Genomic DNA, 144,179 nt, shown 5'->3' with positions numbered 1-144,179 from the left:
GCCCGGGGAAATACAAGAAGGCTCGTCTCAACCTTCTGGACCTCCGGTCATAGAAGTGGTCCGATCTCCTCCTCGCCGAGAAGAGCCGCCTCCACCTCCTCCAGTCGTTTCGAGTGCGGAAGGGGGTCCTTCCCAACCTCCTGTAAGGTCCCTTTCTCGCAGTGCCCAAGTCCTGATCCACTCGCTGGAGAAGAACCGCACGGTTTGAGAAAACCCGGGTTTCGCTAAGGTCCTGGGGTCCTCCATCTGCCTTCGGGAATATCAAGATAGGCTGTCTTCAGATAGTCTTGATGACATCTTGACCAGATCTATGAGCCTGAACGTGGAGTGCTTGGTGAACCAGCACATGGTCCGGGAGAAGGCTCATCGCCTGGGTAAGGAGGTTGAGAAGATGGGTCATGAGGTGTCTTCTCTCCGATCCCAACTTTCGTCCGCTCAGGACTACATATCTCAAATTGAGGGGCGAATGAAGTTCTATGAGGACAAGCTGGCCGAGCAAGCTCATGTTCTAGCCGAGCGAGATCGTGTTCTCGAGGAAGTTCAGGCGCTCCGGGCTGGAGAAGTTGCTCACCTCACTGAAGAGCTCAAAGTAAAAGAGGAAGAGGCGGTAACAAGGGAGGCCGGTGCTTATGTGACCGCTCATAGGGATCTCTTAGCCAAGCTCAGGAAGCGATATCCCGAGGAGGACTTCACTTGGATGGTAGACCTGGCTCCCCAAGACGAAGAAGAAAGCGAGGAGGAGGCTGAGGGTCAGAGAGGAAGTGAGCAAAATGTAGATCAGGCTGGGGGTGATCCTCCAGCCGAATGACTTGTACAAATTTAATATGAAATGAAATTCCCCTTTTGTTCAATGAATGGATGTGATCGGAAAATCTCTAAATTACTTAAGTACTTGATTGTCTGAGCATATTAAAACAATTAAAGGTGATTATTAGCCTAAGTGTAAGAGATCAGAAAACACAATAAGCATGAGATCGGTAGGGAACCAACGCTAAATGGGACTTGATTAAAATTGGAAATTTGGCATGAACAATTAAGATCGGGATCATCGTTAAACCGGATTGGAACCTTTGATTATTCCTAAACTTTTGAAAAAGAGATCGGCAATAAAACTGGTGACAACGATCTAGTGTTGGTTCAATTTCATTTGTCAAGAGAGATCGGGAATGTATTTGACTAGTCAGGGGATTTGGCAATTGGCTTGAGAGATCGGTGAGGCTTTAAATGACAGGGGGACTTAGTATGGATTCGATCCCTTTTAAGAAGAGATCGAAAATGTGGTTGTCTGGCAAAGGAGAGACTTAGTGTTGGGGATCGGCTTCGAAATTTATTTAATTCTGGGGATCGGCCAAAATATGGTGTCGACAGCTGCCCCTCTTTACATAATTTCTATTAAAGGGAAGACTTTTCCCGTGTAGTAATTATGTAAAGATTCAGACCCATATTTTGGACGATTAGGTGTTCGAAGTTAGGGAACTAAAGCATACCTAAGTTAGTGACCTAGAGATCGGTAACAGGAGTTAAAATGCTAGAAAATTAAAATCAACTTGGATCAAAGAACCAGAGGTTGATAATAGGAAATTTAAATGCTAAAAATTAAAATCAACTTAGATCAAGGAACTAGAGGTTGATAACAGGTAATTTAAATGCAGGAAATTAAAATCAACTTAGATCAAGGAACCAGAGGTTGATAACAGGAAATTTAAAATGCAGGAATTAAAATCAACTTAGATCAAGGAACCAGAGGTTGATAACAGGAAATTTAAAATGCAGGAAATTAAAATCAACTTAGATCAAGGAACTAGAGGTTGATAACAGGAAATTTAAATGCCGGAAATTAAAATCAACTTAGATCAAAGATCCAGAGGTTGATAACAGGAAATTTGAAATGCAGGAAATTAAAATCAACTTAGATCGAGGAACCAGAGGTTGATAACAGGAAATTTAAATGCAGGAAATTAAAATCAACTTAGATCAAGGATCCAGAGGTTGATAACAGGAAATTTAAAATGCAGGAATTAAAATCAACTTAGATCAAGGAACCAGAGGTTGATAACAGGAAATTTAAATGCTGAAAATTAAAATCAACTTAGATCAAGGAACCAGAGGTTGATAACAGGAAATTTAAATGCAGGAAATTAAAATCAACTTAGATCAAGGAACCAGAGGTTGATAACAGGAAATTTAAATGCAGGAAATTAAAATCAACTTAGATCAAGGAACCAGAGATTGATAACAGGAAATTTAAAATGCAGGAATTAAAATCAACTTAGATCAAGGAACCAGAGGTTGATAACAGGAGATTTAAATGCAGGAAATTAAAATCAACTTAGATCAAGAAACCAGGGGTTGATAACAGGAAATTTAAAATGCAGGAAATTAAAATCAACTTAGATCAAGGAACCAGAGGTTGATAACAGGAAATTTAAAATGCAGGAATTAAAATCAACTTAGATCAAGGAACCAGAGGTTGATAACAGGAAATTTAAATGCAGGAATTAAAATCAACTTAGATCAAGGAACCAGAGGTTGATAACAGGAGATTTAAAATGCAGGAATTAAAATCAACTTAGATCAAGGAACCAGAGGTTGATAACAGGAAATTTAAAATGCAGGAAATTAAAATCAACTTAGATCAAGGAACCAGAGGTTGATAACAGGAAATTTAAAATGCAGGAATTAAAATCAACTAAGATCAAGGAACCAGAGGTTGATAACAGGAATTTTAAAATGCAGGAAATTAAAATCAACTTAGATCAAGGAACCAGAGGTTGATAACAGGAAATTTTAAATGCAGGAATTAAAATCAACTTAGATCAAGGAACCAGAGGTTGATAACAGGAATTTTAAATGCAGGAAATTAAAATCAACTTAGATCAAGGAACCAGAGGTTGATAACAGGAAATTTAAATGCTGAAAATTAAAATCAACTTAGATCAAGGAACCAGAGGTTGATAACAGGAAATTTAAATGCAGGAAATTAAAATCAACTTAGATCAAGGAACCAGAGGTTGATAACAGGAATTTTAAATGCAGGAAATTAAAATCAACTTAGATCAAGGAACCAGAGGTTGATAACAGAAAATTTAAAATGCAGGAATTAAAATCAACTTAGATCAAGGGACCAGAGATTGATAACAGGAGATTTAAAATGCAGGAATTAAAATCAACTTAGATCAAGGGACCAGAGATTGATAACAGGAAATTTAAAATGCAGGAAATTAAAATCAACTTAGATCAAGGAACCAGAGGTTGATAACAGGAAATTTAAAATGCAGGAAATTAAAATCAACTTAGATCAAGGAACCAGAGGTTGATAATAGGAAATTTAAAATGCAGGAATTAAAATCAACTTAGATCAAGAAACCAGAGGTTGATAATAGGAAATTTAAAATGTAGGAAATTAAAATCAACTTAGATCAAGGAACCAGAGGTTGATAACAGGAAATTTAAAATGCAGGAATTAAAATCAACTTAGATCAAGGAACCAGAGGTTGATAACAGGAGATTTAAAATGTAGGAATTAAAATCAACTTAGATCAAGGAACCAAAGGTTGATAACAGGAAATTTAAAATGCAGAAAATTAAAATCAACTTACATCAAGTCTGATCTTGGCACGAGAAGTTCTTCCCTGATGAAGTGTACTTAACAGGATCCCGAAAGCCGATGATTAATGGAGGACGAGTTGCAAGACTTGACCTATGACCCCATTCTTCGGATGCCCCTTTTCAGTTCTTGACTTTCTTCTTACTTTGCGAAAAGCGCCCTTGCGGGTTTTCACTTTCCTTTTGTCCATATGACTAGAAGCGCCCTTCCAGGTTTTCACCTCTAGTTTTTTTTTTTTTTTTTTAGGCCGTTCCCTGCAAATCTCATAGCAAAGTACGTGAGGTTATCAATTGTCAAATCCTAATCTTATAGCAAAAATTTTAACTGATTAATAGCGCATTAAATAAAGAGATTGCAGAAGGATAAAGTTAAAGAATGAGTATAAGGGGAAGATAAAAGCATAGGGGATGAAGTATGACTTTATTACGGTTTTAATAAAAACAAAGATAGAGTTTCAAAGAAAAAGGGTACAAGGATAGATCTCACATATTCCTTGTGGTTAGCTTTGAAGTCCCTTAACTGCCATTATTTCTAGTACTCTGAAGTCTCATGCCATGACGGTTTATTTCTCTTCTCGGTTTCATTCTCCTTTCCTTATTTCCCCATTTTGGTTCTTGGGATGCCCTTTCGAGTTTTCATCCCTAGATTTTTACTCTTTTATTTTTATTTTTTTTTTTTTTTTACTCGCTTTTTCAGGACGCCCTTTCGGGTTTTCATCCCTCACTCATTTTACAGAAAGCGCCCTTCCAGGGTTTTCGCCTTCTTTCACATATTTTGCTAGGAGCACCCTTTCGGGTTTTCACCCCTACTCTTTTTTGTTTTGTTTTTTTTTTTTTCAGGCATAGTATCTCTTGACGGTGTCAGCATTCACAGGTCTTGAAAATTCTTCATCGTCCATGTGGGTCAAGATCAAGGCCCCACTAGAAAATGCCTTTTTAATCACATAGGGTCCCTCGTAGGTTGGTGACCATTTGCCCCGGGGATCGTTTTGAGTTGGCAGCACTTTCTTCAGAACTAGGTCCCCAGGTTAAAATTCGCGTAGGCGAACGTTTTTGTCAAATGCCCTGGCCATCCTTCTCTGGTATAACTGCCCATGACATGCTGCTGCTAGTCTCTTCTCATCCAGCAAGTTTAATTGATCCAACCTCGACTGGATCCATTCTGACTCATCAATCCCCGATTCCTTCAAAATCCTTAGGGAAGGAATTTTAACTTCAATAGGTAATACCGCCTCCATCCCATAAACCAGCGAATAAGGAGTTGCACCAGTTGAGGTCCTTACAGAAGTCCGGTATGCATGAAGAGCGTAGGGAAGCATATCATGCCAATCCCTATATGTGACCGTCATTTTCCGGATTATCCTCTTGAGATTTTTATTTGTGGCTTCCACCGCTCCATTCATCTGGGGACGGTATGGGGAGGAATTGAGATGTCGGATCTTGTATTGATCACATAATTTCTGAATCTTCGGACCATTCAAATTCTTGGCATTGTCAGTGACGATTTCATTGGGGAGACCGTGCCGGCAAATGATATTATTTCTGAGGAATTTGAGAAATGTGTTCTGTGTAATGTGAGCATAGGATGTCGCTTCGACCTATTTAGAGAAATAGTCGACAGCTACTAGGATAAATCTGTGCCCATTGGACGCCTTAGGGTTGATGGGACCAATCACATCGATGCCCCACATTGCAAAAGGACATGGTGAGACGAGGTTGAACAATTTGTGACGTGGCACATTTATCGGATCCGCATAGATCTGACACTTATGGCACTTTCGAAAATACTCGATGCAATCCTTTTCCATTGTAGTCCAAAAATATCCCCGTGGCATGATTTGCTTAGCCATCATATGCCCATTGGCATGGGTTGCACAGTTTCCCTCATGAGTCTCGGAGAGGATTCTCTTTGCCTCTTTTGCATCCACACATCTCAACAATTCACCGTTGGAGCTCCTTTTATATAAGGTTTCTCCGCTGGGGAAGTATCCCAGTGCTAACCTCCGAATCATCCTCTTTTCGTTTTTGCTCGCTCCTGAGGGGAATTCTCTGGTTCTGCTGTAAAGCAAGATGTCATGGTACCAAGGTTTACCATCAAGCTCTTCCTCGATCATGAAGCAGTAAGCTGGTTCACTTCTTGCCTTAATCCTTAATACCTGAGTCGTCTGCCCTTCTTCCATTTGAGTCATAACAGCCAGAGTGGCTAAGGCATCTGCAAACTAATTCTTGTCTCGACTAAGGTGAGTGAAAGAGATTTCTTCGAATTTCTTAATCAACTCCAGTAAGTATTTCTGATATGGGATTAGCTTCAGATCCTTGGTTTGCCATTCTCCTTTGACTTGATAAATGATTAGGGCTAAGTCTCTATATACCTCCAACTTTCTGATTTTCATTTCGATAGCAGTTTGTAGACCCATTACACAAGCTTCATATTCCGCGACATTATTGGTGCAATCAAACCTCAACTTGATAACTATCGGGAAGTGTTTCCCATCTGGGGATACCAATACAGCTCCGATTCCATTACCGGACAAATTAACAGCTCCATCGAAATATATTTCCCATACATCATCTGGCTCTTCTTCTCTGCAGTCTACTTCGTTAATATGCTCATCGGGGAACTCAAAATCCAGAGCTTCATAATCCTGGATAGGATTTTCTGCTAGGAGATCAGCGATTACGCTACCTTTCACCGCTTTTCGGGTCATATAGACAATGTCATATTGGGAGAGTATGACCTGCCATTTAGCTATCCTTCCTGGCACGAATGGGCTTTCGAATATATATTTGATAGGATCCATCCTGGAGATGAGCCATGTCTTGTGATTCAGCATGTAGTATTTGAGGCGATTTGCTGTCCAGGCTAATGCGCAGCAAGTTTTTCCCAGGAAAGAGTACCTTGACTCACAATCGTTGAACTTTTTGCTCAGGTAATAGATAGCCCTCTCCTTTCGGCCGGTATCATCATGTTGCCCCAAAACACATCCCATTGAGCTTTGTTGGACCGCTATATACAGAATCAGAGGCTTTCCCGCCACTGGTGGGTTTGACAGGTACTGCTTGATTTTCCCAAAGGCCTCTTGACACACTGAATCCCATTGAGTGGTGTTGTTCTTTCGGGGTAGTCTAAAAATAGGCTCAGCCTTAGTGGTGAGATTGGAAATAAATCTTGAGATGTAGTTCAATTTTCCCAAGAAACTGCGCACCTCCTTTTCTGTTTTTGGGGATGGCATCTCTTGAATGGCTCAAACTTTGTCTGGATCAACTTCTATTCCCTTCTCGCTCACTATGAATCCCAATAATTTCCCAGATCTAGCTCCAAATATGCATTTGGCGGGGTTCAGTTTCAACTGATATTTCCTGAGTCTCTCGAATACTTTCCTCATCACGTGCACATGGCTCTCTTTTCCCTTGGATTTGATGATCATATCATCCACATACACCTCCACTTCTTTATGCATCATATCGTGGAATAATGTGACCATAGCGCGTTGGTAGGTGGCGCCGGCATTCTTCAACCCAAAAGGCATGACCCGATAGCAAAATACCCCCCATTGGGTGATAAAGGCAGTTTTCTCCTTGTCTCCCTTGTCCATTGGGATTTGATTGTATCCCGATGCCCCGTCGATACACGAACACCTGCCCAATCCCGCAGCATTGTCTACTAACACATCAATGTGAGGGAGAGGGAAGTCATCTTTCAGGCTTGCTTTATTGAGATCTCTGTAATCAACGCACACCCTGACTCTCCCGTCCTTTTTCATCACCGGGACAACGTTAGCTATCCATTGCGGATATTGGACCACTTTCAGAAACCCAGAATCATACTGTTTCTTGACCTCATCCTTAACTTTGAGCAGTGTGTCAGGGTTCATTCTTCTTAATTTCTACTTTACCAGGATGGTCCCCGGAATTAGGGGAATTTTGTGCGTTACTATATGAGGGTCCAAACCAATCATATCATCATAACTCCATGAAAATACATCTAGGAATTCCCTGAGCAGACTGATCATATCTTCTAATTCTTCACTCTACACAACCTTAAGTTCCCTTTTCTCTTCTTTTGTGCCTAAGTTTATAGTGCACGTTTTGTCTCCACAAGGCACTAGGGAAGGCTCATCTCTTTCATCCCTTTCTTCCATGAGCTCCACCTCAGGATCACTTGAAGTTATGGCAGTTATGGGGATTTCAAAATTAACCAGAGGAATTTCTGAGTCTATTGAATTATTAGGTGCTAATTGATGAATGGTCCTGAATGAACGAAAATAGAATATATTATAAGGATGGAAAAGAGAATTGGATAAAATGCGCTATTAATTCGTTAACATTTATGACATAAAAAAAAAAGATCCATTTACAATATTACACTTGCCACCATGGATAAAATGATCAAGTGTAGATAACCAAAAGTACTTTACTCGAAATTAAGTACAGGGATGTCCTCTGCCGTCCAGTTGTCCAGTTCTTGCCCCTCAGCCATTGGCGAGACCAGAGCCCCAAACAAGGAATCCAAGTGGATGACACCGATGGATGGTTAATCGGGTGATTCTTCTACCTCTACCGGATTTTCAATGACCGGTTTAGTGAAGACTTCCGTAATTCTCGGGACTACCTTCATTCTCCCAATTTTCTGATCGAATCTCTGATCCCAAAGTCTGTTCCTCATCCAGAATCGCCCATCCATGAGAGCATCTTCCTCATAACCCAAACCGCAGCGGCCTACCTTCTGGATAGCCGGTATAGGTTCAATAATCCCTTGCAATGCGGCACCTAGGCCTTTACCCTCTTCATACCCATTCTTTGACATTATCTTGGCTATCATAGCCATAGCCCCTTCATTTCTTGAGACGGTTTCTGGTAGTTCGAGGGCCTGGAAGGAGCTTTCCAATGACTCCTCAGCCGCTTCCACATAAGGAAGTGATTGTGGCTTGGTAACCAATATGGCTTCTTCCCCCCTCACAGTGATGATTTTGCCGTCCATAATGTACTTTATCTTCTGGTGCAAAGTCGAGGGAACGGCATTCGCAGAATGGATCCAAGGCCTCCCCAGCAACATAGTGTAGGCCGGTTCAATGTTCATCACCTGGAATGTGACGTTGAAGGTGCATGCGCCAATTTGGAGGGGCAAATCAATGTCTCCCAGCACTTCTTTTCTGGTACCGCCAAAGGCTCTTACCACCATAGCGCTCTGACGTATATTTGATTGGTTAACCTTTTCACCTTGAGTCCATTATCAATAAGGACCTTGGCCACTATACAACCTTTACATTTTACTGTCACATGGAGGGCTTTAGTGTGTGCCAAGCCTGCAGGATCTATCTCTTCCTCGGAAAAAGTGACAAAACTGGATGCCCGGATTTGTCCCACTATCTTCTCGAACTGCCCCGGTGTGATGTCGGGGTTTACAAAGGCCTGATCCAGAATTTTCTGCAGGGCTTGACGGTGTACCTCTGAGCTCAAAATTAGAGATAACAGTGAAATTCGGGCAGGTGTCTTTCTTAACTGTTCCACCACATCATACTCACTTTGCTTCATTATTTGAAGCAGCAGCTCCTCTTCCTCTCTTGGTTCGGTAGGTTCTACTTCTTTCGTTTTCTCAATCTCCTCCTCTGTACTCTTCTGTGACTCTCCCATTTTTACTTTCCCTTGCTTCTTTTCTTTCTCTTCGTTCCCGTAACATCTCCCACTTCGAGTTATAAACTCGACTTCTTGCTCAGGTGGGGAGGATCTTGTGGTGATGATGAGGATTAGTTAGTTTGGGAGTATCTGCTAGTCCTAGGCATAAGTCATTTTGAATGTTTGATGCGTTAACACTAACACCTCACCCCTCACCCGCAAGGCAGCACAGCGGCAATCTACAAGCACCCTAACTTATCTTACTTTATTTTTTTTTCTAAATAATTTTGAATTCATTTAATTTAATATCAATTTATTTTTGACGGAGAAACCAGCGAAGTTTCCCCTATTTTATTATCGTTTGGCGTATTTCAATATTCACCTGTTTGAAATTCAACAATATTTCCAAAATAAAATCTTATCCATGCTAATCATAATTATCTCATCAATCATTCTCATAATTTTCTCATATTTCAAATCTCATCCATACATTTCAATTTCATAATCATTTCCATACATTTCCATTCATACTCAATTCATATGTAAACATTCTCAAATTACATAAGCAAAATTTTCAAATTTCTTTAATTTACATAATTTACAAAATAATTACAAAATTTCATAATTTACATGATATATAAATTAATTACATATGACAAAGCTAATTAATTAATTTACATCACATTGCTATTAATTACTTGTTCATAATATACATTACAATACAATTTCTAAGCATTTTATACAAAATATAAAATATGATCTATATGGGCCCTATCTACATGCATTGCTGAGGAGGTGACAACCTTGAATACTTCAGACACTTCTGCAGATCAAAACTCCCAAAATTCGATCAAGCGTCCATTGGGTTCTAGCTTGATTACTGCGAAGGAAACAATTCCATCGCACTAAGCATTGCTGCTTAGTGGTGCAATAATATAACAAGGAAATAATATACAAATAAAGATAGAAATAAAACATAATTCAAATAATTAAGATTTATTTATACTTCACATGCAGTTTCTAAAATTTAATATGTTTTATCCTAATTTAGTCTTCTTTGGAAGTGTTTATTTCGCCAATGTACACTAATAATGTACATAGAAAAATGATCTAAAAATAATTAATTTATGCTTATATTATTATATATGTCACATTTGCAATATTTATTTATGTTATAATTTTCCTTGCTAATCTTTTAGCATTTTCTCTATACTTGCTAGGTTGTCTCAGATTATCTTATAATAAGTAAATTTTAATATCGGTCCAGTTCATTTCGATTCTTTCTAATAAATAACTATTCTAATTTATTTTAGGTCATCTTACTCATTTATTTTATTTAATTTCTAATATTTTTAATTGCTAATATTCTTAACTTATCTCAATAAATTTCATCGCCCAAGTAACTTTGTGACAGTGACTAAATCGATAACGGTCGTTGTACTGGACACCATGATTGCCTCGGGCGTCATACCATGGGACGCAAAGCGTCAACCATGTATGCGATCGATATGGCTAAAAAGCCATGATATCACATAATCGGGCATAAAAGCCATGAATACGGGCATAAAAGCCATGAATACGGGCATAAAGCCATGAATACAGGCATAAAGCCTTTCGCAGTACTGCTAAAACAATACCCTATTGGCATGCCAATCTATCCAATCTGACACACGTGTCTAGGCAATACAAGGGCACATAATATCATTAAATATTAATATATTGTGTTTTATGAATTCATTATTTCATGAGAAATTTCAATTATAATTCATGCATTCATTTGATCATTTATATGATCACAATTCACATCAATTACCCTTTTATACCATTGTACTCAAAATACCTCTCCTTTCTATAATAATGAGAACTAATGTCTCATTCATACATTAATATAGTTCATTTATTCATTCATTATGTTATTCATATTGATCACAATTCTAAACAATGGTTCACCTGTACCATTGTATTCAAAACATTTTCCTTTCTCATTTATACATTTAAGAATCTACTTATGTAGTCACAATTTTATATTTCCAAGTTGAGGTATTAATATTTTATGAATTCCATTTGTGATGGGCATATAAGCCCTAACTATCTATTCACATCAATTAGGTGACTTATTTTTCATGTTTCAAGTAATCCATGAATATTTCATGGATTTCAAATTTATGGTCTTAATTTCCTTTTAACAATTTTGACTAAGATACATAGTCCACATTTGTCATACAATTCTAAGCATTTAAGCTTAGAATTGGTTCTAGGTCTTCATCTTAGTTTGTTACTCATTTTGATTACTATTCACCTTACTAGTCAACCAAAATGTTGACTTTTTCATACTTAAGGAATATGTTAATTCTAATTACACCAAGATCCCACGTTTTGAGTTTTACATTTGCTAGTATTAATTGCCAATTGCAATTTAAAGTCCCCTAGATGCATTTCTAATTTCAAATTTTGAATTTCAAGTTTTGGTGTCACTATTCACATCATTGATCAACAAAAATGTTGACTTTTAGATAGAAAATAGGTGTATTAGTTTTAACACCCCAAACATACCACATTTTGTATTTAAAACTTGTTGGAATTGATTGCCATTACCATTTCTATGCTTAAAACCAAGAGGGCAGAAATTTCAGTTTTGGAAGCCTAAGTTTACTATTCCATTAAGCACTGTTGCAGTGGGAATTTGAAGAAATGGCAAACATGAAAGTTGTTCCTTATTTTGTCTAGTTGAATTTCCTTTTTTGAATCACTCCATTTGGAGTTTTGTAGCTCCAGATATGGTCCAAAAACCACAGCTGGCCAGATTTCCATTCTGCAGAAATTACCATATCTACAGTAACATGAACAGTAACTGGAATCACTTGGTTGGATGGGTTCTGGCCATAATTTGGGGTAGGTTCCTTCATGAAAGTTGTTTTTATATGTCTTAACTTATTGTTGTAAAAATTTCAGGTCAATTGACCATATCTACAGTGAGTTATGGCCAAATGAACAGTTACTGTTCATTTGGTCAATTCTGCAGGTGCTGTTGCAGGGTATCCGGATTGGGGCCAACTTTTGGTCCTCTTGCTTTGGTCTTTTGGGCATGGTTTCTTCAGCAAAAATGTGTCATTATAAGCCTAGTTTCATGTCCAATTGGCCAAACACCAATTGGACCTACACAGCCAAAGTTATGGCTGTCTAAGTGGACTGAAATTTCAGTCACCCTGCTGCTGTCCCTAGGCAGCCTACACATTCACTTTGCATCACTCTAAATCTCTTCAAATTACGGTGAACTTGCCTCAAATGGTCACTAATTGACCATTAAAATGTTCTTTCACAATTTCATAAGCTAAATCCAAGTTTCACTCCCAAACCCTAGCTCATTTTCAAGGATTACACCAATTACCTTAGTTAGCACACCAATTCATCATACATGTATATATATACCTTAAACATCATCTTTAGTCCACTCTAAGTCCATCAAAAACACTTAATCTTGTTCCTCCCTAGGGCTGCCAAAATTCATTGTATACATACACATAAATTCCATTCATTTAATTCACAAATTCTTGCTTATTTTAGGTCTCTAATCATGAAAAGAGAAAGATGTATGCATAATAGGCACTAACCTCACTTGTGACCTAACTTGGACTTGCCCAACTTCAAAATTTCCTCAAATTTCTGCTGCCTTATGCTTCCTCAAGGTTTAGGGATAATTTTTTGTAAAGAAAGTTTAGGGTTTTGGGGTGGAGAGCTTAGGGAAAATCAAGCTTTGAACAAGAGCTTTCATGGAGTTTTTTTCTTCTCTCTCTCTCTCTCAACGTTTCTGCAGCCCAAAGATGAAGATGGCTGTCCACTTTTTCCAATTTTTATCTCCTTTTATTCATGTTTAAGTAATTTATAATGATGTGTCAAAATTTGGTTGGGTGAAAATATTTTAATTGCATCATGCTCATGTCATAAATATGACTTTTATTTCATTTTCTTTTCTTTTCTTTTCTACTCATTTTCAATTTAATTTTTAACAATATTTATTCATATTTTAGATCATAATAATTATTTACTCAACTGGACAAGTCGGCCAAAAATCGTCTCTGAAGGCGAAATGACCAAAATGCCCTCCGTTTGGCTTAACGGGTCAAAATTGTCTGTACCGATTGTAAAATTTTTCTAAATATTTTCTTGGCATTCTAATGCCATAGGAACCTCAATGACTCTTCTCTGGAGTCCCAAAAATTATTTTATGAATTTTTCCTCTGGTCTAGGGCTCCTCGTTGCGAGAACCGCAACTTCCCTCTGGGTTACCCATCGCTTGGGCACCGGCTCATTTGACTTGGTTGTATTTTATTTCTAAAATTTTTACTAAATTTTTCTTATTAATATTTGAGTTAATTATGGTTCCTGACTTTAGTTTAAATATTTTTCCGGACGTTCTAGTCATCGGACCGTCACCGGTCAGACGATGGGAATGTACGGAGTTGCTACAGTGAGGGTGTTACAGGCGAAGCACGGTTTAGGAGGTATCGAGGGTGGAGTATAGGCGAGGTTAGGAGTTGATGTACTGCTGGATGCTTCTTGAGTGAAGACTTGGAAATTGTAGTTCCAAGGCACAGCATGAGTATTTGTAATTGGGAGCTGAGGCAGGGCTCGTATGATTGTCACTGAACGTGAGGATACTGGGGGTGAGAAAGTAATTCTGTGATTAAGGGTGGAGGTGTTTTGGCCGAGTCGAGTTGTATTTACTCCGCCCTCCATCTTTGGTTTTGCCTGGCATCTCAGAACTTTGAGGGACAATAAGTTCTGGACCTCTAGCTTAAATTCTTCACAATTCTGCAACTCATGGCCAGCCGCTCCTCCATGATAAGGGCATCCTGTTTCAACCTCATGTTCTGAGGCTTGAGGGTGGAGGTAACCTTCTCTTACTGCCATCTTAAAAATTTCCTCAAAGTGAGGAATCAGCTTGTCTACTTCTGGTGCTGACCTCTCTCCATCTGACTCTACCATATTTACACCATTGCCCGTATTATGATTGGGCAATGGGTTTGAGGTAACATTAGGGAGGGAACCATTTCCCTCAATCTTCAACCAACCATTCCTGATCAAGGCATGCACTCTCCCTCTGAGCGCCCCACAATTATCAGTAGAGTGCCCTTGTGCCCCTCCATGATACTCACACCGGGCGGTGGCATCATACCACCTGGGGTATGGTGGCTGAATTGGGTCTAGGGGAACCGGTACTATCTGGTTTATACCGACGAGGTATCGGTATATTTCGCTGAGTGGGAGGGGAAGGGGTGGATCAGGATTTCTTGGTGGTCTCGGATTACTTTGAGGTGGTCTGGGTTGGGTAGGAGGAGGAGGTGGTCTGGGTTGGTAATTTGTAGGTGGGGGATACTGGGGGCGCGGGTGTGGATAATTCGGGAAAGGAGGTGGAATGTTTGCAACAGCTTGGCCATGAGCGGGAGAGTATGGCCGGTAGTTATTTTGAGGAAGTGGGGAGTAATTATTCTGCCGGGTGATGGAATGCACATCACCCTCCTTTTTCTTGCCAAAACTGGCAGTTTTCTTTGCAGGATTCTCAGTCAACTCCTGCAGTCGTCCCATCCTTAAGTTGGCCTCAATTCTCTCGCCCGCTTGGATAATATCCGAGAAGCTGTTGGAAGTGTTTCCAATCATCAAATTGAAGTAAGAAGCCTTCAATGTCTCGATGAATAGGGAGCATAATTCATTGTCGGTCACTGGGGGATATACTTCTGCAGCCTTTTCCCTCCATCTTTGGGCATATTTTTTAAAGCTTTCCCTGTCTCTCTGCACCAGGTTTTGGAGGTCTCTCCTCGTGGGGGCTACATCGCAGTTAAATTTGTACTACTTCAAGAAGGCATCAGCTAAATCATTCCAGGAGCGTAGTTTGCTCCTATCCAACTGAATGCACCATCTCAAGGCTGCGCCGGAGAGACTCCCATGAAAGAAATGGACGAGAAGTCTGTCATCTTCTGTCAAAGCAGACATTTTGGCAACGTAGGTTGCCAAGTGAATGCGGGGGTCTGAGTTCCCGGTATACTTATCGAAGTCCTGGATTTTGAACTTGAGCGGCACCACCACGTCTGGCACCAATCTCAGTGACGCCACATCGACTGAACCATACATGTTTAGCCCCTCTATTGCTCTCAATCTTTCCTCCAGAGCAGACAGCTTCTCATTTTCCCTGGTCTTATTTTCTCCTATTGCATGAAGTATTCCCCCAGTTGGGAAATGAGGGGTGGAGTGGACTGGAGGGACTAGGACTGAAGGGTATGGTTCGGGATTAGAAACAGCTGGATAGTAGGAGAAAGGTGGGTCATTATTTATGGTAGCCGGATTGACAGTGATTGTCGGGTCCGGGATAGGTGACTGAAAGGTAAAAGAAGTTGAAGCTTGGTGCGGGTCATTTGTTGTAGGTGGTGGAGGAGGTAGTGGTAAGTTTGGTTCTGAAGCAGGTTTATTCTGGGACATCTCCCTCATTAGTCTCATATGTTCTGAGACCTGACCTTTCAGCTCGGACACTTGCCCTTGTAGGTTCTGTACTTGTTCCTGATCTTCCATTATCTTCTTTATTAGGGATCTTGTTAAGTACACTCGTTTGGGTTGAACTGTGTGCCCAGTCAGACTTGCCTTTTTTGAAGCAATGTTGATTTTCTGTAGGGAAGTAAAAAAACTTTTAATGAATTTTGAATTTTGTAAAAAAAACTAAAGGTCCTGGTTCGGACAAAGGATACAGTGGCATTTGGGAGCCAAAATGAAGTCTGCAGGAAAGATTTGTTGGCAGGATAAATTCAGGTAGTCTTGAATCATACTGTTGGCTGAGTGATACCTACACATTTATCAAAGTAGGAAAGTGTGTAGGTTTTCTTAACAGTATGATTCAAGATCACCCTTAAAAATAAGAACAAAATAAACACAAACGGAATAGGGTAAGAGTAAGTATGTCCCTTTTGTCCTAAAATAAGGAGAGTGCTAGTACCGGCTAGGTGCTACCTAATTGGATAGTTCTATCTTATAAGGTAGCTTGCTACGGCTTTCATCTATCGTGACAGTTTAGCTCAAGGTCTAATTTTCTAAAAGCCACAGGTTCCCAAATTTCCCCTACTGTAAACAGTAGAGCCCCATTTTATCCCCCATGATACTGTCGGGAAAATTCCACGGGTATCACAGTGAATAGAACGAGTTTCAATTTGAGCAGAAGCCTTCACGAATACTAACGGGGTAAAAACCCATGGGTACCGCTACATGACTCCCTCCTATTTTCCTAAAAGGGTAAGAAAGCCCGGGTATAGGGCTAAAGTGTGTGAGGACATTGTGTGAGTGCTCAGTGTGTGAAGGGACACCTTTACCTCTTCCTAATACAGGGGGAAATTTTCTCTCTTTTTTTTTTTAACAGAAGAGCGCCGCAGGAAGTAAAACAAGCAAAACAAGCAAAACAGTTAGCAGGAATAACAGTAATTAACGCATAAAATATTGCCGAGTAAGCCCACCTAACTATGATTTGATCAGAAAATTAAATCTACTTTTGGACCTCCGGACCGGGGCTAAGTACGCGTCCCCAGTGGAGTCGCCAAGCTGTCGCAATGTGTTTTGCGGTCGCCTGGACGAACACTCACCGAAGTGGGAAAGAGTGAGGAGTCGCCACTTTAATTTTGAGGGAAATTAAAGAAAACCATTTGCGAAAATAAATTAAAATGAAACCACTTCAAAACAGAGATTCTAGATTCGGGGTCCGTAAACGGGTGAGGAAGGTGTTAGGCACCCCACCTCGTCCCTCAATGAGGGTAAGCAGATTTAACTTCGCGTTCTTTATAAATTAGAATTGATAGTTAGGAGGGCTTGAATGGAAATGTTAATCCTTTTAACAAAAAGGAATATTTGATTTTTCACTAATTCGGATTACCCAGATACACAAATAAATGAGTCGACCCTTAGTGAGTTACTGTTGCGTATCAGTTTTGTTTAAGGGGTCATTTTACATATTTATTAGAATTTGATTTGAGAATCAGATAAGAACTCTCCTCCGATCTCTTTTAAAATATTTGTTAAAATTTTGGACTGAGAATCAGATAAGAACTCTCCTCCAATCTCTTTTAAATATTCGTTGAAATTTTAGGCGAGAATCGGATAAGAACTCTCCTCCGATGATAAGAACTCTCCTCCGATCTCTTTTAAAATATTTGTTAAAATTTTTGATTGAGAATCGAATAAGAACTCTCCTCCGATCTCTTCTAAATATTTGTTGAAATTTTAGGCGAGAATCGGATAAGAACTCTCCTCCGATCTCTTTTAAGATATTTGTTAAAATTTTGGATTGAGAATCGGATAAAAACTCTCCTCCTATCTCTTTTAAATATTTGTTGAAATTTTAGGCTAGAATCGGATAAGAACTCTCCTCCGATCTCTTTTAAGATATTTGTTAAAATTTTGGATTGAGAATCGGATAAGAACTCTCCTCCGATCTCTTTTAAATATTCGTTGAAATTTTAGGCGAGAATCGGATAAGAACCCTCTTCCGATCTCTTTTGAATATTTGGAGTCGGATAAGGACTTCTCCGACCGATTGAAATTTGATTACAGCTACACATTATAAGAGCCTAAGACTAAGGGTTCTGATATTCACAGGTGCCAGGGATTGGAATAAGACTTCTTTTAACTCCTTGGTACCTCGTGACTAGACAGGGGATACTGAACTGAATTTTACCGACCTCCTGAGTGGTCGCCTAGCCAATACCTTTTTGGTACCCAATCTGTTCTATTCATTTAGCTAAGATTTAGTTTTATTTCGCCTTGTGACGTTTTTCCCAATCGTTTTCTATGTTAGCCTAATACTTTACTATTTTCCTGACTTGTTATCCAGACCTTCTATTATTTCAAAGAAACGCTTAAAACACAGTTACCTACATTTTGTCTAACTACTTCTACGCTACTCGGGACCGAAACTCCTGTATTTAGAAGTAATAAAGATTAACAAAAGGATGAACTGATTAACAAAGAAATAAACTCGAGAATGACCTTCTTCGCGTTTTTTAACACAATATAAACTTGGTGAAAATTACAAACACAGAAATAAAGGAAATAAAACGAGCACTTGGTAGAGCAGTAATATAAACACTCACCTGTAGGGAGCCAAATCTACTAAACTAACTACGGAATCACAAAACGTGATAGGACTGCAGGTTGATAGCCGGAGTACTAAGGTTCGCTTTGAAATGAAGGACACTTTGCCGAAATACATTCAGGTTAAAATAACCGAGTTTGAATGAATTTAAGCTTGAACAACGGGAGTGAAAATAAAGACAGAAAGTAAGAGTGTCACAGAATAATGAACGAATTGAAAATGGAGAGTTTCAGTATTCAAAATCCCTTTGCAAGAAAATACTTTAGAAAACTGGTTTCAAAAGTTTTTCTTATGAAAGCTCAAAATAACAGAGTGACGAGCTGAATTAAGTTTCAGAGTCCTTCCGCTATATTCAGTATTTCCTCCTCCTTTTAAACAGTTCTCATGCAGGTATTTATAGGAACCGGGTGCCCCCCATGAAGGGTCAGGATTTGTTTTGAGGGAGATGGAGGGTCAAGATTTTAAAGGACATGATCTGAGGCTCAGGAATTAAAGAGAATCAGAACGAATGGTTGGGATCCCTTTCAGAATATTTGTCCTTTCCCTCTTCTAATCTGACGGTCCAAAATTTTCTTGTCAAGGGCGATCCGAGGGCTAGGAGTGAAAGGTGCTAGTCTTGTCATCTTCTTCTTTGATCCAAGGGCTTCGGGCTCATCCTTACAAGTCGGATCAACGGCGGAGATTGGGAGGTACAGCGCTGTCATGACATATTCTGGCACCTGTCAGTAATGTGGGCGATTCTGGGGCGTGCGGTTGAGATTTTGTCCGCAACGCTTTAACTACCTCGGCTCTGATTATGAAGACAGCGGTAGGCGTTTTATTCTCTTTGTTTTCCGTTCTCCCCTCCATTCCGGTCTCCTTTTCCGATCTTTCAAGCCAGCCTCCCTTCTTCCGATCTCTATCATTCCGATCTCCCATTTTATCGGGTTCAGTCCAGTCAAAGCATTTATTTCCCTCAGTTCTCGAGGCGTCCACTTCGTTTTCTGCTTAGCAATAAATGCTAGAATTTCCCCTATATATATACCTTCAACCGGGAAGCCCTCCCCCACATTTGATTTTCTTCTCTTCCTTTTCACTATTCCTGTTCTAACTGCTCCGGCAATAATCTCGGACATTATAACCGCTTTTGATCTTTTTCCGGTTGCCTTCTTTGTTCCTTGCCTGAAAATTTATGATCCTGGTGAACGGGAGATTATAATAACCTCATTTGATGACCGTGAGAGAACCGGACTAATTTACCGACTTGGATCGAAGACCTCGATCTCATTGATCTTGAATCGTTCGACCGATGCATATGGTGAACTAATTTCAGGCAAGAAGACTGCTAATATTCCCCTTAACACCGGTGACTGCTCCTAGGCGTTCATCTGGCCCCTCACCACACTGGGTGTTCTGATAGCGGCTCGGTTTCGAGCGGTAACTTTGATGACGACCTCTCTCATTCTCATGAGAGTCATAGTCCCCCCATCTAAGCTGTACATCTATCCGATGTCAACAGCCGGTCTCCTGGTCAAACACATCTTTTGACTCAGCCACGAGACTAGGCTTTGACATAGGCCTTTTAGATAGGATGTTCCACCGATCTCTAGAGATCGCTCTTATGATGTAATCAGACCTTTAATGTAATCCGATCTCTAGGGATCGCCCAAATGATGTAATCAGACCTTTAATGTAATCCGATCTCTAGAGATCGCCCAAATGATGTAATCAGACTTTTAATGTAATCCGATCTCAAGAGATCGCCCAAATGATGTAACCCGACCTTTTGGAAATAAAATTTTATTTTGTCAATTATCATTTTATTATTATTGCATTGGTTATTTTCCGATCTCTGAAGTATTTACCCGATCCGACTCTTAATTTGAATGACCCTTTTTCAATCTGTAATTCAAGATATTTATCTCAATCTACCGATCTCTAACTAGCCGATCTCCCTAAAGAATCTCTGGAACATACGCGAGGCATGTTAGAAAAGGCTGGCAAATCCCGTTAACCGATGCGTCGCTTGGGACACCGTGAGCATTAAATGCTCGGACGGGTATAAATAGGGAATGGGCAAGCCATTTGCTCCCTTATGTCATTTTTGGCTTCTCGCGGACAATTTCAAAATTCTCTCGTTCTCTCAAGTTCTTCCGACACCGATCAAGCTCCAGTAAGGGTTTTGATCCTTCTTTTAGTTTAAATTCTTTATTTCTTTTGAAAATAAATGCAGGAAATTAAAATAAATGCGCCGAGGGTCAGAGAGCGACGAGCCCTCCTTCCATTCAGTTCTCGTGGTCATCTGATGAAGTAGAGGTGGTCGGGCCAAGCGTGCTACCTGAACCTCCTAGGGTCTCCGTTCCAGCTCGGGGGCAAGCAACACCATCAAGGCATGTACCTTCTTCGGGGAGGGAAAATCCTCCCATGGACGAGCTGCCATCAATCTTGCAAGAAACCGACTTGCAGTTATTCAGCCAAGAGTACAACATTGAGCCTGATTCATACGAACTTATCCGGTGTCACAGGAATCACCGAGCCGATCATTTCTTCGAAGAGAACGACATGATTATAGTATACGAAGAACAGTTGAAAGCAGGGTTGCGGTTTCCTCTTGACGACTTTTTCAAAGAAGTTTTAAAATATCACCAAGTGTGCATCGCCCAAATTCATCTGAACTCGTGGCGGATCCTAGTGGCCTTTAGGGGCCTTTGCCGAGCTAAGGGATTCCATCCTACAGCTAAGGTATTCGCCGAACTGCATAGATTAACTCGTCGAAAGGACGACGAGTATTGGTTCTTCCAGGTGAAGCCTCATTGTGGGCTTTTCACTGATCTGCCCTCTTCCCTGAAGAATTGGAAGAATCGCTTCTTCATTCTTCTTCATTCTAAGGAGCAAAATTCTGAACGGCTTTGAGGGTTTCCCTCGTAGCTGGCTACACCAAGGCCCCTTAATTCTGAAGCGTCTTGTCTTGAATAGGGAGGAAGGCCTGATGGTGATGGAGCTGAAAGAACAGGTGAGCAGAGAGAAGTTTTCTTGTTTGGATGCAGTGACTGCCGAACTGCATCACTGGACAATGGAATTGATTACTGGCAAAGATCGGGGGCTTCAGCTTTCTGACCTCGGCATGGGTATTTTCTTTTTCTCAAACCTTTGGACCTTAGCGATCTCACTGACCTCTTCTCTGTGCAGGTATGGCAAGCGGTGAAGCCTCCAAGGAGAGCCGGAAGCGGAAGAGAGAGATCTCCCAGAAGGTACGGGAGATGAAGCATTCCGAGCTGCTTCAAACGCCCGATCATGAGCCCAGGGAAATACAAGAAGGCTCGTCTCAACCTTCTGGACCTCCGGTCATAGAAGTGGTCCGATCTCCTCCTCGCCGAGAAGAGCCGCCTCCACCTCCTCCAGTCGTTTCGAGTGCGGAAGGGGGTCCTTCCCAACCTCCTGTAAGCTCCCTTTCCCGCGGTGCCCAAGTCCTGATCCACTCGCTAGAGAAGAACCGCACGGTTCGAGAAAACCCGGGTTTTGCTAAGGTCCTGGGGTCCTCCATCTGCCTTCGGGAAGATCGGGATAGGCTGTCTCCGGATAGTCTTGATGACATCTTGACCAGATCTATGAGCCTGAACGTGGAGTGCTTGGTGAACCAGCACATGGTCCGGGAGAAGGCTCATCGCCTGGGTAAGGAGGTCGAGAAGATGGGTAATGAGGTGTCTTCTCTCCGATCCCAACTTTCGTCCGCTCAGGACTACATATCTCAAATTGAGGGGCGAATGAAGTTCTATGAGGACAAGCTGTCCGAGCAAGCTCATGTTCTGGCCGAGTGAGATCGTGTTCTCGAGGAAGTTCAGGCGCTCCGGGCTGGAGAAGTTGCTCACCTCACTGAAGAGCTCAAAGCAAAAGAGGAAGAGGCGGTAACAAGGGAGACCGGTGCTTATGTGACCGCTCATAGGGATCTCTTGGCCGAGCTCAGGAAGCGATATCCCGAGGAGGACTTCACTTGGATGGTAGACCTGGCTCCCCAAGACGAAGAAGAAAGCGAGGAGGAGGCTGAGGGTCAGAGAGGAAGTGAGCAAAATGTAGATCAGGCTGGGAGTGATCCTCCAGCCGAATGACTTGTACAAATTTAATATGAAATGAAATTCCCCTTTTGTTCAATGAATGGATGTGATCGGAAAATCTCTAAATTACTTAAGTACTTGATTGTCTGAGCATATTAAAACAACTAAAAGTGATTATTAGCCTAAGTGTAAGAGATCGGAAAACACAATAAGCATGAGATCGGTAGGGAACCAACGCTAAATGGGACTTGATTAAAATTGGAAATTTGGCATGAACACTTAAGATCGGGATCATCGTTAAACCAGATTGGAACCTTTGATTATTCCTAAACTTTTGAAAAAGAGATCGGCAATAAAACTGGTGACAACGATCTAGTGTTAGTTCAATTTCGTTTGTCAAGAGAGATCGGGAATGTATTTGACTAGTCAGGGGATTTGGCAATTGGCTTGAGAGGTCGGTGAGGCTTTAAATGACAGGGGGACTTAGTATGGATTCGATTCCTTTTAAGGAGAGATCGGAAATGTGGTTGTCCGGCAAAGGAGAGACTTAGTGTTGGGGATCGGCTTCGAAATTTATTTGATTCTAGGGATCGACCAAAATATGATGTCGACAAGAATCATTAATACATAACATTGAAAGACAAATATAAAAGAATATAATTTTTTTTAATTGGTTAAAACCACACGTATATATACGAAATGTAGAAAGTAGACACTCTTTGATAAAATCATGATAATTTTATCAAAGTATGTTAATACTAAGTCATATTTCATGCATACTCTATTTACAATTGATATAAGATTCCAAATGACCAATAAAATTACTCAGAAGCAGATAGACCCCATCAAATAGATTAAATTTCTTTTTTTGTTTAATGATTATGTATCTAATTAGTTACATTTACGTATGTAGTTACTTGATGATGGCCAACTTAAAAACAATTCGATCAAAATGGATATATATATTTATAATGAAATTAATCAAACCATAATCACAATCCCTTTTGCCTTTTTTCCTCAATCCAAAATCATAAACAATCCATTCACAGCCAAATATATATGAGCAAAAGAAAAAAAATACTCCTTTTATTACCAAATAAATTGACAATTCATATCATACCACAAAAATTAAATTATTACAAATAGATAATAAAGAACAATTAAAAAAAAAAGAAAACAAAAATTTGAAAAGCAGCATATGATAATTTTACATGGAGGCTTGATGAAGCAAGTAGAGAAAGCCCGCCAAAGTGACAGGGAAGAGAAGCAGCAAAAGAGTGGGTGCTGGCTGCAAATGGCCCATGACCCATGAAGGGAATACAATAAGAATGACAAAAGTTTTGAAGTCTGATATAACCCACCACTATGAATCCTCATAACTCGCTTTATACAATAATATATTATTGTTTTTATTAAAAAATAATTTATTATTATTTATTTAGATATTATAATTTTGGCAAAGAGGTATAAAAAAATAAATTTATATTATACAATAATAAATTAAAATAAAAAAATCAAAAAGTCTTCATGGGAAAACTCGCCCTACCCACTCCTCGACGAGAAAGTTCCTATCCCGACTCCAAATTCCTTTTAAGTTTAAGATGAAGGAGCGATCTCTGCTTATGATCCGCCCGTTGTCATTTCTAAAATGCAAGCTATCGAGCAGAACCACCATCGAATCAATCCCATACATAGTATTCTTCTTTCTCTCCTATGGTTTCTCTATGTATAAGTTTTTTTAAACATGCGTAGCTCTCTGAATATGTAGGGTTGTATGCTGGTGGCTCTTGGGGAAAAATTACAACGGTTGGCTAAATATTTGAATGCGACTTATGGAATTTATAAATTATTTATTTCCTTTTTCTTTTAGTTTTTTCCTTTATTGACAATAAATCTAACATGTTTTTTAATTTTTACAACACAAAGTTTAGTTTCTTTTTCCAACTTTTTTTTTTTGGCATTTTAAAAAGAAGGGAAAAAAATAGCAATTAAGTTTACCTAATATGGCTAGTATTGAATTCTTCTTCATGCAAACAAACGTATACATCTTCATATGCATAAACATCAGTAGCCAATTACCAAATATAATTTTTTTTCCTGGCTTAATTTTTTCTCCAAATAAAAATTTTCTAATTAAATAGATTTTTCTCTTCGATTTTTTTTTCAGTAATTTATATTCTTTATTCTTCACAAAACATCAAACACAAGAATTGTACTGAACTGTGGATCTTTATTGAAGTAATTAGAATTTCATTGGTTTTACATATATATGTTCCCATTAAATTAAGTTTAAACCTAAAATATAAAATTTGGTGAAGTGAAGTAATTTTGAGCATTGAAATTTGTTTACTTTCATCGAGAAGGGCATCGACTCTAGAAAGAGAAATTATTTTATAAATAAAAATAATTCACATAAAGCATATAATCCACCTAAACGTAGAGAACTTATTAAATATATCTAAAGCAATACTAAAATCCACTTATATATATATATATATATATATATATATATATAATCTATTTCCATAATTTGTATAGTAATTCACATATATGTGAATATAAAAAAAATTTATATAATAATAATAATAATAATAATTAATACTCTCTAAAAGTGGAGTAGACCATACCTCATTAGAGATAGTAACAAGTGTTTGCTGGTACCTAATTCGGCCGAATCTTAATAGAATGGGTTTGGATAGTATATAATCGGATTTGAAACGAATTCAAATTTGAAATTTAATACCTGTGACAAGTTCAGATTTTACATATTAGATATCTATTACCCAAACCTGTTAATATAAATATTTAATTAAACATAAAAAAGATACATTTTTATAATAATATGTATAATTTTTTGTATTTTTTTATTTTATATAAAATAAAATTAAAATATTTTATGAAATTATTAAAATTTTAAAATGTAAATTATTAATAAAAATATTTTTTTATATAAATTATTAATTAAAATATATGAAATTAAATGAGTTCGGGTGTTTTTTTGTTGGGTTTGGAATGAGTTTGAGTAGTTGAAAATAAATTTTAATCGGATTTCGAATTTAAGTAGTTGAACTGACCGGCATGAGGATTTCATATGAAAGTTTACATTTGTCTATGGAAACTCGTGTGACCGTCGTGTAAATGATTCTTTGACTTGAGACACTAAATTATCTTATATAAGAATTACGATGTTTTGATATTACTCACATGTCATTCTATATAAAAATAACAAATATAGTAGTTATTGGACATAGTGTGAACCGTATAGAGATATTTAATTGTCAAGATAGAATTCATTACTCTAGGTAATTAGGAAAAATATTTCAAATGTTATTGGCCAGTGTGGATTGTTAAATTCTTGTGCAAGGTAAAATAAAATTGAGAATTTTATTTAATTAATTAATCACACTGGAAGAACATAAATGATTTATACATAGCATACACATTTTATATATCAGTGTATAAATTGAAATATTATGATGAATAAATATTTAGTTATATTGATAGACTGATCACAAAAAGGTTAGTCAAACCACTTTATAAATTATAATGTTTGAGTAGTTATTGCACATTGTTGGATGTCAATAATAATCTAAAAATATAATTAATCAATTATGAATTGATAATAAAATTAAAGTATTAATTTCATTTAATTCTTGAGAATGATTATAATTATATTTATTGCCAACATATTATAAACCTAATGGATCACACACAGATAGATTATAAGTAAAGAATTAAAATGGATTATCAAGTTAGACTTGATTAAGATAATATAAAATAATTATAGAGGATTATGAATCAAAGGATAAATTTTATTCAGACTACGTTATATCATAATACTTAAGTATGGCCTTATTTTAAAGTTTCAAGAATTATACGAATTAATTAAGTGATTTTTAATTCTTACAGGAGTCAATTTATAATTAATTAAATTTTATAGGTTAAATTATTAATTATAAATTTTGGCTCATATGAAAGGAGCCTTGTCTTCTTTTTCCCATAGGGAGCTTCATTTTCACTTTAAGCTAGCACTCAAAGCTTTGAATTCCTCTAAGAGAATCTTGGAGAATTTCCTCGTAATGAGTCTATGTGGATGTCATCAGAGGCCGGGCATTTGGATGGTTAGTAGTTTATTACAACCGGTTTAGTGGATAGCAAATTCCCAAAGTAATTGAGGTAATTTGCTTGATAATTAAATTAAATACCACCATTCCATGAGTTAGATTAAAAATTTCGAATTAAAATTTCTACTCAAATTTGTGCAATCAATGTAAACTAACATAAAGCACATCATCAGGAGTAATGGTCTTGTGCTAGCATTGGCAATGTTCATTAGCTTTGCTAATGATGAAGATGATGTACTAAAAAACACAGTCTTGAATCATTTCCTTGGCATCATAAGAGATTTTGGCATGTGGGGGAAGTATCTTATGCATGATATCTTGATAACATTTGGGATTGACATAAATTGTCCTGCTTCCTCATTGTCATCACTTGTCACACCTTACCTCTCTGTAAGGCATAACATAATCCCGTAGTATACCTAAAGAATTACTGAACTTCGCCTACCAATAGCCCATTAAATATACTGCAAGGGTGTAACAACCCAATTTTTCTAATAAATATATTTTTACTATTTTCTTTTATTGAGCTAATAATTTATTTATATTTTATTTATGAATTTAAATTAATATTTTACAATGGTAATTTTTGTTAAATGGGTACTTATTTTATAAGTACTATTATTTTTTATCATTATCATTATTATTATATTTATTTTTATTATTATTATTTATTTATATGACTAGTTTTAAACATCCATATTAAATGTTTAATGAAATATTATTATCAATTTAAATGTATTAAAGAAAGATTAAGGACCTACGTGAACAAATAAGAAAAGTTCAAGGATTTCAATAAAATTAAAAGTTAAAAAAAAAAAAATAGAAACCCAAAACGCAGTGCACAAGCCCCCCCTCCCCCCACCTTTTTTTCTCTCTCCCCGATGCCTTCGTTCTCCCTCCCTTCTCCTTTGCTTCTAGCCACCACCCCCGCCACCCATCGCCGGCCAGCGTTTCCAACCACCTCCGGCAACGCCCCGATGGCGAGCTCCGGCCATAAAAATGCGAGGAAGGATGAGAGAGAGAAGTCGCACGCCATCGAAGCTTTGGGCCTCGATTCCCAGCGTTTTCGACATCGGATGGCTGTAGTCCCACCAGTGTTCACCTCCTCATGACTTGGTGCACTTTTCCCAACCAGTGGTGCTTCAAACCGTCGCCGGCAGCCGTAGTTCCAAGGAGAGAGAAAGAAGAGAGAGAAAGTTTTAGGCAGTGGGCTTTCTGGCAAGTTTGCGATCGATCCGATCGTTGAATAGGAAATCCAAGGCTAACGATTGACTCAGGACGGCAAAATCTTCGAGATAGGATCGATCCCGCTCCGATCGGACACCATTTGAAAAATGTGATAATCGGACGGTCCAGATCGCTTGGTGAGATTTTCAAACTTGTTCAATTCCCAAAAATCAAAAATAATTTTATGATAATTATTAACAATTTTTAGGCATAATTTAGGTGCGATTGGATTGAAGATAGCTCACTAGTGCCAGGACCGCATTCTTAGCCAGATCCAGCTGCCCGGCAGCCCGTCTCAGAACGTGATTGATATTATAGTCAATCCTAGCATTTTCAAACATTCTAAACATGTTCCAAGTGTCAAATTTGGTATAGGTAAACCTGAACTCTACATTACTCAATTTTTATCTTGTACTGAGTTAGAATAAAATTCATAAAATATTCGTGGATGATTAGAAAATTTTGATTCCTTTTGCAATAGCCTTATAATATTGCTAAGGACCACGAAGTAAAATTTTAGAATTTTTAGAATTTGTTTGAGTGGATTTTTACAAAATGTCAATTATAGGGACTAAAATATAATTTTAAGATTGTGAGTATTGCCTGGTTTGGAGAGTCCAGGAGGGGCCATATAATGATGATGAGATATGGGTTGAGTTTAGAAGTGTTATTTGAACCATTTTTGCAGGTTGGATAGGTCCTAGGTATAGAGAAAATTCTATCGGATTTTCGGCATGAATTAGGCTGTCTGTTTTCTCTTTAAAGTTTTATTTTGACTTAATACTAATAAATTTATAATATAATTATTAGGTGATCGATGTTAGCTATTTTTCTCCATCCAACAGCCACAATAGTCCTCGGTGTACTGTGAGTAAAATATTAATTTTAATTATAATTTCAATATTATTATATGTTCAAGCATGCCCATGCATTACTTATAAATATGTATCTATATAGTTAGACCCTAGGCAAATTTTATATTGCATTCTTAATTGACGAAGTGCCATGGATGTTGTTTATGGTAATTTGGAGCAGAGTGCGTGTGTTGGCATGCGTGTGGTGTGTGGTATTGGATATGGATAGGACGGGTAGACATAGCTTGAGAGACACTCGCTAGGACCCGGTCCTCTTATGGATAAGTCAGGGTAGGCACAGCTCAAGAGACACTCGCTGGCCTCCGCATTTGGTTCATTAAGTGAAAGTCCAGCTTGAGAGACACTCGCTAGCAGAGGTTGGATTAAGAGAACTGTATAGGGGATCAGCTCCCATATATATACAGTTTGAATATTAGTGGGTGTGTGTGTGCTCTAAATTACCTTTTTTACTGTTATGATGTGATTTGTATGAAAATTTTGATGATGTTGCTTTCCACTCCTTAGGATGCATTAGCTTTAGATAGTTATAAAAATTATAGTTAAAACTGATATTTTACTCTCTGAGTCGAACGCTCACTCCTATTCACCCTATTTTTCCAGGTTACAGGAGGAGACATTTTTCAGAATAATCTACTTCTTTTCTCGCAGGTTATCAATAATTACTTAATTTTATTACTATTCTCTAAATTTATAATTTAGAACTCCGTATGTGTTAGCAGTAGTATAGGCCCTGTTACGAATTGTGTTAATTTAAATTCTTGAGGTTAATAAATAAAGATTTGTATGATACTTAAACAATTTGTAAATGATGTAACTGGATTGAGCTGGGCTCCGCTAATTTGAGTTTCTGATAATTATTGGGTTAAGTTGGCCCGAAATAAAATTATAATATTTTAATTTAAATTATTTTTATATGCATGTTGGGCCTAAATTATGGTCCTAGTCATGGGTTTGGGAGTAGTAAGATTTACTACGGGCCTTGAGGGCTTTATGTTGGTCCAGGTCCTATTGCCGGTCTGGCCCATAGGTTGGGTCGTGACAAAGGGATTTTAAAACAATTCCATTTCTTATTTAAATGAGAATAAGAATAAAAGAGTTATTAAAATGTTCTTGGGTTGGATATATACCATAAAATTTATTTAGAAATGATTTAGCATTTTTAAAATTTTATGGAAAATCCGTGTGGTGACGGCTAAAAATGTAATAAAACAGTTTTTGAAACCTGTTAAAAATCAATTCATAAAGGTGTATCATAATAAATTTGAACTCAATCAAACATTAAATCATCTCATTTCATTCTCAACAAACTCCATTATAAAGAAAATAATTCATCATTTACAGAATTCAGAAAGAAATTTAAATATTTGCATTTATTGAGATAACAAAGTTAATATTACAAAAATTTATATTAAACTGAAATGACCAAAATAACATTACAAGCTTTTTATACAACTGCTCAACGTCTATACATAAATACATATAGTTACATATACATCAAAATGTAATTACAAGGGTATCCCTAGTATATACCCGAAGCTATATCCTATCATGCTCTGTGTTGCTCACTCTGCAGCTCTTTCTTTCTCCTTACCTACGACAACATGAAATAGTTATCGCTGAGCATAACACGCAGTGGTGCACAACTAGAATTTTAAAACTCATTATAAAGCATAATGTATCAAAACATAACAAATCATAATTCCCATAAATAAAAGAAATATTACCATGATTTCAAATCAATAATAATCAATTATTTAGATCACATTTCATTTGAGAAATCACAATTCACAAATCATAATTGGAAAAGTGTTTCCAAGAACACACAGTTTAGACCATAATATAAAATTTCACAATCAATGCCATGTTGCACACCATGACAAAGCAATCTACAACCTCACTAATTATTATTAATGAGGGAGGCGGCTAGCTATATGAGTACTCATCCGAACTCAACCTCAACTAGTAAACCTGGGAGGGATGATCACATAATCGAACTCAACCCCATAAAAGGAGGAGGAACACAATAAGGGACTATTATGCTAACTGTAGTTTAAAAATAATTTTCAAAAGTTTCTAAATCAATAATCACATTTGCAAAATAATAATCATATTCAAATTATCATAAAACCCATAAAGAGTTGGCAACACTCAAATTTCTCAAACACTTCTAAAATCATTCAAAACCGGCCCACCCCCTTGCAACAATGATATAAAAGGGCCAACATCCACCTTTCCACATTCACAAATTCATTTCATAAAATTAAAGTTCACAATGCAAGAGAAAATCATAAGTCATTCATATAAATCTATTCAAATCAATTTCAAAGTTTAAAATATAGAAAAAAGATTAGTTGTGCACAAATTTACTAAATCTCCTCTTTCCTTGAGTCACTTTTCCTTGTCTCTCAAGGCCTCCTTTTCTACTAAAATACACAATTAAGATGTCTCAATACTCATCCCAATTATCTCTGAAAGTTATTCAATAAATGCCTAATGAATTCCCTAAGTTGGCTATGCAAATTTCAAAAATTTTTGGTTTTGGATAATTTGAAACCCTGACTTTGTAACCTCATTTTAACCTAGTTTCAATTATAATTTGGTGAAGTGTTCTTCATGAAAATTGTTCCTCTATGTCTTAGTTTTATTTTCCAATTTGAATCACACAATTTAGAGTTCTGAATCTCAAGTTATGACCAAATTACTAAATACTATTTCAGGTGCCATATCCTGAGCTTCCAGGTTTTCCAGATTTGTATCCTAACTTTATATTCTATATCCGGGCATTTTAAGCTCATAATTTAGCCATGATCCCTAAAACAATGTTTTAGTCATTGTCTTAGGTTTCCAAATCATTTTGAATCACTTCAATTGGAGTTTTGTAGAGGAAGTTATGGCCTGATAACCAGTCAGAGGTCATAGGACCAATTAGCTAAGGAGCAGGAATTCCAGTTTTAGGATTCCTGACTTATCCCAATAATTCCCCTACCTTGCCCTAAGAACTGGGTTCTGGTCAAAACATGAAATTTTTAGTTCTATCTCTTATGAGAATTTTGGCTTTGGAATTACCTAATTTGCATTTTTTTTGCCCAAGTTAAGGCAATTTTGCCAAAACTGATCGGATAGGTAACTATCAAGAATTTCCAGGTTAGTCCAAAATCAGGGTAGATTTACTAGATCAACTTTGTCTAGTAATTTGATCAATTTAGGGTCATAATTTGGCTCTACAGTCTTCATAAGAATTGTTCTTCTATGTGTCAGGTTTGCACTGATTCAAGAATCACCTAATTTGAAGTTTTCTAGAGTGAGTTATGCCTAATTTACTAAGTACTGTTCATTTGGTTATTTTTTGTTAGGTCCAGAATTGCAATCCAGATTCAAGCCAAATTTAGGGTAACCTATGGTCAGTTTCTGGACAAGATGTCTTCATGACATTTCTAGCATTATGTCTTAGGTTTTATCTCCAATTAGCCTCACACCAATTGAAGCTATGTAACTCAACTTATACCCATTTAACCCTGTTGGACTCAAGGGTCCAGAATTCCAGAAACTCAACATACTACAAATCTATCAATTCCTTTCATCAATTCAACATAAATTCTCAACCAAAACATACCAAATGACCATAATTTACTCTTATAAACATCAATTGCATCACATATCACAATAGCCTTAATTTCCCATAAACCTTAATTTCCATATTCCAAAGTCATGCAAATTCATGCAAACTTATTACTTCAATCATGAATTCCACTTCATATAAGCTCAATTTCATGCTCAATTCATTTAAAACACATCAAAACCTTAATCTCCTATGGCTGGCTGAAAATCCAACCCCTTCTAACAACCATGATTTCATCCATTTTCAAGTTATTTCTACTTAATCAACCTTAATTCAATGAATATACATCAATTTAGGTTGGAAGAGTGACTTACCTCTAGTGCTGCTTTTTAAATCTTCAAATTCCTTCACTTTCTTTAATTCCTTTTGCTCCCAAACTTGAAATCTAGGGCTAATTAGAAGTTTTCTAGGGTTTGGTTTGAAAATTTTATGGGAAAAAATCAAGCTCTTGAAGCTTAAATTACCTTAGCAATGGAGGAAAATGGAAAGAGGATGAGAGAGAGGAGGTGCTCGCCAAGAAATAAGGAAGAAGACAATTTGTTTTTTTATTTGATTTTTGGTCTTTTTAAGTTGATAATTATCCCTAAAATTCATAAATTAAAATTATAAGTTTTAATTGTGTCATACTTGTGTCATGCTTATGTCATAATGATAATTAAAATTAAAATTTTCATTTCTTTTTCTTTTCTTTTCCTACACTTATTCATTTTTTATTCCTTTTTCAATATTTTAATCTTACACAATTTAATGGATATTTAGGTCAAAAGTCACCTCCAACAGTGAATTGACCAAAATGCCCTCATCGAGTTATAGTCCATCTTTTAATAATGCCCGATGAGTCCTTAAGTTTTGATTCACTTATTTGTGCTTGTTCCCTTTTTATTTTCATAATTTTCTAGTTTTTAATAGTTTCACAATTATCCCTTAACTAAGAATGTCATAGGGTCTCACACGAATTTAGGATAGCAATTGAGCTCGCAATCACTTCCCGAGTCAGTCACCCATCGCCGGGACCTAGACTCATTTAACCTATTTGTGCTACATTTCTTTTATTTTCATCCAACTTTATTTGATCTTTATTAATTTTATTTGTGACTTCTCTATGTGATTTAAGTATAGTTCTAGACATTCTAGCTGTCCGAACAGACATTAGTCACCGAAATAATAAAATGCACACGACTACTTAGTATGAGGGTGTTACAATGCTCCCCTCCTTAAAAGAAAATTTCATCCCGAAATTTTACCTGGTATCAATCTCTGAATAGTTGTGGGTGCTATCTCCTCATGTCCTCCTCAAGTTTCCATGCCGCCTCATGGCCTGAATGATGGTTCCACAACACTTTAACCAATGGTATCTGCTTGTTCCTTAGCTGCTTCACCTCATGTGCCAAGATCTTTATGGGCTCTTCTTCATAAGTCAGGTCTGGATTCACCTCAATCTCTTCTACTGGCAAGATGTGTGATGGATCTGATCTGTACCTCCTCAACATGGAGATATGAAAAACATTGTGAATCTTTTCCAACTCCAGAGGCAATGCAAGTCTGTATGCAAGAGGACCCACTCTTTCCAGAACCTCATATGGCCCGATGAAGCGAGGACTTAGTTTCCCCTTTTCTGCCAAACCTTATAATTTTCTTCCAAGGAGAAACCGTAGGAATACTTTATCACTCATAGAATACTAAATATCCCTTCTTTTCAGATCTATGTAGGACTTCTAGCGATCCGATGCAGCATTGAGTCTGTCTCTAATAAGCTTAATCTTTTCTTCAGTCTGCTGTATAATCTCTGGGCCAATCAATCTTCTCTCACCCAGTTCATCCCAACACAAGAGAGTTCTACATTTTCTGCCATAGAATGCTTCATATGGAGGCATGCCAATGCTTGATTGATAGCTGTTGTTGTAGGCAAATTCAATCAAAGGCAAGTGTGTTCAAACTAAATCACACAAGCCTGAAGCATATATTCTAAAATCTGGATGATCCTCTCAGACTGGCCATTTGTATGTGGATCAAATGCGGTGCTGAAGTTCAATCTAATTCCTAGGGCTCTTTAGAGACTACCCCAGAATCTAGAAGTGAACCTTGGGTCTCTGTTTGATAAAATGGACATTAGCACTCTATGCAACCTTACCACTTCATCAATATACAGTTTAGCCAATCTTTCTAGACTGTAGTCCATCCTCACTGGCAAAAAATGTGCAGATTTAGTTAATCTATCCACAATGACCCAAAGTGCATCATGATTCTTCTGTGTCCGTAGAAGTCCCATCACAAAATCCATAATGATTCTCTCCCATTTTCACTTGGGAATTGCCAATGGCTGTAGCAACCCTATTGGCACTTGGTGTTCTGCCTTTACTTGCTAACAAGTTAGGCATTTGGAGACATACTCTGTAATATCTTTCTTCATACCCATCCACCAATAGTGTTCTTTAACAATTCTGTACATTTTAGTTCCACCAGGGTGTATAGTAAATGGTGAATCATGTGCTTCCTTCAAAATGATTTGCCTCAATTCAACATCATCAGGAATGCACATTCTACCTTGGTATAGCAACAAGCCCTCCTCATTCACTACAAAGTTTGGTTTTTTGCCATCCCGAGCTTCTTCCATTAATTTCACATACTTATCATCGTTCTGAGCTGTCATTTTAATCTGTTCTATCAGCATTGGCTTCACTTGCCAAGTAACTACCATCTACCTATCATCTATCTCCAAATTTGCATGTAATGCCCTTAAATTGTGCACCATGGACACAGGTGAAACTCTTAAGCTAGCCATGGTCTTATGACTTAAGGCATCTGCTACCACATTTGCTTTCCCAGGCTAATAATCTATCAAGCAATCATAGTCATTTATTAGCTCTAACCATCTCCTCTGCCTCAAATTCAATTCTTTCTGGGTGCCCAAATACTTCAAACTTTTGTGGTATGTGTAGATGTAGCACTTTTCCCCATACAAATAGTGTCTCTATATTTTCAAGGTAAAGACTATTGCTACTAGCTCCAAGTCATGTGTAGGGTAATTCCTCTCATGTGGCTTAAGTTGGAGTGAAGCATAGGCAATGACATTTCTATCTTGCATCAGCACACAGCCTAAACCATTGTGAGAAGCATCACTATAAATGGTATATTCTTTACTCGGAGTTAGTAAAGTCAGGCCTGGAGCTTCAGTCAAACACTGTTTCAACTCATCAAAACTTTTCTAGCACTGATCAGTCTATCGAAATTTCACATCTTTCCAAAGCAACTTGGTCAGTGGAGATGCTAACATGGAGAATCCCTTCATGAATCTGCGATAATAACTAACCAAACCAAGGAAACTCTGAACTTCTGTGACATTTTTGGGTAGCTTCTAATTAAGGATAGCTTCTACCTTACTAGGATCCACCTTGATACCCTCAACTGATACAATGTGCCCAAAAAAGGTAATTTCCTTCAGCCAAAACTTACATTTTGACAGTTTGGCGTATAACTGTTTCTCCCTCAAAGTCTGCAGTATAATTCTCAGGTGCCTATCATATTCCTCTGTATTTTTCGAATACACTAGAATATCATCTATGAATACTACTACAAACTGATTCAGATATGGCTTGAAGATAGTGTTCATCAGGTCCATAAAAGCAGCTGGAGTATTAGTTAACCCAAATGACATTACTAAAAACTCATAGTGGCCATAACGAGTCTTGAAAGCAGTTTTGGGTATACTCTGCTCCTACACTCTCAACTGATAATATCCTGATCTCAAGTCAATTTTGGAGAACACAGCTGCATCTTTTAGCTGACCAAACAAATCATCTATTCGTGGCAGAGGATATCTGTTCGTTATAGTCACCTTATTCAACTGTTTGTAATCGATACACAGACGGAGATTACCATCCTTCTTCTTAACAAACAACATAGGTGCTCCCCAAGGTAACACACTAGGGTGAATGAAACCCTTGTCAAGTAATTCTTATAATTGCACCTTCAACTCTTTCAACTCAGCAGGTGCCATTCTATAAGGAGTAATAGAAATCGACTCTACACCAGTCATAACCTCAATTTCAAACTGCACCTCTTTTTTCGGAGATAATCCTAGTAATTCTTCAGGAAAAATGTCCGAAAAGTCACATACTGTAGGGATATCCTTCAGACTTGGACTCCCCACCTGGGCGTCTATCACATGGGCTAAGTAAGCTTCACTCCCCTTCCGAATCATTCTTCTAGCAAGTGCAGTCGAAATGAGATTAGATGGTAATAACTGCCTCTTCCCGTGTATTACCATATCACCATACTAAGAGAGACCAAAAGTGACTGTCTTCAATCTACAGTCAATCATGGCATGATGTCTGCCTAACCAATCCATGCCTAAGATGATATCATAATCTCTGAAGGGCATTTCAATCAAATTAGACAGGAAAGTATGTCCTTGGATCACCAAAGGACAATTCCTTGGATCACCAAAGGACAATTCTTATACAATCGGTTCACCCTAACTTCTTATCCTAAAGGACTAGTAACTAGCACCTCAAAATCCATTTTCATGCAAGGAATATTAACAAAACATGCAATATTGGCACTAACATATGAGTGAGTAGAACTGGGATCAAATAGCACATACACATCTTTGTTAAATATGGAGAATGTACCAGCTACTATATCAGAAGTCTCGGCCTCTTTCCTTTGGCACATAGAGTACACCCTGGTTGTGCACCACTCTGCTCTGGCTGGTTTACTATGCCCTGGTTGCCTAAGGTACTGCCCCTGCCTTTACCTCTGCCTCTACTGGCTGACTGTGAACCTTTAGTGGCCGAACCTTACATAGATCCTATAGTGGTGGTAGGTGACCCAGATCTGTGAGCACTGGTATAATCTTTAGCAAAGTGTCCCATACCACCACAGTTATAACAAGCACCTATGGCCTTATAGCAAGCCCCTCCATGGGTTTTGCCACACGTCTCATAGAGACGGACTGATAGTACTCCTCTAGATGTCTGCTGGGTAGACCTGGGTGGCCTCTGTCCTGAAGATCTCCCTCTACCAGATTTACGAGAGCTGGATCCTCCAAAATATTTACTCTTTCTCGATCCACTACCAGAAGCTTGACTCGAAGTCTTTCCACTCTTTTCTTTTTCTTCCATCCCCTTTTTAACTGTCCCTTCTAATTCAATCCTTTCTAACTCTAGGGCTTGTTGTGACATTCTCACTTTAGATAGTCCGTATATTCTACTGTTTCGATGACTAATATCTATCCGGACAGTCAGAACGTCTAGAACTATAGGTAAACTAGAGTGAGGAGTCATAAATACACTAAATAATGATAAGAAAAAATTAAGAAAAAATTTAAGAAATGAAATACTAGAAAGTTAAATGAGCCAGATCTACGGCGATGGGTGACCTAACGGGAAGTGACTGTAAAGACAGTTGTCGACCCTAGACCCATGGGGAAACCCTGTGAAATAATTTTTGGGACTTCAGTGAAGAGTTATTAAGGCTTAGATGATAATAGAATGCCAAGAAAATGCTAGGAAAATTTTGTCAATTGGTATATACAATTTTAGCTCGTTAAGCTAAACGAAGGGTATTTTGGTCATTTCACATTTAGATATGATTTTTGACCAACTTATCCATTCAAGTAAGTGAGATTTATGACCTAAAATGTGAATAAATATTGTTAAAAATTTAATTAAAAATAAGTAAAGAAAGAAGAAAGGAAAAGAAAAAAAATGAAATTAAATTAGACTTATGACATCATGCACATGTAAGGATGATGCAATTAAAATCTCTCAACTAATCAAAACTAGACAAGCTCATGTAAAAAGGATAAAAAGAGAAAAATAAATAAAAAACACCATCTTCTTCCTTTAGCTCCACGATGGCCGAACCACTCTTCCCATCCTTTCCTCCATTTTCTTTCCTTCTCAAGCTTTAAATCCTCGATAAATCTCCATAAATTAGCTAGTTCCCAAAACAAAAACTTCATATTTGCTTATGGTAAGAAGATTGAAAGTAAAAGATTGAAGAAAAATTGAAGTTTACAAGAAGAAGGAAGAGCCAAGTCAAGGTAAGTGCAATTTAACTTCAAATTAATTGTTTAATTTGTGAGAACAAGTTGAATTGAGTTAAAATTATGAAGAAAAATTAAAGAAAACATGCCTAAAGGTTAAGAAGGAAATTTGGCCAGCCTTGGTTAAAGGATAAATTGATGTGTTTTGTTGAATTAAAACTTGAATACAAGCTTGGATATTGATATGTATATGATTAGTAACTTTAGTTGACATGTATTGTATGACTCATGAATTGAAAGCTAATGTTTGGAAGGAAAATTTAGGGTTTTTGGATGGAATTGTTTAATTGAAGTGTTTGAGATATTTTTGGATGGAATTGTTTAATTGAAGTTGGTTGTGAAGTTGGAATGTTGGAAATTGGAAGTGCTCTTTTGTGCAGGAATTGTGGATCTTGAGTCCAGTAGGTTTAGGCAGCTATAAGTAGAGTTGTATAGCTTCAATTGGTGTAAGGCCAATTGGAGGTGAAACTAGGGACATAATGCCACAATTTTCATGAGAGACCCTACCCAGAAAACCAACCTAGAGTGATCCAAAAATTGCCTAAATTCGGGTAACCAAAATCTGGATCTGGAAAATGATAAAATGAACAGTGTTTGTTCAAATGGCCATAACTTTGTGTAGAGGTCCAAATGACCTGATTCTTGAACCCATGGAAAGCTTGGACAATGTAGAACAACTTTTGTGAGGAATAGAAACCTAAATTCTAACTATAACCAATTCAAATTGCTAGCCAAATTTAAGACACCAAAACTGCCAGAAGCCAAAACTGCCCAGAATTTTGGACATGACTGATCCACCCAATTATGGTAATTTGACCATAACTTGAGCTAAAAAACTCCAAATGGGGTGATTCAAAAAGGGATTTAAAGTAGACGCATTAATGAACAACTTTGATGAAGAAATTTTAGCCAAACTCCCACTGTAGATAGGTCTAATGGAATAGTAAACTTAGGTGACCAAAATTAAAAATTTGGAAATACATCTAGGGAACTTTAAATTTCAATTGGCAACTAATGCCAATAAATTTAGACCCCAAAATGTGGTATGACTATGTATTTAAAATTTTTATATCTAGTAATTATGAAAAAGTTAATATTTTGAATAAATGGTAATATGAATAGTAACCACCATGACTTATAAGAAGTATAATAAATTAGAAAAGCCATTATAATTAAGTATGAAATGTGATTAATAAAATTTGTGATTTTTGAATATAAGTGACCCTAAAACATAGGAGAATGCTTTGAGTACAATGGTACATGAGAACAATTGATGTGAATTATGATCAATATGGAGGATATAATGAATATATAAACTATGATGAATGCATAAACTCTGTATAATTGTGATTTAGGAATTTATACTTCTACTAGGAACAAAATTTAATGCTATAAATTATAATTGGATCTTATGATGAAATAATGAAATAATAAAACATATTAATACTTAATGGTACTATTGTGCGAATGTATTGCCTAGACAGGTGTGTCAGATTGGATAGATTGTCATGCCAATAGGGGATTGTTTGAGCAGTATTGCATAAGACTTTATGCCTGTATTTATGGCTTTATGCCCGCATTCATTGTTTGTATGCCCGATTATTTGTTACCATGACTTTTTAGCCATATTGATTGCATACATGGTTGACGTTCCATATTTCACGTCCCATGGTATGACTGCCCGATACACCACGGTGTCCAGTACCAAGGACCCGCTTATCCAGTTTAGTCAGCCTGTCATAGGTTACTTGGGCAGTGAAATAAATTAAGAATATTAGAAATTAAAATATTAGAAATTAAATAAATGAGTAAGAAAGACCTGAAATAAATTAGATTAGTTTTAAGAATTTATTTATTTATTAGAAGGACCTGAAATGAATTATATTAGTTATAAAAAGATTAGCAAAAGAATTATAACTTAAATAAATATTACAAATGTGTCTTACATAATAATATAAGCATAAATTTAATATTTTTAGATTATTTTATATTGTACATTATTACGGTAAATTTATGAACTAAGCACCTCCACAGAGGACTAAATTCGGATAAAAGATATTTAATTTTAGAAACCTCATATGAAGTATAATTAAACTTAATTATCCGAATTATGTTTTATTTCTATCTTTATTTGTATATTATTTATTTGTTATATTATTGCACCACTAAGCAGCAATGCTTAGCGTGATAGATTTGTTTCCTTACGTAGGTACTGAAGATAAAGCTCAGTGGATATTAGACTGTGATTTTGGAGTTCTAATCTGCAGAGTATCCAAGGTTGTCACCTCCTCAACAATGCATTTAGATAGGGCTCATATAAGTCATATTATGTATTTTGTATATCACAAATATTTCCTATGTTGTAATGTGACTATGAAAATGTAATTAATATATATGTGATGTAAATTAATAAATTGGCTATTTCATATGTAATTAATTTATATATCATGTAAATTATGAATTTATGTAATTAGTGTGTAAATAATGTATCTTAATGAAATTTGAGAATTTTTATATATGAATTAAGCATGAATGAAATTGCATGGGAATGAGTATGTAATTGAAATACACGAATGATATTGAATTACAAAGATGATTATGATGTGTATGAATGGATTATTACTGGAAATTTTTGTTAAAATTTTTAAATAGGTAAACAGTGAAATACGTCAAATGATAATAAAATAAGAGAAACTTTGTCAGTTTCTCCTTAGACTATAATTTATTTCAAAATATAACGAGCTCAAAATTTTTAAAGGAATAAAGTAAGATAAGAAAGGGTACTCCAACACCGAATGTAGCACACCTTACTCGGCTACACTATAGACCAGGTAGGGGGTGTTACACTTGTGAAATCAACTCTGAGAAATTTTCATGTCTGAACCCAACCACTTACAGTCTCAAACTCGGTCTCAGCCCAACCTCAAACTATTTGCATCTGTCTCTGCTAGTGGTGAGTAAACTCCCAACATAGTGACTCAGGCGAGAGAACTCCCTCTCATACTCTGCCATAGTCTTGTCCCCTTATTTCAGACTCAGAAACTCCTAAAGCTTCATATCAACGTATGTGTCTGGGATGCACTTCTGCCTGAATTCTCTGAGGAAATCATCCCAGGTCAGAATAGGGGGCTCCACCAGACTGTTGGGGATGGTTTTCCACCATTCATACGCATCCCCTTGTAGCAAAGAGACTAAATATTCAAATTTCAATTCATCCGTGCAGTGCAGCTTCTTAAAGACCCCCTCCATCCACTCTAACCACTGTTCGGCTTCTAAGGGGTCTACTATACCTTTAAACTCTATTGCCGCATACTTAATCAGCTTGTCATACTGCCATGCTGGGGGTTAGGGTTGCACTGTTGGTGCTTATATTGGAGCTTAGGCTGGTATATTTCCACCTATTTGCTAGAAGAATGAAGCCATTTGTTGTACGAATTGTGCAAGGAACTGTTGCATGGGTGGGGCTAGTGCAGCTGATCCATCGGCATTCTGAGGAGCTGGGGCTTCCCCCTGTGCCTCAGCTGCACCCGATTTTTCTATGGAACGATCCCCTTCTTCCATTCCAATTCTCAAAGATTTCTACCTTCTGACAACCAATAAAAAGGAGATTTCTCTCCATTAGCCTATATTCAAGATGTAAATATACTATATGTATCAATCAATGACAATTGAGCAGTTGTACTAATAAAAAATATTTCAAAATCACAATTCAAAACCAAAGCTCTGATACCACTAAAACATATCACACCTTATCCCTTTGTAAGACATAACATGATTCTGTAGTATACCTAATGAATTACCGAACTTCGCCTACCGATAACCCATTAAATATACTGCAAGGGATTTTAAAACAATTCCATTTCTCACTTAAATGAGAATGAGAATAAAAGAGTTATTAAAATGTTCTTGGGTTGGATATATGCCATAAAATTCATTTAGAAATAATTTAGCGTTTTTAAAATTTTACAGAAAATCCGTGTGGTGACGGCTAAAAATGTAATAAAATAGTTCTTGAAACCTGTTAAAAATCAATTCATAAAGGTGTATCATAATAAATTTGAACTCAATCAAACATTAAATCATCTCATTTCATTCTCAACAAACTCTATTATAAAGAAAATAATTCATCATTTACAAAATTCAGTAAGAAATTTAAATATTTGCATTCATTGAGGTAACAAAGTTAATATTACAAAAATTTACATTAAACTGAAATGACCAAAATAACATTACAAGCTTTTTATACAACTGCTCAACGTCTATACATAAATACATACAGCTACATGTACATCAAAATGTAATTACAAGAGCATATCTAGTATATACAAAATGTAATTACAAGAGCATATCTAGTATATACCTGAAGCTATATCCTATCCTACTATATGCTGCTCACTCTGTAGCTCTTTCTTTCTCTTTACCTGTGACAGCATGAAATAGTTATTACTGAGTAGAACACGTAGTGGTACACAACTAGAATTTTAAAACTCATTATAAAGCATAATGTATCAAAACATAACAAATCATAATTTCCATAAATAAAAGAAATATTACCATGATTTGAAATCAATAATAATCAATTATTTAGATCACATTTCATTTGAGAAATCACAATTCACAAATCATAATTGCAAAAGTGTTACTAAGAACACACAGTTTGAACCATGACACAAAATTTCATGATCAATGCCGTGTTGTACACCACGACAAAGTAATCTACAACCTCACTAATTATTATTAATGAGGGAGGTGGCTAGCTAGCTATATGAGTATTCATCTGAACTCAACCTCAACTGGTAAACCAGGGAGGGAGGATCACATAATCGAACTCAACCCCATAAAAAGAGGAGGAACACAGTAAGAGACTGTCATACTAACTGTGGTTTAAAAATAATTTTCAAAAGTTTCTAAATCAATAATCACATTTGTAAAATAATAATCACATTCAAATCATCATAAAACCTATAAAGGGTTAATAACACTCAAATTTCTCAAACACTTCTAAAATCATTCAAAATCGGCCCACCCCTTTGCTACAATGATATAAAAGGGCCAACATCCGCCTTTCCACATTCACAAATTCATTTCATAAAATTAAAGTTCACAATGCAAGGGAAAATCATAAGTCATTCATATAAATCTATTCAAATCAATTTCAAAGTTTAAAACATAGAAAAAAGGTTAGTTGTGCACAAACCTTTACTAAGTCTCCTCTTTCCTTGACTCACTTTTCCTTATCTCCCAAGGTCTCCTTTTCTACTAAAATAAATAATTAAGATATCTCAATACTCATCCCAATTATCTCTAAAAGTTATTTAATAAATGCCTAATGAATTCTCTCAGTTGGCTATATAAATTTAAAAAATTTCTGGTTCTAGATAGTTTAGAATATTGACTTTGCAACCCTATTTTAACTTAATTTCAATCATAATTTGATGAAGTGTGCTTCATGAAAATTGTTCCTCTATGTCTTAGTTTTATTTTCCAATTTGAATCACTTAATTTGGAGTTCTAAATCTCAAGTTATGACCAAATTACTAAACACTGTTCCAGGTGCCACATCCTGAGATTCCAGGTTTTCCAGATTTGTATCCTAACTTTGCATTCTATATCCGGGTATCTTAAGCTTATAATTTAATCCTGGTCCCTGAAACAATGTTTTAGGTCTTTGTCTTAGGTTTCCAAATCATTTTGAATCACTTCAATTGGAGTTTTGTAGAGGAAGTTATGGCCTGATAACCATTCAGAAGTCAGAGGGCCGATTAGCTAAAGAGCAGGAATTCCAAATTTAGGATTCCTAACTTATGCCAACAATTTCCCTACCTTGCCCTAAGAACTGGACTATGGTCGAAACATGAAATTCTCAACCAAACATACCAAATGATAATTAAAATATTACAACTCAGCATACTATAAATCCATCAATTTCTTTCATCAATTGAACATAAATTCTCAACTAAAACATACCAAATGACTCTTATAAAATCAATTGCATCACATATCACAATAGCCCTAATTTTCCATAAGCCGTAATTTCCATATTCCAAAGTCATGCAAATTCATGCAAGCTCATTGCTTCAATCATGAATTCCACTTCATATAAGCTCAATTTCATGCTTAATTCATTTAAAACACATCAAAACCCAAACCTCCTATGGCTGGTCGAAAATCCAACCCCTTCTAACAACCATGATTTCATCCATTTTCAAGTTATTTCTACTTAATCAACCTTAATTCAATGAATATACATCAATTTAAGTTGGAAGAGTGACTTACCTCTAGTGGTGCTTTTTAAATCTTCAAATTCCTTCACTTTCTTCAATTCCTTTTGCTCCCAAACTTGAAATCTAGGGCTAATTAAAAGTTTTCTAGGGTTTGGTTCTAAAAATTAATGGGAAAAAATCAAGCTTTTAAAGCTTAAATTACCTTAGCAATGGAGGAAAATGGAAAGAGGATGACAGAGATGAGGTGTCGGCCAAAAAATAAGGAAGAAGACAATTTGTTTTTTTATTTGATTTTTGGTCTTTTTAAGTTGATAATTATCCCTAAAATTCATAAATTAAAATTATAACTTTTAATTGTATCATGCTTGTGTCATGCTTAGGTCATAATGATAATTAAGATTAAAATTTTCATTTCTTTCCCTGCACTTATTCATTTTTTATTCCTTTTTCAATATTTTAATTTTACATAATTTAATGGACATTTAGGTCAAAAGTCACCTCTAGGAGTGAATTAACCAAAATGCCCCTCATCAGGTTATAGTCCATTTTTTAATAATGCCCGATGAGTCCTTAAGTTCTGATTCACTTATTTGTCCTTATTTCCTTTTTATTTTCATAATTTTCTAGTTCACAATAGTTTCGCTATTATCCCTTAACTAAGAATGTCATGGGGTCTCCCACGAATTTAGGGTAGCAACTGAGCTCGCAGTCACTTCCTGGGTCGATTACACATCACCGGGACCTAGGCTCATTTAACCTATTTATGCTTCATTTTTCTTATTTTCATCCAACTTTATTTGATCTTTATCAATTTTATTTATGGCTTCTCTATGTGATTTAAGTATAGTTCTAGACATTCTAGCTGTCCGAATAGACATTGGTCACTGAAACAGTAGAATGCACATGACTACTTAGTATGAGGGTGTTACATCACTGGTAGAATGATTGTTATTGTTGATACTATTGTTGTTGTTGTTGTTACGGTTGCTATGATTAATCTCGTGCAGCTTCATGTTCATGTCTGATAGCTTCAACCCAACAAAAAATTAATTTGAAAGTGTAAAAACTCAATTTATGAAATAGAAACTCATTTGAAAGTAACAATTAATCAGGTTGACTTTGGATTGATTTTAGGCATAGAAAATTTGAAAAGCAAGCCACATCCTATCTTAGAAGGTTTGAAAGAAGATATACTAGCACAACTACTTTATTCATGGTTTTGTGCTTTTTAAGCATGTGCTTAAAGATAATGGAGTGGCATTACAACTCTAGAAGACCAAAACTAATCAATTTGTAACACAATACTAGAATCATCATTTGTATTTAGTATTACTATTTGCTTATGTAAAAAATATCACCTTAACTATGTCATAACACTAAAATTTATTTTCAAGATAGTTTTAAAATATTATACTAACAAAGAGAAAAACAATTCAAATAGCTTTCACTTAAAAAAAAAAAAAAGACTTTCAACGATGGATTGATAAATCCATCACTAATAATGTAGATTAGCAATGAATTTATTACAGATTCATTGTTGAAGCCTTTCAGCGATGAGATTTTCAGTAATCATTATAAGCCATCACTAATCCATAACTATTAAAAACATTGACTTTTAGTGACAGATTTTATTTTGTCGTTGAAACCCACGTCTTTAAAGTATTCGCAACGAATTAGCTACATATTACTAGTTCATTGCTAATCAGTGTCATTAGCAATTGAGTTTTGATTCGTTGCTGAAAATCCTATTTTTCTATAGTGTTTTTATAACAATATTTAAAAAAAGTAATTTTCTAAAAATAGTTTTGAACCTGTATGAGAAATGAATCTTTAAATATCACAACTTTGCATATTCATCATGCAAGGGTGACTGGAAAAAGGTTCTAGATTTATGGGCGATAGGGTCTCGCAAGGGAATCCATTTGTGCGAGAGGGTGGTTATTGGTGTGAGCTAGTGCTGTCACTAGCCTTGCTACAACAAGGCTAATAACAACACTGGACACAAGTACGACACTAAGTTTCATTGACGTTTGTTGATTCTTTTGAAGAACTAGCTCGAGTAGTAAGAAAGGAGCTTTGGTCATAACTTAAGTTCGAAAAAATTTACGAAACCACCACCCCTTTGTTCATGCCCATGTTTTGGCTAAAGTTTGTTTTTTCATTTTTTTTTGTTTTAGATTTACTTTTTGGGAAAATTACTAAAAAAACATGTACTTTTTTTTAATTATAATATACTAATTAAATTACTAATTGAACTCTACGCTTTTCAACTTTTCCTAATTATACCATGTCGTCACCAAGTCCTTTGGTGAACGTAGAGTTTAATTAGTAATTTAATTAGTATAGGGTATAACTGCAAAAAAAATTGAAAGTATATATATATAATCTCCCCTAAAATTATTAAATTTTAAATATAAACTATTATTTATGTAGATTATTAATTAAAATATATAAATTTAAATGGGTTCGAGTATTATTTAGGTAATATAATAGAATTTGGGATAAGTTCGAGTAATTATAATATTAATCGTATTTGGATTGAATGATTTTCACAGTACTTTATCTGTTGCCATTCAGAGTATAATTTAAAGATTAAAAAAAATAAAATTTTCTTAAATATTTACTTTAAAATTTATATATAATTATTTAAAGTAAATACAATGGCAATAACAATTAAGGTATTGTTTGGTTGGGGGTAAGTTAATTCACTAACTTGAAGTTCCCAAGAAGTTAACAAATTCAGTTTATTTGGATGGCGTTTTGTTTCAACTTATTGGGAAGTCTAGGAAGCCACTTCTTTCACTTATTAAGAAGTAACTTACTTATCTATACTAATTAAATCATCAATTAAGTTATTTATTTTTAACCTTTTCTAATTATACCCTATCATCACTAGGTTTGTTAATTAACTTACTCCGTTAGTGTGATGTGGCCGGTCCATTAGGTAATTAATGAACCTAATGACGATAGGGTTTTTCTGGCATGAGTTTAAACATTATTGTAATTTCTTGAGTGTTTTTGTAATTCTTGGAATTGAGTTCTTAGTGTTGTTGTTGCAATTTTTGGGTTTTGTTGTTAATTTTTTCATTATTTCTTTTTTTTTTATTGTGTGAAAAATTATAAATAATTTTTAGTATTTAAAATATAAAATAATATTTTTCTATTAAAAGTTAAAAATAATTATTTTAATTTTCTTATAAAAAATAAATTTATTTAAACTTAAATTAAAAAATCTGAATTAATTCCAGTAAAAATTTAAAAATAAATTTATTTAAACATGAATAAAAAAAATTTAAGGATAAAATTGAGCTTCCTTCCATAATAATTTACAAAGTGAGAAGCTAGGCAAAGTCATAAATAAGATAAAATAGAGAAGTACCGTAGCAAAAATAAAGAAAAATGGAAATCACACTCCTTCTCACATGAGATATAATAAAATAGTAGACAGTGATCTGTAAAGTCAAGCCAGCATTTAGCGTGATTTCACTCGCATTTGGAGTTCATTTCGCGTTGTTGTTCGAATTCGAAATCGAAGCCTAGCTCCAGTACTCCACTTGTTTATATACAAGGAATATCCAAAATCCAAAATCGGAAAAAAAAAAAAAGACCAAGAGAGAGAGAATTGAATACACAAAGCCCAGTTTCCATCTTAAGCTAGCTTCTTCGCTCTAACCCTATCAATATAAGAGAAGGAGAAGTGAAGTAATCTATGAGAGAGCAGCTGCTGGTGGTGGTTGAGTAAGCGCCTGTGGATACGACGACTGTTTGATGGCACTCAAGCTTGAACAGCAGCTCAAGGAGGTGGGATCGAAGCTCGAGTCCCCTCCTATTAACAAAGACGCTCTTATTAAGCTTTTGAAGGTACACATTTCTCTGAATTCTTAACTAATTGTTTGAATTTTGTAAGCTTCTTGTGAATTTATGGAGGAAGAGGAGTTATTGTTGTTGCTTTCTTTTTTTTTTTTTTTTTTTTCTGAGAGAACTGTGGAAAGGAAATGAAAGAAAACACAATTTTGGTTTCTTATTTTTGTATTATCTGTGTTTTTCAATTGTAACTAGAGTTGCTTTATGTAGTTGGATTAGGGTTCGTTTTTAACTTGAGCTCTGAATATTGGAACTTCCATGCTTCAATTGCTTTCTTTTTGGATAGAATGGAGCGTTTGATAAAAATTTGATTGAATTAGGGTTTGTTGCTGCAACCGTTCTTTCATGGGTTTGGAGCTAAAATGGATGATATAGAAAACTGAGACAAGTAATTATGAAGTACAATTGGATGCGCTTATTTGTTTACTGTTTAGATTGAATTATAGAATATGTAAGATTCAACATTTTAATTTGCTTCTTATTTGGTTGGTTGAATCGTATTGAGCATTTCTGCTTGAATTATTATGGCTCTTGGATGTGGCTTCTGTGGTGTTTTCATCTAAGAATTGCGCTCTTGATCAGCCTTATTCGGTAATATTTGGGATGTTTGGGAATATGTAGAGTAAAATTTTTGGCCTGTGGCATTAAGTTGTGCGCTATGCCATATTACAACAGATGGCAATGTTGTGGTTACATGTCATTGGCGCTGAATGCCTGATTGCTATGCAGAACATGGTTGCTAGGTTTGGGTGGTGTTCATGGATTTTCCCTTTGGGCTGATGAACTCAATGGTTTGTTTGTCAGATTGTATTTACCTAAGACATTTGAGGTACATGCTATTGGATGGATTTCAAATTTGAACTTAAAGGCCAAAGCTTTTTTCTTTCTTTTTTTCTGGTTGGGGGAGGACCTACAGGCGTAGTACTGAACTTATGCAATCATTTATAACATAAATTCCTACAACTTGTATAGTTTTTAGTTTGATAAGAGGCAACATAGGAGGTTTTGGTTTTCTGGGGGCTGTTAAATGAGGGGTTTGGTTTGATGGGGCTTGGGATGGGATGGTATTGCATGCTTACATGAGTTTCAAATTAGAGTTTTTGAACCTTTCTTGGACGATGACTTTTTATTTTTGTGGTCACAATATGACAATTATGAAACACAAAAGGGAGCTATGATTGAACAAGCATATATTTTCTCTTTGCAATTATGAGATGTCATATTCTCAAATATTTCATGGATAACTGGGTGTAAAACATGAGATTATCATGATGTTAAATTTCTCCAATGTCTGCTTAACCTAGTATTCAACTTTTGTGTGGTAATCTAATTTCAATTTGTTGTGCAAAAATCTCCAATTTAAGATTTTGTGCCAATGGTCATTGATGTCACATTCCAATTACTTGTTGTTGGAAATTGGCTGTGGCAATATATCAAAATTCTGTCAATGGCCTCAACTGAGCTAGAAGGTACGAGAAAAAGCAACTGTATTTTTGAGGGGTTGGCTTTTGCGTGCCTTTGAGTAGAAGTAGCTTTTAAAGATTGCCATATTAGATTTCTTGCAAGCTTTTGATCAGAATGTGTCTCTAGAGTCTTTATTGAAAGTAAATCTAAAAATATAGTGATTGTTGTTCAAACTAATTAAAATTTATCTACTGTATTGAACTAAAGTGTTGAGTGACATGAATGAAAATTTCCCTAAATGATAATATAAAAGATTCATAATCATTGGTTTGAAGTGGGTTGGGTCCCAAAGCTGTGTAGAACTTACTTGCTTTCACATGCAAGCAGTAGTTTTTTTTAATATAATTTTTGTTTTATATTTTTTTTTGAACTGCATATGAATTGTAGTTAGAGAGCCACCAAATGGTAACATCTAATTTTTGTTCCTTATATTAAATTGCTTTCTATGTGATTTAACTGACATCATCTGTTGAAACTAACTCAGCTATCTAGAGTCCATTCCAAACCTTCTAAAATATAAAAGAACTTATCCATTTAATGCACTATTTTTTTGTGTGTCTTTGTGGACCAAAGTTGCTGGGGCTGAACTGGGGTGCAACTCTTCCAGTCATTGCCACAAATTTACCCTTTCATTCTTTGATGTTTGGTTTTCTTTTTTAAGTCATCTAGTGCCAATTTCCTTTTTCCTGTGGCTAACTATCTGTTGAATAATGTTCTGTATTTCATGAATAGTGTGCCATATGGGGTCCTTGGTGCTGAGGCTGTTTTGCTGCACTGTTCATTGTTGGCAGACTAAGAAAATAATACTTAATGATAGTTAAATTATCTTTGATGCTCATGCTTGTATTTCTAGTGTAATGAGCAAAGGTAGGATCCTTGTTTCATTAAATGGTAATATTTCTGAAATATTTTCTTTGCCTGCAGCAAGCTGCTACGTGCCTTTCCGAGATGGAACAATTGCCATCAGCGACTATGATGGAGTCAATGCAACCTTTCCTTAATGCAATTGTGAAGCCAGAATTGCTGAATCATCAAGATAAGGATGTTAAGCTTCTACTTGTAACCTGTATTTGTGAGATAACCCAATTACAGCTCCTGAAGCTCCTTACAGTGATGATGTTTTAAAGGTGCATATTCTTTTATGAAGCTTAGCTGATTAATGCAATTTTATTGATGTATTTTAATATCTCACCAACTATTCCTCCTGATCTGTCTATACTTCTCTGCAGGATATTTTTCACTTGATTGTCAGCACTTTTAGCGGGTTAAGTGATACTAGTGGTCCATCATTTGGAAGGAGAGTTGTTATTTTGGAGACCCTTGCCAAATATAGGTCATGCGTTGTGATGTTGGATCTAGAATGTGATGATCTGGTGAATAAAATGTTCAGTACATTTTTTTCTGTTGCCAGGTGTGTTTTATTTCATCATTTATTTTCTGTTATATAAGGGGTTAGCGTTGATAGAATACCACCTCCTCTCATATTTGCATTCCTCTATCGACATGGCATGAGTATTGTTTCCGTTTCTTAAATTTCAAACCCAGGCACCTTAGGATTGCAAATTACCTGACCTTTGGCATGCTTAGCTTGGTGTGCTTACAAAACAAGATATATATTTAAGTTTATTAAACGAGTTGAGGCAAACTGAGTGCAACATTTTTGAAGTTTGGCTTTTTAAATGAATGAACTGAAATTAAGTAGATCATTCTCCATAGACTTCAATTATAAATAATATTATTTACAAATTTATTACAAAAACTATTTAAAAGTAATCAATATACGTAACCATATTTGTTCTATTTAACATTAGTATGTAGGATAAATATGCAACTTTGAGGGATAAGGGACTGCAGTGTAAGTTTATAAATTGAAAAAAATTATTTAATTTCTTATAGTAAACAGTAAATAAGTACTTTTTTCTATATCATAAATAAAAATGCACAAAACTTAAAATCAAAATTAAATTATTTAATGAGTTTATACATGAGCTGGCTCACTAGTCTGAATGAGCGAAAATCAAGTGTGCCAATAAAAATGCATAAAACTTAGGCTCCGTTTGTTTTATAGAAAATATTTTCCTGAAAAATATCTTTCATATTTTCTAGCGTTTGGGTCACTGTTTTCCTAGTCAAAGGGAAAACTAAACTATTTTTAAGGAAAATGACTTCCTCTTCTCAAAAGAGGAAGTCATTTTCTTGACTTTGAGAATATAAAAATGTGAAAACACTTTATACATGTATGACATAAATATTTAACATTGCAGCCAAATAATAGAAAATATTTTCATGAAAAATATTTTTTTAGAAAATAATTTTTGTGGAATACATATACAAGTTATTTTCCACAAAACTGAGCCTTAACATAAAAATCAAATTATTTAATGAGTTTATACATGAGCTGACTCACCCATTTGAATGAGCCGAATTTTACCAAAATCAAGTGTGCCTTACTTATTAAAGAAGCTTTAAAAATGAGCATGAGCTTAGCTTTAACTTTGACAAACAAGTGAGTGTTTACCGAGCAAGCTGAGTTCCCTTTAGTTTATGAAGGGCTTGTCTCATTTGTAATTAGGAAAAGACCATATCTATTAGACAGTGCATGTAGCACACATTAGAGATAAAATGAAAGGGGGTCAAATAATATGGCTTGGTTATGTTGAATGTAGAGTATAGAATGTCTTAGAATGGAAGTGCTATAAGTTAATGGCGGAAGGAGTGAGAAGGGAAAGGGGAAGACCTAGAATGACATGGAGGGAAGTAGTATCAAAAGATTTACAATTTTTAATATTGATGCAGAATTGGCTTCAAATAGAGTTGAATGGCAAAAAAGGATCTATATAGCTAATTCCCCAACTAGTTTAAAGTTAAGTCTTAGTTGTTTGTTGTAATTATGCAATCCTATTTGTTAATGGAAACCAAAAATATAGCTACTACTTGTCTGATCATGTATCTGTTTATAAGGTTTGTGTTAAAAACAAACAAGATAATACATTTTGGCTTCTCTCTCTCTCTCTTTCTCACATTTTTTGTTCTCTATTTAATTCCATATTCAAGATATCATTTACCGATTATCTATTGATCTGAAAATTTTCACTTACGCAGTGATGATCATCAAGAAAGTGTATTGTCATCGATGCAAAAAATAATGGTTGTTCTCATAGAAGAAATTGAAGATATTCGGGAGGATCTCTTGCTTGTCATATTATCCGTATTAGGAAGAAATAGATCTGTAAGCAAATTTACCGTGCTTTATGTTATAACTTATTGTTTTCACTCTTTTTTTTGTTTTTTTTTTTTTTTGTTTTTTTTTTTTGAAATTAGGAGCTCATTTTGTGAAACCTGTGATTCCAGGATGTTTCTTCAGCTGCAAGGAGACTTGCCATGAATGTAATAGAGCAATGTGCTGGAAAACTTGAACCTGGAATAAAGCAGTTCCTTGTATCATCAATGTCAGGAGATAACAAGTCGGAAAATAGTCATATTGACTATCATGAAGTCATATATGATATTTACTGTTGTGCCCCTCAGATCTTATTGGGAGTCATTCCTTACCTCACTGGGGAACTATTGGTAATTAGCTGACTCAGTGGCCTGCATTTGTATATTTGATTTTGCCTGTGGCATATAATGATTTTAATTCTGAAGCTCTCAAACATTGAATACTTCCTACCGAAATGAGCTTGTCATTATCATGTCATATGCAAGTATTTCTTATAATGCTTTTTGAACGTCGACGTGGAGGGACATAGTATCAAAAAATTTACATTTTTTGAATATTGATATGGAATCGGTCTCAAATAAAGCTGAATCGTGAAAAAGGATTTATATGGCTGACCTCATCTAGTTTGGGATTAAGGCTTAGTTGTTGTTGATGATGCTTTTTGAATATTGAATCAATGGATTTATATTCCAAATTTTACTACTACATCATTTGCAGAAGTAAAATAACAGAATTTTTCATATTTAATTTAAATTCATTTGGAGCCTAATTTATTTCTACTTTGCAAGTTTATAACATTGAAATTTGATGAATTGTTTCTCAGTTTACAAGTCTTTGTATTTGCAGACTGATCAGCTCGACGTTCGTTTAAAAGCAGTGGGGTTAGTTGGAGATCTGTCTGCTCTGCCAGGCTCTGCTATCAGTGGAGCATTTCAGCCAATCTTTTCAGAGTTTTTGAAAAGGTTGGCTGATAGAGGAGTAGAAGTCCGAATGTCTGTCCTGGAACGTGTCAAAACCTGTCTCTTGTCAAATCCTTTCCGAGCTGAGGCTTCTCAAATAATCTGTAAGTATGTTGCTTGATTTTTACAAAATCACATGTGTAATACATCTTTGTTTTGATCTACTCAATTGTTTTCCAGCTGCTCTCTGTGATCGACTATTGGACTATGATGAGAATGTCCGAAAACAAGTTGTTGATGTGATTTGTGATGCGGCGTGTTATGCCCTGAATTCTATTCCTGTTGAAACCATACAACTAGTTGCGGAGCGTCTTCGAGACAAATCTGTATGTATGCTTTTTCCTCAAGTTAAAGAATGCTAAAATGTTTATTAGTTGCTAGCAATCATTTATAATTTTCCAATGTATATCTTTTCCCGCAGCTACTTGTTAAGAGATATACCATGGAGAGAATGGCTGAGATTTTCAGGGTTTATTGTGTGAAGTCCTCTGATGGCTCAGTTAGTCCTGGTGAATTTGATTGGATTCCTGGGAAGATTTTGAGATGTTTTTATGACAGAGATTTCAGGTAAGGCAGTCTTGGTTTGCTGGCTGCAATATGTAAATATAAATATAAATATAAATATAAATATTTCCTGATAATCCCTGCTTGTCCTGCTGCCTTGTCATCAAATTGTTGGTGGGGAGTTTATCCTCTGCAACATTGAGACCCAGATATATGAATTTTCTTGTGGATCTGCAGTTAATGACTTAATGTAGATTTCCATTACATATGTTCTGAATAACTTCAATTTTTGCATCAGCAGAGTCTGTGAGATGATTGAAACCAATTAGAAGGTGGAAAGTACTTTGCTTCTCCTCTGAATATGGGCTAAATATCTAACATGTTGATTGGTTCTGCAGATCAGATACAATTGAATCTGTTCTTTGTGGGTCCATGTTCCCAATGGAGTTCTCAGTCAAAGAAAGAGTTAAGCTTTGGGTCAGAATATTCTCTGCATGTGACAAAGTAGAGCTGAAAGCTCTTGAGAAGATATTGGAGCAGAAGCAACGGTATGTCATAATTACTTGGTTGACATCAGGCAACTGCACCTGACATTTTATAGACCTACGCTCTTTCAATTTTATGTATTTTAATGGATGGTGCACTCATTTTCAGGGGATTTCTTATTGGATTGCAGGTTACAACAAGAGATGCAGAGGTATCTATCTGTCAGGCAGATGCATCAGGTTTGCAAATTCTGGAGATTGAATTACTCAAATCGAAGCCGAAAGATAGAATTAAGAATATAACAGCTAAAATACCTTTTCTTGTGTGAATACAGGATGTAGATGCTCCTGAATTCCAAAAAAAAGTCCTTTTTGGTTTTCGTATCATGTCTCGCTCGTTTGCTGAGCCTGCTAAGGCTGAGGAGAATTTTCAGATACTTGATCAATTGAAAGATACCAATATCTGGAAGATTTTAACAAATCTCCTTGATGCTAACACTGGTTTCCATCAAGCTTGTACTGGTCGGGTAAGCAATAAAATTGTGATGGGTGTAAATAGGTTTTGAGTATGAACAACTAGGAATGGAGATGCTTCGGGTGTTGGATTTGGGGCATTACATTTCGACCGATGTATTTAGGGTGTGACCATTTGAGTTGAATTGAGTTTTCACCAGTTAACGGAAAAGAAGGGTAGGGTTGGGGGGGGTGAGGGGGTGGTGGTTGGTGGCGTGGTCTTTTGTGGAATGCAAAGCCACTAATTTTGACAGTCTGTATTATTGCAAGTTTTACTGGTATCAACGTGACCATATTGTCTCATTTAACATCTGTTCCCCACTATCACTGCTGCTATGATTGTCATAAGTGACAGTTCAATACCATCTTTTGTGATTTAGTATCACACCATGATGTGCTACTACCACATTGTTTCCCCCTACAAATATGATCCATGCTTAGATAGCAAACCATGTTTGTTCCTGCAAAGGCACCATCTTTTGTTGCCATCATTGCATTACTATTGTTGCCACCAGTTGCACTGCCTACTTTTAGAACTATCAACATCAGATCAAACCATTGCCTAAAGCAACTTGTTGATATTGCTTCAGACAGAACCATTGCGACTAGGCTGTTTTTTCAATTTCTCCAATCAAGGAAGCAATCTGTCACTAGTATGATTATAATTGATTTTTTTTTCACTGTAAGTGGAAAATTTCTTGAGTTTGTTGAAATTGGCAAGAATTGGACCAAGATCTGATGCATCCCATATCGTTTAGCAAGGGAGGTCTTGAGCATTATATATATGGGTTTGCAATCCTCTCCTTACAAGCTGGCTTTTAAGGTGGAGTTAGACAGATTAATATAATTTGGTATTAGAGCCTCACCTTGTCTGGTCGGTGGGCCTTGATCCCTGTTTTCTGTACGAGGACGTATGGTATAAAGGGGTTGGGAATGATGTGTCCCATATCGGTTAGCTAGGGTATATGGGTTTGTAACCTTCCCCTTACAAGCTAGCTGTTAAAATGGAGTTAGGCAGTTCATATCAAGATCTGTCTCTCTTGGATTCCATTATTTAGATACTAGGCCAAGGAACTTCACTAGATTTAATTATTAATTCAAACAACTCAATGTTAACTGCAAATATCATAAATTTTAATTCTGCTTTTCTGATTGAATTGGTAAAATTAAGTTTGCTTTTACTTCAATAATTAATAGGTTGATTATGAAACTACTTGTTCCGATTTGTTTTATGGAAAAGTTTCTCAGGATTGGAGTCCTTTTTACTGCAGGAGGATTTGCTTAAAATACTTGGTGAGAAACACCGGCTTTATGATTTTCTGGGCAATCTCTCAGTTAAGAGTTCTTATTTACTTTTCAACAAAGAGCATGTGAAAGAAATTCTGTTGGAGGCCACCACACATAAATCTGCTGGAAATACACAATTTACTCAATCGTGTATGGATATACTGGTGGTAAGAATATGCATCTATACTTGCTTGGTCTTTTATGGTCTCCATGAGGGTCTGTCATATAGTTGCTTAACTTGAGTTGGTAACTTTTTAGTGTAATACTGCATATAATGTCTTTTCTTGTGTGTTCTTATCTTTATCTTTGTAGCTCTATCATGGGCTTGCTGGACCATCACCTTCCATTATGTGGTAGTATTATCTGATTATTTTTATTTTTTTTCTTTTTTTTTGTTTAAAAATTTTCAAATCTTCAGCTACTTGCACGCTTCAGTCCAATGCTACTTGGCGGGGCTGAAGAAGAATTAGTAAATTTTCTGAAAGATGATAATGAGATGATAAAAGAAGGTGCTTTGCACATTTTGGCGAAGGCTGGGGGTACCATCCGAGAACAGCTCGCAGTGTCATCAAGGTGCGGCTCTTCATTATTTGACAAATTATAGCCTTTGCATTGTGTATATGTTCATATTCTTCTTTTGCTTACCTGTAGTTCAATTGACCTTATATTGGAGAGGCTCTGCTTAGAAGGTAGTCGAAGACAGGCCAAGTATGCTGTGCATGCCCTAGCAGCAATAACAAAGGATGATGGGCTCAAGTCTCTTTCTGTTTTATACAAGGTTATTTTTGTCCTTGGACTTTTTCATATGCATCATGGTCTTGGATATAGGCAATGCTGATGTTTATTCTCTTATCCAATTTGTAGAGACTCGTGGACATGCTGGAGGAGAAGAGACATTTGCCTGCTGTACTACAATCTCTGGGATGCATAGCTGAGACTGCAATGCCAGTTTTTGAAACCAGGGAGAATGAAATTGAAGAATTCATAAAAAGCAAGATTCTTAAATGTGGCAGTGTATGCCTTCAAAGATCCTTTAGACATGTGCATACACTTTCTGTTTAACTACTTTTAATATAATATTGTGCTTTGCGGTTGCAGAAAGCAGAAGACAATGGAAAAGCAAGCTGGGATGACATAAGCGAACTTTGTTTGTTGAAGGTTGGTTAGTCAGGGGAAGTTGTTTTTTCCCTTAATCTTTTCAAAATAGGAAATATGGAATTAATATCAAATTTGCTTGGTAGTATGTTCCTGGATTTGTTGTACGCTATTTGGTAGAGGGTACGGAAAGTGATGTTAATGCCTACCTTTGTTTGGGAAAGGAGTGAAACAAGAAGAAAAAAGTGATGTTAACTCTTGTTTGTGAAAAGGAATGAGAAAAAGAGGAGAAGATTATTTAAGGTTTTCCCATTGCCTTTAATTTGCTTCAGAACTTTGAAAATCCTTATCCACCTATTGGGCAAGGGAGGTAAAGTAAGTTTCGCTTTAGTGAAGTATTTTATTTTATTTAATCAATTCTTACCTTTACTTTTTCTTTGAGAATCCAAGATTCCCTTTTTCTTATGAACTCTTTTTTCTTAACTTTTCCTTTGAGGGGGGTATTGTTGTCATTTTATAATTCTGCATTTTACATTCTTTTTCTTCATTTCTTAATCAAAAAAGGTGAGGGTAAATTACCTTTCTTCCCTATCTCTTCTTTTATGAGAATAATCCAAGCAAGATGAGGATAAACACTTTACTTCCCATCTCCTACTCATCTTTGTATGACCATCCCTCCATTTCTCTTCATACTTCCTATTGAGAATTATTATGGAACCAAGAGTGTGAATGTCAAACTGGCAGGCTACATATTGAATTGGGCTTGAAACTAAGCTTTCCATCACCGATTAGTTTGGTTTGCCAACACTTATATGCCTTTTAGTTTTCTTGTACACTACCTTGTGGGACTTGTTCCCACAAGTGATATTCCAACACTCCCCCTCAAGTGGCAAACCAGACATCTGGTTGACACTAGAAATCTGAAACTTAAATGCAGTGCCAACACCGGGAAATTGAACTGAAACTGAATTTGGGCACTGACTTGCATTGATGCCATGTTGAGAATTATTATGGACCCTAGAGTGTGAATATCAAACTGGCAGGCCACATGTTGAATTGGGCTTGAAACTGGACTCTCCATCACCAAAACACTTATATGCCCTTTATTTTTCTTGTACACGACCGATGTGGGACTTGTTCCCACAATGACATTCCAACACTTCCTAAACAAAAGGTTAAACTAGGCTCTATTGATAGTTTTATTGATATAATAATTTGACAATCCTTTTTACATCTGGTTGCATCTACGATTTGCTTGCAGATATATGGGATCAAGACACTTGTCAAGAGCTACTTGCCTGTAAAAGATGCACAACTTCGTCCTGGCATTGATAGCCTTTTGGAGATCCTGAGGAATATTCTTCTGTTTGGAGAAATATCAAAGGATACAGAATCGAGGTCTTGCATTCATTGATTTCTTCGTGGTTTATATATAAATTGTTGTTCTTGTAGTTTCTGGATTATTCTTCTATGAGGTTTTCCATTTCATATACACATTTGTCTTACCTACAGTTCAGTTGATAAGGCCCATTTGAGACTTGCTTCTGCTAAGGCTGTTCTTCGTTTGTCAAAGCACTGGGATCACAAGATACCTTTTGATGTCTTCCACCTAACTTTAAGGACACCGGAGGTGAAGTCCTTAGAAATTTTCCTCAAGGTCATCGATACATTATTTTATATCACTTGTAATTCTTCCCCACTTGTTTTCTTTTGGGTCTTGTAGATCACTTTCCCCCAAGCTAGGAAACTATTCCTAAGCAAAGTTCATCAATATATAAAGGACCGGCTTCTGGATGTGAAGTATGCCTGTGCCTTCTTACTTAATATAACTGGATTAAAGCCCCTTGATTTTGAAGAGGTAGCTATATGAGTACTGATTGGTTCAAAGTTATTATTATTGATAACCAAGTGAAGTGCATATCGTGCTTGCTTTGAAAGTAAAATTTCTGATGTCATCTCGGCTGAGTTTGTACTTTTTTTTCAATGGCAGGAAAAGCAGAATCTTGCTGATATTATTCAAATGCATTACCAAGCAAAGGCACGTCAACTCTCTGTACAGAGTGATGCAAGTACCTCAGCTGCATATCCTGAAGACATTCTACCATATTTGGTCCATGCCCTTGCTCATCATTCATGTCCTGACGCTGATGAATGCAAGGATGTTAAAGCATTTGAGACAATATACCGGTACTTCAAATTTCACCTTTTATTTTGTTTTGGATATGCTTTGTAGACATTGTTTCATATGATTTAGTTTCATAAGTTTAAGCCAATAACATTTATCGATAAGAAAATGGGAACTAACAGAGGAGATAACACTGATTCTATTATGTCTGTTTTAGGCAATTGCACTTGATTCTTTCTATTTTGTTGCACAAAGATGAAGATGCAAAGTCAGAATCTAGCACCAACAAAGAGAAGGAGAATATATCTGCAATAGTTTATATCTTTGAAAGTATCAAGCGTTCAGAGGATATAGTTGATGCAGCAAAGTCAAAGGTTGTGGACAATATGTCATCTTTGTTTTCATTGTTAAATTTACAATTTTGTGCATAATTATTGGAAGGTTGAAGAAACCACACCTACAAAAATATGAAAAACAAATGACTCAAAGCTCAATGAAATGTAGAATACCAAGCTTATCTTTGTAATTGTTGACATTCACAGAATTCTCATGCAATCTCTGAACTTGGGCTGGCAATCACCAAGCGCTTAGCTCCGAAGGAGGATGATATACAAACTTTGGCTTCACCGGTTTCCCTGCCTCCAATGCTTTACAAATCACATGAGAAGAAAGAAGGAGATGATTCTCTGGTATCTTATCTCCAACTTAAAATTATCTTCATGGTTCTATTAAGTTAACACTATTGAACTCATGGAGAAGAAGTTGCTGATTCTATTCTATAGAGTTGGCTAATTTTGTTAGGCTGATGTCTTTTGATTTTTCAACTTATTTACTTGTTGATATATAGATGAATGTTATGTGTGTTGACATCATTGCATTTTTTTTTTTTTGGGTAGGCAACTGAGGGAAAAATGTGGTTGGCTGATGAGAATGTCTTGACTCAATTTGAATTGCTTAATTTAGAAACTGATGGAAAAGTATGCTCTCCTCCTTAAGGATGCTTTTTAGCTATGCACTAATATTTTGTGATATTTAGTGTCACTTGTATTTTTCACTAACATATGCCCCTTCTGTAATCACTTCAGATTAATTCAGATATTGCTGAGGATGTGGTTCTAAAAGACAGTGAAAGAGAAGCAAATGAGGTGCCCCTTGGCAAAATGATAAAACAGTTAAAATCGCCTGGCACCAAGGGTGGCAAGGTTAAAAAGAACAAGTCTTTGTCAGCTAAAACAAAAAATGCTGAAAGTGATGTTGATATCTTGAAGATGGTCAGGGAAATAAATTTGGATAATATGGGGCTCTCTAGTAAGTTTGAGTCAAGCAATGGTCATAAAGATTTTCCAAGTGAAAAAACAAAGTCAGAACTGGAGCATGAAAAATCTAAAAAAATAAAGGCTACGGATGTAGCATCTGTTCCAGTACCTAAACGACGGAGATCATCATCTTCTCATAGTGCTAGACTGTCTTCAAGCAATTTATTTATTCCATTAAGTGCTTCAAGAGATGATTCAAGCCCTGATTCAAAAGAGAAGAAGAAGTCTATCCCAAAACTAAGGTCCGAGTCTGATTTGTTGGTAGCATGCATGCGAAAGAATATAAGCTTCACATCAAAACACAAAGGCAAACGCACTGAGTTGGGTCACAAGAGCAAAGAAAATGAAGTTGAAGAAGTTGCTAATCTGAAGGTAAGCTTTTTCTTTTTTTATTAACATAGAAGCAGTAACTCCTTAATAACCTTGGGGCTTTTATTTTGTGTATATTTCACCTCTTTATTACTTCTATTGTAGAAGTCTGTTGTGTTAGGGGACACTGATATGATAAATGCAAGTAATAATTTTAAGTCTTCAACTGGAAGCATGAAGAAGAGAAAAAGAAGAAGCATTGCAGGCTTGGCAAAGGTTAACACATCCGCATGCTCACCGTTTTGTTTTCTCATTTGTAGTGTTTCATCGCTATTGCATAACTTAGTAATGTGATGTCGTCTTTGAGTGAGGAATTTACATATGCCTTTTATTAATTTCTTGTTATCAGTTTTTCTCTAGTACTCTACGATACCCAAAATGAATTCTCAAAAGTTGACCCATCTGATGGCCTGTTTTAGACCAATCTGACCTGAACTGCACTTATTGGCACCTATATGTAGTCGAGTTCAATAACTGTTTTTAAGCAACCTGAAAGATGGCAAGCTGGTGTACTGTTCTCTGTTCTAATTTTATGGTGCAAATAAATATCCTGTTGTAATTTATTCACAAGCATGGTTATTACAGTGATTTTTTACCAGTAATATTTCAGATTGTGTGAATTGTTTTCATAAATTTATTTATTTCTCAGGGTTTTCTTTATTGCTTATAGTACTCTGGATGGTTTTCCTACTAATATGTGATTATGCCCTGCTTTATTTTCTTTTCCAGTGCACAACAAAGAAAAGCGGAGTTGATATTGAAGAATTAATTGGTTATAGAATAAAGGTTTGGTGGCCCATGGATAAGCAGTGAGTACTCTCTTAATATCTCTGTCTCCCCTCCTCCAACTTTATTTTATTTATTTATTTAATGGTGGGAGGGATGGGGGGCAAGACTCTTCATTTATTCGCAAGACTCTTCATTTATTCAATGTCAAAATTTTGTTGAAAATAATGTTCCTGGATTTCCTTCAAGGCTTTGTTTGATTTTTTTATGCACCAAGTTCATGTGCCTGTCTTGATTTTTGATCTTTGCTGGTGTGCTTATCAAACCATCTAAGGCAACTCTTTTTGTGAGTCACTCATGAACTCTGCTGCTTTTCCTGATTTACTTTTTTGTATTTTATTACTCTATTACAAGATGCTCAACTCTGCTAATACTTTTTCTGGTTGTTATCTAAAAGAAGATGCACACAACTGTAGATAGTATTGGGTGTTAATGTGATGTTGGGTAGATGTTAAGTTCAAAAACTGTAGAGTTGGAATTGTGACTACAGAGGCTTTCCTTTTGTTCCAGCAAAATGTAAAATGTTTATATCTAGTATTTGGAATTATGTCCTCATGTTGTATTATTTTGCTTTAATCAACAGGTTTTATGAAGGCACTGTTAAATCTTATGACCCTATAAAAAGGAAACATGTGGTATGCTGCTCTTTCTTTCGTCCTCGCTCTCACCCCCTAAGCATGATTTATTTTGCTCATTTTGCAACTTTGTGTAGATATTATATGATGACGGAGACATAGAAGTACTCCGTTTAGAAAAAGAGCGGTGGGAGCTTGTTGACAAAGGTCGCAAATCTATGAAGGTTTTACCAACTTATTGCTTCTGCCATTTTTCCTTGAAATAAAGCAATTGAATGTTTCCAAGGCAATCAGAAGTGACTTTGTTTTTCCTTTGCACCATTTCAGAAGTCAAACTCATTGAAGCATCCCCAGTCAACTAAAGTGTAAGGATTGCCTTCTAATGAAGAATATAATCATCTTTATAAAATTGAAAAACTGTCATCAAAACACTAGGTTCTGTATAATTATGTTGTGCTGCTATTTTTCTTCATGGCACCATGTCTTGGTTATGGCATTTCTTTTTGTATGGAAGCTTGATATTTCTCTGAGAATTCCTTCTTATGCTCTTGCCTAAAATTTTTGTTACTGTTCTACAGATCGCCTGCACAGAAAAGTAGAAGTTTGGGTAACATACATCAGAACAAGGAATCAGAAAATATGTAATAGAAAAGTTTTCATCATTGTTGAAGTCTTTTACTTTTATGTCTCCAATGGCACCACTATATATTTATTGATTTTTTTTTTCTTTAGTACTAAAGGAAAAAGAACTCCTAAGAAAAACTCAAAGCGTGTAAATAAAGAGCCTGAGGTTAAAGATGACTTTGATGTATCAAATGCTGAACCCACTGAGGAATCTAAAGGAGACAAGGAAAAACAAGGTGAACTGCCTTTTACTTTCCAATTAATTTTAAATGATAAAAAAGTTATTGGTTTGCAATGTCAATGATTTTTTGAAATTGTAAATAAATCATCCAGGTTTGTTTCATACAAAAGATCTCACAAGTTGATATGGAGATTATTTTATATTTGTTATTTTGGGCAATTATATCATTTAATTTCTGCTTCTAATCATTTTGCATTTTTGCTTGGAAATGGAGTGAGATGGTGAACATTGGGCTACAATATCTCTTTATACACCATCCATGTTCAAACTTGCATATGCAAATTTTGTAGAATACATTTGTATATTGGTTCTTTATGGTGTTTTGTGTGGGTTACAAGTTCTCTTTATTGTTTATACACTGTTCATGTTTAAACTTCCAGATGCACTATATGGAGACTATGTTTGTATATTGGTGGTTCACATGACTTTATTTTCTTCCAGGTGGTTCTCATGGGGAACGTGATGAAAGGGTGACAGAGCACTTGACTGATGTGGATGAATCTCATAAGGAAGTTACATCAGTTTCTGGAGGAAAACACTTGGGAGACACACTGGAGAACCAAAATCAATCAGACGAATCTGATGGAGAAGTGAAATCCAATTCTGAAGGTAAAGTTTTTGCAGATACTGAGAGTATACCAGAAGATGCTCAAAAAGATGATGCAGAAGAGGACTCCCATCCTGAAGAACGGGAAGATGAATCAAGTGAAGGCATGCGAGAGGAAGCAAATAAAGACAAATCAGACTCTGAAGGGACTCAAGATGAAGACATTGATGGGACTACGCTCAGAAATCCAAAGAAAGCACGTATCGAAGCAAGTCCTTCCAATGAAGAGGATGCTGAGATATCTGATGATGAGCCTCTTGTATGTACCTTTTGCCATGTGTTTAGTTTATGCATTATGAATCGATCCATGCCAGATAATATTTCATATTTTGATTTCATTCTTATAAAATGCAGAGCAAATGGAAGCATAAAGTACAAAAATCAGCATCAAGGAAAGCAAGATAAGCTGTTAAGGTTGGAAACTGTCTTCTTGTCCAGAGGAAAAACACAGAAAGCTTGGTTCTTGAGTAGATTCTAATGCATTTTGTTTAGGTGGTGTAGTTGGCAGAAGGTGAAAGAAGGTGAAAGAGCCATTTAATGTTGTAAACAAACAGTAACGAATAAATTCGGAAGTGGTTGGCACTGATCACATATGAATGTAAAGTAACAATTGGCACTTCCGTATGGTTAAGTAGGAAAGTTAATCGCAATTTCCTGTAATTGCCTTGTATTAGTGGTAGAAAAACATATTGGTGTAATGGTTAATGGGGTGTAGTGTAGTTCATCTTTCTAACCACCAGGATTGATTTATAGATAGATCATTTGTACAGTTTAGTTGGGGATGGTGTTGTATGTTGCATATTCTTGTTTGATTTTGACACCCATCAAAATGATCAAGCTGACTTGCTAGTTTGTTTCATGTCAATTACTCTTTCTTTTTTCATTGAATTGAATTCGTCTTTTTTCCTTCTCTAATGTGTACGCGGAGAATTGAAGAGTTTATCAGATTGAGTGGGGCTGGGTTTAAGATCATGTCAAATTTCATTGCTAGTCTTTGGGAGTGCTCGTGAATTTTTTCCTTCAACTGTATGGAAGTTTCATGTCTAGATAGTTGGAACGAATCAAATCTTGGTTCTTTTTTTTGTTTTTAATTCATTAACGAAGTCAGCAACATTCAAGATTCAAATTACTATACAAAATTGATCTAGTTCATTTTTCAACTCTTGTTTTATAAGTGGACAAGTCATTAAGACGTGAAAGTTTCAAAAGAAAAAAAAAATCCTGTTCAAACCCATAAATTTTGATTTCTCCTTTAAATATGACTATTTTGCTTAGCAGGGGAATTTGTTTTCAACTTCAACTTGCAGTCTCCACACAATGAACCGGTAAAAGCGAGTATATTTTTTTTTAATTTATTGGAGATAAATATGTATAAATAGGCAAAAGCAGGCTTAAGAAAGAGATGAGCTTCTTGATAAAATTATGATAATTTTACTAAGTGAGCACAATCGATCGATATGAAATCCTGAAAAACTAATTGACTAACATAAGATGAAAGCTATTGTCACACCAACCCACTAATATAAGATAGCCAAGTGAATACAATCGATTGATATGAGATCCTGAAAAGCCAATTTATTAATATAAGATGAAAATTATTGCCACACCAACCCATTAATACAAAATGAAAGTTATTGCCAATAGAAACAAACTATATTGAGAGTCTGTCCACCTTCACAAGTAGTTTTCCCATTGAAAGATCAAACAAAAAAAAAAGATTAACCATTCAACCTCACAAAGGAGGAGGCAGAAAACAGGACGCAACCCTCTAGTAGAGAAGAAGAAAACACCCACTATACCAAAAAAGACAAAAGAAAAAAAAAACTGAGAAAATGAGCCACCACCACTCAGAATATTCATTCAACCACATTGGGTGTGCAGTGTGCCTCTTACTTTGTGGTCTATATCACATCTCTTTATTTATAAAACTTCTCTTAAAATGGTTTTATTTACACAATTTTATATCCTTGTGAATAAATCTGAAAACTAAAGTCAAAGCTATAGCCTCTCAATCACCATATAGCCTTAGCCATAGTTCATAAATAAGCTTTTGATTTTGGATCTCTTTCTAAAAGGTATAGAGATACTTATTTGGTGACCCTTTATATGCACCGACCAAATTTAATGTTATTACGAATTACTTTATCAATGAGATTAAAATAAAGAATTTTTTTTATAGAGTTAACACATTCTTCCATCCTGATCCATAATATTGTATACTTAAGTTAATTTTCAATAATTTTTTTATATTTTAATGAAGAAGTTTTATAATATTTATTGGTACTTTTTTATATTTAATTTTAGATTTATAATTTATTATGCACAACTAATTTGCATGGGTATTAATAATTGCATATGTCAATTCTACAGAAAATAAACATTAATTGGTCATGTAGGTATCTGTTTTTTTTTAAATATAATTAATTAATTCAGAAGAGAATAGATGATAGAGTACCATTCGGAAATTAACTTAAAAAAAAAAAAGAAAATCCTAATTTTCTTCACACCATTAATCAAGAAACTTAAAAAGAAAACCCTAAAATACATGTAATTATGTTATTTTAACAAAAATATTATGAAACTGAGTTTGAGCTATTAAGGCAACTCATTATTATAATCAAGGTATTAGAAAATTACTCGTATTAATGTACATTTCTCTCATTTAATTTTATAATTTTATATTATATTTATTTTTACACTTAATTTAATAAATATATTTATTATATAAATTATAAAAATAAAAATTAGTGTATATAGATACATAAAAGGAAAGGGTACTGGCATTCCAAAATTGAGCAGGGGAGAGAGGGAAAAAAAAAATTAATTAGAGAGTGGATAACAACTTAATTGAACAGAAAAGCAGCCGTTTTAAAAGATCAAAATGTGAATCGCAAGCAAGTCTCAAGAATGTCAAAGGAAAAATACAAGGAGAATTTGAAGACCTGGTCAATAGTCAAAATATTAAGGCAAAAATCCTTAAAGACACATGTCCCGTTAGAATTCACTTTTCACATTATTTTCATTCTTGCCATATTGCATTGTTGACTGTTTTTCTTTGTTTGCTGTCAAAGTAACCTCTCTCTCTCTCTCTCTTTTTTTTTTTTTTTTTTTTTTTTTTTGTTTTGCGTGTGTATGTGAGAAAGCAGAAACAAACCCATGAAGGTTATGTAATTTGTCTATTTATTGCTTTCCAAATATAGAATTTACTTCAATTTCGCTTTCATTTTCAGCTGCTTGTGAACCTTGCCTTTTTCTTTTTGATCTAAGCTACCTCTGCCTCTCTTGCTGTTCTCAACAAGGTTCTCTTTCTATATATATATATGCTCTATTAGTTGTATTGCTGTTGAATCTATTAAGAATTAGCATTTATTGCACTGTGATCTGTTTTCTTCTGGTAATTTTGTTGATTTGTTTTTCCCATTTTGAATTTATATGCTGTTCTGAATTTCTCAATAAGATCTTTTTCATTTCCCCTTTCTTGTGGATATTTACGGTTTTATTCATCCTCGGGGAAACTGGGTTTCTACTTTGAATCCTTTTCAAAGTTTATTCCTTTATATGGATTTTGTGGCTTCTGCTTAAATATAGATTGTGTTGAATCTGGGTAGTTGTGAAGAGTGTTTAATGTAAGTAATTTAAGTATCTTCCTTGAATTTGGTTCTTCATTCGTGCTCTAAAGTTCATGAGATTGAATTTCTCTTCCTTCCTTTTGCTTTGTTCTTCGCAATGTTCGTCTTCTTTCCTGAAATTTTTGCATTCTTTTACTAGCGAACTATGGGAGAGCAGTTGGGATTGCTAAAGGTGACTGTTGTACAAGGGAAAAAATTGGTTATCCGGGATTTCAAGAGCAGTGATCCTTATGTGGTGGTCAAGCTAGGAAGTCAGGTGATTCGAAGCTCTATGATCCTTTTTTATTCGAAGCTTTATGATCCTTTTTTATTCAAAGCTCTGAGTTTATGGATGATCTATCTTATATTTCTTCTTTGATTCTAAGCCCAGTTGCTCTATGATCTTCTCCATTTTTGTGTATATTAAATTCCTACTAAGCACATAAATAGAGACATATTGTTGTTGAGTGAATCCACTCCCCTCTCTCCCCCCACCGCGCCCCCGCCCGCGCGCCCGCGCCCCCCACCCCACCCCCCCCTCCTCCTTTTTTTCCTTTTAAATTTTGTTTCTTCTGGTAGATCTATGGATGAGCATACTTTGGTGTGAGTCCAAGTTCTTGCCTCTACTACTTTTCTCCTGTTGGTCTTCTTCATATCTTTCAGTAGGACGGTGTTCAGTTCTTTTACTTATTCGAATTATGTAAGTGACTAGTATCTCTTGTAACAGACATCAAAGACCAAAGTTATAAATAGTTGCCTTAATCCAGTCTGGAATGAAGAGCTAAGCTTCTCCCTCACAGAACCTATTGGAGCTCTAAGTTTGGTGAGTTGAGAATTTCTTGAATCTTCATTTATTTATACTGCTAATAAGTTTATTATGTTCAGTTAAAGGGAAAAAGGAAAGAAAATAGAGGTAAAAAAATTATTATTATTATTATTATTATTATTATTATTATATTTTTGGACCTTTTCCAAGTTGTGAATGGGTTCAACAGTACATTTGACAAAGAATTATTGATCTGCAAATACCATATTGGTATGTAATATTGTATTTACCATATTGATACTGCTAATTTGAAACATGTCTATGTATAACAATTTGATACTCTAATGGGCTTATTAAGATAGAGGGCTATGATTATGATTGAGCAAAAGAATTTTGCTAAACATAGTTGCGCTTGTTGGGATTGTGCAATCTCAGCTGTCCAGTGAGTTGTGCCCCACAGTGGGATCTCGATCACAATGGACGTCTGAGATTGCAGAGTTGCAATGCAAATGGCTGATTTTTGAGCCAAACGAATGGAATGTGAGCTGCTGCCAGGCAGTAAATTTTGGTAGTGTCCTTCCAAGAGCTACACTTTCTCCATGAAATTGCTTGGTCATTGCATAATCAGTGAATTAGTTTGAAGACGCCAAAATTGTCCTGCAGATTTCTGTGGCATATAATCAGATTGATGTTTCGACAGGAAGTATTTGATAAAGACCGTTTCAAGGCAGATGACAAGATGGGGCATGCTCACCTCAGCCTTCAACCAATTGCCTCTGCTGCTAGGTTGAAGCAGATTCTGCAGGTGTGTTCTGGTGAGACTATTTTAAGAAAGGTAGTTCCAGACTCAGACAACTGTCTTGCCAGGGAAAGCTCGATTAGTTGTATTGATGGTGAGGTGGTGCAGAGCGTATGGTTGAGGCTCTGTGCAGTTGAGTCTGGGGAGATAGAACTAAAGATTAAGTTGATTGATGCTCCTGTTGCCTCTTCAAGGTAGTTCAGAGCTTAGAATTGTGCGATGAGTAGACTTCCGACAATGGTAGTCGGTGGTAGATGTATCGGTAGGCTACCTTGTACACCTCTAATTGTATCAAATAGATTTTCAAAGTAAGGTATCAAAATTAGTAAAGATTTCAGCTGGCTCATGCAAGACCAAGCTTCTTTTGTCTGGGTGTGCTCGAGTGCAATTGTGTCTGCTTTTGAAATTGTTATCAAGTTTGATGAGATTTTTAACTCTTAAATGTGAATGTGATTCTAGTTTAAAGATTGCATGTGATTTGGCAGTAATATGCAAAATCATTTTGCTTTGTAAGAAAGAAAAGAAATTCTTTTTGGGACATCTGATGTCATCAAATGTTGTTGCAATGTGAATATATGCTTGTTTGCTTATGCATGCTGTTTAATCAGATGATTCAGCCATGTTCATTTCTGATTTGAATTACGTTCATTTCTGCCATGTTAGGAGGACAGGGAATAGAGAGGCACGTAACTTAGCTAGTAAAGTAGTCCATGACGCTTCCTTTTTGTGTTGCTCTCTCTGTCGGTTGAGCTATGTACTGTCTATTTTGCCTATTAAGGCTTTCAATGAATTGATATCTTTGAGGAGAAAAAAAAAAAATTCAGATGATTCAGCAGCCACGTGTTCAAGTGTAATCAAGTTTTCAAAGTTTGTACAATAGTCCAATGAGAATAATGTGATGTCATCATTGTTGTTTGTTGGAAAATTTTATTTAGACTTAGGCTTCGATTGATTTATCTGAAATATTTTTTTGAAAAATGTTTTTCATATTTTTTATCACTTAGATTATTTAAAAAAATTGATTAATAAAAAATATTTTCTTTATGAAATAAAAAATTAAATTTTTTTAAAGAAAATTTTTATTTTTTAAAAGGAAAAGTATTTTTTACTTTAATAATTTTATTAAAATATGAATAAAATAAATATATATTATTAATTTAATATTATAATTAAGAACATATTTTTTAGAATACATTTTGCATAGAAAATTTTTTCATAGAATAGAAGAACCTTAGTCTCTGTTTATTTTATGAAAAATATTTTTTTAAAAAATATTTTTTTTATTTTATAATATTTGAGGCATTCAAAAAAATAGGTCAATAAAAATATTTTTTAATTGAAATAAAACAATGCAATTTTTAAGAGAAATGACTTTCTACTTTTAAAAGAAAAATTATTTTTTAAACTTTGACAATCTTGTTAAAATATAAAAATATTTATATATATATATAATATAAATACATACTATTAATTTAACATTGTAATAAAAAATATTCAAGTTATTTTCTATAAAACAAATGGAGTCTTAATTTATTATAATTTAAACTATAAATATATAACATGTGAATGGTCATATATATATATATATATATATATATATATATATATATATATATATATATATATATATATATATATATATATATATATTGATTTCACGATAAATCAAGTCTAAGCAAATATTTCTATTATTTATTTATTTTGTTCATTATATTTGTTTTATCCTTTGAAGTATCCATCAAGGTAATGTTGAAGCTAATGAAACTAATTTTACCTCATTGCAATTGTGGAAGCGTTAAACCCATAAAAAAATATAAATAAATAAAACAACATAACAACGATATTTACATGGTTGATGTTCTCCTAAAGGTATATCATCTTCTACTATCAATAATCTTATAAAATAAATCATTAAATTCAAAGTTTTACTCACTGCTCATAAATCTCATTATACTCAAGAGATTTCACATGTTACTCTATTAAATACATTAATTTGTTTCTCCCATTGATTTTTAGACATAATTAAATATTTATTACTTTAACTTCACAGTATACTGTGAATGTCTTCTCTCTAGATTACAATGGATGATAATCCTTTATTCTTTAATTATGCACACTCTTTCCATGGGTTTAAGTTAAAATAATCTTTCTCATAATACTCTTATTAGTTCCCTCAATCCTAATCTAAATAAAAGTCTCACTCAAATTTAGAATAACGCTATTTTATAAATATTTAAATATTATAATAAAAAATGAAATATATATATATATATATATATATATATATATATATATATATATATATATATATATATATATATATATATATATATATACTGTATAAAGTTTTAGGCATATGGAATATATGTAAACATGCATTAATAGCATTGAATAGAAACGCTAAGTTAATTAGGTACCACTTAGGATTTATATATTTTTATCAAATAAATGTAATTAAAATAGTAAAATAAATAAAATAATATTTTTATTTTAAATAGATAATTAATTATATATATTAAATTAATTAATTATATTTATCTCCTATATTAATTTTTTATTTAAAAATGTAAGTAATAATAAAGAAATTTATAAAAATTTTCATGATATTATAATTACTTATAATTATTAGTCATAATTATATTAAAAAAAAACACAAGTGTTGAATACATTATAATCCTATGTGGTGCAAATAAATTATTTTTTCGTATCGCGAGAAAACATATTTATTTTATATATTGCTCAATTTATCTACAATTTTTATAATATAATTTTAAATTTTAAATAATTTTAAAATATAGTATGCATGAATTTTTACAAAGAATAAATATTAAAAATTTTAAAAAAAATAAAAAGGAAACTTAAAGAAATTTAAAATTAAAATAAAATATTGATGAAATATTTAATAATTTCATTAAAAAATTAAATTTTAAATAATGAAATAAGTAAATGTGATAATATTTTGATAACCCATTTAAATGACCAAAAATACTGATAATTTGTGTCAACATTTTAATATTTATGGTTTTAATTAAGATAGCTTCAACATATATAAAACCTTAAATTTTGATCTGATCATTTTTTTTTATGATTTTAAATGCAATTTATATATGATAGGAGTGGTAAGCAGTATCAAATAAAACTTAGAAGTATAAGTATGGAAATAGTTATTTAAAAAAAATGAAAATTGATATAAGCATAAACCTTTAGGGTTAAATTTTTCCCTTTTCTTTTTAAAAAATGAAATTAAATTAATTTCTATCTATAAATTTTTTTCTGTTGAGGCAGTGAGTGTAGAATAGACTTTGAGGCGTGATGAATCATTATCTTTAAGGTATTAATTGCCCCTACTAGATTGTTGTAAGGTTATGACAATATACCTTCAAGATACAACAAAGCCTGAAATCTGCAGACAGCAACTCCTAAAGATTTCCCTTAAGAACTCTTTATACGAACCGAATTTAGAAATACCAGAAGAAAAGAAGAAGAAGTAGAAGTAATATATATATATATATATATATATATATATATATATATATATATATATATATATATATATATATATATATATATATATATATATATATCTGGATTGAAAAACTCATCCATATTTATAAAGAATGAAAAGTCATGGCACCTTTACTAGATAGACACATCTGTCTATCTCCAATAGATACAACTGTTTGTGTAAAAGATATGTTTATTTATTAACAGATACCTATACAAATAGTTGTGACTATTTGTATAGAATAGACATGTCTGTTTATTAACAGACACCTATACAAACAGTTATGACTGTTTATATAGAATAGACACGTCTGTTTATTAACAGACATATCTATTTGTTAATAAACACATATGTTCGCAATTTATTTATGAAAATTACAATAAAATAATTATTTTATTTCAAATATATACTTGCCAAGTGTCATAATAGAATAATATATATATAATTCTATACATATTTCACTCTTGTCATTCCTTCACATTCTTATACTTTAACAATATAGGAATTATTTCTCTCTATATTGTTTAACATTCAAGCTATTTATAACAATCCCCCACTTAGCTTGTATTGTTAGATCCCATTGTTTCATGCATAATAAAAAGTATCTTTCGATTTAAACTTTTCCTTAGTGTAAGTACTTCAAAGTTCTAAAGAAATCATGGTGGTCTTAGCTTAAACCTAGATTCTTATTAAATAGAACCAGAAATACTATACACACGAATCAATTACTTCGACTTAAAAAGTTCACCAAAATTTTAGCACGAATATGGCCTTACGCTACCTCCTGTTTTCATGAACATTTACAAAAGTTATTCTCACTTTTGTTGAAGCGGCACCACTTCCTATATTTATATATGAGAAGTTTCTTTTGTATTAATATTAAACTTCATTAAGAGTATAAATATTCATCATTATTCCATTAACTTAGTACACTAAGTACTTAATTACAACATTTACTAATGACTTGTTTTTACCCTTTAAACTTTATTTAGTAATAATACTATAAAGTATGGTTCCCATCAGTGGTAAATTTAATGAAATATTCTAAACTCTAATCAACACATGTAATTATGATCATAACTCTTGAGAGCCATTTTATTAAAGGATTTGCTAGATTATTATAGGATTTAATATAAACATGGTAATAATACCATTAGAGACAAATTGTCTTACATTTTCATGTCTTCAGCTTTTATGTATATACTTTCAATTATATATTTTACTATAAGCTTTACCCATCATGAGTTGACTATCACAATATAAAGAAATAGATGGCACAGGTTGTGGCCACAACTTAATATCCGATAACAAGTTTCTCAGTCATTCTGCTTCTTTACCAACATTTGCCAAAGTTATAAATTCGGATTCCATCGTAGAATGAGTTATACAAGTTTGTTTCCTTGATGCCCAAAAAACCTCTACCTAAAGTGGACACCAAACCAAATGTTGACTTATTATCCTTAATACTACTTATCTAATTAGCATTTGTATAATCCTATGATCTCCACCATATTTGTTTCACTAGTCAATCATATAATTACATGTTTATAACATGAACTACATAAATAATTCACAGTGTAAATATGTACCTTATTTGCAGAAATAAATTACTCTATACCTTATTTAAAATGAGAGCATCCAAAAATAAAGAACCAAGCTAAACTTGCACACACACACAAATGCATACTCATTTGTTCTTTTGTCACTTATTATAAATGACTTGTAAGGCTCTTATTTTTACTACTCATAAAGTACTAACCTTTTGACTAATAAATTCATCTCTTTGTGCATGTAACTATTAAGAAGAATAGCATCTTTTAATTTGGTTACATCTTTTGGCTAAGGGACACAACTTTTTATATGGATACAACTCTTTATATGGTTTTAACAAAATTGAAAATTTATTGCATAATAATATATAGTTTATAATTCTTTTTTTTTTAATATTCAAAAACCCTTGTATGTTCCACACTAGGACTATTAGTATATCTTAACAATTTACATATTGCAAAAATAATATCAGGAGTAGTGCAATGCATAACATACATTAAGCTACCAATAGCACTAGCACACTCAATTTGAGTAATTATTCTATCAAAATTTTCAGTCAATTTGTAATAAATATCATATGGAGTATTTGTTTCCCTCAATATAATGAAATTGACAAAGAGTAAAACCCCATTATGTTATAACTAAGTAGTTTTAGGCAGATCCCTCAAGGATAATAAGCAAAATATAAATTTAGACAATAATTTTAAAATTCTCCCAATAATAAATTAACGAATAATAATATTGATTGTAGGTAAAAATGAAGAGAAAGGACAAAAAAAGAAAAGTTAATAGATTTTTGTTCCAAACTGTTATTTATAAAGTATTTGCATCTCTTTGAATATATACAATAGTTTACTTTGTATCTATTAGAATAATTACATCTGTTCACTTACACCTTTTAGAATAAATACAATCGTTCACTTTGTATTTCTTAGAACAATTACATCTGTTCATTTATACCTTTTACAACAGCTACAACTGTTCACTTTGTATCTCTTAGAATAATTACATCTGTTCACTTATGCCTCTTAGAACATATACAACCGTTCACTTATACCTCTTAGCACAGATACAACCATTCACTTATACCTCTTAGAATAGATACAACCATTCACTTTGTATCTCTTAGAACAATTATATTTATTCACTTATATCTTTTACAACAAATACAACCGTTCACTTTGTATCTCTTAGAAAAATTACATCTGTTCACTTATACCTCTTAGAACATATACAATCGTTCACTTATATCTCTTAGAACATATACAACCATTCACTTATACCTCTTAGAACATATATAACTATTCACTTTGTATATCTTAGAATAATTATATTTATTCATTTACACCTTTTAAAACAGATATAACTATTGGTAATAAATAGTTCATTTTGATGCCTTTTAATGAACAGATATAACTCTTTTAAAATGAGATAAATTTTATTATCACTAATATTTTTAACAATATCCCCACCTAGTTAGTAATAGACACAATTAATATGAATTAGGATTTATGCATATAAAAATATTTTTTCGACTTATGCTCATAAATCTTATTACCTTCTTTAACACATTTACCATAAGTTTTAGCATCATAATATAACCTTATATTTCTTCTGATTATAAGAATGTCATCAACATAAAACAAATTATCACATAAAAAACTTTTTAATGTGTAAGTATTTTTGAATCTGTTTAAGAGAAAAGTCGTATGTGGCATACAGTAATTTCTTTCTATAATCATTCAAACTAGAAGTATGATGTGTTATTGTTCCTCATAATTGCAATGATTGAGGAACTAACATCTGATGAGTTATTGAGAATATGAGCTCCGCATGGCAATTTATCTTCTTTTCTTGATCTGCTTTTACCTTCTTAGTAAATATAATTTGTTCCTTAAAATGATCAAGTTTCACGAACTCTTAATTCATCACGGAAATATGCTTAGACTCTATTGCGATTAATACCTTAAAATTGTTGAGGCAGTGGGTGTATAATAGGCTTTGAGGCATGATGAATCACTATCTTTAAGGTATTAATTGCCCCCACTAGATTGCTGCAATGTTATGGCAATATACCTCCAGGATACAACAAAGCCTGAAATCTGCAGACAGCAACTCCTGAAGATTTCCCTTAAAAACTCTTTATACAAACCGAATTTAGAAAGACTAGAAGAAAAGAAGAAGAAGTAGAGGTAGAAGTAGTGTATATATATATATATATATATATATATATATATATATATATATATATATATATATATATATATATATATATATATATATATATATATATATATATATATATATATCTGGATTGAAAAACTCATCCATATTTATAAGGAATGAAAAGTCATGACACCTTTACTAGATAGCTACATCTGTCTATCTCCAATAGATACAACTGTTTGTGTAAAAGATATGTTTATTTATTAATAGATACCTATACAAATAGTTGTGACTTTTTGTATAGAATAGACATGTCTGTTTATTAACAAACACCTATACAAATAGTTGTGACTGTTTGTATAGAATAGACATGTCTGTTTATTAATAGACATATTTACTTGTTAATAAACACATCTGTTCATAACTTATTTATGAAAATTATAATAAAATAATTATTTTATTTCACACATATACGTGCAAAGTGCTATAATAAAATAACATATATTTATTTATATATATATATATATATATATATTCTATACATATTTCACTCTTGTTATTTCTTCACTTTCTTATATTTTACTTTCTTATATTTTAATAATATAGGAATTCTCTCTCTATACTGTCTAACATACAAGCTATTTATAACATTGTCAACAACGACATGATTGGTTATCATTTTGGATGATTTATTTTATGGTCTTTTTATGATCTAAGTTTTTTTTTTTTTATATATCTAATTTTTTAGTTATTTTAAAGTTTTTTTTTCTTATAGAAGAGATAATTTAATTTATTTTAAATTAATCTAAGAAAAATTTAGCATAAATGTGTCACTAAATCCTTCAGAACTCCTAAAAATTGGGTATACTCATGCTAAACGAAAAAAATAGGGAAATAACTATTAAAAAGGAAAATAAAAAATAATAATTGAGCCACCTAATTTTTTTTTTAATTGAAAAACCTCAGATAATTTGAATTATAAAGTTTTTTTTTTTTATTTTTAAAATAATTATAAAGTGGTATTTGATTGACCAGTAATTTCAGGATTATATTTTACTCTCCATGTTGGTTTCTTTAATATTTTATGAATTTAGGGAAGAGTATTTGCGAATACTCTGCCAAAATTTAGATGCATTAATTTCGTTCTAAATCTAATTATTAATATTGAATCTATTTAATTTTATATATTTTAATAATAAAATAATTTTTATTAATAATTTATATTTTAAAAATTTAATAATGCTATAAAATATTTAAATTTTTTTATTTAAAATATTATATATAAAAAGTTATAAATATTATTATTTAAAATATATATTTTATATTTAATTAATTATTTATATAAATGGGTTTAAGTTATGGCAGGGAAGGAGTCAAAAAATTTTCTTTGGGGGGCCTAAATACAATACATCGATGATATATATATAATTTATGTTATACCAAATCATATAATTTAATAGTATAAAATTCAAAAACATAATAATCATTAAAATTAAATAGAAATTAGATATTAATAAAACAATAAAATAAATATATTAGTTAAAAATAAATGCATATTTAAATTAATCTATGTAAAATATGCATAAAAATTGACACTACTAATTTAATTTACTTATACAGATATAAATAAAATAATTTTTTTAATTTGAATGTAATAAATAATAGAAAGTTAAATGAGAGGGAAGATGAAGTAAAAAAAATTATATTCTACCCATAGAATGAGAAGAGAGCAAAAATAAAAATAAAAAATAAAAAAAACCCAATCTGAGTTTAGATTATGTGATAGAAAATTATTAAATTAGCTTAAATTTAATTTTTAATAACAACCACTAATCAAATTTTAATTTGTAAATATAAAATTTTGATTAATTATTGAACTTTTATATTTATTTACTGACAATCAAATAATTCTAATATTTCAATTTAAATTATAATGTATAAATTATAAATTATTAGGGTTCAATAGAAAATTTAAAGGGAGCAATTGATGAAAAATAAAATTTATTATACATCAATTTTTTTTATATATAAATACATAGATAGACTAATAAAAAAATTTTGAGAAATTAATTAATTAAAAAAATTAAAATTTAATGTATCTATTAAAAATTTTTAAAAATAATTGAGGGGTCAAAACTATCTCTAGTCTCTCTTATCTACCTTCTTCATTACATATTACATATATATACTGAAAAAAAAAAAAAATCATGAAGTTTGGGGTCCAAGGCCATCCCTAGCCCCTTCCCCTCTGCTACTGATTAATAGGTATTCGATATATAAAATTTGACATATCCTAAAATTTAAAAAATTGTGTTAAATTTTATTAATAAAATTACTATTTTAAAAAATAAATTGTAATATATTTTATGTAACGCCCTTACTTTAGACCGTCCGTACATTCTACTGTTTTGATAACTAACATATGTTCGGACAACCAGAATATCTGGAATTACACTCAAACTAGAGTGAGGAGATATAAATTGATTGAATAAAGATCAAGAAAAATTAAGAAAAAAATAAAAGAAATGAAATGCCAATAGGTTAAAGGAGTCGAGGTCCCGGCGATGGGTAACCCTAACGGAAAGCTACTATGAAGACAGTTGCCAACCCTCAGACTCGTGGGGAACCCTGTGAGATAAATATTTGGGATTTAATTAAAGGATTTATGAGGTTTAAATGATAATAAAAATATCAAGGAGATACAAGAAAATTTATGCTAATTGGTAAAGACAATTAAAACTCGTTGAACATAATGAAGGGCATTTTGATCATTTTACCCTCAGTGTTGAATCTTGACCTTCAATAAAAAAGAGTGAGGATAAAACATTTAAAATAAATAAAAATCATAAGTTGTGTAATGGAAAAAAGAAAAGAAAGCAAAAAGAAATAAAATTGAATTATGACATAAACATTACCATATGATGACACAAGCATGACTAAGCATGATGATAAAATGACATCATTAAAAATTTAATGTAATTACATTAGGATAAATATAAATACATAAGACAAATTACATTAATTAAAAAGAGATCATCTTCTTCCCTTGCTTCATTTGGCCGAACCACCATAGATAAAGAGCCTTCACCATTTTCAAGCTTCAAAGCTTGATTTCCCATGTTGTTCCACCCCAAAACTCCTAAGTCGCTTCACTAAAAATTGATCCTACACCTTGAGGAAGCCATAGGCAGCCAAGAATTGAAGGGAAACTTGAAGTTTAGCAAGTCAAGTTTGGTCACAAGTGAGGTTAGTGCAAGATTTTCCTGACCTCTCTTCTTTAATCATGATAAGCATGTTAAAAGGAGTAGAAATTGTATAAGATTGAAAGAATATAATGAGTAATTGGAGACCCTATATTTCACCAGCCATGGAAAAGATGGGAGTTTGATGATTTTGGTTGAATTAATTTGTTTAATAATAGTGATTGATGAGTATACATGTATTAAAAGTTACATGTTATGAGTTTGCATGAGTTGAGAATTTGGAAGTTAGGGTTTTGACCTAAATTGGGGATTTGGAAGTTAGGGTTTTGACCTAAATTGGGGATTTTGTGTTGTAGCTTGAAATTGAAATTGTTGAGATCATTTATTGACTATTTGAAGTGTAATGAATGCGATTGAAGTTTGGTAGTTGGTTGGAATTAAGATTGTAAGTGTTGAATTTCTGTATAGGGAATTCTAGATCTTGAGTCCAGTATGGTCATGTGGCTATAAGTGGAGCCACATTGCTCCAATTGGTGTGAGGCCAATTGGAGATAAAATCTAGGATATAAAGCCACATTTTTTATGAGGAGACCCTGCTCAGAAACTGAACCTAACATGACCTAAAATTGGTTTAAATCTGGTTAACTAGTTGCTAGACCTGGAAAAATTACTCTATAAATAGTAAATATTCAAATGGGCATAACTCACTCTAGAAAGGTTAGAATGACCTGATTCTTGAACCATTGGAAATGTTAGACATAGGAGCACATTTTTCATGAAGAGCACAGAGCCCAATTCTAGCTCTAACCTAACCAATTTGCTAGAACAATTTAGGTCAACAATTCTAATCAGAACCAAAATTGACCTGAAATTCTGGACTTTGACCTATCCAACCAGTTTTGGCAAAAATGTCATAACTTAGCCCACAAAACTGAAAATGTGGTGAATCCAAAGTCAAAATCTCTATAAGACCTAGAACTACAACTTTGATGTTTTGACCAAAACCCAGAACCTAATGGAACTTAGACAAACTGCTAGGACAAATCAATAATCCAAATCCTGAAATTGAACTAAATAACCACTTGACCCCAGAACAATATTTATATCATATCTCCCACTAGGAAACTCTAATTGGGATGAGCCAGACTATTCTGGAAACCAAAGCCAACTTTGATTGAGGAACCTTCCTCAAATTTTGAGTGTAAGGACCCTAAAATGAGAATCAAATACACTGACCTGAACTTGAAATCCCGAATGCACAGGGTTCAGGAGTCCAGGTCAGTTAATTGGCTGTAACTCACCCTGCATAGCCTGAAAAATTGTGAATTTTGAACCTGAGTGACCTTAAGACATAGGGTAACAACTCATATGAACGACATTAGGCCTAAAAATGATAGTAACATGCCCAAATGACTAGACAAATTTTGACTCTAGAATTTGCCTGGTTCTGGAACAATAAAGGGTTAATGAACCAGTCCTGGAAAATTGACCATAACTTATGATTCAAAAAGGAAAACAAAGATAAGACATAGAGGAACAACTTCCATGAAGGAAGTGTAGTCAAACAGACCCTATATCTTAGCCAAATTGCTAAGTAAAGATAGGGGACAGAATCTGGACCTAAAGAAAGGTTCAAAAAATTATTTGATACGTGATATGTAAATTACCTAAATGGTTTGCCAAATACATAAGTTACATGAAAGTGAGATTAGAACCTAATTTTCCATTATAAATGACATGAAATTGCTATATAGCACTAATAATGCATAACATGAAATAATAAGTCCATAAGTACTTAACAACACTAATTTGCCCAAAGTATACCTAGACTTATGTATATAGCTTGAATCAATTGGTATACCTATTAGGGACTACAGATAGCAGTACTGTCCACATGAGCGATCATTGGTAGACAACATATATCTGATATGGTTGTTCTACAGGCTTTATGCTTGCACGTTGGCCATTGTGCATGATATGATTTTTGGCTTTATGGCTGCCCGCTGGCCTTGTGCCTGACATGACAAATATATACATGATAGACATATGAATGTCTAACTAGTATACTCCTATGTATCTTTATAATCTGTTATAGGTTACTTGGGCACTGATATGAACTTAATAAGACTGAATATGGAATAAGTAAACAGAAAATATCCTGATAAATTTATTTGCTCCCAAAGTTCAATAAATATGTAAATGACTCAAAATTCATTAAATCTACGTTTCTTTATGAAATTATGCAGGGAATAATTATATTTAATTATTTAGTTATTTTTACTTTAATTTATGCACCACTAAGTGTTATGCCTAGCGCGTTGATTTTTCCATCGCGTAGGTATTAGAGACCAGCAGCAGCAATAGCAGCAGTGTTCAGATAAGGATTTTATTAGAACTACATAGTGTGAGAGTCATCTTAGTAGTATATTTTTGGTAGGGCTCATTAATACCTATATTTTATATTTTGCTCATTGTACATAAATGGGACACGTAATTAAATTTTGAGATTGTATAATAGTTTGTAAATATTATACATGATTTTATATGAATGAAATAAAAGGTATTTACTTGAAATGAATGTGAGAAATGTGTATGAGCAAATAATGTTATGATATGATACACGAATAAAATGAGATGGATATGAAACTGTTTTAACAGGTGAATGGTAGAACTCGCTAAACACTAATAAAATAGAGGAGACTCTGTCCAGATCTCCATAAAAATAAAATGTATTGAAAAAAATTTCAACACATGGGATAATATGAATAAATAGAATTTAAATTAATAATATAAACGACAAGATAAAATAGAATACTCTAACACTGAATATGACACACCTTGCTCGACTACACTATAGACCGGATAGGGGGTGTTACATTTTATTTATAACACTTTAATATTTATAAATATACATTCTCTCATATTAACTTGATTTACTAAATTTTAAAAATTACAATATACTTAGTTTTCAACCCTTGGTGTTTATCAAAGAATTACCATATATCTTTCATGGTGATAAATATATATATATATATAAAAATTAAGTAAAACCTTAGTTTACATTTTAATTTATATATTAAATAATTAGTTTATTAAAAAAGGAAAGTCCTATTATTTATTTATATTATAGACAATAAACTTTTATTCAATTAAAATATAATACCACTTTTTTTATTTAAATAAATAATTTTTAAAAATAAATAAATAAATAATAAATAAAAAAGACTAGTAATAAGAAAAATCACAGCAATTAAATTTTTCAATATAATATCTATAAATGTAAAAAAAGTAATTTTTATTGGTCATTCAATTTCGAGGATCGTTTTGCTTTCGTTTCTTATTTTCAATCTGGGACAATGGCTAGATAATATCTATAAATATAATTTTTTTTTTTTTGTAAGTTTCACAATCTGGGACAATGGCTAGATTGTTATAAATTATATTTTAATTAATAATAAACAATATATGTAAATAATAATTTTATTAATAAATTTAATTAAAATTTAATTATTAATTATTAATAATAATTAATAATTAATTTAATAATATAGGTAAGAAAGCGGAAAGAAAGGGTAAAGGAAAGAAATAATATTTTTTTTAGGGGGGAATAAAAGTATAATTTTGTTTTTATTTTTACTTTAAAAATTTATTAATTTTTTTATGAAACAAATTTAAAGTCGAGGAAGGTTGCTCCGTGAAAAAAAATTTCTTGCTTTGAAAAGATTCATCTGAATAGCGTTCGGCATTTGTAATTCCTTCTTTTTGTGCAGAAGAAGCAATGAGCTTCAGGTTTAAGCCTGTCTCGCAGCCGAGCAACCCTGAAGTTAACGAGGGCGGTGAAAAGGATAAACAAATAAAAACTTTGGATCTTGGAAATGGAAGCCAAATCCTTTACATACCAAGGTTTTTATCATTTGACGACTCATGGAAATTCTTTGATTACCTCAACTCTCACATCCCTTGGACAAGACCGACCATTCGTGTCTTTGGTCGCTCCTGTGTTCAGGTTTTATCTCTATTCTCTTTCTCCCACGCTGAGATTGTGAATTCCCTTGTTTCTTTACCTGAAAAGGTTTCTGGGTCGTTTTGTTTTTGATTTTGTGGGTTTGTTTGTTAAGTGTTTGTGGGTAAGAAATGAGATTGTTCATTTTCCCCTGAACCGAAAGATGGTGATATCATAAATTTTGGGGAGGGAATTCTGACCAAATTGATCCTTTTTAATTGATTTGATTCCAAGTCAACTGAGAGTGTTTCTTGTTTTTGCCTCATTGCATGTAGGAGTCACTTGAGTTGTTCCGTTTTCAGATAACTTTCAGTGAGCTTTTGTATCTATATATTGAGAAGATAATTTTGGATGGGGGATTGAGAATCAAAGATTTGAATTCCATATTTTAATTTGAAATGTATAAATAATTGTCTGCACTATTGAAGAACAAGTAAGAAGAATAGTGGGTAGTAGTAAATGCTACTATGATTGTATTGAGTACTTTTGAATTGGAGATAAAGGTAAAGATGTGTGTTACCTAAATAGTAGGACTTTTTATGATTCTATGTGGTGCAGATGATAGTTGCCCTTTGGTGATGTATCAATTTTATAAGCAAAGTGAAGGTATTCCTCCAGTTAGAGGATCTAATTTATCACACTTGTATTGCAAAAATCAAGAAAGTTTGTGTGAAGAAATTTTAGAATTGGCTGGATTAATTTACATGAATCCGGTGAATTACTGTTGAGCATGCATAATTTGTATTGAGTAATGCTTCTTGTTTTCTTTGCTTGAACATTATGTTTATTTTGTGTTCTTGCTTGCTCTTGCTAATTGTTTATTGTATACTTATCTTTGCAGCCTAGAGACACGTGTTATGTTGCAAGTCCAGGATTGCCAGAATTGATTTACAGTGGCTATAAACCGCATGCCTACTCATGGGATGATTATCCTCCACTTAAGGACATCTTGGAGGCTGTAAGAATGTTTTGTGTCCAAATTCTTGTCATTATCCCTAATGAATATCTACGTTATGGGACTTGTTTATTTTTTCATTTATTAATTTCTATTTTTTTATTTATATTCTGAAGGTCCATAAAGCACTTCCTGGGAGTAAATTTAACAGCCTACTATTGAATAGGTATAAAGGAGGCAATGACAATGTTGGTTGGCATGCTGATGATGAGAAGCTTTATGGTCCGACTCCAGAAGTTGCGTCTGTTTCCTTTGGATGTGAACGAGATTTCTTGTTGAAAAAGAGACCCAATAAATCATCCCAACCCCAAGGTACCATGAAGTGTTCTCATCATCTTCTTTCCTTTTGTTAGTTCTCATGTTTAAGAGGGTCTGGACTGTAAAGCTGATGGATCTGTAGCTTGATTTTGCAATGTTGTATGCGCTGCTTTGTTTTGATGGTTTTGCTTGTATTGATTTGGCAAGTTCTTTGTCAAATCATTGCAGACACTACAATCCCTATGCTTTAGTGATCAGGTCATTGAGCATGTATGAAGCTGGCACCACAATCCATACAGTTTGTTATTGTGGATTGTTTTGTTATATCTACTGATAGGGTTTAACTTAGTTATTGCCTTTTGGTGTGAGCAGCAGAAAGAAGATCTGATGATGAACCTGCTAGCAAGCGATTAAAGAAGTGCTGCCATGTTGATCAGCATTCTTTTATGCTAAAACATGGATCACTATTGGTGATGAGAGGTTACACACAAAGAGATTGGCTCCACTCAGTGCCTAAGCGTGCAAAAGTAGAGGCGACTAGAATTAATCTTACCTTTAGACACGTTCATGGAGGGGTGCTGGGATGAAAATTTGGTTATTTGTTGCCCTGGTATTTATCATACCTACTTGGTTCTTGCTGAAATTTCTGCTGATGGGTAGTTGTATTCTGCGACTTAGAAGAGAGAGAATATTCATGAGTTGATATGAACATGAGAAATTTTGGGTTTGGTGTCTGTAAAATGAATTAAAATATACTGGCCAATCCTTTGATTGAGCATCCATTGTGGCCATCTCATACCCTGTAGGAATACTTGATGAATATTGAAACGTACATGATGAAGTTTGTTTTGCTTGGTTCTTGTACTATGAAAAATCAAGTCACCAGCCAGAAGCCATACCAAATAAAATCAAATTTTCAATTGGGTTAATTACTTGATTTTAGTTTGATTAGGAATTTGGACAAACAGAGGAATACTCTAATTAATGATATTAAATTTGCCATTATTTGATGAATAATGTTGATTGCCACTGCTGCTCTGCTTCAATTGAGGCAGAGCCTTCTGAATAGTAATTGATTCACGCATAATTGCAGCTGGAGTTCATGAGAACAATCTTTCTTGGAAGTGAGGCTTATCTAATGCATCTCCTTAGAAATTTACCATATCAACCAGAAATGTGTATGGTAAGAAGAAATTGTGGCTCCACATTTCCTGCAAATTTAAAACCAAGCTACTTTTCACAAAGATTGCTACATTTGCATCTTGGTTTATCAGCACATTAGGGCCTGTACAACTACTCATTTGAAACCTGTAGAACAGAATAGCTACCACCATTCTTATCGGCCCTTAGTACTACAAACCCACTACAGAGTAGATGCCTGAGTTTTTGAGATATTCTTTTTATAGCTAAATTGACTGCAAATTGAGAAATTTGCAGGTGTACAATATTCAGACTGCAGTAATGAAAGCCAAAAACTGATGCTCTTTTTATGCATGGCTGTTTGTTTATAATTAGGACCACCTTCAGTTTGCTAGCAGTTGGAGTTTCACCAGAGACGGCTATTTCATTCCATCTTATCTAACTTGTTTGGAACCATTTTTATATTATTATTCAATGTGAATTTAATTCAAATAATTCTATAATACGAATTCTATGCAAAAACTCCATTTTTTTCATTCTCTTTTCACTATTTGGAGAATGCCAAATAATTTTAAACATATAATATCCTATGTTATAGCCAGGCAGATATAAAAACAAATCTTAGAAAAGAAATTGCTACTCCCATGTTTGGAATGTAAAATTCCACAAGAACTCAATTGAATTCAATTAATTTTTTTTTTTGTTAATTTTGATATTTGGAATGAAATAATTCAATTAATTTCTTTTTTTTTTGTTAATTTTCATATTTGGAATAAAAGAGTTTAATTATTCTTAACATAAAAAAAATTTTTCATTTTAGAAGAAATAAAAATAACCATGATTTTATGAGAATTCAATTGAATTCTTTTCTTACAAATGATTTATTCCAAAGGAAGCCACTGAAAAACTGAGTGAAAAAAGAGGAGGGAGGGATGTCTATTGATTGGGGGCTTGGACATCAAGAAAGAAAGTAGGGCTTAAAACGGTTGCAAAACAAGGTATTCTAGCTGTAGACACCATATTTTGGCTGGTCAATAAATTCATCATTTGGTAGAAATGACAATTATAGTCTAATTAATTTTCATTTGTTAGTTCATTAATTTCATGTAATTTCTGAATCGGGATCCGATCCTAACACTATCCGATCTCAATAAAGGTTACAAATTTGTTGTAGTCCGATCTTGGGATTGCCGAACTCAATAATACTAGTTTTAAGTTTCATCAATAATACCATTCAACGAATTCATCATTTGGCAAAAATGACAATTCTGGTTTAATTGATACGCAATTGGTCTACATATGTTGAAGTTTTGATGTTCATCTGTTTCGTGCAGTAAGTTTCTAAATCGAGGTCCGATCCCAACATTACCCGATCTCGATAAAGGTTATAATTCTGTTGTCATCAGATCTTGGAATGGCCTGAACTCAATGATACTCGTTTTAAGTCTCATTAAGCTCAATCCTATATGCTTGTTTGAGTCAGAGTTTATCAGAAGTTTGAGTGCTGATTATCCGATCTCCGAGCTCATTCTTGTTTTAGTTTTAATTCAAATTTAATTTCCTGGTTTAGATCCAATTTCTGTCTGCAAATAACTCGATCCCGATAATTGTTTTATTTTGTTCTAGTCTGGTCCTCAGACTATTTGATCTCAATAAAGTTAAATTTTATATACTTGCTTAAATTTCAATTTTGTTATCGATTGAAGTTCTGTTTTATTTCAAATTTCTATGCTGTTAGTCTGATCTCTAAAGGACATTGTATATAATTGAACTAATAATCTAATGCCGATCATGTGATTATCCGATCTCGATAAGAAAATAAAAAAGATTGATCTTAAAGAAATCTTTTATTAAACATTTGATTACATCATTCCACGGGCGGGTCCTCCCTAGCCTGCTCATTAGTTACATTGTTTATGTCCTCTCCCTTTGGTTCGCTCTCGCTCTCAGCCTCAACACCTGGAGCAAGCTGCTTGAGCCAGGTAAAGTCCTCTTCAGGATAGCACTTGATGAGCTCGGCTAGGAGATTGCCATGGGCCTGCACATAGGTACCGGCTTCCCTCTCCAAGGCTTCATTCTCTTTTGCTTTTATATCCTGAGCAAACTTAGCCAGGTCGGTAGCTCAACTGGCCTAGGCATCTTCGAGTTCCTTCCGTAACCGAGCTATTAGCTCTTTAGAAGACTTTGCCTGTTTCGGGTATTCGCAGCTAAAAGCTGCCCCTTTAGAAGCCATGGCCTCCTAAATCGCCTTAGAAATCTCCCTCCTCAGAAAGGCCACTACATAGGAAGCCCTCTAAACCCAACTCAAAGAACGCAGGTGAAATTCATTCCAAACCCAGGTTAAGGGATAATAAGAATAAACAAAAGGCCAAATAGAAGAATAGGCCAACATTAATGAAAAAGGACTTTGATAAAACAATCTATGTGGAAGCCAAGGGAATGCACTTTGAGGTCCACTTTAAATTTATCAATGAGCCTCATATTTTGATGGTTGAGATTGCTAAGAAGACGGTGAAGAGCCCACAATTCGACTTTGTACTCTTGACTGATCTGTGCCAGCTCGGATTTATTTAACAAGTACTAAACTACGCAGTAATTATGACTGTCTAGGCTACCAAATATGATGGAAGAGTGAATCTAGTTTATTTAGAGTGCTAAAAACTAAGAGAACAATGAACTTAAAATGAAACAATCTATTAAAACAATTTTAGAATTAAGATTTCACACTTTAACCTTATTATGAATTCAATTTTGTCTATTCATTGGATTGAGAATCGTTGCTTTGATGAAAATTAATCCTAAGGTATCTTAGGTCCTCTCTCAAGGCACCTAAGATGTATTTCAATTAGAACCAAACCCTACTTTCATTTGTGATTAGTCCTAATAAAAACCCTTTAAGATCTATGAGTAATTATGGAATTCCACAAAGGATTTCAACCTATGTCTAGGTCAGATTTCCTAAGTTTAACACTCCGATTTTCTAATACTAACCTTCACCTTTCAGTTCTTCAATTAGTATCTTATATCATATCTTAGTGAGTACCGGCACATAGCATGCATTAAGAACACAGAGCATTAAATCAAAGAACAAAACTCAAATCTAATAAATAAAACTCAATATTTATCCATGATAATGATTTAAAGCATTACTCTCCTAATTCCAGAATAAAAAAACTACTCACTCATGGTGAATTTAACAAATATAACAAAAGTAAAACTAAAGAACATAAAAAGCAACCTAAAGAAATAGAACAAAAGAACTGAAGAGAATTCTCTGCAGCTTTGAACTTGTGGAACTTAGACTGAGGACTCCACCTTGATGCTAATGGCTTGTTTTTCAAGATGGCTTAGAGAGAATGGCGAATATGTTTCTGTATGAGGATGTGTGTATGAAGATAAGCAATCCTCTCTCTATTTTATGCTACTTCTATTTATATTTAATTTCTTAGGGTTAAGTTTTTAGAGTCTCAAAGACATTAGAAGGCTGTTCTTAGTGTAAAAACTAGAGCTGGAATCAAATTAGGAAACTGGTTATTGACTAATACATGGCCCGTGTGTCACTACATAGCCCAGGGCCATGTAACTTACTGGAACTTGAAGGTTGCATCTCCTATTTGGGTAGAAGGTTACACGGGTCCTTGGCTAATTACATGGGTCCAATTACACGACCCGTGTTCTATTGTTCTTCTGGAAATTCTTCAAGCTTTGCTAGACAGAATCTTACACGGGTCTCTGCAGGTTACACGAGTCGTGTTACACGGCCCGTGTACTGTGTCTCCTCTTTAACTTCATTGGTTTCTCCTGATAGCAGGTTACATGGGTCTGTGGTATGTTTACATGACCCGTGTAAAGCGTATCAGCAACAATGCCCTTCTTCTTGAGTTTTTCCAAGTTTCTTTCTTTACTCTATGCTTTAGAATTCCCTCAAAACACCTGAAAATATGCAGAAAACATAGAATTTAGTGCAGAGTAATGAAATTTACAAAAGTTACTGAATTTAATGATTATTCATGAAAGTAGCTATCTAAATGCTACGAAATGCTATACAAATATGCTTAAAAGCATCTATACAATATAAGTGTATCAAATAGCCCCAAACTCGAACTTTTGATTGTCCTCAAGCAAATCAAAACCTTTTAGAACATAGTTTAGGGGAAAACTCAGAACATAACCATAAATTCAATATGCATACAATTGAACTCCTTCAATCCTTCATACCAACAACCTTTTTTCAAGGCATAAGAGTTTCAATAGCTGCCTGTTCAAAGCTTCACTCCCTTTATGGTATTTCAACTAATTATTCCTCTATGCAAGGCTATTAATAAGTCACAAATAACTTGTTTTATCAGGATAGCCTTAAGAAATACCTAATCTCCCCAAATTTGCCTCTATTGAAAATTATTGGTGAGTTTAATTAAATTCCAACTCCATAGCACACACTTTTAAAAGATCAAAAGGTCTTTAGAAAGGTTGTAATGGGGTTAAGGGATAATGATTTGGTTACCAATGAAGGGTTTTAGGGAATGCAAATATGAGGATAGCTTTCAAGCACAAAGTTCTAAGTATACTAAGTTTGTTCTGCTGATTTTGTGTGGGGAAGAAGGGTTCTTTATAGTGCTAAGCATACTTTCATGATACTTTTGGGACTTTTTTTTTATATGTCTCTTTTGTCCTTTCCCATAAACTCATTGCTTTTACTGGGTTGGAAAGAAAAATTTTTCTTTGATTTTAATTACACACTTGCATTCTTCTTAGTTTCCACACCTTCTCCCCATCTTTCTCTTTTTGTACTTGAAATGCCTATCCTTTTATGCATTAGGCTTTCCTCAAAAAGGGTAATGGTTAGTGTTTAGGCTAGAGGCTGGGTAAATAATTATGGATAAACAAGGAAAATTTTATAGGTAAAAATATGGGCTTAAGTTGGGTATAAGAGATATATTGTAGCTGGGGGTGGCTAAGGCTTAATGAGGCTGTATCAAAGAATGCCTTAAGCATCTCTTTGTTAAGTATATGCTAGGATTTCGCCTCGATAGGTTTATGAAACATGTTCTAGAGCTGGTGAGACATTTTTTTTAAGTTTATTTGTATTTCAAAAACCTTTTCCTAATTTTGCAAGTTCAATGTGACAGATTAATAGCTATGAAGGGGTTTAACTAGTCTAGCTCCACTAAGGTGATTAAGTTTTTTCGAAAACAACATATTAAAGCCTTTTTGCCTATCCAGATACATTCATTCCTTAATTCCATGAAGTCCAATTATTAGCTTATTAATATTTTTTGTTACAATTCTAAGTTAAAAACTAAATTCTCAAAATTTGCAAAAATTTTATGGATTTTTGATACACAAGTATAATATGAATATAGTTAAGCGATGTAATGAAATGTAAGGTGAATGCAATGTATGAAATGCATTTGTAACCCCAAACTCAAATTTGACATTATCCTCAATGGCAACACAATATGCAAAATTAAGAGATGGCACAAAAATTTACGAAAAGGCAAATCATGTATTAAGAGTTTAAAGTTTGGACAAAATAGCAAGGATCAGAGACCTATAAACATAGTTTAGGACTAAGGTATATAAGTTTTATATGAAAGAACCTATCCTAAATTCCTAACTCTAGAAAGTCTCTGATGGTGATGATGGTCCCTCTGCATTGAACCTCTTAATTATCATATCGAGCTTGGTGTGGGCTTCTTGGAGGCTGTCTTTTAGCACCTGCATCCTATTGTTGAAGGTGGTCTCCATGCGCTGAAGGTATGCAAAGACAGGGTCTATAAGTGGTGGTGTGTATGGAGGTACTCTAGCAGGGGACTCATGGTGGAGTGGCTCTTGTGCTTTCTCCTTCTTCCTGCCCAGGGATGACGTTCCCTTCTGTATCAACAAGGAAGCGTGTTTTTCTAACCTTCTTACATATCCCCATGGATATGCAGATGGTTTGATTGATCCTAGTGATGCCAGTGATGGAACGCTACCTATGATATCCAGGGATGAACCCAAAGTGGAGTGCTATGGCTGTGATGAGGCCGCTAAGCACTATGTGCCCCGTAGGCTGGTGGGATATGTTGCGCAGATGGTTGCACAAGAAGAAGTTGGTGCTACAACATTGGCCAGTGACCATGCACCATAAGAAGAAAAGCTCATTGGCGTTTACAACGCCCAAGCTATCACCTCGTCCAGTGATGGTGTGAGTGGCTAGCCTGTGCATATATCTCAGTGTGGGGCTAGTGATACTTGAAGATTTGGACTTCTTGGAGTTGTAGACGTCAGTGTTCGGTGCAATGGAGCTCCAAAAGTAAATACTATTGTAGATCATCCTGTTTTGTGAAATCTCCTAGTGCCCGATGCTATCAAAACCGAATATTGCATTAAATTCATCAATGTTCATTACCCGATCGACACTAAGCAGTCTAAACTTGATCCTGCCCCTGTCCTCTCTGTCTGTAGGCCATAAGGTGGCCTTAAAGCGCCCGAAGAACTCAAGTGTGGTGTCTCTATAGGCAGGGAACTAGAGTTGGGCGAATTGAGTCCATCCAATGCTTTTAAGCAACCCATCTATCTCTTCTTGCAGTCTGAGTTATTCTAGCAACCTGAAGTCCATGTATTTTGTTAAGATAATTCTCTTATTTTGAAGCCGTGCACATAAATCTCTGTGGGTGAAATCGTGGAATGGCCAAACCATGGAGAATTCCAGTTGTGCTGGCTGTGGGGGTTGTGTTTGAGGTTGGGGTGCTGCTTGCAGCTGTGGTTGGGGTGCTTGAGGTGGGGCTTATGGTGGTTGACTTGTTCTTGGGCATTGTGGTGATGGTTAGGGTGGTAAAGATGAAGAATCTCTTCCTTGTCTTGAGCAAGATCCGATTCTTCTTGGTAGACGTTTAGCAGGTGCCATGGATGTTTGGAGAGAGAGAAAAACTAGGGTTTGTGAATGGAGTGGAGATTTGAGAGGTATTTGAAGAGGAAGAGTTGTGAAGAGGAGGAATTCTTGAATGGATGGGAGGAGCATTTAAAGAGGCTCTTTGTCTCTTCATTTTGCGCCCTTGGGTATCGAGTCTGTGACTTGATACACGGGGCATTTATCGTTACACGGGTCGCGTTCTGAGGACCCATGTAACTTTTTGTCTCCCTTAAACTTAGAATTTTTATCTCCCTATATAATGCATGAGGCGTGTAACCTTACACGGGGTCAAACCCGTGTAAGTTTCTGGAGCTTATGCAAGTGTGTTTTTGGGGTTTCAGGTTTTTACACGGTCCGTGTAAAACTATATACATGGGCCGGGTAACTTTTTGGCTTCCTTTTTTTTATATATATTTTTTATTCATGCTAAAATGTCCCTATTTATATGAATGAAATGAATGCAAAGATTAACAATAGAGTTACTTTCCCGGTTTTGTGAAATCTTCTCTTGCATGGTTTTGACTTGACATTTCCACTCCTTCCTTACTTTCAGTTCCTTGCTTTTGCAGAATTGTGGTTTGGGGTACCTTTAAGATATAATATAAGGAATTAAAAAAAAAAACAGAAATTAAAGTAATGCAAATTAAAAGAAAGGTTACAAAAGTTTTGGGTTACCTCCTAAGGAACGTTTATTTATAGTCATTAGTTGGACTGTTCTTTAGCTTTATGGTTGAGCTGGAGGGGTGCTGTAGGATTGGGTGAATCCTTTCTCAACTGTACCCCTCGAGAAGTATGGCTTCAATCTTTGCCCATTAACCTTGAAGGTACCGGAGGTTTCACTCCATATTTCTACTGCTCTATACGGGAAGACTTGAGTTACCTTGAAGGGTCCGGGCCATCTTGACCTCAACTTTCCTGGGAAGAGTTTTAACCTGAATTGAACAGCAGGACAAGGTCTCCTTCCTTGATTTCTTTCCTTATTATGCATTTTTCATGCCATCTTTTGGTCTTATCCTTGAAGATCTTAGCATTCTCATAGGCATTCTGCCTGATTTCTTCCAACTCATTGAGCTGTAGAAGCCTTTTTTCTCCAGTAGCTTTTAGGTCAAAATTTAAGGTCTGAATTACCCAATAGGCTTTATGTTCAAGTTCGACAGGGAAGTTGCATGATTTTCCATAAACTAAGCGAAAGAGTGTTGTTCTAATGGGAGTTTTATATGCAGTGCGGTATGCCCACAGTGCATCATCTAATTTCATAGACCAGTCAAGGTAATTAACAAAGTTAGGATACCATTGGGGCTTGAGAGAATGCTAATAATTGCTCATCAGGGAATGAGTCATCGATTGGCAAATGCTCAGTGTCCCCAATGTCTTCCTGTTTCAGTCTTGAGAGGTGGTCAGCTACCACATTCTCGAATCCCTTTTTGTCCTTCACTTTGAGGTCAAATTCTTGTAGGAGTAAGATCCATCGAATCAACCTTGGCTTTGCTTCCTTCTTGTTCAAAAGGTACTGAATGGCAGCATGGTCTATGTATACAATGACTTTTGATTCGAGTAGGTAGGATCTGAATTTGTCAATTGCAAACACCACTGCTAGGAATTCCTTTTCTGTGGTAGCATAGTTGATTTATGCATCGTCAAGTGTTTTGCTAGCATGGTAAATAGTATAGAGCTTCTTATCCTTCCTTTGTCCTAGTACTGCTCCAACTACATAGTCACTTACACCGCACATCACCTCAAATAGCAGTTTCCAATCAGGTGGTTGCATAATTGGTGCTGAAATTAAAGCTTCTTTGATCCTGTTGAAAGAAATAAGGCAATTTTCATCAAAATTAAAGGAAACATCTTGACTTAACAAATTAGTTAGTGGCTTAGCTATTTTGAAAAAATCTTTAATAAATCTTCTGTAAAAGCTTTGCACTCCCGACTGATGTTGGTGGTGGTATCTTTTCAATAATTTCAATTTTTTTCCTGTCAACTTCAATTCATCTTTTTGATACTAGGTGCCCAAAAACTATACCTTCCCTTATCATGAACTGACATTTTTCCAATTTAGAACCAGGTTTGATTCTTCACATCTTTGCAATACTTTGGATAAATTAGCTAGGCATTCATCAAAAGTTATTCCATAGATAAAAAAAATCACCCATAAAAACTTCCATAATATTTTCAATATAATCAGAAAAAATGGCCATCAAGTATCTTTGAAAGGTAGCAGGAGTATTATAAAAACCAAAAGGCATTCTTTTATATGCAAAGGTTCCACAAGGGCATGTGAATGTGGTCTTTTCCTGGTCTTCTGGGTGAATAGGAATTTGGAAAAATCCTGAATACTCATCTAGATAGCAAAAGTAGGAATGTTTCACTAGCCTAGCCTTTCTAACATTTGATCTATAAAAGGGAGAGGGAAATAGTCTTTTCTGGTGGCACTATTCAATTTTCTATAATCTATGCACATTCACCAACCATTGACTACCCTAGTAGGGATTAATTCATTATTTTCATTTTGAATGATAGTTGTCCCACCCTTCTTAAGCACTACATGCACTGGACTAACTTATTTACTAACAGAAATTGGGTATATAATACCTGTATCTAATAGTTTGAGAATTTCCTTCTTAACTACTTCTTTCATGTTTGGGTTAAGTCTCCTTTGATGCTCAATATTGGGTTTACTGTTTTCCTCCATAGGTATCCTATACATGCAAATTGAAAGATTAATCCCTTTCAGGACTTCTATTTTATACCCTATAGCCTTGCTATGGGTCCTAAGTTCCCTTAATAAATTTTCCTCTTCTACATTAGATAGGCCAGCATTGATAATAACAGGATATTTAGAATTAGAGTCCAAGAATGCGTACCTTAGTGTGAAGGGGAGAAGTTTCATTTCTACCTATTTGGTGTCTTCCTGTGACTTGCTTTTGGGCTGTTCTTCCTTTAGCTCTTCCATTTAAAAAGCTTGAGATAAGGGTAGGGATGGGCTAGCTTCTAATGATTGTGCATAAACTACAATTTCTATGTTTTCATTATCTACTGTGTGGCCGTGCACTATACATGCTTTAAGAGGATCTTTAGGAAGTCTTTTGTGAAATTCCTCTTCAACTAGCTTGTCAATTATGCCAACCCTTAAGCATTCATTAGGTTCCAGTTTATGCTTTATTGCTCTGAACAGGTTGAATTCCACTTCTTCATCTCTTACCTTAAGAGTTAACTGTCCGTTTTTAACATTTATGATAGCTCCAGCGGTTGCTAAGAAAGGTCTACTTAGGATGATTGGAATTTGGACATTCTCTTCCATCTGTAGGACAACAAAATCAACAGAAATGAAGAATTTTCCTACCTTGATTGGGATGTTTTCTAGGATGCCAATCAGGTACTTAACAGACAGATCAGCCAATTGCAGTGAAATTGTTGTAGGTTTGAGCTCTCCTACATCTAGCTTTTGACATATTGAGAGAGGCATCAGACTCACACTTGCACCTAGATCACAGAGTGCCTTGTCTATATTCATGTTTCTAATAAGACAAGGTATGGAGAATCTTCCTAGATCTTTGAGCTTTGGTGGCAGCTTGTTTTGTAATATGGCACTGCATTTCTCAAAATACTCTCATAGTCTTCCAACCTTCTTTTCTTTGAAAGAATTTCTTTAAGGAACTTAGCGTAGGATGGCATCTGAGAAAGTGCTTACGTGAAAGGAATGTTAATGTAGAGTTTCTATAAAACTTCTAAAAACTTTCCAAACTTCTTATCCAATTTAGCCTTCTAGAATCTCTGGGAAAAAGGTAGAGGAGGTTTATATGGCTTTGGTAACTTCTTTTTCTTCTTTATTTCCTCTTCCTGTTCCTTTTTAGCTTCTTCCTCCTTCTCCTTTGTTTGGTTATCAGATTTATCAGAGGTTTTCTCAGTTGATTTTTCCTCTGATTGTTGTTCTTCTAATGTTCTACCACTCCTCAAGATAACTGCCTTACAGTGCTCTTTGGGGTTCATCTCTGGTTGACTTGGTAGTTTACCAGTAGCCTTGCTTGAAGAACTTTCCTGTTAAGCAATTTGATTTTCAAGCATCTTATTGTGGGTGGCTAGTTGGTCCATTTTGAAAGTTAACTGCTTTATCATTTTATTCTGCTATTGTTGGGCTGCTAAGAAGCCTTCCATTATGAATTCCATAGTCTACTTTGGTTCAGGCAAATGAGGTTGAGGAGCTGGTGGTGGCTATGCCAGTTTTTGTCCCCTGTTCTAAAAACCTGGAGGTGCTAGTGGTCTGTACCCTTGCTGCTTGTTCTTGGATTGATTCTATGAGTTGGACCATGAGAAGTTAGGGTGGTTTCTCCATCTAGAGTTGTAAGTGTTTGAATATGGATTGTTGAGCTGCCTCTGGTTGAAGTTTCCTCTGTTACTCACATAGTTTAGCTATTATATAGAGGGTTCATTGAAATTGTTGCATTTTGAAGTCATACACCCTCCTCCACAGCTGTCGTAGTGTTGGCTGCTCATCCCTATAGCCAGTCAAACTGAGCATTTATCTTGCTTAGGGCATCCAATTCCATGATCTCTGCTGTTTTTCTTATACCTCCTCTTTCATTCGACCACTCATAGTTGTGATAAGTGACCCTCTCCAGAAGTTCAAGGGCTTTTCCTACTGTTTTCTCCATCAGGTCTCCTTCCGTAATTGAATCTAGAGGGCAATAACCCATTATAGAAATTCTGAACTAGGAGCCAATCTTCTATGCCATAGTGTGGACATTCCCTCTGTAAGTCTTTATATTTCTCCCATGCATCATTAAGTGATTCACCTTCCTTTTTCCTTAAGGTGTTGAGTTCAACCATCAATTTTATAGTCTTCACAGGTGGGAAATATCATACTAGAAAAGCTAGCAAGAGATCTTTCCAAGTGGTGAATGTTCCAGCTGGTTGAGAGAGTAGCTACTTCCTTACTTTATCTCGAAGGGAGAATGGGAATGCTCTGAGTCTTATAGCTTGATCAGAGACTCCATTCATCTTGAATGTATCACATAGGGCAAAAAAGCACTGGAGGTGATAGAGTGGATTTTCTATAGGTAAACCTCCAAACTGAGTCTATTGAATCATTTGGAGCCATACCGATTTGAGTTCAAAATTATTGGCCTCCACTGTGAGTCTTGTAATGCTAGGCTGGAATCCTTAGATAGATGGAGCTCCATAGTCCCTCAAGGGCCTTGGCCTGTTGTTGTTGTTGGCCATGATTGGAGTTTCTAAACTTCCTTGATCTTGTTCTTGGCTTCTCCTTTCTCTCATGATGGTTCTTAGAGTCTTATTTATCTTGGGATCCAAATCCAAAACTTCTTCCTCTGGTTTTGTTCTAGTCATGAACCAAACCAAATACCTGAGAGAAAATAAAAGAATAAAAAAAATTAAATAAATTTAAATTGTAACGCCCTCACTTTACGTAGTCCGTATATTCGACTGCTCCGGTGACCTAATGTCTGTCCGGACAAGTCAGAATGTCTGGAATTACACTTCAGTGATAATAAGCAGACATAAAATGACGAAATATAAGGTAAGAAAATACAAGAAAAATTAAGAAAAAATAAAAGAGAGGAAATGAAACTAGGTTAAGTGAGCCGGCACTGAAGCGATGGGTGATCGCATTGAGAAGTTACGGTGCAGGCAATAGCCGACCCCAGGATTGCCAGAAACCCTCGGAATTAAAATTTGAGACATAATTAAAGGCCTATAGAGGTGTAATTGACATTAGAAATATCAAAAAAAAATTAATGAATTAGTACAAATAAAAACGAAAAATCAACAAACCGACAAAAATCGGTGTTATCGAAAAAATAGGAAATGCAACTTGAAGAGGGGTATTTTGGTCATTTGACACCTAGAGTGGACTTTTGACCTAAATGTCCATGAAAAATAAATAGTATTAAATTTTGAAAACCCCATGAAAAAGGAAATTTAATATGTAATGAAATTAAGAGAAATTATGGGGTATGAATTAGAATAATTAAAAGTTGATTAATTAAATAATTAACCTATGGTTAGTAGGGTTAGGTGGCACTATATAAAGCATAAGTGGACAGCACAAACCACTTCAAAATTCATTTTCTTCATTTTGCACAACCATGGCCGAATTCAAATTTTCAAGTTCTTCCTCCATGGCCACGCATGCAAGTTCCCATTTCCTATGTTTAAACATTTTTTCCTCTAAGTTTCTTCAATAAAGTTGATCTACACACCATGGGAAGCATATTGGGAGCAAAAAGGGAAGCATTTGATGAAGTTTGATGAAGCTCCAAACAAAGGTTAGTGCTAATTTCCCTTCCTCCCTTAATTAATCTTTGGTTTAAGGTTGAGAGGAGTTGAATGACTAAGAAAATTGAAGAGTTGGTGGAGTATTTGATGAATCCTTAATTCGGCAGCCATGGTAATTTAAGGGGTTTGGTTTGTTTTCACATGTATATGATGGGAATTGAAGTTAATTAAAGTAATTAAAGGTTTTAGCAAGTGAATTTTATGTGTATGTTGAGATTGTGTAATTGAATTAGAATTTGATTTTGAATTGGGAACTTTGAGTCTAATTGATTAAAGTAGGAAGCCTTGATTCCATGAGAATGGATTAATTTATGTGTGAAAGAAGTGATTTATGATGATTAATTAAGGTATTATATGAGTAGTCAAGCTAATTCATGTGTATGTGTGAAATTAGTGCATTTGAATTTGGAACTTGGTAAGAGGTATTGAAGACTTTGGCTGATGGAAATTTTTTGCAGCCTTGAAGTTCAATGAAGAGTACTTAATTTCATGAAATTATTGAATGAATTATGGTACCAAGGATTGATGAATGTGTATGTAAATTAGTAGTGGAAATTATATGTAATAATTAGGTGTATTTATGTGTATATATTGTTGAATTTGGACTTTGTGGTTTAGGGTTGTATTTGATGTATTGAGAATATTTGTATTTTATCCAAATTGACCATAGTAAGAAGTGATAAATGAATACGGAATGGTATAAAATCAAAATTAGGTATGGGAAGTTAAAGTTGAGTAAGTTAAATGTGTGTTTGAGGAAAGTATAAAAAGGGCAGTATGTATTTGAGCTTATAATCCTAAATATGTAGCCCCAATTGGTATGAGGCCAGTTGGAAGCAAAAATAAGCACAAAATGTGCCAACTTTCATGTAGAAAGCATACCTAAATTCTGTTTGGAAAGTGACATGAAAACTGACCTAATCCGGATTGGTAACATTGCAAACATGAAATTTGACCAATTGAACAGTACTCACGAAAATGACGATAACTCCTTGTATACAGGTCCAAATGACCTAAAATTTATATGGTTGGAAAGCTTAGACATGGGGCTACAACTTTGATTAAGATCACCAAGCCCAGAAATGACCTTAGGCAAGTCAATTTGCTTACACAAGTTCGGTTACAAAATCTGCCTGAATCGGAAATGACCTAAAAGTGACCTAAACTTTGCAATAAGAATATAATCTGTCCAGCATTAGTAAAATGACCATATCTTGGTCTACACAACTCCAAATGACCTAAAATTAGTGCCAAAAGTTCAATAAGACATAGATCTATAATATTGGTAATTTGACCAAAACCCATAAATCAAGAAAACTAGGTCAATTAAGTTGATTAAGTTGACACACTAAATCTAAAATTGGTACAATTGACCATTAAGTCCAGAAAATTCAAATAGGCATATTTCCCACAAGAAGTCTCCCAATGTAATGAGCCATACCAATCTGGAAAGCTAGGAAAGAGACCTAAAACTTTATTTTAGACAACTTCCTCAAATTATAAATGTATAAGGTTAGAATTTAAGGTCAAAGCCAATTGACCTAATTGAGGACCATGCTAATATAAGACCTTTGAGTCCAAGTCAACAATTTAGCTATAAATAATTCTTTAAGACTTGACAAATTACAAGTAAAATTTCCAATTGAACCTAAAACATAGGGCAACAATACTTATGAAAAATGCTAGACCTCAATGTGATTATAAATAGTCCAAATAAAATAGTAAAGTCAGAACCGAAAATGCCTAATAAGGAAGTCAAAATTTAACTTTGACCTAGTTATGGTTAAATGACCATAACTTAAGTTATACAACTCCAAATGGAGTGATTCAAAAAAGAAATTAAAAAAGACACAATGAGAAACAATTTAATGAAGAGAAATCTATTAAATTTACACTGTAGCTTGGTCCAATAGACAGTAAACATTAGCCATGAAATCTGAATAATTGCAATAAAATGCAATAAGCTTTGAAATGAAATTGGCAACATATATCAACATTTGAGGAATGAAAAATGGAACATATTAGTGACATTAAAACTAATTCACCTAGTGTGCATTAAAGGTCAACATTATAGGTTGACTAATAAAAGGAATAGTATTAATAAAATTTAATTATTGAACCATATTATTAGAAACAATTTAAATGAGTACTAAAACACTTTAAATTGTGTGTTTCATTTAGAAAAGACACTGGGAAGGGAAAAGACCCACTGATTCAAGGCCAAGAGGAGACTCTTCAGAGGTTTGTGCACAACTAGTTTCTAATTGATTTTGTTCTGAATATTTCATATGATTAAATGGCGTTATTTTCCCTATGTATTATGTTTATCAAGTATTGGATTTAATTCAATGATTATTGAAATTGTTATAGTATGCATGAATTTAGCTTTGTGAAATAGTATTTCAACAATTATTGAGCATTATTCTGGATTGAATAAATTAGTTTTGGAAAAATTATGATAAAATATGTTTTGAATTGTGATGAGCATAAAAATTATTGGATATTGGAATTGACTTTGAATCGAATTGTATTGTGATTTATGCTCACATAAAGGACAAAGAGATTTATGATATTGTTTTGTATCTCACTATAGATGCTTGACTAAGTTATTACCCATCTCTCTCATTTGTTGAGGAGACGATGGAGTTAGATTTGTTTTGATTACCACAGTACGTGCACAGGCTTAGATTCTCTTCTTAATAAATATTAGATCTAAGTTTTTCATGGCCCTTTCGGAAGTTCCATTATTGTGATGTGTACTGTGCACGATGATTCGACCTCCCCGACCATAGGGAGTTAGAATCCGATTCGACCTCCTCGACCATAAGGAGTTAGAATCACCCTAGAGATGGCCCTTTCGGATTAGTCTTACATAGTTAGTGAGATAAAGAATGGTTTTTGAATAGTAAAGAATTTTGATTTCAAATGGGATTTATGCATACTTGATTTTATTGAAATTAATATTTATTTCCATAAATTACTTTAATTACTTTAATTGTTCAATTGTGATTTGACAAATTGAAATTCTTGATCAAGGTTATTTTAACAAATGATTATATTATTGCCAACGATTATTTTGACCTTTGGAATTTTTATGAAGTTTAAGATTTTCAAATTATTTGTTATAATTTTGTCAACATATATATGGTATTATATTTTAAATTATAGTTGTGCACTACTGAGTTCACCACTCAATGATAGCTTTGCATGTTGTCGCAGGTGAAAAGAGCATAAAGTAGGTGAGTAAGCTTCCTTAAAGATACATTCAGATTAGCTCCAGGTATATCATACATAGATTTTGATATATGCATGTAATAATATGTATGTAAATTATTTGAGCAGTTGTATAAGAATTCTTGTAAAATAATTTGGTATGTAATTAAATGCAAATTATTGTAATGTAAATTTGAGATTTCATTTATCTGTATAATTTTGTAATATTAATTTTTGAGTCTTGTAATCAATGAAATATTTCTTTTATGAAGAGGTTGGTTTGAAAATGAATTGATTTGATTATTGAGATTGAATTGTATTGAGAAATGGTTTGAAATGGAGTTATGGTTGAGCAAAAATATTGGAAGTGTGTTTCTTTGCAGGTTTTGAAGAACTGTTTTCTCAAAATACAGCCGGCACTCTGTCGAAATTTTGAAAAACTTTTGTAACACCAGATTTTAATCGATGATTTAATTTCATGAAAATTGATTTAAAATCCCTTATAGTATATTTAATGGGTTATCGGTAGGCGAAATACGGTAATTCATTAAGTGTACTACGGGATCATGTTACATCTTATGGATGAGTAGGGCGTGACATAAATAGTCATAGTAAATGCCTAAATCAGCTAAATTGCCTATCGCTTAATATTACTAGAAATAAATTCCCCAGCAATGCCGCCAAAAACTTGTTTGCTAGTTTTACAACCCCACAAGTGCACAGATCGCTAACAAATAATAAAGTAGAGTAAAGTATCATCCCACGAGGAATTTAATTAACAAGTACTAAACTACATAGCAATTATAACTGTCTAGGCTATCAAATATGATGGGAGAGTAAATCTAATTTATTTCGAGTGCTAAAAACTAAGAGAACATTGAACTTAAAATGAAACAATCTATTAAAACAATTCCAGAATAAGATTTCACACTTTAACCTTATTATGGATTCAATCTTGTCTATTCATTGGATTGAGAATCATTGCTTTGATGAAAATTAATCCTAAGGTATCTTAGGTCCTCTCTCAAGGCAACTAAGGTGTATTTCAATTAGAACTAAACCCTACTTTCGTTGGTAATTAGTCCTAATAAAGACCCTTTAAGATCTATGATTAATTATGGAATTCCACGAAGGATTTTAGCCTATCTCTAAATCAGATTTCCTAAGTTTAACACTCCGATTTTCCAATACTAACTTTCACCTTTCAGTTCTTCAATTAGTATCTTATATCATATCTAAGTGGGTACCCGCACATAGCATGCATTAAGAACACAGAACATTAAATCAAAGAACAAAACTCAAATCCAATAGATAAAACTCAATATTTATCCATGATAATGATTTAAAGCGTTACTCTCCTAATTCCAGAATAAAGAAACTACTCACTCATGGTGAGTTTAACAAACATAACAAAAGTAAAACGAAAGAACATAAAAAGCAGCCTAAAGAAATAAAACAAAAGAATCGAAGAGAATTCTCTACAGCTTTGAACTTTTGGAACTTCGGCTGGGGACTCCCCCTTGATGCTAATGGCCTATTCTTCAAGACGGCTTAGAGAGAATGGCGAATATGTATGTGTATAAGGATGTGTGTATGAAGATGAGCAATCCTCTCTCTGTTTTCTGCTGCTTTAATATATATTCAATGTCTTAGGGTTAAGTTTTTAGAGTCCTAAAGGTATCGGAAGTCTGTTCTTAGTGTAAAAACTAAAGCTGGAATCAAATCAGGAAACTGGTTGTTGACTGATACACGACTCATGTGTCCGGGCCATGTAACTTACTAGAACTTAAAGGTTGCATCTTGTATTTGGGCAGAAGGTTACATGAGTCCTTGGCTAGTCACACGAGTCTAATTACACGACCCATGTTCTGTTGTTCTTCTAGAAATTCTTCAAGCTTTGCCAGACAGAATCTTATATAGGTCTCCACAGGTTACACGAGTCATGTTACACGGCCTGTGTATTGTGTCTTCTCTTTAACTTCATTGGTTTTCTCCTGGTAATAGGTTACACAGGTCTGTGGTATGTTTACACGACCCGTGTAAAGTGTATCGGCAATAATGCCCTTCTTCTTGAGTTTTTCCAAGCTTATTTCTTTACTCTATGCTTTGGAACTCCCTCAAAATACTTGAAAATATGCAGAAAACATAGAATTTAATACAAAGTAATGAAATTTACAAAAGTTACTGAATTTGATGATTATGCATGAAATTACCCGTCTAAATGATACGAAATGCTATACAAATGTGCTTAAAAACATCTATATAATATAAGTGTATCAGCCGCTCATTTTCAGTTAAAAAAAGAAAATGTGCGATGGAAAAAGATCAAACACTATACCTTAGATGAAAAATGTTATTGGAGATTTAGAACTTAAAGGAAACTCATCGGAGATTTGAGAGAGAAAAGAGAAAGTAGAAATGCAGAATGTGAAAATGGCAGCCTTCACCCCTTATATATATAGCCTTGGGCATTTAATGTTTACGAGACCTGCAGCGATGTCTCGATTAACGAAAACATTTAATGTTTTCTTGATATTCAATGCACACTAGAAAAGATCGGATATGGATAGCTCAAATAAAGGGGATCGGATGAAGGGCTTTTGAGTGACCACAGAAATCGGATTGAAAGAGTTCAGATAAAGGGCGACGTGGAGAGACTGCAGGATTTTAAGAGATCAGAGAAAGTGACTTCATAAAGGGAGACACAAGATAGATAAAGAGAGATCGGATAAGGATGTTTCAGATAACTGAAGATCAGTTCAGACAGAGGGACCTGATAAAGAGATCGAAAACCACCAGATCGGAAGAATGTCAAATTAAGATTGGGGTAGAAAGGTTGTGTGAGAATTTTAGAGACATCACTTTGAATCCTAGCCTTTGGTTTACAAGATCGAATTTTCACCATCAAATTTGAGTTAGTTAAAGTGATTGGAGTACAATTCAATCTTCACTATTAATCTTGCTTGTAGGGATGAATCCGGGGCATTGATTCAAGGCAAGAACAAAAGAGGTCCCGATGGCATCTTCAAGTCAGTCAACTGGGGAAATCACAAGGCAAGAACAAAATGCTCAACATTGTTATCATTTAATTCAAAATTCAGAATCCTTACAAGTAGAAGAAGACGGCATTGAAGTAGGAGCTCACTCATTACCCCCATTCGATCCTGATAAGATTAAAGTGAGGTTAGCTAATTCTAACAGTTTGCTTAGTTGCTGGAAGTTGCTTTCTCCACACATCCAAACAATATTTGAGAAGAAGTATGGGAAAATCACCTCTTTGTTACAGGTCAACGTACACTCTTATTTTGTGATTTATTATGAGTATGTGCATTGAGGCCGTGGGGAACCCAATGATGAAAAAAATGTATGACTGTAAGATGTAATTGGAGATATGGAGCTGAATTATTAATTCCGTGGCATAATCTTTAAAAAAATAATATATTTTTTTAGAAAATTAATTTAATTAAATTTAAATAAAATTTTGTTTTATTTAAATTTAATATGGATAGTTCTTAAATGGACCTAATTAAGTTTAATTGGGCTCCATGGGCCTAAGAAAGCCTAGTTAAAAATTTTAAATAGAACCCATTTAATTTATTTTCTGAAAATTAAAATAAGAAAATATCTTTTTCTCTATCCCTCTCGCATATAAACTCTCTCTCCCCCTTGGCCCCACTCTCTTCCTTACTCCCTAGTAGAGCTGCCTCCTTTCTCTCTCTTCCTATTAGTTGAAACACCTCACCCAATCCCATCTCACCCAAATTCTGCAATCTCAATTGTTTAAGTTATCTGAACCTTATCACCCTAGGGCTCCAAACCTAATCACACCTCTCTCCCAAAACTCTATAAATACCCTACTGGAAATAAGAAAAAAAAAAAAGAGGGGGGGTGTCGCAATGGGATTTTGCGGTCGCCCGGACGATCACTCACCGAAGTGGGAAAGAGTGAGGAGTCGCCACCTTAGTTTTGAGGGGAACTAAAGAAAACCATTTGAGAAGATAAATAAAGAATGAAACCACTTCAAGACAGAGATTCTAGGTTCGGGGTCCGTAAACGGGTGGGGAAGGTGTTAGGCACCCCACCTCGTCCCTTAATAAGGGTAAGTAGATTTAATTTTGCGTCCTTTATAAATTAGTTAGAAGGGCTCGGATGGGAATGTTAATCCTTTTGGTAAAAGGAATGTTTGATTTTTCACTGATTAGAATCACCCAGATACATAAGTAAATGAGACAACCTTAGTGAATTACTTTTGTATGTTAATTTTACTTGAAAAGGAATGTTTTATTTAAAATTTAATTTAGAAGATCGGATAAGAACTCTCTTCCGAACCTCTTTTAGATATTCATTAAAATTTTGGTTGGGGATCGGATAAGAACTCTCTTCCGATCCCTAATAAATATTTATTAGAGATTTTAATTTGAGATCGGATAAGAACTCTCCTCCGACCTCTTTTAAGTATTTATTAAAATTTTAAGCTGAGACCGGATAAGAACTCTCCTCCGATCTCTATTAAGTATTTATTAAAATTTTAAGCTGAGATCGGATAAGAACTCTCCTCCGATCTCTATTAAGTATTTATTAAAATTTTAAGTCGAGACCGGATAAGAACTCTCCTCCGATCTCTTTCGGATTAGCATGAGCCTGGAAGGGGCTTTGCCGATCTCCCGAATTTCAATTTCAGCTACATGTCACAAGAACCTAAAACTAAGGTTTCTGGCATTCAAAAATACTGGAGATAAGGTTTCTTGATACCCTATGACTAAATGGGTAATACTAAACCTGATTTACCGACCTTCCATGTAGTCATTTCACGCATACCTATTAATGTCCGATCTGTTCTGTCTAGTTTATTTTGGTTTTATTCCTCTTCATGGAATCTTGCCGAATTCCCGTTCACGTCAGCCTAATAGTTTGGCTATTTTCCTGACGTGTTATTCAAGCTTTCTCTTTTAAAAGAGGCCCTTAAGTTGCAGATACCTATATTTTGCCAAACCACTTACACGCTACTAGGAGCTAAAAGCTCGTATTCAGAAATGACGAAAATTGACGAAATGATGGACCGATCACTAAAGAGATAATTCGAGAGTAACGTTCTTTGAGATTTTTTGCTTAGAATAAACTTAGAGAAAACCGCGTACGTAAAGAGAACAAAGAAAGTGCGAAAAGTAAACGCAAATACTTAATAAAACAGTAATATGAACTCTTACCTGTGAGGAGCCAAATATATTGAAATAACTGTGAGGTGGTAAATAGTGATGAAGATGGCGGATTGATCAGCCTGAGAGTTAATGTCTGTGAGGAGCCAAATGTATTGAAATAACTATGAGGTGGTAAATAGTGATGAAGATGGCGGATTGATCAGCCTGAGAGTTGATGTCTGTCGTGAAACCGAGAGATGCTTTAGCTAAAAGGTAACCAGGTAAGAACCAGGTGGAAGGAAGTTGAGCTTGAACAGAGGAAAAGAAAGCAGAGATGACGAGAGTATGACCAGATAATGAACAAACTGGAAATGTAGAGTTCCAGTATTCAAAATCTTTTCCAAGAAAACACTCCTGAAAACTAGTTTCAAAAGTCTTTTTAATCACTACAAAACAGCAGAGTAACAAACTGAATGAAGTTTCAGAGTTCCTCCACGATAATAGCAGCCTCTAGTCTATATTTTTGTCCGTCCTTGAACAGTTTTTCATGCCGGTATTTATAGGAATCGGGTGCTCTTCGTGAAGGGTCAGGATTTATTTGAGGGAGATGGAGGGTCGAGATCTCGAAGGACATGATCGGAGGTTCAGGAATTAAAGAGAATCAAAATGAATGGTTGAGATCACTCTTCATAATATTTGTCCTTTTCTTCTTTTCATCTGACGGTCCCAAATTTCCTTGTCCGGAACGATCCGAGGGCTAAGAGTGAAAGACGCTGGTATTGTCGTCTTCTCTCTTGATCTAAGGGTTCCGGGTTTGTCCTTACAAGTGGGATCAACGGTGGAGATTGGGATGTACAGGATCACATGACATACTCGCACTGTCAAGATTAAGTGCGATTCTTAGGCGTGCGGTGGAGATCTCGTCGCCACGCTTTAACTACCTCGGCTCCGATTCTCGACGACGGTTATTGGGATTTGTCTTATTCTTTTGTCTTCCGATCCTCCCTAGCTCCTATTCCGATCTCTCATGCCGATCTCCTATCTCCGATCTCTATTATCCCTTAATCACCGATTCGGTCCAAGCATTAATTACATCTCGATTCTCAAGGCCCGCTGCTTTCCGCTTCGACATTAAATGCCCATTTCCCCTATATATTCCTGTCGACGAGACATTTTCTTCATCCGACTTTCCTCTCTTCTTTTCTTACTTTCCTGTTTCTAGCCGCCCGTGGAAGTTCGCTATAATCGTGGCTTTGATCTTTTCCGATGAACTTCGTTACTTACCGATGAAAATTCACGATCCGGTGATCGAATGACCTTTATCGATGATGGTGAGAGGACTGGATTTGATCGATCAGATTGCGGACTTTGGTTGTACCGATCTCGAGTCGCTTCTCCGAGTTCATTCGGCTTCTCATCGCATTGGATGTTCCGACAGCGTCTTTCCTCCACATTGGGTGTTCCGACAGCGGGTCGGTTTCGAGTGGTAACATCGGTGACGATGTCTCTCCTCTTCATGGGAGTCATAGTCACCCCATCTGAGCTGCACATCTATCCGATGCCAACAGCCGGTCTCCTGGTCAAACACATCTTTTGATTCAGCCACAAGACTAGGCTTTGACATAGGCCTTTTAGATAGGATGTTCCCTCAGTCTCTAGAGATCGCCCAAATGATGTAATCCTGAAATGTAATCAGATCTCTAGAGATTGCCCAAATGTTGTAGTTAGACCTTTATTGTAGTCCGATCGCTAGAGATCGCCCAAATGATGTATTTTATTTTCAATGCAATCCGATCTCTAGAGATCACAGAAATGATGTGATCCAATGTTAGTGTAATCCGATCCCTAGAGATCGCCCAAATGATGTAATCCGAACTTTTGAAAATAAAGACTTTATTTTGTCGGTTATCATCTTATTATTTTTGCATTGATTATTTTCCGATCCCTAATGTGATTATCCAATCTGATTCTTTACCTGAATGACACTTAGCTGATCCTTTATTCAAAATTTTTAACTTATTATGCCGATCTCTAATAAACCGATCTCAGAACATTCGGATATTTGAGAAAAGTGTCAGAATAAAATTGCCGAGTCCCACCAATCGATGCGCCTAGAACCTCGCGAGCATTAATTGCTAGGACTAGTATAAATAGGGGTGGGAGGGTTAGCGCTTGTTCTCTCATTCCATTTTCAATCCCTCGCTCACAACTTCAAGTTCTCTCATTTTCTCCGGTCTCCGACGCCGATCAGACTCCGGTAAGGACTTTGATCTTCTTTCTTGTTTAAGTTCTTTGTTTCTTTTAAAAATGAGCGGTGCCGAAGGTCAGAGAGCGGCGAGCCCTCCTTCCATTCAGTTCTCATGGTCATCGTCTGACGAAGAAGAGGCAGTCGGGAATAGCCGGAGCCTATGTGAATGCTCATAAGGATCTCTTGGCCGAACTTCAAAAGCGCTATCCTGAAGAGGACTTCTCTTGGATGGACGACTGCTCCCGGGGCGATGGTGAAGATAGTGAGGAGGAGGCGAGGAAGAGAGAGAGAGTGAGCAGACAATCAGTGGGGTGATCCCCACCAATAACTTGTACAAATTATGAAATGAAATTGAATATCTCTTTTGTTCAATGAATGGATGTGATTGGAAAATCTTCGAATTGCCTAAGTATTTGATTGTATGAGCATAGCGAAACATGAACTAAATGCCATTATTAATCTAAGTATAAAAGATCGGAAAGCACAATAAGCATGAGATCGGTGGGGGAGAAATGCTGAACGGGACTTGATTAAAATTGTAAATTTAACTTGAACACTTAAGATCGGAACCCTCGTTAAACCGAACCCAAACTTTAGCTCTTAATCTTCCGAAAAGGAGGTCGGCACTAAAACTGGTAAGAAAAGATCTAATGCTAGTTCACTTGATTTATCAACAGAGATCAGGGATATACCCGAGAGATCGGTAAATGATTTGAGAGATCGCAGGCTTTAACGAATGTTAGGACTTAGCATTGATTCAATTCCTTTTAAGGAGAGTTCTAAATATGGTCATCCGTAAAGAAAAATGAAGAGAAGTCGGAAATGTCATTTGGCCTACCAGGAGACCTAGTCTTTGGGGATCGGTTTCAAAGTCTTGTTGATTTTGGGGATCGCCAAAATATGGTGTCGACAAATGCCCCTCTTTACATAATTTCTATTAAAGGAAAGAAATTCCTGTAGGAATTATGTAAAGATTCGACTCATATTTTGGACGATTAAGTGTTTGAAATTAGGAACTAATGACTTAGAAATTGTTAATGAAGTCAAGTACTGTAAAATTAAAATCAACTTAGATCAAGGAACCAGAGGTTGATACCAGGAAATTTAATTTGCATGAAATTAAAATCAACTTAGATCAAGGAACGAGGTTGATGACAAATTTAAAATGAAAATAAAATCAACTTAGATCAAGGAACCAGAGGTTGATAACAGAAATTTAAATTAAAATCAACTTAGATCAAGGAACCAGAGGTTGATAACAGAAATTTAAATTGCATGAAATTAAAATTAACTTAGATCAAGGAACCAGAGGTTGATGACAGAAATTTAAAATGAAATTAAAATCAACTTAGATCAAGGAACCAGAGGTTGATAACAGAAATTTAAATTGCATGAAATTAAAATCAACTTAGATCAAGGAACCAGAGGTTGATGACAGAAATTTAAAATGAAATTAAAATCAACTTAGATCAAGGAACCAGAGGTTGATAGCAGGAATTTAAATTGCGTGAAATTAAAATCAACTTAGATCAAGGAACCAGAGGTTGATAGCAGGAAATGTAAATTGCATGAAATTAAAACCAGATGATGTAGATTGCATGAAATTAAAATCAACTTAGATCAAGGAACCAGAGGTTGATAGCTGGAATTTAAATTGCGTGAAATTAAAATCAACTTAGATCAAGGAACCAGAGGTTGATAGCAGGAAATGTAAATTGCAGGAAATTAAAATCAACTTAGATCAAGGAACCAGAGGTTGATGGTGGAAATGTGAATTGCAAGAAATTTAAATCAACTTAGATCAAGGAACCAGAGGTTGATGACAGAAAATTTAAATTGCATGAAATTAAAATCAACTTAGATCAAGGAACCAGAGGTTGATAACAGAAATGTAAATTAAAATCAACTTAGATCAAGGAACCAGAGGTTGATAACAGAAATGTAAATTGCAGAAAATTAAAATCAACTTAGATCAAGGAACCAGAGGTTGATGGTGGAATTGCAGGAAATTAAAATCAACGTAGATCAAGGAACCAGAGGTTGATAACAGAAAATGTAAATTGCAGAAAATTAAAATCAACTTAGATCAAGGAACCAGAGGTTGATAACAGAAATGTAAATTGCATGAAAATTAAAACCAGATGATGTAGATTGCATGAAATTAAAATCAACTTAGATCAAGGAACCAGAGGTTGATAGCTGGAATTTAAATTGCGTGAAATTAAAATCAACTTAGATCAAGGAACCAGAGGTTGATAGCAGGAAATGTAAATTGCAGGAAATTAAAATCAACTTAGATCAAGGAACCAGAGGTTGATAGCAGGAAATGTAAATTGCAGGAAATTAAAATCAACTTACAAGGCAAGTCTAACCCTGACGCATGAAGTTCTTTCCCTGACGAAGTGTACTTAACAAGATACCGAAGGCCGATGATTAATGGAAAAGGAGTTGCAAGACTTGGCCCATGACCATCAAGGCTTCAAATGCCCCTCTTCTGTTCCCGATTTTCTTCTTATTTTATGAAAAGCGCCCTTGCGAATTTTCACTTTCCTTACGTCTATTTGACTAGAAGCGCCCTTCCGGGTTTTCACCCCTTTTTTTTTTTTTTTTTTTTTTTTTGATAACTCACTTTTTCAGGATGCCCTTTCGGGTTTTCATCCTTCACTCATTTTGCAGTAGGCGCCCTCTCAGGTTTTCACCCTTTTTCACACATTTTGCTAGGAGCGCCTTTGGGTTTTCACTCCTACATTTTTCTTTTCTTTTTTTTTTTTTTATTTTTACAAGTCCCAACTTCCCATATCAATAGGTTGTGTTCACTGCTTAGTCATTCCCTATAATTCTCAATGCAATGTATATAAAGTTACCTGTGTTTAAATTCTTAACTCACAATAAAGCATTAACAAGTTAACAGCATGTTCCAAGGTAAATGGGCTAATGGAATATGAGAAAAATATGGTTTTTAATAGCAAAAATAAGAATATGAATTTGGAAGAAAGAGAAATCTCACGAATTCCTTCATTAACTTTTCTAGACCCTTTCTTTATCGCCCCAAATAATAATAGAATGAGAAGAATCCTTGTGACATGGTCACTTGCTACCTTTAGAATCCATTTTACGTTCTCAATAAGGTTTCATGTTGCTAGGAGCATCCTTAGAGATTTTCAATCCGATAACTCACTTTTTCAGATGCCCTCTCGAGTTTTCATCCTTCACTCATTTTGCGTATACGCCTTCTCGTGTTTTCACCCTCTTTCACACATTTTGCTAGAGCGCTTCTTTTTTTTTTTTTTTTTTTTTTTTTTTTTTTTTTTTAAGTTCAAGTCCCACATTTTGTAGTATTTTCCTTCGATATAAGATCTCTTGGTTGGAGCTCCCGAGATTGTTCATTATTATTCAAGCGCCCGCCTTTCTTCTTTGGTATATCGTCCATGGTAGATTTCGAATCTTGTTTTGACCTATTCGATTTCATCTAGCTCTGTTCTCCATTAAGATTCACAGCGAAGGAATTTCCATCTTGATTGGCAAAGCGCTTGCATATATGGAGTTGCCCTAATCACCATCTTTTCGATCATTCATTTGAGATTCTTGTTTACAATTTCCATGGCTTTGTTCATTTGGGGCGATAAGGTGATGAATTAAGATGAATCACCGGAGGCTTCCAATGACATCGATCCCCGCATTGCAATTGATCATGGGACGTTTATCCACCAACAGATGTACAAGACTTGTGACATTTTCAAACATATTCAATATAGTGTCTCCTTCCAAAGTAATCTAATAGTATCTCTGTCGTAAGATTTTCTTAGCCATCATGTGTTCGTTAGCTTGCGTGGCATAGTTCCCCTTCATCAGAATCACTAGTATTCAGGGCAATTATTGGTCCTTCAAAGTTAACTTCATGAATATCATAGTTGATTGAATCATTATGTATTGGTTGATTATTATTCTTGAAGAAAATGGAAATGGGGTTACAAGAGGAGAATTAAGTGGTTTTATTAAGCAAAGAAAAGGCTAAACAAAAGAAGTAATCGGATATGAAAATTTGGAAAATTGCGGTATTAACTTACTAATACTTAATCATGAGAGAAGGTCCATTCACAATTCACTTGACACGATGGACCACGTTGTCTAGTGTTGGTAACCAAATATTCATTACTCGGAGAAAAGTATAAGGATATCCTTTGCCCCCAAGTATCAAGCTCTTGATTTCCTTTTATTTGCACAATCAGATTTCGGTTCCAACGCATCCCCTATGCATTCTTTCATGTGCACATTCTCTTTTACCAGTTCGTGGTTAGGCAACATTAGGAATTGCACTTTCACTTTCCATCTCCAACCACCCATTTCTCGATAAGGGACTCAGATTTTTACCTTTGAAAGCTCCACAATTGTGTGTTGAGTGACCAATTGCCCCCTATAGTAGTCACAATGAGCATTTGGATCACACCTCATTGGATATGGGGATTGTAAAAGGTCAAGTGGTATGGGGCTATCCGGTTTATGCTTAAAAGGTAGCAATAAATCTCGCTCAAGGGTATAGGCGGTGGTGGGTGGGATTGGGGAGTGGGTGATTTAGATGAACTAGTTTGTTTGAGTCGCAGACGTGAAGTGTAAGCAATTGGTTATGGGACCTATTGCGGTTGGGATAAGAAGAACTTGTGGTGGAAAATTGGCTACCATTAGGTTTTGGGAAGGAAATCGAGAACGGTAGGTGTTTTTGTGGGGCATGGTTGATCACATTGTGCACCTCCCTAGTCTCAAATTTGCCTCAATTCTCTCCCCACCGTATAATGATAGCAAAGTTGTAGGAAGTGATCCCGATCATAAAATATAAAAAAGGAGCTTTCAAGGTCTCAATGAAGAGAGAGCAAAGCTCATTGTCAATAACTGGAGGGTATATCTCCGCTGCTTTCTCTCTCCATCTCTGAGCATATTCTTTGAAGCTTTCCCTGTCCCTCTGCACCAAGTTTTGGAGATCTCTCCTTGTGAGGGCCACGTCGCAGTTGAATTTGTATTGCTTCAAGAAGGTAGCAGCCAACTCTTTGCAGGCGCACTTGCTCTCGCCCAATTGTATGCACCATCTCAAAGTGCTCGAGAGGCTCGTGAAAGAAGTGAATCAGAAGCCTGTCATCTTCTCGTTAGAGCACACATTTTGGCAATATAGGTTGCCAAGTGAATGCGAGGGTCTGAATTCCCAAGATACTTATCAAATCGGGGACCTTGAATTTGGGTGGCACCACCACATCCCGTACTAATCATAATGATGCAACGTCAAATGAGCAATACATATTCAAGCCCTCTATAGCTCTTAATCTCTCTTCCAGAGCAGACAGCTTCTCATTTTCTCCCATCTTACTTTCTCCTCCTGATGTGTGAGGTACTCCCCCAACTGGGAAATGAGGGGCGGAATGAATTGGAGGGTTCGGGACCGAAAGGGATGGTTCGGCATTCGGGATGGCTGGATAATAAGAGAAAGGAGGTTCATTATTTAGTGGAACCAGATTGACAGTGACCGTCGGATCCTGGATTGATGGCTGGAAAGTGAAAGAGGTTGAAGCGTAGTGAGAATCAACCGTTGTAGGAGGTGGGGGAGGTAATGGTAGGTTAAGGTCTGAAGCTGGCTTATTTTGGGACATCTCCCTCATCAGCTTCACAAGTTCTGAAACTTGGTCTTTTATTTCAGACACTTGCCCTGTAGGTTCTCAGACTTGTTCCTGGTCTTCCATTATCTTCTTTGTCCGGGATCTTGTTAAGTACACTCGCTGGGGTTGAATCGCGTGCTTGGTCAGACTTGCCTTGTTCGAAGCAATGTTGTTTTTCTGTGAGGAAGTAAAAAAACTTTTAATAAATTTTGGATTTCGTAAAAACTAAAGGTCCTGGTTCGGACGAAGGATACTGTGGCATCTGGGAGCCAAAATGGGGTCTGGAGAAGGATAATTGCATCAATTTTATCATGGCATTGTTCGATAGTCTGACGGTGAATGACTGGATTGAACACGCCTCTATAGTACTTGTCCATATGGCGCTTCCAACTTTTCGCATAACCCTAACGAGGGAGTACCTACGGGAGTCATACTATCCATTCACAATTTTGCTAAACCATGGCCCGAACCGCCTCATAGGTTCAACAATGGTTTAGCATTCTGTTATGGTCTAAGAACTTCTTCTGCCAACTGACTCGAGAATGCCATGTTAAAAATGATGCTTGTCTTTCATAGACCTTAATTTAGTGATGTCTGCAGGAAAAACTTATTAGCGGGATAGATTCAGGTAATCTTGGATTATATTGTTGGCAGAGTGGTACCTACACATTTATCAAAGTAGGAAAATGTGCAGGTTTTCTTAACAACATGATTCAAGATTACCCTTAAAAGTAAGAACAAAGTAAAATAAACAGAATAGGGTAAGAGTAAGTATGCCCCTTTTGTCCTAGCATAGGGAGACTCCTGATACCGGATGAGTGCTACCTAATTGGATAGTTTTATCTTATAAGGTAGCTTACTACGGCTTTCACTATTGTGATAGTTTAGCTCAAGGTCTAACTTTCTAAAAGCCACGTGTTCCCAAATTGCCCCTCATCAGAACAAGAGAGCCCCATTCTATAACCATGATATTGTCGGGAAAATTCCACTGTATCACGGTAAATAGAACGAGTTTCAATTTGAGCGTAAGCCTTCACGGATACTAACGGGTAAAACCCACTGCACCGCTACATGACCCCCTCCTACTTTCCTAAAAGGGTAAGAAAGCCGGGTTAGGACCATAGTGTGTGAGGACATTGTGTGAGTGTTCGGTGTGAAGGGACACCTTTACCTCTTCCCAATTCAGGGATTTTATTTTTCCATTTTTTCCTTTTTTCCTTTTTGAAATGAAGAGCATCGTAAGAGACAGAGCAGTGCAAAACAAAATAGTTAGCGAATAATAATTAACATATAAGACATCGCCGAGTGAGCCCATCTAACTATAATTTGATCGGACAAAATTAAATCTACTTTGGACCACTAGACCGGTATAATCCCCTGAGTCGCTAAGTCGTCGCAATGGGATTTTATGTCGCCTGACGATCACTCACCAAGTGGGAAAGAGTGAGGAGTCGCCACCTTAGTTTTGAGGGGAACTAAAGAAAACCATTTGAGAAGATAAATAAAGAATGAAACCACTTCAAGACAGAGATTCTAGGTTCGGGGTCCGTAAACGTGTGGGGAAGGTGTTAGGCACCCCACCTCGTCCCTTAATAAGGGTAAGTAGATTTAATTTTGCGTCCTTTATAAATTAGTTAGAAGGGCTCGGATGGGAATGTTAATCCTTTTGGTAAAAGGAATGTTTGATTTTTCACTGATTAGAATCACCCAGATACATAAGTAAATGAGACAACCTTAGTGAATTACTTTTGTATGTTAATTTTACTTGAAAAGGAATGTTTTATTTAAAATTTAATTTAGAAGATCGGATAAGAACTCTCTTCCGAACCTCTTTTAGATATTCATTAAAATTTTGGTTGGGGATCGGATAAGAACTCTCTTCCGATCCCTAATAAATATTTATTAGAGATTTTAATTTGAGATCGGATAAGAACTCTCCTCCGACCTCTTTTATGTATTTATTAAAGTTTTAAGCTGAGACCGGATAAGAACTCTCCTCCAATCTCTATTAAGCATTTATTAAAATTTTAAGCTGAGACCGGATAAGAACTCTCCTCCGATCTCTATTAAGTATTTATTAAAATTTTAAGCTGAGACCGGATAAGAACTCTCCTCCGATCTCTTTCGGATTAGCATGAGCCTGGAAGGGGCTTTGCCGATCTCCCGAATTTCAATTTCAGCTACATGTCACAAGAACCTAAAACTAAGGTTTCTGGCATTCAAAAATACTGGAGATAAGGTTTCTTGATACCCTATGACTAAATGGGTAATACTAAACCTGATTTACCGACCTTCCATGTAGTCATTTCACGCATACCTATTAATGTCCGATCTGCCTAGTTTATTTTGGTTTTATTCCTCTTCATGGAATCTTGCCGAATTCCCGCTCACGCCACCTAATAGTTTGGCTATTTTCCGACGTGTTATTCAAGCTTTCTTTAAAAGAGGCCCTCAAGTTGCAGATACCTATATTTTGCCCGACCACTTACACGCTACTAGGAGCTAAAAGCTCAGATTCGTAAATGACGAAAATTGACGAAATGATGGACCGATCACTAAAGAGATAATTCGAGAGTAACGTTCTTTGAGATTTTTGCTTAGAATAAACTTAGAGAAAACCGCGCACGTAAAGAGAACAAAGAAAGTGCGAAAAGTAAACGCAAATACTTAATAAAGCAAGTAATATGAACTCTTACCGTGAGGAGCCAAATATATTGAAATAAGCGTGAGGTGGTAAATAGTGATGAAGATGGCGGATTGATCACCGAGAGTTAATGTCTGTGAGGAGCCAAATGTATTGAAATAACTATGAGGTGGTAAATAGTGATGAAGATGGCGGATTGATCACCGAGAGTTGATGTCCTGTGAAACCGAGAGATGCTTTAGCTAAAAGGTAACTGTAAGAACCGTGGAAGGAAGTTGAGCTTGAGCAGAGGAAAAGAAAGCGAGATGACGAGTATGACCAGATAATGAACAAACCGGAAATGTAGAGTTCCAAAGATTCAAAATCTTTTCCAAGAAAACACTCCTGAAAACTAGTTTCAAAAGTCTTTTAATCACTACAAAGCAAAGCAGAGTAACAAACCGAATGAAGTTTGAGTTCCTCCACGATAATAGCACCTCTTGTCTATATTTTTGTCCGTCCTTGAACAGCTTTTTCATGCCAGATTTATAGGAATCGTGCTCTTCGTGAAGGGTCGATTTATTTGAGGGAGATGGAGGGTCGAGATCTCGAAGGACATGATCGGAGGTTCGGAATTAAAGAGAATCAAAACGAATGGTTGAGATCACTCTTCATAATATTTGTCCTTTTCTTCTTTTCATCCGACGGTCCCAAATTTCCTTGTCCGAACGATCCGAGGGCTAAGAGTGAAAGACGCCGTATTGTCGTCTTCTCTCTTGATCTAAGGGTTCCGGTTTGTCTTACAAGTGGGATCAACGGTGGAGATTGGGATGTACAGGATCACATGACATACCCTCGCACTGCCAAGATTGCGGGCGATTCTTAGGCGTCGGTGGAGATCTCGTCGCCACGCTTTAACTACCTCGGCTCGATTCTCGACGACGGTTATTGGGATTTGTCTTATTCTTTTGTCTTCCGATCCCTCCCTAGCTCCTATTCCGATCTCTCATGCCGATCTCCTATCTCCGATCTCTATTATCCCTTAATCACCGGATTCTGCAAGCATTAATTACATCTCGATTCTCAAGCGCCCGCTGCTTTCCTTCGCATTAAATGCCCATTTCCTATATATACCCATCGTCGGAGACATTTTCTTCATCGACTTTCCTCTCTTCTTTTCTTACTTTCCTGTTCTAGCCGCTCCGGTGGAAGTTCGCTATAATCGTGGCTTTGATCTTTTCCGATGAACTTCTTTACTTACCGATCAAAATTCACGATCCTTGATCGAATGACCTTTATCGATGATGGTGAGAGGACCGGATTTGATCGATCAGTATTGCGGACTTTGGTTGTACCGATCTCGAGTCGCTTCTACCGAGTTCATTCGGCTTCATCGCATTGGATGTTCCGGCGCGTCTTTCCTCCACATTGGGTGTTCCGACATGGGTCGGTGGTAACATCGGTGACGATGTCTCTCCTCTTCATGGGAGTCATAGTCACCCCATCCGAGCCGCACATCTATCCGATGCCAACAGTGGCCTCTCTGGTCAAACACATCTTTTGATTCACCACAAGACTAGGCTTTGACATAGGCCTTTTAGATAGGATGTTCCACCTGTCTCAGCGATCGCCCAAATGATGTAATCCTCAAATGTAATCGATCTCTAGAGATTGCCCAAATGTTGTAGTTAGACCTTTATTGTAGTCCGATCGCTAGAGATCGCCAAATGATGTATTTTATTTTCAATGCAATCCGATCTCTAGAGATCACGAAATGATGTGATCCAATGTGAGTGTAATCCGATCCCTAGAGATCGCCCCACTGATGTCATCCGATCTTTTGAAAATAAAGCCTTTATTTTGTCGGCTATCATCTTATTCTTTTTGCATTGATTATTTTCCGATCCCCAATGTGATTATCCAATCGATTCTTTACCCGAATGACACTTAGTGATCCTTTATTCAAAATTTTTAACTTATTATGCCGATCTCTAATAAACCGATCTCGTAACATTCGGATATTTGAGAAAAGTGTCGAAAATTGCGAGTCCCACCAATCGATGCGTGCCTAGAACCTCGGGAGCATTAAATGCTCGGACTAGTATAAATAGGGGTGGGAGGGTTAGCTGCTTGTTCTCTCATTCCATTTTCAATACCGCTCACAACTCAAGTTCTCTCATTTTCTCCGGTCTCCGACGCCGGACTCGGTAAGGGCTTTAATCCTCTTTTTAGTTTAAGTTCTTTGTTTTTTCTTGAAAATGAGCGGTGCCGAAGGTCAGAGAGCGGCGAGCCCTCCTTCCATTCAGTTCTCATGGTCATCGTCTGATGAAGAAGAGGCAGTCGGGAATAGCCGGAGCCTATGTGAATGCTCATAAGGATCTCTTGGCCGAACTTCAAAAGCGCTATCCTGAAGAGGACTTCTCTTGGATGGACGACCTGGCTCCCGGGGGCGATGGTGAAGATAGTGAGGAGGAGGGCGAGGAAGAGAGAGAGAGCGAGAATGTAAATCAGTGGGGTGATCCCCCAGCCGAATAACTTGTACAAATTATGAAATGAAATGGAATATCTCTTTTGTTCAATGAATGGATGTGATTGGAAAATCTTCGAATTGCCTAAGTATTTGATTGTATGAGCATAGCGAAACATGAACTAAATGCCATTATTAATCTAAGTATAAAAGATCGGAAAGCACAATAAGCATGAGATCGGTGGGGGAGAAATGCTGAACGGGACTTGATTAAAATTGTAAATTTAACTTGAACACTTAAGATCGGAACCCTCGTTAAACCGAACCCAAACTTTAGCTCTTAATCTTCCGAAAAGGAGGTCGGCACTAAAACTGGTAAGAAAAGATCTAATGCTAGTTCACTTCATTTATCAACAGAGATCAGGGATATACCCGAGAGATCGGTAAATGATTTGAGAGATCGGTAGGGCTTTAACGAATGTTAGGACTTAGCATTGATTCAATTCCTTTTAAGGAGAGTTCGGAAATATGGTCATCTGGTAAAGAAAAATGAAGAGAAGTCGGAAATGTCATTTGGCCGGCCCAGGGAGACCTAGTGCTGGGGATCGGTTTCAAAGTCTTGTTGATTTTGGGGATCGGCCAAAATATGGTGTCGACAGGGGGACGAAAAAAAAAAAGAGAAAAAAAAGGAAGGAAAAAAGAGAAGAAAAAAAAAGAAAAAAAAAGGGGAAAAAAAAAGAAGAAAAGAGGAAGAAAAGAAAAAAAGAGGAAAGATTCAGAAATGTTCAGAGCTATTTAGAAAGATTTAGAAATATTCAGAACTATTTAGAGATACCTTAGAGCTATAGAAAATTTAGAGATATTCAGAAACTCTTTTGGTTCTTTTTTATTTCTTTTCTTTTCTTTTCTTTTTTTTCAAGAAGATTTTCATGCAAGATTTCTTGAAGGTTGATATTTGTTATTTTCTTTTCAAGATCTATGCCATGTAATATTTAATTTTATGCTCTTTGTCTTTTAATTTATCTTGCATGTTCATGTGGATCATGTAATCATGTTTAATTTGAAAGGATGCACAACTCTGCACATATTCAGTTTTTTTGCCTCTCATATTTTATTATTTTTGTTATTTTCTGAATCATGTTTATCTTCATCTTGACTATAGGCAGACATGGAAATGGTTTTCTAGTATAATAGGAGTTTCAGCAAAGGAAGCAAAAGCTAAGGAAACTGTTAAAGGCAATTCCCATGGGTGGTCTTGTACCTATATTAAGAAGATTTATACCAACATATTCAGAATGGAAGGAAGGAAGTTACTCTGCCAAAACTTGATTTGAGTATTTATGGGTTAGTTTTATTGCCCGAGCCTCTAGAGATAGTGAGCCGGAATGTGGTAGAGCTATTCTGGGTATTTGAGAAGCAGAACATCAATCCAACCCCTGTTATCATTATTTAAACTTTTTTTACTCTGGCATATTACTGATAGAAGGGTAAAGGAACTTTAAAGTGCTATATTCAACTGTTGTACCTCTAGATTTTGAGCCATTTCTGCCCACGCGAGACTAAAGGGTTAACTTGGTACTCTGATCAGCCTATCATAGAAAAGATGTTGAAGATAACAATAAGAGAGAAAAATGAATCATAATGGCAAGAGCTTATTTTCAGTTATGATAGTCAAAACTATTGCTCGAGGAAGTTGTGGAATTCGGGTCAACCCTTCATATTGGGAACAGGAGATTATCAATTCATATATTTGGTGGGTTGACTGGATGTACAAGCTATTTACCAGCTCTAGTAAGTGGTTCGATTCCACCCAGTTTATTCCATGCGCGAAGTAGTTTTTCCCAGTTCATTTCTATTATAAAGTTAGTAAAGGGGATGAACTGAAGCCCTTGCGAAAGTCTTGGGAGAGAATAACCTTGATGGACAAGTCACCTAAGGGACTTAGCATGACAGAAGGTTACCCCATGTGGAGGGAAAAAAGAGATGGAGAATATAAGGTTCCTAAGTTGATAGGTCCTAAAAATAAATCACCTCAAAGAGACACTATTGAAGATTACTCTGAAGAAGCTCATGCCAGGTTGGAAATTCACTTCCAAATTATGATGCTTGAGAACCAACAGTTGAAGGAATAAGTTAAGTAGCTAGAAGCAGAGAAATATTAGTTAGCCCAAAGCATTCAACAAGCTGTGAAAAATGAGGGAAAAAGAGTCAGAGAAGAAATAGCGGTAACACAGTGAGAATATGAGAAGTACAAAGCTCAGTGGGAACGAGAGAAGTCCATACTCCAAGGAAAAATAAAAGAGGCTAGGATGCAAAACAACAAATTGCAAGAAGAGCTGAATCATCAGAAAATGCTAGTGGCCAAGTATAAGCAAGAAAATAATATGAAACAAATTGAATTCGATGGGTAAGCACAATTGATCAATGATATTCTGAAGGAGTGTTGTAAGGAAAAATTTGAAAAAGAAAGCCAGGCCAATCTCTTGTTAGTAGTATGCCCTAGAGTATATCATTTAGTATGTATCTTGTAGATATTTTATTAATAAAAGACATTTCCACTTTTCCGTTTACATAATATATTTATGTGTAATAAAAAAGGTCTATTGATATTTTGTTAGAAATATTATTCTTAAGTTGTTAAGAATATGAGTGACAGTATTTCTAGCACAAAGTATCATAAATAGGTTCACAATCGAGAATACTTCATAATAAGGACACGACTTATCCAGAAAGATTGTATTCATATTTATTCCCAAGTTATTTATATGAGATATAAATAAGATGGAATGGTGAGTCTCATGCCATATAACAAACATGATAGGCACTTATAAATGATAAGTAGGCCGAACTAGTGACACTTATGACAAGCACGTGGAGTTTACTCTTGTCAATGTTTTGTCATAAATCATATCAGTGCATATAATCTTTAGACCTGAGATAGCACAGTTATCTTGTATATAGGTAGTTTGAGTTTGATACTGCTTTCATACTTGTACTGTGTATGGGTATATGGGCATATGTTGGCTCCTACTAGTTATATATGGAGGTAGGTGTTGATCAAGATGGAATCTGTTCCTCTAAGTAAATAGAGATAAAATCCTATGTTTATTTAATTGTTCTTGATGTTTCAAGTTCCTGGCCAGGACAGATAGATTTATTCAGAAAAGAGTTTCTGATGAGAAAATCTTTTTAATCAAGAACTGGAATTAAAAGAGAACATAATATTCATAGCAAATGGAGTTTGACATAAATCATAACTCCAGCTTGAGTTGGGATTTTGTAACAGAGAGATTCTAGTGCATGGTAACATATGATTATAGGTTCATTTGAGGTAAACCTTATTACTAATTGGGTGGCCATGGCATGCTATGCTAGGCGTTAACCATGGTCTATGAGGTTCATAAAATGATTTAGAGAAATCATTTATGGTAAGAAAGAGTTCTGATGATATTAAGAGTTGATATGATGTCTCATTGCCAATTAGTGATGAGCCTAGTTAGTCACACATACACACAAGTTATCACCTATTTAAATATGATTTAATTAATTAATTAAAGAGCTTAATTGATTAATTAAATAGGTTTGGTTTGCAATTAAATTACAAAGTCCCTAGCATGACTTGAAACCAAATCTAGATTATTAGATGTATAGTATAAGTTAAATTTATATTTAAAGTGTTTAAATATAAATTTAATTAATGAGAAATTAATTAATAGAGATTAATTAATTAATTTATATTTGATATAAATTGATTAGAAGAAGAAAAATAATTATTTTGGGTTAAGAACTCAAAATTAAGACACAGGGGCATTTTGGTCATTTCATAGTGTGACACGTGGCACCATGAGATGGTGACACATGGGATTACACATAAGCTTGCCACATGTTTTTTAATCATTTAAGATGAATAAAATCAAGATTAAATATATGTTTGACACTTGGCACAATGTGATTGGGTCACTTAAACCTAGAGCTAATCAAAGGGTGACATGTGGCAAGGGATTAATGTGTTAACCTAGTTATATGAGTGTTATAGTGAAAAAGAAAAACAACTAGCAGCCACTCCTCTCCTTTGTCACGCCATGAGGCTCTCCATCTATTCTTCTTCATCTCTCGTCAATTCAAAGAGATTAGCCATCAATCTCTTGAATTAAGAATACTAGAAATTGTTTCTAGTGTTCTATTTACATCTCTAATCTCTTAAAAGGCAGAACTTGAGTTTCTAATTAATAGAAAAAGCTTTAGAAGCTATTCAAGGGCTGCCATAGGTGTTCTTGGTGTGGACAATCTAGAGGGATAACATTTGGTGTCCTGAAGACAAATCTCAAAGGCACAGACACGCTGCAGTGCATCAAGAGGTTAGTGTAATCGTTCTTGATTTAATCTAGGGTTCTAAAATTAATCTGATTAATTTTAAAATCTTAAATAGCAAATAAAGATCCAAAAACATTTTAAAAGAGTTTTAATATGTTTTTTATCATTGAAATCAAATAGATAAAAATAAATCTTGCATGATGCATGTGACCCTAGGTGAAAATTTTTGAATTCAATGGTATAAACTTGTGTTTTTCACGCTTCCGTTCGTTCATCTCTATCATAAACTAAAGGAAATATTAGCAGACTACAGAGGATGGCCGCTCAAGGAAAATAAGAGTTATTACCAGAATCAGAATATGCCCTGTGTACATTCGATTCATCAAGATAAGAAGAGAGGTTGTATGAATACCTCAAGAAATGTCATAGCATCTTGAAGAGTCTTCCTGAACTTAGACAATAGCTGAATTCTGTAATATGTATGATTGTGAACAATTAAGGTTTCTAATGCAACAATAATGTCAGATAAGTTTTGTGCCTTGAGATGATAGTGATGAATGAATAGCATGACCCCCGTAGTATTTATCCCTGTTGGGGTTATGCAAAAATCCATGTATGTCACATAAACAAGTATCATGGACACATACATGACCCCGTTATTCATGATTGGGCTATTAAATGATACCATTAGGTCAACGATTTAAATTACCCTTTTTACAAATGAAGACACGACAATTAAGTCGTCACTGTATCCTTTTAATAGAAGAATGATAATTAAATAAAATGAGCTATGTAAAATGAACTAATAAGTACACCCTTTACAGAAAAAGTCAACATTGTTCGAGACAAAGCAAACCCAGTGAAGCAATCTACTGCCCCATTAAAAGTTTACTTAACCTGAGCCCAAACAAGAGGGATAATGGAAGAATAAGAGCAGGCTTGAGGTCTACAAGGATAAGTTTTTGAACTAAAAAATAAATCTTAGAACTAATGCAAATGATGAGAGATATGGCCATCGTAAGGAAGTGGTAGCTCCACCTCGTGATCCAAGTTTGCTAATAAGTGCCCCACCAATAACAATTGGGGAGTTAAATCCTCAATATTTCCAAGGCCAAGCTTTAACTTCTTTCACATTTCAACATCCAAACATCGAGCTAGTGGTTGCCAATCCACAGGTTCCCATAATTTAAGTAAATGAGCTAGCTTTTCTTATTAACCAGCCCCACAACTAAACCCTTCCCTATGCTGAATATTACCCACCAGTCCCCAACACATTAGGAGGAATGGCATATGTGTTGACTAAGACAGGAAAAGAAAAGGAGAAGGTAGAGAATGAGAAGTTGATAGCCCTAGAAGAGCATCTAAGGGCAATTAAAGGTTTAAATATGTACGCTTCAGTTGATGTGGCAGCTCTACGGTTAGTGCCCGATATCGTGGTACCTCCGAAATTTAAAATTCTAGAGTTTGAAAAGTACAGTGGCAATGTAGATCCACGGATTCATCTAACTACTTATATAGCTAAAATGTTAGCGCTAACTGATGATGACAAGTTACTAATTCATTTCTTCCGTGAAAGTCTTTCCGGCCTAGCCCTGTGCTGGTATGTTTAGCTGGATAGGAGTAAATTACACTCCTGGAAAGACTTAGCTGATGCTTTCCTAAAGCAATACGATTTTAACTGTGATGTGGCCTCGACCAGTAGGGATCTCCAGAATTTAGTGCAAAAAAAAGTAGAAAGTTTCAAGGAATATGCTCAGAGGTAGAGAGAAAAAGCTGTAGAAGTATATTTACCCGTGATAGACAATGAGCTTTGTTCCCTGTTCATTAAAACACTAAAAACTCCTTATTTCAATTTGATGATCAGGAACACTTCTAACAGTTTCGCGGATATTATTTAGACTGGGGAGAGAATTGAAGCAAACTTAAGATTGAGAAGACTTCAGGAAACCATGGGAGAATGTTCTGTGAAAAGAAGTGCAAATTCTAGAAAGAAAAGAGAAAGGGAGGTGCATGCAATAGAGAAATAGACTTATCAGCCCCATCCCTTACAAAACACCTACTGTCCTTAATTTTCTCCCAATCTAATGATAGCTAATGTCCCCCACAATTCCCACATTGTCCTCATCCCTACCCACAATTTCCATAACAAACTACCTACACTCCTAGACCGCCAACCTAACCAACTCTTTCCATCCGACCACCAACTCCCCAAACCAACCTTAGACCACCTAGGAATCCAGACCCACCACTTCCATTGCCTTTAAGTAAAATTTATCATTACCTTCTGAGCATTAACCAAATCATCCCCATACCAATAGACCCCTTGCAACCACCCTACCCTAGATGGTATGATCCTAATGCTCGATGCGAGTACCATGGTGGGGCAATTGGTTATTCAACTAATAACTGTGGGGCATTAAAAGGCATGGAACAATCCCTTATCAGAAATGGGTGGTTGAAGATAGAAGGCAGTGGTGCAACTCTGAATGTGGGAACAAATCCCTTGCCTAATTATGATGCAGGGAGAGGTGGAAATGTGAACATGATAGAAGACATAGATGATGCTCAGGCACCTGAAGTTGAGCATTTGGTTCCATGTTTTGAACAAATTTTTGAATTTGTTATCAAAGAGGGGTATCTTGATCACAGGATTGTGAAATCTGAAAACGACCCTTCAGGTCAGAGTGTGCCTATCATAGGGGCACACCAGATCATGTAATTACAAATTGCCAAGAGTTTAAAGATGAGGTGGCCAAATTAATAATGTTTAAAATCTTGAGGTGCCAAAAGAAGCTGAAAGTAAAGGAAGAAAGGGAAATAAATATAATTGAAGAAGAGCAGGGTAATCAGCTCCCTCGAGAGTTGTCATCAGGATACCTCCACAACTCTCAGTGACTAATACTCACGCTGTGCCATGGAATTATAATTTTCAAGTCTTTACCTAGAATGCTCTGAGTAGTTCCTCCATTCTTGCCCTTAACCACACCTATACCCAAGCAATTACCACACCCAAATCGACCTTTACATCCTCCTCCCATTTTAAACTCACTCTCATAGGACCATCCTTTCCCACCAGCGACATAGCTCTGAAACAGCCAGTGAGTAAACCTAAGCTTAGCCCTATCTCTCAGCTTATGAAGCCTATCAGTGGCCCACCTGTACTAGATGGGGAGGTAGAGTATATCACCAGGAGTGGGAGATGTTACAACTCGGATGAGTTAGAAAAGAAGAAATGAAAGGGGAAGGTGGAAAAAGTGGTGAAGAATGGTGATAAGGGTGCTAAGGAAGCAGATAAAGGAGAATTTAGCAAAAAGAAGGATAAAGATGAGCTGCTCTTGTAGATAATGAAGCAAAGCGAGCATGATGTAATTGAGCAATTAAAGAGAACACCTGCTAGGATTTTATTACTGTCACTAATTTTGAGCTCGCATGTGCTTTGCCAAGCATTATAAAGGGTTCTAAATCAGGCCTTTGTGACTCCCAACATCACGTTGGGACAATTTGAGAAGATTATTGGATAAATTTAGGTATTAAATTTTGTTGCCTTTTCAGATGATGAAATCGACCATGCTGGCTTGAAGCATACCAAGGCTCTGCATGTGACAGTGAAGTGTAAATGCTGTATGGTAGGAAAAGTATTGATTGATAATGAATCTGCACTCAATGTGTTGCTAAGTGCCACCTTGGCTAGACTCCTAGTGGAACCATCATTGACGCATCAAAATAGCATGGTAGTCAGGGCTTTTGAAGGAACAAAGATGGATGTATTAGGAGATATAGAGCTGCTACTTCAGATTGGAGCCTATGCTTTTGACATCACTTTCCAAGTGATGAATATTGAGCCAGCTTACACCATGCTATTGGAATGACCATGGATTCATGCCACCAACGCCGTCCCTTCTACCCTGCATCAAAGAATTAAATACGTTATGAATGGGAAAATTATCACGGTTAGGGGGGAGGAAGCTATGCTGGTAACTAAGTCTCAGTCTGTCCCATACATTGAAATAACTGAGCAGGACTTAGAGAGTTCTTTCTAAACTCTGGAGCTACAAGAGGGACCCAAGGCTAGCTAGGGAATTAATAGTATGATGGCGAAGGTGATGCTAAAGCAGGGTCATGAAGAGGGAAAAGGATTAGGGACCAAATTGTAAGGGATTGTTGAGTTCATAACTATTTCCCTGAGGAAGGGGCGCTTTGGGATCGAATATGGTGGGGATGCTCTGATAGATGGAAGGTTTAAAATGAGATATATGCTCTGCGATCAGAGATTTGATCAGCTACTCGAACGAAAGGGGGTTATTCCACAAATTAAAGACATTTTAACCCATCCCTTGCCGAGCATTGAAGAAGCAGAAGAAAAAGAGGGAAATTTCCTACCAGACATATCCATCAATACCCTACAACTGAGTCCTGCCCAAAAAATGCTAATTGTGCAGATGGAAGAGAATCAGGAGCTTGATAACTGGGAAGCTGAAGATGTCCCAATGTTGTTCTTCAAATAATATATATTTAGTTACCAACACTTGATTACTTAGTCCATGGTGTCAAGTTGAACTATGTAAATGGATCTTTTCTTATGATTAAACATTAACAAATTAACAGCACATTTTCCAAAATTTTAAGTCCAATTATTTCTTTTTATTTAGCTTTTTTTCTTTGCTTAATAAAACCATTAGTTTAATTCCATTCATTTAACTACCCTATTCTAATTTTCCTCAGGATTGATAATCAACTAAACCATAATAATCTAATTGACTTTGATATTCCTCAAATTAACTTTGAAATACCAATAATTGCCATGGATACTAGTGATTCGAATGAAGAGAAAGAGTGTATACCCATGAGGGAAATAATAAGGTGGCAAGAATCGGATGAACCAAGCCTCACACCCTGTGGAGATGGTATAAACACCCTAAATTTAGGGATAGAGCAAAATAAAAAGGAGCTTAAGGTGATAGATAATGAAGAGTTGGAGAATATGATCCAGTTGTTAAGGGAGTTCATGGATGTATTCTCATGGAGCTACGATGACATGCCAGGGTTAGATCCTCAAATTATAACTCATAAAATTCCTCTGATTCTAGGGGCAGTACCTGTAAAGCAGAAACTGAGGAGAATGGATCCTAACACATTTTTAAAGGTTAGAGATGAAATTAAAAAGCAGTATGATGTTGTGTTCCTAGAAGTGGTAAAGTATCCTGAGTGGATAGCCAATGTAGTCCCTGTAATGAAAAAGGATGGAAGGGTAAGAGTATGTGTTGACTATAGGGATCTTAATAAGGCTAGTTTAAAAGATGATTTTCTACTTCCACACAAAGATGTGCTGGTTGATAATGCAGCAGGACTGGGGAGATGTTCTTGTATCGATGGAGCTTCGGGGTATAATCAAATTTTGATGGATAAAAAGGATAAGGAGAAAACTGCCTTTATCACTCAATGGGGAATATTTTGTTACAAGGTTATGCCTTTCAGGTTGAAGAATGCTGAAGCTACCTATCAACGTGCCATGGTCACATTATTCCATGATATGATGCATAAAGAAGTAGAGGTCTATGTGAATGATATGATCATTAAGTATAGAGGAACGAAAAGCTGTGTATAGATGTTGAGAAGAGCATTTGAAAGGCTGAGGAAATACAAGTTGAAACTAAACCTAGCAAAGTGTGCGTTCGGTGCAAAATCAAAAAACTACTGGGCTTTATAGTTAGTGAAAAGGGGATAAAAATTGACCTAGATAAAGTCAGAGATATTCAAGAAATGCCATCCCCAAAACAAAAAGAGAAGTGCGTAGTTTTCTGGGAAAATTGAATTACATGTCCATATTCATTTCCAATCTCACAGCTAAAGCTAAGCCAATATTCAAGCTGTTAAAGAAGAATACTACTGTAAAATGGGATAAAACTTGTCAAAAGGCCTTTGAAAAGATCAAGCGGTATTTATCCAACTCACAAAGTGTGCGTTCGGTGCAAAATCAAAAAACTACTGGGCTTTATAGTTAGTGAAAAGGGGATAAAAATTGACCTAGATAAAGTCAGAGATATTCAAGAAATGCCATCCCCAAAAACAAAAAGGAAAGTGTGTAGTTTTCTGGGAAAATTGAATTACATGTCCATATTCATTTCCAATCTCACAGCTAAAGCTAAGCCAATATTCAAGCTGTTAAAGAAGAATACTGCTATAAAATGGGATAAAACTTGTCAAAAGGCCTTTGAAAAGATCAAGCGGTATTTATCCAACTCACCTAATTTGGTTACTTCGATAGCTAGTAAACCGTTAATCTTATATATGGCACTCCATCAAACATCTATAGGTTGTGTCCTAAAACATCACGATGATACAGGAAGAAAGGAAAGAGCCATTTACTATCTGAGCAAAAAGTTTAACGAATGTGAGGCGCGGTATTCATTTATAGAAAGAACTTGTTGTGTGCTATCTTGGACAACAAATCAACTCAAGCACTACATGTTGAACTGTAAAATGTGGCTCATCTCCAGGATGGATCCGATTAAGTATGTCTTTGAAAGCCCATTCATACCTGGGAGAATAGCAAAGTGGCAAGTCATACTCTCACAATACGATATTGTCTATATGATGAGGAAGGCAGTGAAAGGAAGTGTGATGGCAGACCTCCTATCAGAAAATCCAATTGATGATTATGAGGCACTAGATTTTGAATTCCCGGATGAGCACATCAATGCAATAAGTGAGGGGCAAGAGGATGTACAGAAGATGTATTTTAACGGGGCAGTTAACCTCTCTAGTAATGGGATTAGGGTAGTATTTTTATCTTCAGATGGGAAACATTTTCCTATAGCAGTCAAGCTAATATTCGAATGCACCAATAATGTTATAGAATATGAGGCCTGTATGAGCGGTTTGCAAGCTGCTATTAAAATAAAAGTAAAGAAATTGGAAGTATATAAAGACTTAGCCTTGATAATCTACCAAGTAAAGGGAGAATGGCAAACCAAAGACCCAAAACTAGTCCCATGTCAGAAGTATCTCTTAGAATTGATCAAGAAGTTTGAAGAAATCTCCTTTACCAATTTAGGTCGTGATAAAAACCAGTTTGCAGATGCCTTGGCCACATTAGCAGTCATGACTCAAATGGAGGAGGGGCAAGAAATGCAGTTATTGCACATAAAAGCCCAGGGTGAGCCTGTATACTGCCTTATGATCAAAGAGGAGATGGATGGTAAATCCTGGTATCACGACATTCAGCAATACATCAAAACTAGAGAGTATCCTCCAGGGCAAGTAAAAATGAAAGGAGAATGATTAGGAGGTTAGCATTAAGATATTTCCCCAGCGGTGAAATCCTATATAAAAGAAACTTCAATGGAGAATTATTGAGGTGTGTGGATGCAAATGAGGCTAAAAGGATTCTTTTTAAAACCTATGAAAGGAACTGTGCCACCCATGCTAATGGACATATGATGGCTAAGCAGATCTTATGGCGAGGATACTATTGGATTACCTTGGAAAGGGACTGTATTGAATACTTTTGGAAATGTCATAAGTGTTAAATTTATACTGACCGGATAAACGTCCCACCTCATCAACTTTATAATTTGGTAGCTCTATGGCTGTTTGCAATGTGGGGCATTGATGTTATTAGTCCAATCACTCCGAAGGCTTCTAATGGTCATAGGTATATTCTGGTGACAATTGATTATTTTACTAAATACGTTAAAGCTGCCTCGTATGCCCATGTCACTCAGAATGCATTCGTAAAGTTTCTCAGGAACAACATCATTTACAAATATGCATCCCCAGCAAAATCATTACTGACAACACCAAGAATTTAAATGGTTCAAATTCCCAGAAGCTATGTGACCAATATAAGATTTGTCACCTTAACTCTTCGCCCTATCTACCCTAAATGAATGGAGCTGTGGAAGCTGCCAATAAGAATCTCAAACGAACAATTGAAAAGATGACCATCACGTATAAAGCTTGGCATGACATGCTTCCATTCGCCCTCCATGCATACCAAACTATAATAAGAACGTCGACTGGAGTAACTCCATATTCATTGGTGTATGATATGGAACCAGTTTTACTAATTGAGATGGAGATTCCCTCTCTACGGATCTTAATGGAGGTAGAGTTAGATGAAACTGAATGGGTCAAAACAAAACTTAAACAGCTCAATTTGATTGATGAGAAAAGATTAGTAGCAATTTTTCATGGATAGTTATACTAGGCTAGAATGGCTAGGATGATTGATAAGAATGTACGACCTAGAGAATTCCAGCTTGGAGACCTTGTTCTGAAGAAAATATTGGCAAATCAGAGTGATCTTCAGGGCAAATGGTCACCAAATTATGAGGGGCCATATGTGGTCAAAAAGGCATTTTCTACAGGTGCTCTAATCTTAACCCACATGGATGGATTAGTACTGTCAAAACCAATAAATGCAGATGCTGTAAAGGGGTATTATGCTTAAAAAAAATATAGAGGTGAAAACCTGAAAGGGTGCTCCTAGCAAAATAAGAGAAAGAAGATGAAAACCCGAAAGGGCATCCTGAAAAAGGGGAGCTTAGAAAAAAATAAGAGTGAAAACCTGAAAAGACGCTCCTAAAAGACTAGAAATGGATGAATAAGGTTGGTTGATGAGCTCAGAGTTAGAAGGCAGCAGGTGGCCGTGGCACAAGAGTTCTTCTCGAATGGCTAGTATCCCTGGCATTGAAGGGTCCTAAAAGTTGATTAAAAGGAATTCATGAGACTTCCCTTACCTTTTCTTCCAAGAATTATATACCTTTTATGTATTCTTATTTCTTATTATCAAAAATAATAATGTCAATTTTTCTTATACTTTATGTTTGACCCACCAGCCCATTTATTTTGGAATTTTGCACTGTTAACTTATTAATGTTGTATTATAAGGTAAGAATTAAAACATTGGTAACTCTACATATATTGCTTTGAGATTATAGGAGATAAAAATCAGCGAACAAATAGCATACTAATGCAAGACACCACCAAAGAGATTGGGACTCAAGCAAAAAAAAAAAAGAAGTGTAGGGATGAAAACCTGAAAGGGAGCTCCTAGCAAAATGAGGAAAAGAAGGCGAAAACCCATAAGGGCACTTTCTGCAAAATGAGAGAAGGATGAAAATCCAAAAGGGCATCTTAAAAAAAAAGAAAAAAAAAAGGGGTAGGAGTGAAAACCTGAAAATGCGCTCCTCACAAAAGAAGGTGAAGATGAGAGAAGTCACTCTCTATAACAAGGAGCCTCTGACTGACTAAGAGGAAGGGGATTGGAGGCAAATGAAAAACCTTGTCTTTGAGTCTACTTTTGCTTTTCCCATTAATCATTCAGCTCCAGGTTCATGATTAAGTAAACTTTTGATCAGGTAGAGTTCACTCACCAGGTTTGCTTTGAAGATCGAACATTCATGGTAAAATTGCTAGATAATCAAGCTTAAAATTGGCCTATTTGTTTAGGTATAATAGTAATCATTTGTTCTTAACATCCTAAGCTTTAGTTTGATTTTCAATTGCCTGTAATTTAATTTCCTGTTATCAACCTCTGGATTTAATATCAAATTTGATTTTAATCTAATTTTCTATTATTAACCTTTGGATTCAAGATCCAAGTTGATTTTTAATTTTCTGCATTTTAATTTCCTATTATTAACCTCTGGATTCTAGATCCAAGTTGATTTTAATCTAATTTTCTATTATCAACCTCTGGATTCAAGATCCAAGTTAATTTTTAATTTCTTGTAATTTAATTTTCTATTATCAACCTCTGGATTCTAGATCAAGTTGATTTTAATTTCCTGTAATTTAACTTTCTGCTATCAACCTTAGCATTTAAGATCGAAGTTGATTTTAAGTTTCCACACTTTAATTTTCTGCTATCAACCTTTGGATTTAAGATCCAAGTTGATTTTAATTTCCTGAACTTTAATTTTATGCTATCAACCTCTTGATTCAAGATCCAAGTTGATTTTAAATTTTCTGCAATTTAATTTTCTGTTATCAACTTCTGGATTCAATATTCAAGTTGATTAATTTCCTGCAATTTAACTTTCTGCTTTCAATCTCTGAATTCAAGATTCAAGTTGATTTTTAATTTCCTGCAGTTTAACTTCCTGTTATCAATCTCTAGATTCTAGATCAAACTTGATTGTAATCTAATTTCCTGTTATCAAACTCTAGATTCAAGATCCAAGTTGATTTTAACTTTATGATCCATGTAAGCATTTAACCTCTAAAATATAAAACTATATCTTTACGTGTTTCCTATTTAAGGAGAATGAAATTAAAATTTCTTTCATTCTCTTTAATAGAAAACATGTAAAGATGGGTAACTATAGACACCATATTTTGGCTGGTCAATAAATTTATCATTTGGCAAAAAAGATAATTTTGGTTTAATTGATATGCAATTGGTTTACATCTGTTGAAGTTTTGATGTTCATCGGTTACGTGTAGTAAGTTTCTGAATTGGGGTTCGATCCCAACATTATCCGATCTTGATAAAGGTTATAATTCTGTTGTCGTCCGACCTCGAAATGGCCCGAACTCAATAATACTCATTTTAAGTCTCATTAAGCTTAATCCTACATGCTTGTTCGAGTAAGAGTTTATCAGAAGTTTGAGTGCTGATTATCCGATCTCCGAGCTCATTCTTGTTTTAGTTTTAATTTCCCAGTTTAGATCCAATTTCCATCTGCAAATAACCCAATCCCAATAATTGTTTTATTTTATTCCAATCTGGTCCTCAGACCATCCGATCTCAATAAAGTTCAATTTTATATACTTGCTTAAATCTCAATTTTGTTCTCGATTGAAGTTTGATATTATGTTTAATGTGCAATTTCTATGCTATTAGTCCGATCTCTAAAGGTCATTGCATATAATTGAACTAGTAATCTAATGCCGATCATGTGATTATCTGATCTAGATAAGAAAATAAGAAAGATCGATCTTAAAGAAATATTTTGTAAACATTTGATTACATCATTCCAAGGGTGGGTCCTCCTCAGCCTGCTCATCATTTACATTGTTTATGTCTTCTCCCTCTGGTTCGCTCTCGTTCTCAACCTTAATACCCAGAGCAAGCTTCTTGAGCTAGGTAAAGTCCTCTTCAGGATAGCGCTTGATGAGCTCGGTTAGGAGATCACCATGGGCCTACACATAGGTGCCGGCTACTTTCTCTAAGGCTTTGTTCTCCTTCGCTTTTATCTCCTCAGCAAACTTAGCCAGTTGGTAGCTCGACTGGCCTGGGCATCTTCGAGTTCCTTCCGCAACTGAGCTATTAGCTCTTCAGAAGACTTTGCCTGTTCCAGGCATTTGCAGCTAAGAGCTGCCCCTTTAGAAGCCATGGCCTTCTGAACCACCTTAGAGATCTCCATCCTCGAAAAGGCCATTACATAGGAAGCCCTCTAAACCCAACTCAAAGAACACAGGTGAAATCCATTCCAAACCCAAGTCATGGGATAAGAAGAATAAACAAAATGCCAAATAGAAGACTAGGCCAAAATTAGTGAAAAAGGACTTTGATAGAGCAATCTATTTGGAAGCCAAGGGAATGCACTTTAAGGTCCACTTTAAATTTATTAATGAGCCTCATATTTTATTGGTTGAGATTGCTAAGAAGACGGTGAAGAGCCCATAGTTCGGCTTTGTACTTCTGACTAATCTGTGCTAGCTCAGAGCGGTTAAAAATTGATACCACCTCATCCACCGAGAGAGCTTCTTTCCTTAGTATTGGGGCTTGTCCCTAGCTCGATCTGACGGGCTGATTAGAGATCAGATGGACCGGTACTTTAATCTCAGATCACCCACTTGGTCTGACCTCTTCACCCTCATCGGAGGTCCATGAAACGTGTATTGATGGCTGGCTCCTTAATCTCTGACCATTAGCGCTGCTCATTTTCAGTTGAAGAAGGAAAATGTGGGATGAAAAAAGATCAAACACTATACCTTTGATGAAAAATGTTGCCAAAGATCAAGAACTTAGAGGAAACTCGCTGGAGATTTGAGAGAGAAAAGAGAAAGCAGAAATGTGAAATGTGAAAATGACAGCCTTCCCCCTTATATATACAGCCTTGGGCATTTAATGTTTATGAGACCTGAAGCGATGTCTCAGTTAATGAAAACCTTTAATGTTTTTCCAATATTCAATGCACATTAGAAAAGACCGGATAAGGATAGCTTAGATAAAGGGGATCAGATGAAGGGCTTTTGAGTGACCACATAAATTGGACTAAAAGAGTTTGGATAAAGGGCAATGTGGAGAGACCGCAGGATTTTAAGAGATTGAAGAAAGTGACTTCATAAAGGGGGACACGAGATAGATTAAGAGAGATCAGATAAGGATGTTTCAGATGACTAAAGATCAGTTCAGATAGAGAGACCTGATAAAGAGATCGGAAACCACCAGATCAGAAGAATGTCAAATTAAGATCGAGGTAGAAAAGTTGTGTGAGGATTTCAAAGGCATCACTTTGAATCCTAGCCTTTGGTTTACAAGATCAAATTTTCACATCAGATTTGAGTTTGTTAAAGCGATTGAGATATGATTCAATCTTCACCATTAATCCTACTTGTAAGGATGAATCCGGGCCATTAATTCAAGGCAGTTAAAACATTTTGGTACGCCCCAGTCTCTGCACCATTGATTTTATTTGTAAGGACAAATCTCATACCTTAGATTAAAGTGATCAATGCAAATTTGGTACCTTCCAATCAATCTGATTTGTAAGGCATAACTCCCAACCATTGGGTCAAAGAAGAAAAGGACAGAGGAGTCCTGGATTGATCGCTGCCCTTAAATCCTTGGTCACTTTAATTTTTGACCTTCGGATGTTGTCCTTTTGAATCCTGACCCTTCTTCTTTTTCATCTTGAATCCTGGCCCTTCATTTTAAGGGCTCCATTCCTTATAAATATCCAAAATTTTCACTATTGAAGGGGTCCCTTTTCCCAAAAAAGAGCTGAGAGAATATAAAAAGGAGGCTTTAGAAACATCAGCTTTCTAAAGAATCTTCATTGTAACATCAGCATCAAACAGCCTACTTTCACCAAAGTACCTTAATCCGTCACTTCTAAAATCAATTTGATAGTGCTTTGGCTCCATTTTCTGAGCTTCATACGCCAGAACTCATTTACCCCATCATTGCGAGAGCCCCCTTGCAGGTAAAACTCTTGACGTCTACGTGTTTCTTTTAAAGGTATAAAGTTATGTTTGCGATGTTACATAAGTTAGAATCTAAGCCCTATAAATATTTAGTCATGCTAAACTCTTAGAGAAATAAGGTTAAAATTGATTTATACTTATTTTGTAAATATTACTGTTATGTTATTGTAGTACTGTAAAATATCATTTTTATCATTTTATTTTCTATTAAAAGCATGTTTCTCATTTCAAAATAGTTTAGGAATAATAGTTTGAGTTTCAAATGAAATAATATGTAGTAGTTAGAGTTTGGAATGTAATAAATAAAGTGAAGAGAGTTCGGATGTGACTGTAAGAGATCGGCAATAATAAAAGTAAGGTGCATTAGAATGAGTTTGGACATTGCAAGGTTAGCAAATCTGAGAGATTTGAAATAACACGTTTGGAGTTAGGAAATAGTGCATTTTTATTTTATAGCATTTACGTCATTTTACAGTTTCGAAAATAATAAGAGTCCAGGAGAAATGCTGCATAGTTTACTTTTTAAAATATTAGGAGTTCGGGAGAGAGTCCTTTCCTTAGACCCCCTTTCATATTTATAAAAAATATATTTTTTTATTCCACTTAAAATTCAAAGAAATTTTTTCCATTTAGCATGGTTAATAAATGTGTGACGTTGAAGCACAAGGGAGAGTCCTTCCTTGGATTATACTTTTATTGAGGGAAAGTCCTTCCTCGAATTTGATAATTTAAGCGTGCATAATTCAACTTCGTCTCTAAGTTGTGAATTCGTCTATCAATATGGGTAAAGATTTTATGGTTGATGTTACTGATGATGGGACTTTGATTCATTAACTTAGAGTCCTCATTGATGAAGAAAACTCTCTAGGCTTTAATTAATATATTCCTTTGAATTGGAGTCTCAATTAAAAGGAATGAAAATCTATACCCATACTGGTTCAATTATAAAAACTCACTTCACACACCACACTCTTAATTGTTTGGATGCTAATGATGAGATGAATGATGAGTGAGCTGAGAGTCTTCCTCACTCATTACAAAATTTCTAGGAAACAAATAATGCCTCTTCAAAATTAGAGTCCTGATTTTGCAGAGGGAGAATTTTAATAAAAACCATAATAAAAGTTAGAGTCACAGTCCACCCTAGGATCATTCCATCTACTTATATTTTTGGGACAACCCTGAATGGTGAAACATCAAACGTCCCTACAGTAAATTGGGAACTAACATCGTAATTTAAACCCTAAAATTATTGGTTTCAAGTTATAAAGAGCACATACTTAAATCCACTTACCCTCATTGAGGGACGATGTAGAGTGCTTAATACCTTCCCTACACGTATATGAACCCCGAACCTAGAATCTCTATCTTAGATGTGGTAAAATTATTTTTAACAATAAATGGTTTTCTTTAATTTTTTTCAAACTTAAAGTGGCGACTTCTCAGTTTTCACTTCGGTGAGAATCATCTAGTGACCGCAAAACCTTTATGACACTAGCAAGTTCTGGAAACTTGAACAAAGGGGCAGACTAGTACATGCCCCCCAAGTTGTGTAACAGCCTAGTATACATCTCCAATGTTTGTTTTTCTGTCCCAAAGTGCATCCACATTTTTTGAGTCAAATTCTTCTCTAACAAGTCCTATTTCATCTTGGACTTCTTATTAAAAGTAAGGAACAACTATAGGAGTTATTCTAGATTTAGTCTAGGAAGTTTTCCTACTTTATATAGGGTTTATTCTAGTTTTCCTATGTGACACCCCTTACCCGTCTACAGTATATCCGAGTAAGCTATGTCACACGGTGTACCCGAAAACTCTATTTTATCTCAATTAGTTTTTATCATAGTTTTGAATATAACTTGTGAAATATAATTTATTTAAGTCATTTATTGAAATCATAATTTATTTGAGGTTCCGAAAATTTTATAGAAAATCCGGCAGAGTACCGGCTAAAAATGGAGAAAACAGTTCTTCGGAACCTGTGAAAACCACTTCCAATATTCATATCCAATCACTCTCAAACTCCAATAATCATCAACAAGGTCTCAATTATTTTTCAGCAACAATTCTCAATCATTCATTTCTCATGGTACTCATATATAAGCAATAAATACATACTCAAAATTTTCCATTCATAACCACAATTTTTATTATTTACATGAACATCAAAATACATTACATAAGTTTCATTTACACAAAGGAAAATAAAAGTTAGTTACAAAATACCAAAATGAAACCTAGTGTCCTACCAATGCACTGTGGAGGGTGAGGTGACACGGACACTATGCAGAGCTGCAGGATGGACTCACCCAGTCTGCGGTCTACTGAGCTCACGATCAGTATCTCCAGAACCTACGCGTGGCAAAAGCAACGCGCTAAGCAATAATGCTTAGTGGTACAATAATAAAATAAAAGAAAATAGCAGAAAATAAATATGTATTGAATGTATATGTCTTATTCGTTTTGTATTTGTTATATTCATTTATTTCGTTAACTTTGTTCACTTTCATTCATTTGGTTGCCCAAGTAACCTATACTGGATGACTGGACTGGATAAATGGGTAAACTGGCACTGGGTACCTAGTACCTCGGGCCGTCACACCATCGGTCACATGTGCATCTCCCGATGTGCGACATAACAGCTAATAAGCTGTAATGATAATAGGCACAAGGCCAAATATCAACACAAGGTCAGAATGGCTAAAAGCCATGAAATCACAGAATGGCATAATGCCATGTGCAGTACTGCTAACTGAACCCTATTGGCATGCCAAACTATCCAAACCAATCTTGTTAGGTATATTAGGGCATTTGATACTTTAAAATTCTTCAATTTGTGAATTTCAAGTTTTGGTGTCACTATTCACTTCATTGGTCAACAAAAATGTTGACTTTTGGATAGAAAATAGGTGCATTGGTTTTAACACTCCCAATGTACCACATTTTGCATTTAAAACTTGTTAGAATAAGTCACCAAATCCATTTCCAAGCTTAGCACTAAGAGGCAGAAATTTCAGATTTTGTACCATAACTTTACTGTTCCATTAGGGACTGTTACAGTGGAAATTTGAGGAAATGGTAAACATGAAAGTTGTTCCTTATTTTGTCTAGTTGAATTTCTTTTTTTGAATCACTCCATTTGGACTTTTTTAGCTACATATATGGTTCAAAAACCACAGCTGGCCGAATTTGAAAACTGTAGAATTTATCAAATCTATAGTACCTTGAACAGTGACTGCCATTGCCTTGTTGGATAGGTTCTGGTCATAATTTGAGGTAGGTTTTCTTCATGAAAGTTGTTTGTCTATATCTTATCTTGTTGCTGTAAAAATTTCAGGTCAAATGGACCATTCTACAGTGAGTTATGGCCAAATGAATAGTTACTGTTCATTTGGTCATTCTGCAGAATTGGCTTGCAGGGTATCCGGATTGGGGCCAACTTTTGGTCTACTTGCTTTGGTCTTTTGGGCATGGTTTCTTCAGCAAAATTGTGCCATTATATGTCTAGTTTTATGTCCAATTGGCCAAACACCAATTGAACCTACACAGCCAAAGATATGGCAGTCCAAATAGGCTGGACTCACAGCCTCCCTGCTGTTGTCACTAGGCAGCATGCCCATTTCAGTTTGCCATGCAATAGTTCACTCCTAATTATGGTCAACTTACCCCAAATGGTCACTAATTGACCATTAGAATGTTCTTTAACAATTTCCTAAGCAAAGTCAAATTTTCACTCCCAAACCCTAGCTCAAATTCAAGGTTTTCACAAATTTCCTTAGTTAACTCTTCATTCCATATATATATATATATATATATATATATATATATATATATATATATATATATATATATATAGTTCACTCCTAATTATGGTCAACTTACCCCAAATGGTCACTAATTGACCATTAGAATGTTCTTTAACAATTTCCTAAGCAAAGTCAAATTTTCACTCCCAAACCCTAGCTCAAATTCAAGGTTTTCACAAATTTCCTTAGTTAACTCTTCATTCCATATATATATATATATATATATATATATATACTTTAAACATAATCTCTAATTCACTCTAAGTCCCTTAAAACAATCAAACTCATTCCTTCCTTAAGGCTGCCGAATTTCCATGGTATACATACACATGCATTCTTTTCATTTAATTTACAAATTCTTGCTATATTCAAGTCTCTAACATGGAATAAGAAAGCTAGGTGTATAACTAGGCACTAACCTCTTTGCTCAACTTAATGAACTTGTGAAAACTCTAGAATTTCTCCTCTTTGTGGCTGCCTAGAGTTGCCTTGTGATGTGGGGATGAATTTTTGTGAAAGGATATTAGGATTTTAAGATTGGATTTTGGGAGATTTCAAGCTCAATTTGAGCAACAATGGAGGAAGTAGATGTTAGAAGGGTGCCGGCCATGGAAACAAAGAAGAAGATGAAAATTTTTTCTATTATTTGGCCTTATTTTATATCTTTCTTATCCCTTAATAAAACTTGTTAATCTCCCATTGGTTTAAAAATTTTAATTGAGGTCATCATGACATCATATATATATTAATCTTATTTCTTTTCTTTTCTTTATTTCTTTCACTCATTTTTAATTATTTTCTCATAAATATTAATTCATATTTTATGTCACAATAATTATTTACTCAACTGGACAAGTCGGCCAAAAATCACCTCTGAAGGCGAAATGACCAAAATGCCCTCCGTTTGGCTTAACGGGTCAAAATTGTCTGTACTGATTGAAAAATTTTTCTAAATATTTTCTTGGCATCCTAATGCCATAGGAACCTCAATGACCCTTCTCTGGAGTCCCAAAAATTATTTTATGAATTTTTCCCCGGGTCTAGGGCTCCTAGTTGCGAGAACCGCAACTTACCTCTGGTTACCTATCGCTTGGGCACCAGCTCATTTGACTTGGTTGTATTTTATTTCTAAAATTTTTACTAAATTTTTCTTATTAATATTTGAGTTAATTTTGGTCTCTTGCTTTTGTTTAAATATTTTTCCGGACGTTCTAGCTGTCCGAACCGACACCGGTCACCGAAACAGTAGAATGTACGGAGTTACTACCGGGAGGGTGTTACAACTCTTCCCCTCTAATTTAAATTTCGTCCTCGAAATTTACCTGATGCAAATAGTTGAGGGAACTGTTGCCTCATCATCTCTTCACTTTCCCAAGTTGCCTCCTCAGTGTTGTGGTGCCTCCAAAGTACTTTCACCAGTGGAATCTATTTATTTCTCAACTCTTTCACTTCCCGAGCTAGGATCCGTAGAGGTTCTTCTTCATATGTCAAATCCGGTTGTATTTCAATTTCTTCCCTGGAGATGACATGTGAAGGATCTGAGCGGTATCTTCTGAGCATGGACACGTGGAACACATTGTGGATCTTGTCCACTCACAGTGGTAAAGCTAGCCTATAGGCCACTGGACCCACACGTTCAATGACTTCATATGGGCCAATGAACCTAGGGCTTAACTTACCTTTTCTTCCAAACCTCAATACCTTTTTCCACGGTGACACCTTGAGGAACACTTTGTCGCCAACCACATATTCTATTTCTTTTCTCTTCAGGTCGGCATAAGATTTCTGTCTATCTGAGGCAACCTTCAGATTAACTTTGATTAGTTTCACTTTCTCTTCAGTCTGTTTCACCAGGTCTGGTCCTACCAGCTTATCTTCGCCCAATTCAGTCCAGCACACTG

At 35.3% G+C, this 144,179-nt stretch overlaps 3 protein-coding genes across 8 annotated transcripts; all 3 read left to right on the top strand.

Moving 5' to 3' along the window:
- Positions 1-47,962: 47,962 nt before the first annotated feature.
- Positions 47,963-65,394, top strand: LOC110637242 (sister chromatid cohesion protein PDS5 homolog A). Its single transcript, XM_058144053.1, is given in 34 exon segments — positions 47,963-48,356; positions 50,748-50,904; positions 50,907-50,950; positions 51,053-51,234; positions 52,926-53,052; positions 53,175-53,393; positions 53,890-54,106; positions 54,183-54,328; positions 54,424-54,569; positions 54,905-55,054; positions 55,183-55,231; positions 55,327-55,518; positions 56,776-56,958; positions 57,210-57,364; positions 57,443-57,569; positions 57,656-57,805; positions 57,890-57,949; positions 59,148-59,284; positions 59,399-59,516; positions 59,610-59,744; positions 59,877-60,073; positions 60,229-60,385; positions 60,554-60,700; positions 60,908-60,988; positions 61,097-61,699; positions 61,802-61,912; positions 62,426-62,505; positions 63,066-63,117; positions 63,195-63,281; positions 63,385-63,422; positions 63,636-63,698; positions 63,790-63,917; positions 64,364-64,788; positions 64,884-65,394. Coding segments are annotated over 34 exon segments (5,007 nt in total). The 5' UTR covers positions 47,963-48,263; the 3' UTR covers positions 64,935-65,394.
- A 2,051-nt stretch (positions 65,395-67,445) lies between these two features.
- On the top strand, positions 67,446-70,240 carry LOC110637244 (protein C2-DOMAIN ABA-RELATED 11). 5 transcript variants are annotated; one of them, XM_058144051.1, is made up of 5 exons: positions 67,633-67,691; positions 67,760-67,828; positions 68,298-68,414; positions 68,865-68,960; positions 69,604-70,240. In XM_058144051.1, the coding sequence occupies exons 3-5, from the start codon at positions 68,304-68,306 to the stop codon at positions 69,898-69,900; spliced, it is 504 nt and encodes a 167-aa protein (XP_058000034.1). In that variant the 5' UTR covers positions 67,633-67,691; positions 67,760-67,828; positions 68,298-68,303; the 3' UTR covers positions 69,901-70,240. The 5 variants fall into 5 exon arrangements, with proteins under 5 accessions (XP_021642946.1, XP_058000033.1, XP_058000034.1 ...); XM_021787254.2 differs by lacking the exons at positions 67,633-67,691; positions 67,760-67,828 and adding an exon at positions 67,446-67,599; XM_058144050.1 differs by lacking the exon at positions 67,760-67,828 and having other exon boundaries at positions 67,610-67,691.
- A 13,562-nt stretch (positions 70,241-83,802) lies between these two features.
- Positions 83,803-86,193, top strand: LOC131168776 (DNA oxidative demethylase ALKBH2-like). 2 transcript variants are annotated; one of them, XM_058144049.1, is made up of 4 exons: positions 83,803-84,133; positions 84,972-85,088; positions 85,202-85,397; positions 85,719-86,193. In XM_058144049.1, the coding sequence occupies exons 1-4, from the start codon at positions 83,906-83,908 to the stop codon at positions 85,928-85,930; spliced, it is 753 nt and encodes a 250-aa protein (XP_058000032.1). In that variant the 5' UTR covers positions 83,803-83,905; the 3' UTR covers positions 85,931-86,193. The 2 variants fall into 2 exon arrangements, with proteins under 2 accessions (XP_058000032.1, XP_058000031.1); XM_058144048.1 differs by having other exon boundaries at positions 85,716-86,193.
- The last annotated feature ends 57,986 nt before the right edge of the window (positions 86,194-144,179 follow it).

The sequence above is a fragment of the Hevea brasiliensis genome, chromosome 3, assembly GCF_030052815.1.
Source record: "Hevea brasiliensis isolate MT/VB/25A 57/8 chromosome 3, ASM3005281v1, whole genome shotgun sequence".
NCBI lineage: Eukaryota > Viridiplantae > Streptophyta > Magnoliopsida > Malpighiales > Euphorbiaceae > Hevea > Hevea brasiliensis.
This window is presented reverse-complemented; position numbering and strand designations above follow the sequence as displayed.

Excerpts from the sequence above, each read along its gene's own strand:
- LOC110637244 (XM_058144050.1), top strand. Across the intron at positions 68,415-68,864 it reads TGGTCAAGCTAGGAAGTCAG|ACATCAAAGACCAAAGTTAT; the intron begins GTGATTCGAAGC and ends CTCTTGTAACAG. Across the intron at positions 68,961-69,603 it reads CTATTGGAGCTCTAAGTTTG|GAAGTATTTGATAAAGACCG; the intron begins GTGAGTTGAGAA and ends ATGTTTCGACAG.
- LOC131168776 (XM_058144048.1), top strand. The coding sequence starts at position 83,906 with ATGAGCTTCAGGTTTAAGCCTGTCTCGCAGCCGAGCAACCCTGAAGTT. Across the intron at positions 84,134-84,971 it reads TTGGTCGCTCCTGTGTTCAG|CCTAGAGACACGTGTTATGT; the intron begins GTTTTATCTCTA and ends TTATCTTTGCAG. Across the intron at positions 85,398-85,715 it reads TAAATCATCCCAACCCCAAG|CAGAAAGAAGATCTGATGAT; the intron begins GTACCATGAAGT and ends TGGTGTGAGCAG.